Genomic DNA, 107930 nt, shown 5'->3' with positions numbered 1-107930 from the left:
ACCTCGGGAAGGTGGTTCAATTTCTTGGTGGAGCACAGAAACAGTAACAATCTATGATCTCCTTTTTAAGTTTTGAAATAATCATAAGCTGTCGGGCCGAAGTGTTTTAATATATTTGCAGTGATGTTTACCAGGTCTTTACTAAATATTCTATCAGCGAACTTGGTTGCAGATTATCTGAAGAGCATCTAACTAGGGGCAGGCGCCAGGCATCTTTCCAGTCCCACTGCACTCCTTTCTTTCAGAGGTACTGACTTGGCGACAGGTTCAAAAGCCTGGCCAGGAAAAGAAAGGGTTGAGTCCCCGGTGCAAAAGGATTCTCCAGAAGCGCTAATCTGGAGACAGAGTAGAAGTGGTATCAAAGCAGATCTTACTGAAGACTTGTGTGTGAGTGTGTGTGTGTGTGTGTGTGTGTGTAATATTTATATAATCTGGAGAGGAGAAAAAGAATCCATGCCAGTAATTTTAAAAAGGAGGAAGAATCTAAGGGGAATGGAGAAAAGAACCAATTTAAAGGGATGTTGGCACAAATATATGGCACGAGACCCAAACCAACTCCGAGGTGAAGAGATCTCCCAGGTATCCACAGAGGAGCCTTCAATGGCCTGAATCAGAGCAGAGGAGGCTCTATCCGCCCAAAGCTGCTTTCTCTGGCCTGGCAGTTGCCAACCTGTCTTCCCGCGGCTTTCCTCCCGGACTCCGAGCCACGCGGGAATGAGGAGGAGGAGCGCAACGCCAGGCTCCATGCAGTCCAGCGAGGTGGCCAACTGGCGGGCGGGGCTCCGCCTTCGAGCGCGCTAGTCCGCTTCCCAGGGCCAAAACAGTTCCCTTAGGGAAGCGAGGCCCTGAGGCCACTGGGTGGGTCCTAGGAACAGTCCGGATAGGCCTTTATCAGATTCGCCGACTGGCGGCTGTACGGCAACTTAGAGCAGCGTGGCGGACTGAGCGGTCAGCGCCGCGCCCGGACTTGCGCCGCCCTCCCAAAGCGGGCTGGGCGCGCAGGCTACAGAGGGCACCAGCTGCGACCTCCAGCAGGGCGCCGCGGGCAAGGCCCAGCGCGGGCGGCCCTGGGCCGAGCAGGTTGGTGACCAGATGTCGCAGACTCAAGCCGAGACAATTTTCTGGGAGAAAAATAAAGCCAGATCCACTTTTCCCTTGGAAAGCAAATCTCAGCTTATGGATTGGAAGCTTCACAAACCAGCGAAGTCTTAGCAGTTGAGGCACTGAGGCGCAGGGGAGGGGGCCAGCACCCACACCACTTGACACATTTTCCTACCTTGCCCTTCTCTTGCCTTTTGTGCTCCTGAGAGTTCAGCCCCCCTTTGGCCACCAGTTTTAAGTTTCATCATTAACTCCTGTTCCCAGTGCATCTTCCTCTGCTGCTTCCCACCGTATTTTGCTCAGTCCTCAGAGGGACACAGCCTAAGTATGTACAGAGAAGGCGAGACACCACCTGGGCTCCTTTCGAGGCTTTGGTATTCTTGGCACTTTGAACTGGCTTTTCAAGAAATGAAGAATGCTAAAGTGACGTGTGAAGGAAGGTGTATAAGAGAACAGATAAGTACTGGGTACACCTTCCTCAGAACTGGAAGATAAATGTGCACTCTGACCCACCTCGGGCTACCAGTACTAAATATACAGTGATTCTTCACATGTATACTGTCTTAAATTTAAATGTGCTCAAGGAAAACAAAGACTTTCCTCAGGATCACAACTGTCTTATTCTGTAGACCAGTGTGGTTTTTTTGGTATCCGGAATTGAACTCGGGACCTTGCACCTCTTTTGAGGCAGGCGGCGGAACCACTAAGCTAAATCCCTGGACAAGTGCATCTTAAAATGGACATAAACTGGGTGTGGTGGCACATGCCTGCAATCTCAGCACTTGGGAGGCTGAGGCAGAAGGATCTCCAAAAGTTTGAGGACAGCCTGGGTTACATAGTGAGTTCAAGGCCAGCCTGAACTACATAATGGGACTGTATCTCAAAAATAAAATGAAGTTCATATGAATCACACCAGGATTCTCACTTCTGATTGTACATCTGGGGTGGGGCTTAGTTTGTGTGCATGTATGTATTTCACACTTCCATATAAGATTCAGATGCTGTCGGTCAAGGCAGATCACACTCTGAACAATGAGGCTGAAGTTGTCTGTGCCCCCATACTAGTTTGATAGGAAAGCAGGGACATCTGTAGCAGCTCTAGAAGCAGGCAAGACATTTTGTTTCTAGAGCTGCTTTAACTCTGCATGGTGGATGAGTAACAGTAAAACACACACACACACGCGCGCACTCACACACACGCAGTCTTAAATAGCTCATTGAGCTTGTGATTAAATAGGTTGTTTCATTGCCTAACTGGCCCGAAGGCACTGGGCTGCTGGTAAAATAGTTGTACGTTCTAATAAAGATGTTTCCTGAGCTGCTTAAGACAAAAAAAAGACCTTTTTTTGCTTGGACGAATTCTGACAAGGTTTTGAAATTGGGACCACCTCCAATATGAACCAAGTGAGAGGAAATGGAATGTGGGATTCAGGAAAGTCAAGTGATCAAAGAAGGGCAACAATAGGCACTATGTAACTCTTTCCAGTCACAGTACTCACTCGGTACTTTCAGGAACCATCATGAAGGAAAAACAGTAAGAACAACAAGAACAAAACATCTTTCAATCTGAATAATATTGAGACAAGCCCTTGAAATATTGAGATTTTCTTGTAAGGTCAAACTATACAAAAAAAAAATCTTACCCAGCTGTGAAGTAAATAATAGAACCTTGTTTTATTTATTTTTTGGTACCAGGGATCGAACTCAGACCTTGTGCTTGAGAGGTAGAACCTTATATAAAAAAATCATATATCCAAAATCCTGCACAGGAGTTTGAATTAGGCAAGAGGAAAAATAACTTGTACTTATTTTAATTTTAAATGATTAGATATAATCCCAACAATTTAAATTAATACATATTACATGTCCTACATAAAATGTACTATCACTGTATCTAAAAGAAGTGTTCAGAACATCTCTTATTCCAAAAATGACAGTGAAACATCCTATGAATTTAAGCCATGTCCGGTTTCTGGTAACTTCATTAGGCAACCAGTAAGAGCTTACAACTCTTGAAATAGGACAGCACTCATAACCTCTAGTAAAGTCTAAATTTCAGGTCTCCAAGTGAAATCTTCCTTTCATATAGTCTTAGAAATAGTCTGTTTTTTCACAAGGAAGGGTAAGGCCTAGAATTAAATTTTTGTCTCCGGAGTTTTGTCATACTACTTGGAGTACTCAGTATGATGTCATACCATGAGTATTAACAGGGGCAGTTGCTTTTGTAGAGCAGATTAAAAGGACAAGGGTTGAAGTCATTTAAGAAAACTGCCACTAGTCAAAAAGTTTTTCTCTATCGGAAAATTTAGTACTTCTACCTTGAGAAAGATGAAACAAAATTACTAATTATAAGCTCATCATATTAAACTCACTGTGATTACTTTTCTCATTCTGTTTCTAAGACATTAGACCTTCAATTACCATCTTAGACAAGACCTAGTGGAAAAAATTATGAGAAATGAAAAAAAAATTGGAAACCAAGTCTACGTAAATAGGGAATGGCGGAGGGGGGTGAAGGGTGCACAGGTAATGGGGAAAAAGTAAGAACCAAGATACATCATGTACAGGTACAAGCACCGAATGATAAATGTAAATGTACTTTATACCTAAAATATACTGATAAAAGAATTTAAACAAAAAACAAAACAAAACAAAACAAAACAAAAAAGCTAGTGGAGTTTCCAGTAGCCAAATTCCACTTTCAAAACCACTAGTAGAATGTACTTTTTAAAAAACTATGAGTCTAAATTAAAATTGCCCCTTTTTTCTTTTTACTCTGTACTCCTCTGAAATCTCAAAAGTATAACATATTAAAAGGATACTGAATATACAATATTTTGAGAAATGCTCAATAAAATATTGTTGACATTTTTTCTGGATTACTCACTAATGAGGTAGCCACTCATTAATGGCAATCATTTTGCATACATGAAACTTTGCTATCACACTGTTTCGTGTGTTGTACGATCTTTTTTTTTTGGTACCGGAGATCGAACTCGGGACCGTTTACAAGGCAGGAGGCAGAACCACTGAGCTAAATCCCTAGCCCTGTAAGATCTTAAAATGCAAGGGAAACATATCTTTGTGTGAAACCTGCAAAGCACTGTCAAATGTTACTCTGTCAATTCTATCCAGTGGCAAAAAGACCTCAGGAGACATGGATTGTAAATGTATTTTATTTTGTAAGCAACAATCAAAATATATTTGTGCTACTGATTTCTTCAAATATTGAATGAGATCTTAACAAAACTTGTCCACTTTGATGTGTTCTTGTACAACTTTGGAATCTGCAAAGACCCTTACTAAAGAAACAGAAGTAATTGCACAACTGAGACTAAAGGTGTTACAGTGCTGCAAATGATGCCAGATGTCTTACATTTAACCAAACACACCTTCCGAGGTCCCTTGATTTTGAGCATTAGGAACAAGAGAGGACTATGTACTGAAAGTTTCATTAAAAGTTTTTTGCATTTTTTATTTAAATACGACCGTGTCTAACATAGCTGCTAAACACTGGACAATATTTGAAGTCATAAGTACATCCACATGTTCTTCCAAGTGACGTTTGGGATCCTAAAAGAAAAAAAAAAAAAGAAAGAAAAACAAAGAACTCTATTACTGGTATATAAATTACTTAGATTTTTTTTTTAGTAGCTGATGAAATTAAGAAAGAAACCTAAATGTTTACATATTTTACAATTTAACTTTCCTAATATATTGTTATACCCTTAGGGTTCTAAATCTGTTTTTTAAAAGTACCTAATAAAATAATAAATAGTGTAAGGTTGATTTATACAATCAATGCTATGGCTCTATACTAGAGATTTTTATAAAGGGTAACAATATATTTATAAAGTTCACAATCATCTGATTTTCTAAAAAGTGCATTTATGTGTGTATACATGTCTAAGTATGTGTATGTATTCTGTGCAGTTCACATTTTTAAATATCTGAGGTATTTTATTTAAAGCAGACGTACAAATAGGTAAAAGTTTAATGTGAATGCTTATCACTTTTTCTATGCATCTTGATAAAAATAGGAATTCTGTATAATTTTAATACTTCAAGAATAGTGCTTTGAATGATTCAGAAAATATTCTTGGATCAAAAGTCACTGTGGTTGAAAAATTTAAATACAATTTGGATCTATTCTAAAATGTTAATGTTTCGTGCAGCTATTTTGGAAAATAGAGAATTACATAGGTGTAATTCTTTAAACCTAGTCAAATCTATTTTGAAAGAGTTAAAAATGAAGGTTAAGACTGCATTGTGATAAAGCAATTAAAATGCTTAATTATAATTATGTTTGGAGTATGTATTTGAATTAAGTATTTTAATTTCTGAAATTTGAAATAAAGTATACATATTTGAAATTTGAAAGCTTTGAAATAAAGGATACATACTGTACACAACAAAACATAATTTAACACATTAGTTTCTAATGGGCAATATTAAAATACCCAAGATTCTTAACTTTCTCTTTTCTTGGTGGGGTGTGGGGGGGTGTGGGGGGGTGTCCCAGGGATTGAACTCGAACTTTGTGCCTGCGAGGCAGGCGGCGGAATCACTGAACTAAACCCCCAGCTCTCAAGATTCTTAACTTTAAACAAAGGTCAATCACTGGAATTATTTCTTGATTGTGCTTTTCTAACTTATAATTTCAATACACTGACTCTTAAGAACCCAGAGATACAATATGCTACAAATAATTTTAAGTGGCTAGACCACAGTATTATTATTATTATTATTATTATTATATTTTAGTTCAGAAATAAGCCTTAGTGCATTTTAGGTAAAAGATATTGAGCAAAACTGGCAAGGGAAAAATATATTGGTTTAAATTCATTATAGACAGTTTTCCTTTTGCCATGCAGTGGGTCAAACCAGTGAGGTACTTACTACATTTTACATTATCCTGATGATTATTAAGCTTTGTCAATTATGTATTTTTCAGTTTCACTTTTAATTTAGTCCTATTTTGCTGCTGTTAACTAAAATCCACATCAAGAAACTACAGCCCCAGAAAGCAATTTATTGAAATTCAGATTCTATGAAGGGTAAGACTACAAATTGGTGCTCTGATATTACATTTTAAAATAAGTGGTGAAAAAAGACAGCAAGGCTATCATGTAAAATGAGAAAATAAGATGAACTATATTTCATTTTGGTTTTTGGAGGTACTTGTTTTTAAATTATAATATTCAGAATGTATTGAGATTTGATTTCTTCATTCATGATATATGATAAATGATAAAGTCAGACCTTTGTCTCTACAACTCTGTTGAAGTAATTGGTTTTATGGTGAATTGGTAACTCAGTTATCAGTTATCTATATTACTTCTTGTGGCAGCTGGGTGATTCTTAGAGACTTCCCATCCAAGAATGGTCCTGGCCCAAACCTACATAGCTTGTGAGATGTGATGGGATCAGAGCATATGGTAGGATGGCTGAAAGCAAAGACAGCTTAGTGTCTTGCATCTGAAATATCAAGATTCTGCCAACATCAGCAATATGATAACCATGTTCCATGAAATGAAAAAAAGTAATCAACATTTTTTTAAAAACAGTCTAATTAATCTGTAGATTCCTTTAATTGGTTGGTATGTTTCCCCCACCCTCAGATAATAGAGATTAAAACATGTATTTTATCTTAGAAAAGTGAAAGGACAAATACTTAAAACCTTTTCTCTTCATTCAGTATAATCAAGAGTTACAAGGTTTCTCAAGTACATTACCTATATATGGATAAATATCATTAAAAATATATATGAGATAAATCTATCATTCAATTCTCTTACTTGATCTATGGCAAAAATAATACTGGGAACATTAACTCAGGACATAAGCATCTTAATTTATTCCTAGCAAATTACTTTCACTAAAGATAGTATGTCATAAGTATAGATTTGTGATTTATTCTCTATAGATAGCAAACAGAATTTGACATCAAATAAATAGTGACTTTTAAAATTAGTATCATATTTATAGGACAAAAGAAAAATGTAGAGTGGACAGGAAAAAAACAAACAAACCATATAGGCCCTAAAATTGTTTTAACTCGGTAAGAGCATGTTGTTATATGAATGTATAACCTAGTACAGTACACTTCACCTGCTTGCCAACATTCTTTATTGCCAGCTGTTCAGGTGTCATCTTATCTTCTTCTTCTACAGCCTGTGAATGAAACACAAAAGACAGTATTTCAAATTCTAAATTTACTTTTCCCACTGAAGAATAATTACCATAAAGATCATATTTTTCATTCATAGAACCTTTTCAAAGAATTTATTGATAAAAAGTCAATTTTGCTAATTTTTAGAATAATTTTCAGGATAATAAAAACTATTACCACTATCATTTGAAAACAGACCTAAGAAACATGTAAAAGGTATTGAAAATATCAAACTGAATCGCTAAATGGTTGCATTAACTGTTTGCAAAACAGTTACTGAAAACCATTAATGAATTTTTTTGAGAGATGGGGGGATGGAAGTATTTGAGCTAAGCCTCTTATGACACTGGTGTAGTAACTAGTTTTATTCTAGCTTCTTTTCCTACTTTCTCAGCAGTTCTCTCTTCCCATTTCTTTGTCTCCTTTTCTCTGATCAATCCAGCCTGTGCATATCCAGTACCTATTTAAGAGCACTCAAGATCAAAGGAGCTGCTGACTTTTGATCGACTTAAACCAAATCACATGCTAATCTCTTCATATCTTTAAATCTCTCAAGTAATACAGTATATGTACCTGTATTCAGAAAAAAATCTCACTATTCTACATGAGGGGTCTTTAATAACCATAAAGAACTAATGTGAAGTTTTCAACATCAAAATCATTATTTGAATTAAAAAATAAATGAAATCAAAATTAAATCAACCAAAAAAACCTATGAAAACCACTTCCTACTACTTTCAGAGTTAGCTAGAAACTCTGGTGTATATGATCATAAGCTTTCTAGCAGAATAATTCTTAAATTATTACATTAGATTAGTTACCACCACTGTCCTCCTCTCCCAATAATGGTATTAACAAAAAAACCTTTATTGAGAATTGTAAGCTGAAGGAACCTTCACAGTTTAGGTATGTTATAGCCTGAAGATAGGACTCTACAGCAGGTGAATTTTAAGCCATGATTTATTCATAGCATCTGATAAGTGGAAAACAAAGAAAAATTTAATAATGATCACTGATCTTAAGAAATGCCACCATGGCATTTACCACAAAGATGGCTACAAAGGTGGTGAAATGGCAGTGGCAAAAACCAGGAAAACAAAATCCCAGTGAGGGTTAGACTTGGATATTCTAAACTTAATAATCTCACAGCTGCCAAATTTCTTCATGTGTGAACAATGAACATGTAGGAAATGCAATCATCAGACATTTCCCATAAACTGGGAAGTTTGGCTGCATTTCACACCTTCTTAATAGTTTTGTAAACAGAGAACTTGAAAATGAGCAAAGATGGCAAGTGTCTAATTTTATAAATGGACAAACTATCTAGAGAATTTTCCCCAACAGAACCTGCCTAAAGAGAAAAGATGGTGAATAAGTATTGTATCTCCTGATTACTAGAGGATATTTATTTACAGCACATCATTTGGGAATTACATTTATGATTCATAAACCTGAAAGAAGGAAAAATAAAAGTTAATAACACTCCAAATCTAGAATTCCCTAGACAGAAAATATGTTCATTTTTAGAGTCAGATGTCACTCTATTATTCTCAGCTAGTTATGAAAAGTATTACCTAACTGGAAAATTTCTTCTCCCACTTTCCTATCCTTTAACATAAATGGAAACATTAACATGCATTTACAGTTTGCCTTTCTAAATTACTTTTACAAACTGTGACATTATATTTTATTGACTTAAAAGCATATTAGATGAATGGAACAATTAAGTTTGTACTCCATATCCATTCAGTGTTAGTTGTTCTGTGCACATGCCAACAACATTACTTACTACAGCATTGGAAGGAGGCAAGAGTTTTGGAATTTGGCTCAAAATACCAATCCACATGCAAAATGGTTATTATGAAGTATTCCGGATTATTACAAATATCAAAGATGACAGATACTCAAAGATGAAGGTTAAAAAGCCTTAAAAGTATTAATTTTATTTGAAAGGTTAAACAGAATATAAAAAGCTCCAACAAATTTTTTAAATCTTTTGCATCATTTAACCACTTTACCAATTAGTTTTTCCATTCCCAATAATTAAAAGAGAGAGTTCACAAACTCTTAGAGAAGTGCAGATGGTAAAAAGTACTCCCAGCCATAGATGCCATCTGGGAAATGAGGAGCAGCTGTAGATTTAGGCATACACTAAGGTTGCAAACCCCCATGACAAAAGAGTAAGCACATCTCTCCCATTCTAAGACAGAACAGATAATCACATCAAACCCTTAAAAACGTTTGCCATCTACCTGTAAGTTACCTATCTCTCAGCTGCCATCTGGTTAAGACCAGTTTGTCTTCATTCACAGTTCTAATCTGGCTAGTCAACAGGAAAAATTAAGAAATGGTAGTAGCAGAAACAAATGAAATTCAGGCACAGGCAGTGTCCTCACTAGGGAACTTCTGTGTTTATGGCAACTTCTGTGATTTGGCTTCAAATTTTGCTTTTGCATTTGTGCTCTTCGGTTTACTCAACCAACAAAAAAGCACTGAAAATGTTTGTGGCTATTCACACTAGAAACGTTTTTAACAGTTTATCAACAAAGACCCCCAGATGGCTATCCCATCATGCACGGTCTGCACAGTTCTAAGAAATTCTTGGAATTCGGTCTGTTATGTGATCACAATTGCCCAGATGTACCCCCATCTTAAAGAAGCTTTAATTCAACCCCTTAATCATTTTGTTCTTGTTGTTGTTAATGGTCAAGTTTCTCAAATGGTAAATTTACATCAAATTTCACCATTTTATTTACATGTAAACAAATATAGATTGGATTCCTAACATTACTTACTAACTTTTAAAGATCTCCTCCAGGCCAATTCCAGTATTGTACACTTTCTAAACATTTTTAGAATTATACCAACACCAGCTTTTTATTCATTAACCTTTCCTTTTTGATAACCTATTTCTTATTCTGTATACTTCTGTAACTATTACTTTGGGTTTCTTTTTCCCATTGATGTGCTCTGTTCATCCTATAACATGCTATGATCTCAAGCACATGCTTTCCAATATCACAAATATAGCAATTTTAATGTAAAATAGGGTGCAAACTGTTAAAATGGAATATGCTAATGTTTTCACCAGTAAACCACCTCCGCAACTGCCAGTGGATTTCAAGACAATGTATTTTACTTCATTTATGATTTCTTTTTCTTTCTACAGTACAGGGGATTAAATCTATGACCTCATGCATGCCAAGCAAGCATTATACCACTGAGCTACATCCCCAGACATTTTCACTGTATTTTGTAACAGGGTCACACTAAGTTGCCTGGACTAGCCTCAAACTTGTAATCCTCCTACCTCAAGGCTGTGATTACAGGTATGCACCAACATATCTAGATCTCATGATTTTTGTATTTATTTTTCATATTGAATATGTAACTGAAAAAAAATGAGTTACAGGAGCAGAGAATAATTTCAAAGAAATGGCTTTTTAAAAAACATTTGGGAAAGCAAAATGAACAAACATGAAGCAATTAAAAAACTACAGAAGGTATAAGAAGTTTGAGTGTGAAGAACATAAAAACTTTTTTCTACTATCATTAAACATAAACATATTTTATAGATACTTATTTACTGAATTCTTAAAACATCCCAATAATGTAGTTAATCAACATTTTAGATATAAAATAGGCACTATCTCCTTGGAGATATTAACTCTAGCAGTTTTTCTACCATAAAGGAGTTTCAAATTCTTCTTGCTCTCAAGAAGCTCAAGCTGTGCTTTACTTTCCTGTAATCTCAAATTAAAATGCAGCATGAAACATACAAAGAAATGAACATTCAAAAAAAATGATGGGGACACAGAGGTAACTAAGTGAACCTAACTTTTCCTTCTGGATCTCCTATGGTGGGGTGGGTCAGAGTGAGAGAATGCAAAAATTTGCCTGGAAAGAACACATCATGTAGTACTTAGAGGTAACAGAAAAGAGGCAGACCTGGTAGACTGGCTATGAGAGAAGAGGAACTGGCTATGAGACAAATGAGTCCAAACTTCGAAGCATTATCTGATGCCTAGAAAAATGAGAGTGCCACTGGCAACCAAACTGTAGAGGAACTGTTCTCAAGAGGCAGAAAGCAGAGTAGACCACACTTTGCTCTCAAACAGCAGCACCTGAGGTACCTGGTATGTGTGAGTGGAAAGGTGTCTGAGATAAGGGAGATGAGAATACATACCAAGTGAAAGGGAAAAGAAATTTGTATGCTGTTAGCATGGCTAAACCACCAAAATATTTTTAAAAATTATAAAAATACAGTAGCAAAGGCAGCAGAGCAGTCTTGTCAAGAGAGGAATGTATGGTCACAGAAGTACAGGGAGAGACTGCATACGTTCAAGAGTATTGAGTGAAGGTGCCTAGGCGGACAATGAAAATAACCTGGAAAGGAGATGTAAAGTTAGTGTACTAAAAAGTACATTAATCACCTTTTGACAAGTTGGAAATAGTAAACTGTCTTCAGTAGTCACTCCATCATGGAAAGGGTATGATTTCAAGAACAGTGACCTCAGGTAGACAGCAGTGAGCTAGGGAGGTTATTTTTTATCCAGTTAGTTCTAAGAAAGCAAAAGGGGCAAAGTATGCCGTGGTGGACAGCCAGTGAAGATTAGTAAGAAATGTGCCCTTTAGAGGGCATAGCATTTCCTAAAATTTTAAAAGATTATGTTAATATTAGTGACTAGATAATGCTGATGATTAATAAAATTATAATTCTGGTGAAAAAATACAAGTATCGCAGAATGTCATTCATTCAACATATGTTTGTTGAGTATATGCAATTTATCTGGCACTGTGCTGGAGATAAAATAACACTTCTTTTTGGCTTTTGCACTGAGGTACATCCCAGCCCTTTTTTTATTTTGAGACAGGGTCTCGGTAAGTCTCTAAGATGCCCAGGCTTGCTATCTTCCTGTGTTAGCCTCTCACAGTGCTGGGGTTTACAGGCATGCACCACCAGATTTGATAGGTGAATTTAAAAAGCTTATTGATTAGCTATGAAATTACAAAGTTAAAAAAATAAGGATTAGTGCGGCAGGTCACAGAGTTCAACTGGAATATAAAGGAGTAAACAGCACTTATATGTTGGTGTGGTGAGGATCCAACAGTTAGAAAGGGTTGAAGTTTAAAAAAAAAAAAAGAAAAGGTTGAAGTGAGACCTGAATGAAAAGCAGGAATTAGGATGGAGTCGTGGTGACAAGGAGTGCTTTAGGCCAGGAAGCAAGGAAATGCATAATAGGTTAGAAGAAATACAAAGCATTCAGTATTGCAAGAATTTAACAAGACATAAGGCTACAGAGGCAAGCAGGAGCTAATTCAGGTTTGACAAATAGGAGTCAGTCAAAAGCCTTCTAATAAGCAAAGTAGTGACCTGAACCAATTTACCTTTTAAAATTAAGGTAAATCTTTAATATAAATTTAAACACTTTAGGGGTATACAACTCAAAAAAATTTAATACATTTGTAATGGTGTACAACCATCACTTTTATTCCAAAACATTTCATTATCCTAAATGAAAACCTACTTAAACTGTTATTTCCTATTCTTCCTTTGCCTAAGACCTTGGCAACAATTAACCTGCTCTCTGCCTCTATGGACGAAACTATTCTAGATACTTAATATAAATGGTGTCGTACAATATGACCTTCTGTACTTGGCTTCTTTCACTTAGCATAAGTCTCAGAGGTTCATGCATGTTGTGGCATGTATCAGTACTTAATTGCTTTTAATGGGCATGTAATACTCCACTGAATGCATACAACATGATTTGTTTATCCATTCATCTGTTGATGGACATTTGGGTTGTCTCTACCTTTTGACTACTGTGAATAGTGCTGCTATGAATATTCATGTCCAGGTTTTTGTTTGACTATTTCTTTTCATTTCTTTTCGGTATATACCTAGGAGCAGAATTTCTTCTGAGTCATATGATGCCTATATTTAACTTTTTGACAAACTACCAAACTTTTCCACAGTGTCCACACCATTTTATATTCCTACCAGCAATGTAAATGGGTTCCAACTTCTATATATCCTTAGCAACACTTGTTATTTTCCATTATTTTGATTATAGCTATGCCAGGGAGTATGAAATGACATATCATTATGATTCTGACTTGCATTTCCCTAGTAACTAATGATGTTGATTGAATATCTTTTAATGGAGTTACTAACCATTTGTATAACTTCTTTGGAGAAATGTCTATACAAATCTTTGCCCATTTTTGAATTGGGTTGTCCTTTTTGTTGTTGAGTTGTAAGAGTGTTTTAAAAATTATGTATTTTAGGTACTAGACTCTTACTGGAGGATTTCCAAATATTTTCTCATTCAGTTCTTTTTTGGGTGCACAACCAATGTGCATTTTAGAAAGACCATTCTGTAGCATGAAAAACACGTTTGAGTAGGAAAGACTGGAGAAGCATGGAGGCCAATTAGGAGGTAAAGAAGGAGTGGCAACATGAAGAAGCAGATTTGCTCAACGATTAATTTAGTTAGTAGAAGGACGTGTTGATTGACTAGATGTGGGAAAAAGATGGAACAGTCAAGAATGATATTAATAACAGAAGTCATATAGCCATCATTTCATTAGACATTTATCATATTATCACATGCTTTATAAACATTATTCAAAATTCTTAACCTCATTTTAGAGAGGTTAACTTGCCTCTAGCCATATAGCTAATAAGCAATGAAACTGTTACTTAAACACAGTCTTATCTAGCTAGAGCTCAAAGCAACTTCTGTGGCAATTAAGGAAAATTATTAATTTTAAATCTTTATCCAGAATAATGATAATAAAGCCAAATCCATGATTTGTTAGATGGTCCTGAACGGCACAGATTCTTCACAGAAATCTTATGGGGAGTCTAATCTTAAAATGTAACAACCTGAAACAGGGATGTAAATTAAAGATCACATGGATATGTGTAAACATGTTTACACATGTATATGTATGTGTTTGTAATAGAAACTATGGTTTCATTTTTTGAAAACAATTTCTATGGCAGAGTCTGTTGCCTATCCAATATCCATCTTCCTCTTCTTTTGTAAGATAGTCTTTATTTTACCAAAGGTTTCAGTGTTTGAAGAGAAGATGACACTACATAGACATTCTCACTGCGTGTCCATTTCACTAAGTTCTGTCAATTGGAGGTAATCAGGGTTGGTAGGCAGACTTATGGAAAAGATCCTGAAAAGAAATTGGTTATGTTCCCTCTTGCCTTTCCTTCTCTTCCAGTTGTGTCAAACTTAGACGTGATGGCTAAATCTCTACCAATCACCCTTAATTATGAGATGGCATAAAGAATGAAAACCATACAAAGAAAGCAGAGCAGAGCAGACAGAAGAAATCTGAGTCTCTAATGACTATAAAGTTTCATTTTGGCCTTAAAGGGCAAGAGACATAGCTTTCTATCTTATTTAAGCCACTCTCATTTTGAGCGAACATAATCATATATAAGTAATACTTGCTAAAGGCAAAAACTGAAAAAACTTCAGGAGTTATATTAAGCATAGAATTCCCTTATCTCTCACCTTTGAGATCACTGTTACCAACACAGTATGTTGACATACGTGTGACATCGAGATAAGAGATCACTTTGAAAAGAGAGGGAAGGTATTATGATAGGAAATTTTTGCCCGTTATTACACAATTTAACTTTTAGAATCTAACATGTTACAGATCTTCCTCTAAGTTAGTTCTTGCGAAATTTTATTTCTCATAATAAATGCCTGAATGTCAATTTTTCAAGAATTATATGGATTTAAAATTTTTAAATGGCCCCTAAAAATGTTTCATCATCTACCTTCCCACTAGCAGTGTACTTTCATAAAACTTTTCATTTAAAAAAATTTCTAGTTACTTTTCTTTGACTACTTAATAAGTTTGAAACTTTTTTATGTTTAATGCCATTTGCATTTTTCTTCAGTGAGTTTTTAAAAACTCTTTTACCCAATTTATTAGTCTTTTTACTATATATACAGTTCTTAATTTTAATAGTTCTAAAAGCTTTCAGGTTTATTCTCTTGGATGTCTATGTTTGATTGCAAAAATAGCCTGTCATGTTTAAACAATAATGATCAGGCTTCTTTTTCTTATTACACTAGCACAAAATGAGAATTTCCTGATGAATATAGCTACTGTAGTAAATCAAATTTAATCAAATATTTACATACTTTATATGTAATCATATAAAAGAAATATTCAAACTTTGTCAGATTACTAAGTAAATTAATATATCCATCTGAAAAGTAAATTGTCACATCTCAAAAGTTTCGAAGCTACATGCTTGAAAACAAGGCATATTTTCGTTTCTATGCTATTCTTAAAATGCAGTGCAACTCATTTTTTTCACCTGCACATTCATTTACAAATATGTAATCAAATATTATCAAAATTTAAAAAAAATAGCAGATGCATCTTGGCATGAATAAATTAGGAGGTTTGGAATAACAGAGCCGTGGGTGTTATAGTTCAGTAATTAGAAAAATCAAATGAGTAATAAGCAGAATTTTTGTGTGGAATTTAGACTTGAAATTGAAAACTTGGAACACAGGAATTCAATTATTTTCTAACCTTCTTCCACTTTAGGACCTAACTGGCATCTAACAGCAATTACCTTACTTTAAATCACAAATCAATTAAAAAGAATACTATAAAAAAATTGGAAGCAAAGGCCTTTTGTTTTATATTTTAAGTGTTACTAAAAAAAAAAATTCACCGTATTTCTTTCAATCATACAGGGAATTACATTCCCAAATTTGGACTCTTTCATATCACAGCTTACACATTGTTTTCATTTTTTAACCAAATCTTACAAATTTTGGAGTACTACAGAGATTTTTTAAAAACTGTAAAACAGGAAAAACTTCTGTGGATGGGCAGCAGTAACCATAAATAGGTTATTTCCTGGCAGTGGTACCAATATGAATTTATTTAAATGTATGTTACAGAGACATGAAAAACATTCCAAAAGTCTGCTGAATAATAGCTTAAGCTATAATGTTTTTGTTTATAAAAAGTTAACTATTTTAAATGGTAAACTACTTTTTTTTAAATCTCCAGAGCATGAAAACAATACTAGTATAAATAATTTTTGCCCTTTTTTTAAAAGACTACAATCTACCAAAAAAACCCCAAAAAACAAGACTACAATTTAGCACCAGCAGGGATTCCAGTTAAAGCGCTATATATCGATTAGGGCATGTTCTTCAAACCCAAACCTAATTCTGATGGAATTTAGTTTGCATGAGCCCATTAACATTATTTCAAAGCTCAACTCTCTCACAAAACTTTCATGTATATTGTCTCTTGGATACTTTTTTATGAAATATATTTAATTTAAAAAAGGAAATGTAGGGCCGGGGATTTAGCTCAGTGGTTCCGTTGCCTGCCTCACAAGGACCCGAGTTCGATCCCCAGTACCAAAAGAACAACAACAACAAAAGGAAATGTAGCTTTTGGTGTAACAAATAATATAATTTTTAACTATGTCCTTGAAATCTTGAATTCTACTCCTGACTAGAGTATTAAGTTTTTGTCCCCTATTTTTAACTCCCTGTTTAAAAATGACCTCTATTCTTTTCCTTATTTCTTCTACCTAAATTGGAAATATGAATGGTACTAACATACTTCTGGTACCCTAAAGAAGAAATCTTGACTTAATCTTTCATTTCTTCCTCTTCTTTCACTTCATCTGTCCAACCAGTGCTACACTTTCTTACCGATGCCTCCATACTCATGCCACACCAGTAACCCAGACAGTTTCCCTTTGTTTGCGTAACAGCAAACTCCTCTTAGACAAAATCTATCATTCAAATTTCCTCTTAGAAGACTCCTTCTACACTGTTGCAAAATTATGTTTCTAAAGTCAGGATGTAGGCATATCATGTCTCTGAATAAAAAGAACACTGATATTCTAAGTACTATTATTAACTTGATTTCAAAAACTTAAAAAAAAATTTCTCACGATCACCCTCATGTACTGTGAACCCTAGTCAAGCACACTATTCCTAAACATTTCCTTGCTTGTTTTTATTCCCCCACTATCCCTCTATCCTTCCCATCACTAGCCTCAAGATATTGGTAACCACAATTGTACTCTCTACTTCTGACTTCAACTATTTAGATTTCATAAAAAGTGAGATCATACAGTATTTGTTTTTCTATGGCTGGCTTATTTCATTTACTAGAATGTCCTCCAGGTTCATCAACAATGTTGCAAATGACAAGATTTCCTTCTTTATATTTTATTTATATTTACCTGCAGTTGGACACTTAGGTTGATTCCATTATCCTAGCTATTGTGAACATTGCTCCAATCACCATTAAAGTATAGGTATCACTTTGATATGCTGACTTCATTTCCTTTGGATATCTATTATTAGAATAAGGGGTATGTCCTGTGTGTTTGCTTTCTCCCAGTCTGTGCCTATAATGTGTATTTTGCCTATACTCATATATCTAAATCTTAATTATCCTTTAATGCCTAGTTCAAATGCTATTCTTCTCTTCAGTAACTTGGAACTGTAACTGTCAATTGTGTTTGCATGTCAAAGCCTCTGATAGGATTTTACTCCTATTAAGATTTTACATGGGTTTCTCTATGGCATTGTTTTTGTAATGTCTAACTTCAAGAGCATACAAATTTCTTGGATATCTTTGTTAAAATGTAAGTTCTAAGCCAGAAGGTCTGAGAGTCTGTATTTCTAACAAGATCCCAGATGATTATTCACAGCTGGTCTGTGGATAATCTGAATAGTAAGGTGTTAATCATACAGACCAATTTTTGCCCAGTGTTCTGGTTAAGAACTTGTCTTTAAAAAAAAAAAAAAAAAAAAGAACTTGTCTTACTGTTCTTGTTTCTTTTAAAGCAAGGATCTGTTTTCTACTGCAACTTATATAGATACAGATATTCAATAAATATGTGTAACTGAAACACTACACAATGTTTAACTGTATTTTTAAATTTTTTACATGTTTGCAGTACATAATGATCACATTCACCATGGGGGATTTATACATGTATACAACACATTAATTCTTCTTGGATTTGTCCCTTTTGCCTCTCCTCCACTCCTTCCTCTTTCCAGTTATAAAAGCTCTATTTTCATTGTTTTCCTTCAAGAAAAAAAGAAGTACCTGCATTTTTTTAAAGTGCAGACTTTCAACCCATTAGTGGAATACGATCTGTACGTATGGACAAGATATGTATATATATGGGGCATGATCATAAAATACAGTGAATGCTTAAATTAAAACAAATTTATTAAAGTAAAGGATATGATGTTATTACTCCTCCTCAAAATATTCTCCCTTGCTTACACTCTTATCCCATTGTTCTTGCTACTATCTGAAGCAGTTCTGGAAGTCCTAGTTTGTGAGTGTCTTTAGTTGGTCTGTTGTGGCTGCTTCAATGTCCTGAACCTACTCAAAATATTTACCTTTCACAGTCATTCTGACTTTGGGGAAGAGCAAAAAGTCATATGGTTCCAGATCTCATTAAGGTGGATTGAGGATACACTGTAATGTTTTTACGAACTGGCCTTTCCATTGGATGGCACTCAGCAGCAAAATTCACATTAAAAAAAAAATCACACCTCTTAAAGACACTCATGAAAGTGTACTTCCAGAAGCAAGGGGGAATATTTTGAGAGAGATTATTGCCAAAGTGTCTTTCATTGTAATCATTAAAAAAATTTAAATACATTGTATTTTTGATCATTTCTTATAATAGAAACAGAATAAAATGGAGTCAAATGAGAAACAAAACAGAAAATATCACACATAAGTGGCAGCCCTAGCTCCACAACATGAAAGATATTTTTTAGTCATATCTCAAGTATGAGAACATAAATCTATGAACAAAAACATTATCCTGGTCATATGTATTTTAGCACAAACATTTTCAGGAGACTTTGCAAAATGTAACTTTTTAAACATCCTCACATAAAATGGTCTCCCTACTCTGCCTTATATCTTATTTTTTCATAGCATTCATCAAAATTTATTACGCACATTTATTTATTAACCATGTTTCCCCTATAGAATGTAAATTCCTTAAGGAAAAAAGACTTTGTATGTCTTATTTGTTTTTTTTACCATATCTCTGATGGCATATCTTTGAAAATACATTATCAAAACCTATTAAATAGACTTTTAAAAATTAAATTGAAAATAGAAAAGTTCATAAAATAAACTATATGCAGCAAGGATTAAATGTTGTTGCTGTCCATATGCTCTTTCTCTCTTTCCCTTTCAAGAAAAATTCCCTGAATAAAGGAGAAATTTCAAATGTGCAACTATCTTACATGGTCTACAAAAGAGGCTGGCAAACTACAACCCATGGGCTAATTCTGGCCAGCTGCCTATTGTAATAGAATACAGCCACCTTCATTTGCCTATATATTGTCCGTGGCTGCTTTATCACAACAGCAGTGGTATTTATGAGACAAGATAGCATACAAAACAAATATTTACTGTTTGATCTATAAAAGAGGGCTATTTTTAATTATTTATTTTTATATATTTGCTTGGCATTTAATCATACATATTCCAAAATGTATTAAAAAACAAACTTTAGAAGTAACTTTCACCTTATTATAATTCTTGGCTAATTCCAACATCTCTTTTACCACTGATTCATTGTGTTTACAATGTTCACTGTAGTCCTGAAGTGTCAAACCTTCCATCCAACTCTTCTTATGCAAATTTAGCAACATCTAAATAATATAAAGAAAACATAATTATTTTCTTGCCTTGAGAAAAAAAATTCACAGAAAACTTTTGGAATTAATGAATTTAAATTTCATTTCATTAATTCAAATATATTCCAATAAGAACTCTTTTAAAACTGTATTAATATAATCTAAGCAGTGTTTTAACTGCATGGCCTTTGCTTTGCAGTCCTACGTTGAAGGCTATTCTCATCTTTGCATGACTTACCTCCTGTTTTCCTTAGAGATAGATGCTTTTCCCTAATCACACTATCTAAAAATGCCACCCTACACTATCTTAAACAAAATTCTTCCTTCCTTTTTCCTTTTATTATTTTTATAATGTTTATGAACACCTGATATTCTTGCTTATGGCATTTCTCTCCTGCTAAAGGGAAATCAAGAGGACAGAGACTTTGCTCTGTTATTTTCAAGTTCATCAGGGTCTAGACTATAGCAGTGGTGGTGAATCTATAGCAGGCATGCTGCAGTGGGCTAGCTATTTGTTATAATTGAAAGCTCTAAAAGGTTCGCCATCAATGTTCCATAACAATAGTTAATCAGAGCATACAATATGTATGAATGAATAGATGAATTAAAACTTATTTTACACACAAAATCACTAAGTTTTCATATAATCAGGTTTTCACATGCCAAGATAAGGAGATACAAGGTGACTTTGTGTCAATCTTTTTAGGTCTCAATTTATAGATCTATGAATTAAGAACTTATATTAATCTCGAACATCCCTTCAAATTGTAATATTCTGTCCATAATTTAAAAACTTAAAGGACTCTTTTTGTATTAGAATAAAAAACCATAAACTGGGAAGTAAATCAGATTTGCTCAATTTGTAATCACACTGGCAAACTGGGGATGGACACTTTATTAGTGATCATGAAACTAAAAACCTCAGTTCAATGTTTTTCAAATTGGACTCAAATTCCAAGGATATATTCTTAGAAATGTATAGGCTTTTAAAGTTTATTTTTTAAGACAGTTTTCTTGAAGTCTTACTGTAAAAATTTTCTTAAATTGAGAACTATCATTGAATAAGAAGCTTTATTTTTTTCAATAACTGATGAAAATTATGAAATGAGGGGGGCAGTGGCTACAGAATGATTTCTGTTCTTTTGTAGTTAGAACCAGTGTACTTTAAGGGCTGGCTGTGTAGCCTCATAGAGGGCTCTCCTGCCAAGGAGAAGCTGGTCCTTTATTCCCCTTGTCCATCACTATACTCAAACAGCTGTGCCCTTTGGGCGAGTATATGGGTGGCTTCAACTTTTAAAAAACAAGTCATTTTAAAAAAATAATGTAGGATTGTTTTTTCAAAGAAAATCTAATACAGATTCACCCCTGCAATATATAAATGAAATTAAAGATGAAAATGATTTTTCAGAAAGCAAGGTAGGTATGGACAGCCTGAATTAATCTGCCTTTCACTCATCATATAAACCAGAAGCACCTTGGAGGCACCTTTATGAAAAATAGCTTCAACTAGTATGAATGATCTTGTTTGCTACTGAATACTTATGTGTGAGCTTGTCTGTGTATAGTAACCAAAACTTATTGGTTATCAATAGTAAATTCAAGGTCCTTAAGAAATTTTACAAAAGTTTTTCCCAGAAAAAATATAAAAAGGTAATTTAGTAATTACTATTAATTGTAACAGAAAAGGGAAAAGAGCAGCTCAGATTACAATTTCAAAAAGTAATAGGCAGAGTTAAATATTTGGCCATAGTTGAGAGAAAAGCAATACTAGAAATCATTCTAGAAATAAACAAAAGAATGCAAAGCCCACCAAATGCTAGGCATTGCTAAAGAGTAATTAAATCTGAAAATAGTCCAGTAAAAAAATAAGTAAAAATCTAGCCTAAAAAACTTGAAAGCCTTAAATTTTTACCTTTGACTGTCCTTAATTTACTGTAAACATGGCATATTTTTAATATTACAGAATCACAACTTATTATTATCATACTTGAAAAGCTAACATATTTAGTAACTGAATTACAAAAGGTCATTTTAATAGAGATAAGTTAATCAGAAAAACCACAGAACTAGGAAAATAAAAAACTGAATGATTGTTTCATTTCCTACTTCTCCCAATTTAGTACCTACGGATAAAGAAAACATTGTCTTTCAATAAAATATTTCTTTATTTTATGCTGCAATTCATCAACAGTGAAAAATTACTGGAAAACAGCAAAAGAGGTCAAAAATTCAAATTTAAATCATACAGCAGATAATAGTTTAAATGATTTGAAAAACTTAATCTTACCTTCTGTTCCAGTTCATTTTTCCGATAATTAATGGTGATGGAGTAATAATGTCTATTTAGCCCATGAATTAATGCCTATGTAGATAAAATGATTTAAAGGGGATAAATTAATACTTTTCATCTAATAAAATATGTTTGAAATCTTTAACATATTCTGCACACAATCCTTTTATCATCTTCTAAAATGGGCATTTTACCCTAAACTAAGATTAAATTAAAACATTTTTCTCAGTTACAAGTTTACAAGTGAAGTTAAAAGGAATGAATGACACATTCTTCAAAGTATGATATAGAGATCACAAATTCAAGTGGCCGTAGCCTTGCTCAAAGTCAGAGATAAGGCTTGATCACATCATGATTTAAATTATAAATACAATTTATTAAAAGTGATTACATGATTATGTATGGGGCTCTGGTATTTAAAAAAAAAAGTCTAAAAAAGTCATATTAATGCTTTTGTTTCTTGATCCACATTAACACGTTCACAACAGTGCCATAATTCATATATCTCACTGCTGGGTGGCTTGAACCACCAGTGGTACATGCACGACTGTCACATAAAGCAGTTTTTTATTAATTTTATTAGTAAAAAGACCAATGAAAGTGATTAGATCCATTTGTACCACTAGTGGTACAGCCACCATATGGGACAGTCACGCATGCACCACCAGTGGTCTAAGTTGACGGGAATGTGTTAACCTGGGGTTTCCCTTTTTCTTCATTCATTTCTAATCAGTTCAAATAATGGTGTCCATGCACGCCTCCAAATTAACAATACAGTTTCTTCTTTACTGTGTCTGTCTTGCTTATGCTCTTACCCAGTGATATGCAATCTTACTGTCCAGGAATTTTTTTCACCATACTTAATCACCAAGACAATCAGGCCAATCATTAAAAAAAAAAAAAAAAAAAAAAAGCTAAGCTAGTGGCATGGCTTTATTAAAAAATAACCCTGGATCTGCTATATTCATTCACAACTGTGCATTCATGTAACTGTAGCAACACAAGTTCAAAGGTGGTTAAAAACAGTACTCCTGGGGACCGAAAATTTTTTCTATTGGCCTAGGAGACATTAAAATACAGATACTCAACTTAGGAATATTTTTAATAAGTATAAAAAACAAAAAGAGTTTTGGGGTTAACTGTCAGGAATCTGAAGACAATGCTAAAATAACACCCCCCCCCAAATGGATTTTTAGAGTGTAGGTCTTAAGATGTACACATAAAATAGTAAGGAAGTGAATATTTAAAAAGCACCTAGCATCTGCATTACGCATCACATCTTCTAATTCCCACAACATTAAGGAAAGCAGGCTGACTCCATGTGAATATTTACAGACAAGGAAAATAAGACACAAATCTTACTTTAATCCTTATTTATAGCTAGTAAAAGGCTGAGCTTGACATGTGAACCCCAGTCATTCTGATTCTATAGCCCATGTTCTTTCTAACATATGGTGCTACAGTAAATGTTAGGAAATTCTTAAGCCTATATACTTTATGGGTCTGCACGAAAACAAAAAGCATAATCTTATTTTTAGGTTTTGCTAGCAAAAATTACTTCACCAAGAATTAAAAGATATTAGATATGTAGATATTAGAGTTAATATCTTAACTCTACTTCTACTAGTTAATAGCTTAACTCCACTACTCTAGCTACTACTATTAAGTTAATAGCTTAAGTTCTGAAAAATGCAACGGCACCAAGGGCTACACTTAGAGGCTTCACAGAGAGCCTAGCACAGAGATTGATGCATCAATATTTACCAAAATTTCATGAGGCTGACAATCAATCTTCAAATTTATTGTGACCTGACCCTTAAGGATCTGAAAGGTCAGTGAGCAGTTTTTTTTTTGTTTTTTTTTTTTTGGTACTGGGGATCAAACTCGGGTCCTTGTGCTTGTGAGGCAGGTGGCGAAACCACTGAGCTAAATCCCCAGCCCAATGAGCAGTTTTTAATGAAATAGTTTTGTAAACTTAGCAAAATAAATGCTTATTAACTTTGCAATTCTAAATATTTAATAATACTCAACTGTTTCAAGTGCAAAATAATATAAAGTTTCAAATATTAATACAGAACTATTAGTACTATTTAGGTTCTATTAATATATAGAACCTATAGTGCTATTTAGGCATTATACTTATCTCTCTAACAGAAAGAATGGCTTCTCTTATATAAAACATGCAAACAAAATTTGTTTATTAGCTACTTCAACACTGCTATTAGTGTTTTAAAAGTAACTTTTGGGTAGGTAAGGCAAGGTCTTGTTCTGTAGCCCAGGCCAGCCTTGAACTTGCTATGTAGCCCATGTGACCTTAAAGTCACTATGCAGCCCTGGCTGGCCTTGAACATGTAATCTTCTTGCCTCAACTTGCCAAGTGCTGGGATTATAGGTATGTACTAACACGACCTGCAAAAGTAATGCCTTCTAAAAGCCCTGTTTCACTAGAAATATACACAAGGAAAAACAAGAACAATTCTAAAATTCTACCACCCAAAGGTAAATCACATTGTGGTGTCAATATACAGGCACAATTTATAAAAATATGTATTTACAAAGTAAAGAACTTATATGCCAATTTTACAATTTTTGTAATTAATAATTCTGAATTTTCCTCAAATTACTAGTTCTCAAGGTAATAATATTTCCCTACTTCTTTAAGAAATTGATGTTAGAAAACCATTAGTGACCACTAGCATATGTACTAATGGCTGCTGTCAGACTTCTATCCCTAGTACTTAAAAGTTAGTTTAGAAGCAGGTTCCCTCTTGTAACATCAGCTAACTTTCCTTTCACAATAAAAGACATGGTTTTTCTGAAAGACTTCTAATTCATAAGTTAAAGATTTGGTTAACATGTATTAAAACTCTATTATGGATATTACCAATTTTAGGCCCTTTTGGGTTGCTCTCCCTCTAGCCTGTCTTATAAAAATAAGAAAATGTTAAGGTGTGGCTTTGTTCCATCACTTTTTGGCTTAATCTCATTTGTATGTTTTAGTATTAAAATTGTCTTAAAACTGTAAAGCACCCAGATAGATGTCATTCTGATGGGCGCTATATAAACTGTGAAATAAATATATTTACAGATTCTAATTAGAAGGCAAAACAAACTAAAAATGAAAGGAAAAATAATGATGCTGTAGCTGTTATAGACATAGGTTGCTTAAGTTTGGAATCTGCTTCATAAAGTCCACCTTAAATTACAGACTATAAGGTAGAATTTAAAACTACAACATGGCCTGTTGTAGAAAGAAATAATTTTACTATCAATTACACTCAACATTTAAGGTTAAAAAGCAGTGTCTTAATTTAAAATTGAAATCTGCAACAGGTGGCTGTTGGCTTGCAATTAGTAAAAACTTCTGGCAGAAATAAACCATGTAGTGATCGTAATCATTTTGGATTGCGAGATGCTACTTAGCCTTTTGCAAAAAATAATGAAGTAGTATGATGCTATTGGGGTTTATAAGAAAGGTCATTATCACAGGCTAAACAGGTCCAATAATGTATTCTCTTGAAACATGCAAGTATGGGCTTGTCTATGCCCAATCAAAATCGCTGGTGGTGTATTTCATACTCACTACAGTTTGCAGTTTTCCCTGACTTGCAAATTTTTTTTTCAAAAGCAACACACCTCAACTCTTTGAAACAAAACGTTTTCCTTTGACGAAGATTTCACATAAGTGACTGCTACAAAATGAAGCATTTCAAAGTACAAAGTTATCAAAGTGTAACCAAAGCTTAACCATAGTTAACTGTCAAAGCCACAATTCCCCAAAGACAACCTCATGGCAGAACCAGGTTCCAGAAGGGAACAACAATAGCTATGATAATGTCCTTGTCTTACACGTCCTATTTAACCAAACATGTTATTTTTGTCCTTTTAATTAATCTTTAGAGAAGTAATTAAACACACAGAGGCTGTGGTACATTTAAAAACACATTTGAAATAATTTTTACAGACGATATAAATTTGTATTTAAACAATGAGGCATGTGAACGATACAAAGAAAACATTCATTACTCAAGAGGATATTAAGTGTCTGAATACCAGTAACTACAATAACACTGGTTGATATCTCTAGATAAAATGATATAAATTCTCATCAAAAGTAATGTATGGGGGCTGGGGATTTAGCTCAGTGGTTTCACTGCCTGCTGCGCAAGCACAAGGACCCAAGTTCGATTCCCAGTACCAAAAAAAAAAAAAAAAAAAAGTAATGTATGGGTGTGTTTTATATAATTTACTTTAAAGGTGAAGATTAAATATAAAGGTAGAAAGTTTTAAATATTTAAGAAATATATAGGGGTTTAAAAAATATATTAGCTTTCCCATTATTTTCTGTTATGAAAAATGTCTATGAACTAATTAAGCAATGATGATAGCCAATCTTCTCCAGCTGAAATGCCTATCAGTCCTTTTCTATAATGTTAACCATATAGAAGATAATCTGGATATAAAGGCTCTAGTATATTCCCAAAAAGAGTGCCCTCAAAATATGGTGAGAAACTGTAAAGACTATACTGTAACTAGACTCATAGATGAACAAATCTAACTTTTACAATAATTCCATAATTCTTTTAAAACACAAAAACTAAACTATAAGCAATTAAAATGCTAAGGATTAGATTTTAAGATGACTTTATTTATAGAAGTTTTTAAAATGCAAAACAGAGTTTTAACACATGCTATTACCTGGATGGATGGCTTATTTAAGTGACCCAGATTTGAAGTCGTTTGTCTTGGTTCATGTCCTAAGACCATCATATTAGCATTGATCAATCTGAAGGCATCAATAACAACCTGTAAAAACAAGGTGTCAAGTCAATTCTTCTTTAATACAAGTGATGATGCCAGGCAACAGTGGACAAGGCATGATCAACTTGCATCTGTTTCTGGCCTATTTCCAGAAAATCATTTAATTATAATATTAATAAAAAAGAACCTCCTGCTGATTGTGCCATCAGCACACCACCCTCTATCTTGTAATGTAAGGTGACACCAATTATTGCAATTTTCATGAAGTAGTAGAGGAAAAATGTTAACTTTGCATCTTTATTATTAAAATACATCATTACTAAACTTACACCAACAGCCCTCATTGGTGTGCATATGTTTGTAACCTGAATTTTACCTACTCAAAATGAATGACAGAAAAGTAAAACTGAAAGTGAGCACAAGCTAAGGGACTACATTTAAAGCCCAGCCCTGTCACATCAATTATACCACCACAGTACTTGAAATGACAACAAAATTACAGCCAACAAGGCACTTGCCCAAAGAGTCTCTTCTAGTCAGATACCTTTTAGTTCTTGTGACTATGAAAGACTTTATATCTTGTCTGATGGTTAAATTCAAGCCACTGTCAAGTGTAAAAAGGCACCATATAGGAAAATTAAGGTCATCCATGTTTTAAACTGGGAGATATGCTATACAATCATATGGCTCTAAGTCCACAGTAAAGAAATAATGATAGATACTTTTTTTGTCTGGATGGAAAATCTTAGAATTCTTACACAATTATCATCTGCTAGCTCTCACATACTAAGGATTAACAAGAATCTCATACTCCCTTATTGCTATCACACTTGCATTCATTATTATGGACTTAAGGAATTTTGTAAACATTTTTAAACATCACAAAATTTTAGGTAAAACCATGTGAATTTCAGACAAATAGACTCTTTAAGGGAATTTAACTCAATACATGTGTCACATAAAACAATCTTAAAGCAGGATAATCCAGTATTTTCAGATTCACCTTTAAAAGTGTTGAACAACTAAGATTTGTCAATGTTTTTAAAAAGCTGTCAGCTAGATTTGTTCTCATTTTTACAATTAATGTTTGAGTGAAAATATTTACTTTCAGGTTAAGTATTTCTACATGCTGTCTTCTAAGAATGACATTTTAAAAATCAAACCCTTTCTAACAAGGCCGCTATGTAGAGTCCAAAGATTACATACACAGAAATATAAACTTGTAAGAAAATACTATGACAAGCAAATCAAAGTTTCTGTTCATTCCACTGGGCCTAAAAAAGGCAACTCTGAATTGTGCTTTTATTTTCAACAGTTCAAATTTTCCCAAAGATTCATCTTACTTCAAAATAAAGATAAGCATACTCAGAATATGGTTTGTGAAAATTATCTTTGTATACAATAATCTTAACCCAGACTTAACTTTCACATTTAAAGATAGTAAAAATGGCCTATTTTTATATTTACATTTAAATAATATTTTTCTTCATAGAGTAACTAACACACTAATCTCAGACATGTTTAGTTTAAAAGAACCCATAGTAGTAAAATTTTGTTCTAAAAAGTAAATAAAATAATACCAAGTTAAAACTGTTAATAAAGGAGGGGAAAGCAACCATTCTGAAAGACAACTTATACAAAGTCATAATTAAGAACTGCCTCCCTAAATATTAATGGTAAATTTTAAAGAGCCAAGTATCATCTGAGTCAATTTTTTAAATTCCATTTTTATATTTCAATAAAATCACTTGTAGAAGAAAATCCACAAAACTATGGAAATTTCATTATATACCACAATGAAAGTACATATCTACTTATGTTTTCTTTTTTATACTGAATGCTTTCCAACTAAAACAGCAGATAGCTATTTAAGTGAAAAGTCTCTGCCCTATCTCTCTAGAATATTATAAGCAAGCGTGAAACTTCACAAAAAGGAAATGAATACACCAGTTAAGGAGATTATTATGTTGTTAAAAATTTTTTTTAAATTAATTCTATTAAGAAATTAACAGAAAAATGTAAGGATTTAATATATTGTTAATAAATGATAGCCTGTGTGAAATGACATGTTTAGATTGACAATTCCTGAGGAAGGATATGATAGTCAATAGAAATGATTACACTACGATTAAAGGAATTTGCTGCCATTGCTATAGCAACTATCTTAAGGAAACTAACATGTTCAGCAACCTGCAGACCAAAATTAGATTTAGCATGCAATAAAAATATAAATATGGCAATATAGTCTACACTTTAATTTCTGTACAATTTTATAATTGCTTTTTATGCTGTGAGAATAAGTAGGTTTCTCTTTTAGAGCAACCTATCAAAATAGACTCATTAATGTCCAGTGTACTAATGAGCAATGGGTGAAGAAGGTGTTAATTATGCCACAGTAAGTTTCAAGAAAAAGATTTAGTGAGCATTTGGAGGTCTGCATAAGCTGAACGCGTTTCTCCATGTTTGTGTATTTAGAGCATGATTCAAGAGAATGACAGCAAAGTGGTCACTTCATGTCTTGGAACAGAAATGTTAGATGCCATATATTAAGCAAGGAACTCTCAAGAATTAATTACAGGATGGGGGGGCAGGAGGAATAACACATTTTTTGGAGCTTTCTGTTATTTTCTAAATAGTTCACTAAGTAGTTTTTGAAGCGCATATACATTAAACCAGTTTGGTTTGTAGTAAGTGAACTCTTCCCCCCCTCCCGCCAAATAATCACACAAAACTTGCTTCTTTAACAGGTAACAATAAAACCTCTAAGCTAAAGTATAAAAAATAATTTCTGGAAAGTGATGCTATACTTCTCAAATTCCCTTCCTTGCTGACGTCCTGCACACCACACTAAATCTCTGTTCACCAGCCTGACCATTTAATTTTTTCTGGTACAAGTGCCTTGAGACTTTTCAGAGGTCACTGCAACAGTAGACAGCTTATAACAAAACCATTAGCAGTTTGGCTAGCTTAGGGAAACCTCTTACTTTCCTTTTTTGTTTATTATCACTGCATGAATCTGCAGCATATGATAGTTTATAATTTCTCAGGCTTGTTAAATTCATGTTAAAGGTCTGTTTTCTTGTTGAATAAATTTTGTTCATATAATGCTGCCTATTTCATACACTCAGTCTTTAATAGCACCTTTGGTCTATGCGCAACTCACAGATCAAAACAGAGGACTAAAATAGGGGTTGATGATGCTATTTACATGTGTGATTCCTGCTGTCTTCTTGTTAGTAGCTTTAATATAATAGAAGACCTTGTCTGTTTTGTAATTAACACATCTTTACTGGAGAGATATTTGGAAGTGATTGCTGTGAATATACTGGTTAGTAAAATAAACACAATCACACACCACTTTCTGTTATCAGACAAATTTGTGAATTGTACACATTATACTCCAGATCAACAAACTGTGATATAACAGCCAAGTAGAAGACACATATTTATATAACCCTTTATTTTTCTGAAAATATGTATTCACTCTGACCTTGCAAATATAATTAGCTTGTGGGATGTGCAGATTTCAGTACCATGGTTGCTTTACTAATTGCAACTCTTGGAAATAGATACTAAATATTTGGAAGCTGCCAATACAAAATAAAAACTACATCTATTTTGTACATCTGTCTTAGCTTATAAAACCAAAACAGTTTTAAAAACAATACTGAATTCCATGATTATCTGAAGCATGCCCAAGGGTCAAGGACCTACTATTTCATTTTAATGATGAATCTGATTTAGGACTTAAAACTCTAATTACTTTTAAATTCAGTTTAATCCATAATTTTCTGGCTTCTTTCATGAGTATAGTACAGTTCATCCAATATGCTATTTATTTTTAAATTTATGTTTTCCTATCAACTGCTAGGTCACTGAAAGTCTAGACTAAATTTCAAAAGTGCCAGTCTACAGTTCCCAATGCTTGCATTCAAAGGAAGACATTTTGAAGCAATGCTCTTCAAATTAGTTTAAAACAAAGGTGTTTTAATGACAAATGCATAAATACTTCTAAAAATGGTTATTGTAATTCCTCTCTCTCTCTCCTAGTAGCATCCAACTGCACTTATACTGAAGGCAATGATAAATAGGACTAATGTTTTAAGAATAACACAAACAATTTGAATCTTCCATAGCTTTTTAGGTCAGCTCATTATTTTATATATGTGTGTGTGTGTGTGTGTGTGTGTGTGTGTGTGTGTGTATGTAACTCAAGTAAGAAAAAAAAGTTTGAAAGAAAAAATTTAAGACCTCAAAAATCAATGTGAAAACATTTTTTAAAAAAGTAAAAGAATATTCAACTAGCAGTTAAGTTAAATATTTTAAAACACATAAACTCACCAGTATATAAAATAAATTTCAGTTTAATCCACTGTAAAAATGAGGTGTGAAAAGAAAAGCAACATCCCATATCAAATACCCTTTATCACCTAGAAATGACTTGTTATCAACTGCTTAAGTTGTTTTGAGATTCTTTAAAAATTAAGAGTGCATGTGACCTGCAAAGTACTGCTGGGGTTTGTGACCATTTCGTTACTTCTGCTGCCATGCACTGCACACATCTATAAGAGAAAAACATCTTCTGTTTCTTGTAAGCCCATAGCATAAAAAATTCAGAGCTATCTTACTTTTTATGCCATTTCCAATGAAAAGCACTAAGAACTAAAACTGACTCATGCCAAATGCATATCACTGAATTGCTGTGATTTCTTAAGTCTCAAGTTTGCAAAATGAAAATTATTTATAAAATGTCAATTTTAGCTCTGGAAAAGAAATTCCTATGTGTATGTACATTTTCTGTCTTCATCCTCAGAGAATTGCTTGCAGTAGCTAGAGATCTGAAGTACAACTTCAATATATTGGGAAAAAGGGGGGATGGGGTGGAGCTAGCATTATGTACTTTTTTGACAAGTAAAGACATGCATCAAAATTCAGAGAGTACAACCTCAAGTTTTAAGAACATGTATTCCTTAATGAAAACAAATTGCTCTTCAGAAACTAGTAAATGGTAATTAGATATTTTAGATTCATGAAACACTGAAAACTTACTTAAGTAGTAAAATAGAGTTTAGGAGGACTTCTTACAGTATTTGCATATAGTTGGTATGCTGTGCTTCAAGTGCTTAAGACAATGGAAAGTCAGAATCTTTTCTAAGTTAGAACTGTGGGTCTATCATTTGCTAGCTTAACAACTAGGACAAGTTATTTAACTTTTCAGTCTCTGTTCATGAGTAGTATCTCCCAGAGCTGGTGATCAGATTAAATAATGCATGTCACCTGGGCTGGGGATTTAGCTCAGTGACACCATGCCTGCCTCACAAGCGCAAGGAAAGAAAGAAAATAATAATAATAATACATGTCTCCTACCACTATAGTCCTTATTGTTATTAACTGGGCCATCCAATTCAGATCTCCTTTTCAAAGAACCTTCTGTGGAGAGAACAGCTGAAACACAACCTTTAGCTATTACACCTTTGATCTACTGGGCATGATCTATCAGGTCATGCTTTACTTGCTGCTCCCAACAACTAAGCATAATAGTAGTCCTAGAACCTGCCTAATGCTGCCGAAAAAAAAAAAAAAAAATCCTCTGAAGAGCAGCTTTGCTCAAGGACTCATCAACTGAGCTAAAACTTTCTCATAACTACACTGCAATTTGAGGCTTTCTCTACCCAATCCTATCTTTCCTTTCTCCTTTCACAGGGTCAAGCTTACATGCTGTCCAGAAGCTCTCCTCTATCCACTGTGCATGTTTCCCTCATACAATTTTTTGCATGTCTGGTGTGTGATCCTTGTACTCAAACTGAGAGTTAATAAAACAGAGTTCTTCTATAGTAAACAGTGTTAAAAATTAGAAAAGGTTACCCTAAAATCAAGTTATAAATCTAGCATCCAGAAATAAATGCCTGGGATAGGAAAAAAAATCAATAAAAATCAAGGAGATACATTTTAAGGCATGTGTTTCCTCAGATTTCTAATTAAAAATTTAAAAAATGTAGTTATAATGAATGTTATTGTTTTAAAAATGACTTAATATACCTAAAATTTCAAAATTCCTGCATGATAGGTATTTCTAGATTCAATTGATAGTGAACTTAAAACTGAACTCCTCAGGGGTCTCTAATGATGTTCAAGAGACTATCACCTATGGATCTTTTTTTTTTTTTTTTGGTACTGGGGATCGAACTCGGGACCTTGCTCTTGAGAGGCAGGCACTGGAACCACTGAGTTAAATCCCCAGCCCTTTACCTATGGATCTTTAGTCTGATACCAACTCAAAGTGCCAATTCTATCCCATGGCTACTCAGAAGACTACTCAGTCAGCCTACAAAGAATAAACAAGTGACTTTAGAACCCTTTCTAGTATAGAAACTAAGGCATTTTGTGTGTCCATTCATAGTTCTACATAAAGTAAAGGATCAAAGGTCTCAGAGACTACAGACTAGGATTCAAACATGTTAACGTGGTAATGGGCAGGTAGATGAGGGGAATGTGGTACTTACAGTCCTTCTGTTATAATATCACCTTCAAAGAAAAAAGCAAATTTGTCCTTCACACTATCATCAAACTATCATCTTTCAACAGGCAAAGGCACTTGGTAGGAAAACTGTAAAGGTAAATTAATTTTCTGTATAATGTTATACATTTTAGTTTTGCTGATTAAATTTATAAAAACTGTCTTGCCTAATTCATTCCACAGCCAATAAGTAGGTTATTATTAATAACCACATAGTTGTTAATAACGAAATATTATCGATTTATGGATGAGAAAACTGAAATCTAGAGAATTTACATATATTAAATGAAATAACACGCCAACAAGTGACACAACTATGATTTTATACCTATATGGCATGCCAAACTCGGAGCATTCTTCATCACATTATTTGGTTTAATAGCTATCCTAACACAAGAGCAAGAAAAGTTACTGAACAGTGAGGTTTATGTTCCATCCACAACACAGTATTCAGCAAAGAATATATGGTGCAAAATAAACATCTATTGCAATGGAAAACTCTAAGAAAAGAGTCATGCTTATTATTTTATATAAGGTTTTACCATTCATATTTATCTTTAAAAATTCAAGAAAAGAAAAAAATATACCAATTATGTATTTAAAATCTAATCAATAGCTTTAACAATATATATTCTTTCCATTTCCTTATTATTGCTCAGTTCTGAATTCATGAAGCACTTATCTTTGAACTCATGAAGCACACCATGGCATACTAATAAAAATCTCAAGCATCAAAAACACTGACTTGTGTTTAATTCGGAATAAAGACCAAATAAAGTAAAGCTAGTTGGAATGTGAAAAGTGGCAATGAGCATTTTTTTTGGTTTTATTTTTCGTATCGGAGATCGAACTCGGGATGTTACGCCTGCAAGGCAGGTGGAGGAACCACTGAACTAAATCCCCGGCCAATGAGCATTTATTAATCACCTTGCTATCTAAAAATAACTGCTGAAGAACTAACTGTTACTTTGAAGATTTACCATCAAAATCAATTCTACCCTCTTTGGGAAATTATAATGATAATATACTAAACATCTCAAAACTCAGTTTTAGATCCAAGAAAATTCTCACAATTTACCATGGCTAATGCCAAATCATTTAGAATGTGATCTTTTAAAAGGCATTCAATAAGCTAAAGAATCAACAAATAATATTCTTACAGATAATATGACATTATTTTAAAGGTTTTATTGTATTTTTTACTGAAACAGTTATGTTCAAACTAATTTGAAGCACATTTATACCATTCAAAATACACAGCAAATACTAAATCAAAATAAATTAGCTCAGATTATTTTATTTATATTGACGCTTTAGATAAAAAGAACTCCACTCAGAACTACATAATATTTATTCTCTTAGAGCTTTAAACAAAAAGTTGCTTTTACATTTCTAACTAAAAATTTCTAAGTATATCAGCTAAAAATGCTGTTTTTTTTAAAAAATCAGAAATAGTACATGCACATTAGAACCTATATTTTCATGAGTATTCTACAAAATTGAAGTGCTATAAACTTCAAACTGATGATTAAGAGTAAAAAACAAGAAGTAAACAAAAAATACAGTAACTAAACTTGCTCTAAAAGTTGGCAGCGTAAGCTCACAGAACTATATTAGGATGGAAATAGAATTTTTACTTCTCTCTTCAGTCTGGAAAACCAGATGAAGAATAGTGTATGTATGTATGTGTCAGTTTAAGATTAGGATCACATACCCCTAATTGTTCCTTACAGAATACTGATATTTACAAAAAAAGATTCTCATGAATAACAAGTGTGCTAAATGTCTTTGACTACTTTGAGAAGGCAAGAGACATGTTAAACATGAATTTATTTGGACTAACGTTCACGAGCAAATCGACTAACTGACCTTGTTAACTGCACATTTTACTCACTTTATAAATGACTATGACTGCTAATATATAAAAATTACTTACTAAAACTCATAAAATTCTCTCCAGTTGCTTAAAAAATTGCTAATAGTTGAATCCTGGCACACATTCATTCCTTGATTTTATTAAAGGAGAAAATACATTTTGTCAGACATTATATAAATTCTGAGATACAAAACTGTTCCCCATCTCAAAGAGGTTCAATTATTGTGGGGGAGAGAATGTGTAGATGACTAAAACACAAAACAGTAACCACAATATATTAATCACTTCATAGACCAGAGTTTCAATATAATTTATTCATTTTCCTCTCCATCAATATGTCCAAGGTTTAACAACTTTGAAAACAGCTAAGTACTCAATAAAAATGAACTGAATCAGCAGAGTATTTCTAAATTAGTCATGATATTCAAAATACAAGAAGGGGAAAGTCTGTATTTCTTTTGTAGTCATTATTATAAATTTTTTAAATATGAGCAAGGTAGGGATTAATATATACTTACTCTTTAGCAAAATTTCCAGAAATATTTATGTTTCTTAAAATAAGCTAGTTCTTAATTCTTGAAAATATCAATTATTTTCATCTTCAGAAGAGAGAAGTGCTACTTCACTATGAACATGCACATTCTAACACTGTATATATCACCTCATGATATGTATAGTAATAAGACAGGTACTAAGTCTCCATTTTATGTATGGAAAAACTGAAGCTCAACAAAATTAGGTAACTTCTTCAAAGCCATGCTGTAAGAAGAAATAAGAAAGGGGATTTGAATGCAAGTCTGGGCTCTTTATTACTCTATGCCTCCCCTTACATCTTTTTTATAACAAGAAAAATCTTAAAACTGGCGAGTGGTTTAAAACCTCCATCATCTTAAAACTTTTTAATATAAAATTTCATGAAAAAGTAACCTCCCCAATACACAGCCGCTTAGATATCTGAAAAGAAAACGTAAGCTTTTATAAAATTTGTTCCCTAAATCATTTCTCCTACATTTTATTTATTGTCCAGAGCATCATCTTTGGTAAAATGCCATTTAAAAAATAATAACACTAGGGCCGGGGATTTAGCTCAGTGGTTCCGCTGCCTGCCTTGCAAGCACAAGGTTCCGAGTTTGATTCCCAGTACAAAAAGAAAAAAAAAAAAAACAATAACATTGGGTGACCTTTCAGAGTCCATGGTGTGGTCTAGTGTACTCCTGGAGACTGGAGCTGCTGAGATGCTTCAAAGCTCAATTAAAAACATATGGGTCCCCATGAAGTCCTATGACACCCAGGTTTACAAGCTTTGGGTACGATAGGGTTGATGTGCTTCAATTCTTTTTTTTTTTCTGTACCGGGGATTGAACTCAGGTCCTTGCACTTGCAAGGCAGGCTGTGGAACCACTGAGCTAAATCCCTGGCCCCTGTTCTCCATTCTTTATAAAATCAGGAGTGCTAATAAAAGAAGTAAACCTTTAAAGGTTCAAGTCCTGAGGCTACTCATGGTCATTAATCTACTCACTTGTGTACACATGAGATGAAACATCAGTCTGCCTGTAAATTTAAAAAAGCTGTGTTAGATGGGAACGTGGAACACTCGTGTACACTTGGTTAAGTACTGTCTACTATGTGAAATGAATAAATGTATCTGTGAGATGCATCATTATGGTGCCAAGGTTGCTCTGTGTGTCTTGCTAGCAGATCTTCTGAAATGTAGCAGCTGACCTCAGAATCTCACCAAACTCACCCTCCTTAAGAACACTGAGGAATGTGGAGCAAAGATGTCAGTTGCCATTGGTGGTCAGGGTCTAGGCACTCACTCCAATTCTGAAACTCAATAAGTATTTGTTTAAAAAGTAACAATAAAACCACTCATTTTACACTCTAGTGTCTAACAAAGAGACTAATCAAAGAAACAAACAAGAGCTACCTGGAATATTATTTCAACATTCTTCCCTCACTGTACAAGCTCTTCTTTTCTAAGTGAGGTCCTGCTTGCCTAACTCTCAAGTTCCAGCTTCATCTATCTGTGTAGTGTATACTGTTTTCTTTTTTAATCTGCATTTATTATTTTGACGTAAAAGTAACACTTCCTTGTATATTGACCCAAGATCCTAAATAACTATCTGTTGAATTCTGTCTCTAGCAATAAACTGAATACAGAAATAATATTAGTATATTCTGCATTGTATTACTATGTAATATAGGATATCAGTATATGACTGGCAGAATGTTATCCTGCTCACTAGTGACACTAAATGTACATGAATTATCCTCTCAGAGAAATAAAGATTATTTTTTGCATCCCAGAACCATTAACATATAGCATACCAAGTATACTTAAAAATACATGTTAATGAGCTAATTGATGTTTAAATAAATATCACACTTTTAAGTCTGCTGAGTATTTCTGATCATGTTAAATAAAAACATTTCTAGAAAAGTCAGCCAGTTTAAAAGTGTATTCAGACTAAATAGTCATTAGTTTTCTTCTTAGGTTCTTAAAACAGAAAAGAATAATTGCTAGGAGTTAGCAGGTAACCTTTTAATATTTTCTAACAGGAATCATGTCAGAAATTTAATATATATATTAAACTATCATATGAAGTTCAACGGTTTTGCCTAAATTTTTCTTTTCTTTTCTCCCCCACCCCAGGAAAAAGAATAGTCAATTTGCTTCTGAATCAAATTCAGTTGCGGGCTGAATATATAATCATTAAGCAAGAAGTTGTCACTGTACAATATGAGAACTAAAGTTTAAAATATTTGAATTTTTGTATTTTATAATAAACTCAAAAGTGAAGCAAATCTTTAAAAAATCATTTCATGAATTAGTTCAGAGCAGAGCTCTGGTAATTTCTATGAGCTTACATTCCACTAAAATTATGTATGAGACTAACAATGGTTTTCATCTATATCATTTAAAAACATTTATAATAGTGTACAATATACAGAGTGACATGGATTCTCTATAATATAGTATGTTTTAGTGTTCATTTTGGTCTCATTGCTCCTATACATGTCAAAAGCTGACAGGGATGCCCACTCAAGTTACTTTATATAATTAATAGAATATGAAAAATCAACTATACATAATACCTGTTATAAGTAATATAGAGAACTATTGAGAACTTAAAGAAAATGTATAGTTCTTTCCCTTAACTTATGCTGAAAGTAGCGACACCTAGTGACGGTAACTTCAGAAAAGGCCCCACAACAACCTCTGCTATTAATTTTCCATTCCTGAATTATTCTGATTATATAATTATAACAGTATAATATTAAAGAACCAGTAAAAAAAATTGAGCCCTGAAAATTTATAGACCTGGATTTGTATGCTTTGTCACAGTCTGATTTTGGCAAAGTATACTTGTAATCATTTTGACCCTAATTTTTAAAAATCTTTCCATTTAAAAAATGTAATATACCAATACTGCCACTCTCTAAGGTTACTGTAAAGAATAAATAAGTTGAAATGGTTATTATTACAATACCTGGCACACAGCAATTCACACAGCAATTATTTAATAAAAATATAATCAAGTCACTCTAAGAGAAAGTCAAACTTACAGTGAATAAACTGAAATTACAGTAAAGAATCTAAGGTTATCTAATCACTCAAAAACAGGTTAACACAGGAATTTATAAAAATGGAAATATATAAAATATACAGGAAATAGGTTTTAAAAATCATTAACAGAGATCCAACTTAAGTCATTTACATATAGACTGTCAGTTTAACAGTTGATCTAATCATTGTCTTACTAAATATTTTGACAGTTTTGATAAATCACATGCAGGGAAGGGAGGAGAGTCCTATGCTAGTCTTCATTTTTATGAATTTATATTCTTAAGTTTAATGATTTAACTAAAATACTCTGATGGATTTACTAGCATTTAATCTGACTCAAGAGTGCTGAGAGATTCTGACATAAAAGAATCATAAATTACAACCAAAGTCAGAAACTATATAAAAATGCATGATTACCAAATAATTTGATCCATATTTCAGGTAACTTGTAAATCTATATGTTAGATATAACAAGTGATATGAATTACCAATAATATAAAATTAAGTATTTTCAAGAATTTTTTCATGGCATATAAAAGTATAGAGGAATACATATGATTTTGTAAAATAATTTTAGATATATTTTTTAAAAAATTAGATGTAAAATTATCATGGGCCATATGATACAAGTGTAGTTTTATACAAAATTAATTTTTAATATGAATTAACAACTAGAAATGGTGCAAACTGAAATATTATGCAATATTTAAAACTAGGTTTTGAAACTAAAATTTCCATTTAAAATTAAGCTTTAATTATTACTTGCCAATTATTGTGGTAGAGGGGCTTTATATAATATTCATATAATTCTAAAATAACAACTACATAATTGAATTATGTACAAGTTAGAAGGTATCCTAAAAATCAGAGAATTACACTTAAAGAGATATCATAATGGACTTTAAGTCACAAAACTAATAAAAGCAAGGATTTTTAATTTCTTTACCAGTAAAGTAACAATAGTCTTAGCAAAAAAAAGGAAGTAAACAAACTGAAATACAAGCATATAGAAAGCATCAGAAGTTACCCATTCTGAATTGTCTAGTATATCAGCTTCTATTATTGTTTTTTTGGATAGTTTCTCCTGTGAAAAGCTAAATCACATCTAATAGGATATTTTGGAGAAGACCTCAATTTTTATACATCATAATAATATGATGTTAGAAAGACATTCAACTTCAAATTCATAACAGATAAAACTCCTTATTTTAACAGCCATGTTTAGTTTGAGTTGGTAAGCAGATGCAAATGTAATCTACACTCCTATCAAACTCCAGGTCTGATAGATATCAAGCTAATATTTATTTCTAAGCGCTTTAAAAATTATTTGTAAAACCTGCATAAAAAGGATTCCATAAATGTATTGTGATTTTATTTTAACAATTATTCTACAGCACAATGGAAGTACATGCTCAAACAAGACACCTCAGCAGTATTTTAAAGCAGTAACCACCTAGCCAATTTCTGTATGTTCTGTAGTTTTTCTAATCCACTCTCCCTGTGGTTGAGCAAAATCGAATTGCCTCTCACATTTGCAGACAGCTCTGTGAAGGTGATAATAGAGCTGCTCCCTGCTGTCATGAGGCAGGAAATAGGAAAATGGCATATGGGGCTAGAAAGAAAGAAAAGAACGAACGAAAGAATGAAAAAAAGAGAACTAAACAAGAACAAAAGAAATTTCAACAAAGAACAACTATAACCCGATATGCTTTGCAAGTTAATTTCTTTTCACAATCATTTAGCATATTTAATCACTCATCTGTGTCCTCTCTCCAAATATATGAATGGTTGATATCAAGTCTGTGGGGCCAGTTTTCATTGTCTAAAATATATGCAATGTACAACTCCAGAATATGCCTTGCATAGTATCTATAAGTCAAAGCCCTTTAAAAAGACATTTAAAAACTGTGCCGATTACGAATTTACCTTGAAATGATGGTAGAGCAATAATTATTAAAATACTAATAAAATATTAATAATATGGTTTAATATTCCCATTTTTACGAAATTTAAAGAATTTAAAGATAAAAACTCTTCATAACACGTTAGAAACAAATCCCTAAATTGCTAATATCACACACATTCATTGACCTGTATACTTTTCCATTTGTTTAAGTAAACAGCACTTGTAATTAAGAATCCCATTTAAAGCAAAATAGATTTTTATTACATGTATGTGTAAACATAATGTGGCAGTAGATGACAAAAATGATAGAATGGACTCTACCTTTCCTTTTACACTTTGAATGGGATCCACAACCACTGCCACAGCTCTCTCCGACAAGGCTTCAAAGCTCTGCTGAGTGTTGATATCCACACCAGAAAGCCAACAACCAAAGCCAGGGTGACTGTGATACCAACCAACAACCATCTCAGGCCTGAAACAAAAAGGGCATTCAGATGCTCCGAACGGAACAAGAAATACATTTATAATATGAAAAGAAACAACACACTAACAGGGTATAAATTAAGAAGAGATGAAAACCACACAGGTGTGAAAAAGCACCATTAGAAACTCTGAAATTGTACACCATATTATCCAGAAAATACAGAAATGAGTAAGTGTGACAAAGGAGTGCTATCATTAAGAGACGCACATTAGCAGTGGTAGATAAGGCTTTCAGTTTTTCACCTTGTTACCACACTTTCTCAGAGCCAGTTTTTACCCTTTCAGCATTCAAGTAAATATCTACTCTTTAACTCCTTAGCTCTGGGAGTTGGATTTTACAGGCACAGAGAACATTTTTAACAATGGACACCAGGATCCACTGTTGTGAAAAGATTAAATATCAATTAAACCAGCAGTAGAACTAGGAACTCAGTCAAAAACCAATTTGCACTGTTCTGCTCAGCTGCTGAGCCTTTTGCTAACATTAATTTTGAAGTTTTTTCCACAGTAGAAGAATTTGAGCAAGAGAATGACAACTATTAAGAGATTTAATCTGAAGGAAAAAAACCTTAATATTTGGATTTTACTTTCTCTGTCTTTAAAACTCATGTCTACAAATATTCAAAATCTCATTCAGTTCCAACATTCAAATATATAAAACACAAAACTTCTTTCAATTATAAGCGACAATATAGTAACTCCATATGCTAAACAAAGGGAAGCTATAGCCCAAACTTACTCATTTACTATATGACAGCAAAAATTTTAATATGAAGTAGATTGCTGATTGGCAGATTTCTTTCATTCTAGGGGAAGAGGTACCTCATAGGTAGTCCATTATACTCATATTGACACATTCTTTTATATCAGCTGCATGGCTTATTTTTTCTAGGAATGATATTCATAAACATTCAAAACTTCAAAGTATGTTTCTAAAATATTTCCCATTATTTTTTAAAAGTTCCTTTAAAATACTTACCTTCCTGTTTGCTTCAACATATCTAACATTTTGGCTTGGAATACTGGATCAACTGCTTCTACACTGACACCCTAGCTCAGAAAGAAAGAAGAATTAATTTTTGTAACTTTGAAAAAAAAGAAATTTTATATTGTAATGCAAATAAAAACCTAGCCCCCAAATAATTTTGTTTTTATAAGTTTTGATACTCAAGTCATTTGATTATAAACTTTATACCAATAAAGTTTCTAAAATTCTCATGTACTAAACTGTTGTTAGCTAATGAGTAAAGAGAACATTAAAAATCCTTTAAGAGTTTATGCTACCTATGTATTTGTCAGAAATATCAAATAATTGAACCAACTATGACTTCTGGTTAGACCTATCTAGGCAAGAATACTTCCTAATGCCATCTACTAATCACTGATAAGGACTACAGCTACTTAGTTATTACAATGAAACAATATTTTTTCAATAATTTAAACAACTTTGAAGAAGGTTAATAATTTATTGCTTCAAATAAAAGCAATCACAAAAATACTCCCCCACCAGAGATAGTCTGTGACCAAGTATCTTAAATGTTTCATTTTGCTAGTTCAACTAAAATAAGATTTTAGCACATAGGAATATAAAAAGGGTCTATATTATCTCTCTGGTAATAGTCACTGCCATTATAGCTCCTCTAAGGCTTTTCTAACATCAGGATTCTAAATCTAATGTAGCTAAACAAACCAGTTAACATAAGCACTTCCTCCCTACCAAAGCAAACAGTATATTGAATTCCAGTAAAGAGTGTGCCCTTTGAGAAGAGTAGTATGCAATTTGCTGCTGGGATAATAATGTTTTATTTATTTTAAAATATTTTAAAAGAGAGAATACAAAGGGGGAGGGGAAGCAGGGAGAATAAAATGGGAGAGAGAAATATGCAACAGAAATATGACTTTACAGAAAAGTTTACTGATTACTGGGCCAGAAAGACAACTTTCTAATTCTACTACATAGAATATAAGGATCAAAATATTTTATTTTATACTGTCAAATAAGCATTTAGATGGAAGTAATGATATTAAAGCCTAAGAACTATTTATTATAATCAGTATTTATATAAGGACTGAACATAACATAACCAAATATAAGTTAATTTATTGTTTGCAGATATTCTGACATGAAAAGATATATATCATAATGCGTGTTACATATATACGTAGTAGTAGTCTAAGATTTAAACCTAGGCTGGGGATATAGCTCAGTGGTACCGTGCCTGCCTGGCAAGTGCAAGATTCTGAGTTTGATCCCTAGTACCAAAAAAAAAAAAAAAAGATTTAAATCTAAACCTTTAATGACTACAATAGTCATATACATGTATATGTGTGTGAATATATACATATTTTTTTTTCTTTTTAAGGCAAACAGGTGAGAAGAATACATACAGTACATGTATTATTTTTAGAAGGCAGACAGAATGGTTACTCATTTTTGACTATTTTCTTTAAATCTAAATGTACTTGTATCTACAAAACTATAATGAATTAAATAAAAAGGCAAAATAAAACAAACACCTCTAGAAAGAATATATTCTAAAGAGGTAGAGTAGGTAACCTTCAAAATACATATGGAACATGGTTCATATAAACAAATTAACATACCTGGACAAAAAGAACCAAGACTCACTGCAGTTCTATTTCTTACTACTTAATATTTTTAATAGGAAGGCTTAAAAGTCATTCATCACCATATATAGAACATTTTTTAAAAGGATGTATTTTTTAAGAAAAAGGATATATTTCAAAATAATGAGGACTAATAAAAATTTAAATAAAAGAACCTCTAAAATCTTTTGAAGTAAGTGTTAAACCTAAAACTCTGTTTATACAGATACAGCAACTAACTTTTAAATCCAGTTTATTTTGCTAATTAAAACTTAAGGAACTTGTAAAGGGATTTAGCATCAGCATCATTCAGTTTGTGGCCCTATACGAATATATAGTGCATTAAAAAGACTAATAATTTAGTTCAATACAATTTAGAAATTTATACCACTAATTGTATGATTAATTTTTCCTATCAGAAAAAAAACATAAAATGATGAAAGTTATTCTGCATAGGAAAAGAAAAAAGAAAAACACATTTACTTGCAGCAGGCATCCATAAAAGTACTCACTGTTCCTGACTGTGGCATAGCAAACACATCAATCACTCTGACGGTGTAATCATCAACAAATTCTCCAAGCATCAGACCCATAACTTCCATTGGAACTCCAGCACGGCCATGCTTTAACATCTGTAAAGGGGAAGACGTGGACACAAAGCTCATTTCCTTTAGATCTCGGGTCTTTTTATTGTCTTTATTAATAACCTAATTTTGTTCCAGTAAAAATTTTATAAATGTACCTAAAAACATATTTATGTCTGAGGGGATTAAGGTGACAAATATGCCAAAGTAAAAGTGAAAGCAAGAGAAATCAGTAAAGCAAGTAACACCATACATCACTTACTTTTAACAGTGCCAGCGAAGAGATATAGACTTGTTCTGCGGTGTCCACTGCAGGAGCATCTGTAGGTGGCCCCTAAAAACAAATGCATTAATTATTATAAACAGTGTAGAAGCAGATATTACATGTCATATATATATGTGACTATTTAAAAGGAGTTCTCGAAAAACATTTCAAGTTTCTTTCTATTCTTTCTTTCTATTCAGTTCAAAACAATCAAAACATGATTGCAAATATCAAACCTGAAGAAAACGGACAAAACTTAGCACTCAGTTTCCAATGGACATAAAACTTCAGCAATGCTACTCCACCTTTGCTACTAAATAACACTAATGCACCAATCAGGGACACTTCTTACCTCAAAGAGAATGTAAAATGCTGTTAGACTAGACGATTAACTGAAGGATCCACACAAACAGCAAATCCTCTGAGCTTCTTGATTTTTAGCTAAAGGCAGCATGTAGATTAAGGATATGGGATCACTTTGCAAATTCATAGGTATAATGGGAGGGGAGAGGGAAGACTTCTAATCCCTAGGTGAAAGAGCTGTGAACGTTCTCTACACTTCACCTAATGAAGTTGCCCCCCCCCCCCGCCCCGCGCACACACACACACAACAACAAATTTAACACAATTGCCTCAGATGTGAACTAACTGTTTAAGAGAGGTGTCTTAACAGGAAAATCCTGACCACTACCTTTAAAACAAGTATTATTATTCTTATTACAGGCTAAAGATGATACTAAGTTTCTCCAGAAAGAACCTACCTAATTTACAAAACAAAACAAATTTCTTTTGACTATAACATTCAGCTACACAAAGCAATTTATAGTCTTTACCCTCAAGATGCCTACAATCTTACAATCTTATAAATATGATTCTGTCCCAGCTGATATACATAAAAACTTTTTTAGTACTGAACAGTCTGGGAAATTATATTGAGTTGTGATTTCTAATTGCCAAGTCCTGTTTTGCTTAGTTTCCTCCTTGTCAATAACTAAGTTTTCTTTAAATACAAAAATCACATACAAATATCCTGGTTTTATTTACTTTTGTGCAAAGTAGTACAAAAAGTCAAAACCCACAAATTTATATTTTAATAATAAATGCCAGGAATAGTTAAAACTTCATTTATCATCATATAATGCAGCTTTATTGCTTATCTTTCAAAAAGATAAAAATCTCTTTCAGAATGAAAATTTTACAGTATACTACTTTCAAACATTTGTTGAAGTCATCATAATTCTAGTGATATAATTGTGTTAATTGAACTAACAACGATTAAGAAATGATGAGGACAGTAGTAAGTTAGATGTAATGACAAGTATGAGGAAGTAATACATTAAGGTTAGAATATTATATTCACAAATTATTTTCTGAATCTAAAGCAACTTTCAAAGTTGCACATGAAAAACACAGTTAAGCTGGTATCTTGACTGTATTAATACAGCTTTTCCCAATTTTCCAGAAAATGTTTATGCTTCAAAAAGAAGAAAATAAAACATCACACCATCGCCAAAATGCATTGTACTGACGGAATCCAGAAACTATTACTGCAATCAATGAAGCGGCGAAAATCTGTTTTGTTCAACATTATATATAATCAGTAACTAGTAAAGTACCTGGCACATAGTCAACAACTCAAGTGTTAGTTGAAAGAATGAATAAAGTTTCTGCAAGTCAATGGAACAAAAAGGAAAAATACTAGTTACTTGTAAGAGAGGCAGTGAGCCACATGCAAGTAAGGTATTTTAGCTCCTTTTTTACAATGGATTATTTTCTCCTGGTTCAGAAACAAAGCCATGTACTAGGTAGAAGAAAACTATGCAACTGTTTCTTTAGAACACAAGTGCTGTTTTGACACAGGAGACAGTGCAGTGATATTTCTTGTTGTCCCTCTCACACCTTCTTTACCTCATTACAGTTGTATTTTGTTTCTTGATCTAGTCAAAGACTAAAAACCTAGCAAGGGTCTTTGGACCTTTAATAGAAATGCTAACAGTTATAATCTGGGGTCTGCAAGGCTGTGGGAAATTAAAGGATTGAAAAGGTTAGTCTGAATGATGGACAAGCAGTGGACACTAGAAGAATTTTTGGGGATTTGGTATGATATAAAGATTTACTTAAAATTGTTTTATATTGTACTATAGTTGTGAAAGGATGTTACCACTGAGTTAAAAACATGTGCACATTATTTTTGCAACTAGAAGCCTATGATAATACCAAAGTAGGAAAAAATACCATTTTGTTATTTTGTTGTTGTGATTGGTATCCAAGTTTATTTTTACAAGTGATTAGCTGTTTGTGATTGGTATCCAAGTTTATTTTTACAAGTGAGTAAGAAAATAATTACGGGGATATGTGGATGGGGGGAGATGGGAGGAAGGGGAAGGAAGGCAAAATATAAAAAGGATCAAGATGTGATATGTACATTTATCAACTCCCCACCCTGAATGTATTTATTATGTATCCCAAATGTAAATAAAAAGAACAAAAAATAAAAATTTAGCAAGTAAAGAAGAGCAGGCAGCATTGGAATGCACAGCAGAGGAGGGGAGAGGAGAAAAGAAAAACAGTCTACGAGACAGATATTAAGGACCTTTGACTAGCTCCCCATATAGAATAGCACACAACCAGGCAATCTAGAAGAAAATCCCATTAAAAGACTCTGGAAACTGAACTCAGGGAAGTATGTAAGAACTTATACAGCAGATGAGTGGATGATGCCCCCCAGATGAAAAAAACATGGGACTGTATCTACATCCACTGTCTTTTGGCAAACACTTGTGGGGAACAGCATTCTGATGATTCCAAGAGAGTGCCAGATTCAAAGAGAGTGATTCAAAGAGAGGGAAGTCATCTAAAAATAAGACTCATGAACAAAATTTTAGTAAATTATTTGGTGTTAGTAGAATACAAGGTTTCTTCTCTTTAAAATAAAAAGCTACAGGACTGACAAGATGAAAAATAAAAATAAGAGTAAAATATGACAAGTTTAATTCAGTGATATAGAATACAAAATTCTCTCTTACAAATGAAAGGGAAAATACAATTCTAAGTTTTGACTTTGATTATTCTGCAAATACAGATTGGAGGTTTTTTTTAAAGAATTTAAAGTAATTGCTATAAAATTTAAAACATAATGTACACCTTACCAAGTTGATGAAAAAAAAGTAAACAAAACAACAGAGAATCCAAAAAGGGAGAAAAACAGAAATACCAAACATGTAGGATCAAATACACTAGTTATGAAAAATATAAATGGATTAAAATCTCCTGAATTTTAATAAAAATATTAAAATATGTAAAAATGTAAGTGAATATAACCATATCAAAATAGGCTTAAAATGAAAATTCAAAAATATACTGCTTAAAAATAACAACAACCACAAAAAGATGGAACAAGAGTTCCACTGTCAGTCAAGGAGATAGAGGATGAATATCTCTAACCCAAAATGCTTGGGACCACAAGTGTCTCTAATTTCAGAGTTTTTCAGATTTTGGAATATCTGCATAAATTCTACCAGTTGAACACCACCAATCCAAAAATCCAAACTCTAAAAGCTAAAACTTTTTGAATATTACATTCTGAATTTTGGAGCATTTCAGATTTTTGGAATTAGGATCCTCAACTTATAACTACAGTTCTTGTGTAAAAGAAGCTACAATGGCCACTACTGTTCACTCACCTTACCTTTTTTCAGTGATGTATTACAATTAAATCTCCCAGCATTAAATTATCTTTGTACTTGTGGGATAAATTTTCCTTTGGTTTAACAGTTTTTATTTGCAGTTTTTGTTTTCCTGTTCAAAAGTGGGATGGGTCTGGATTTTGCTTTTTTCTGTTAAATCCGTCAGGTTTTAATATCATTATGGTAAATTTTAAAAACAAACTGGGAAATCTTACAAGCTTTTCATTTTCCAGCTTCTAATAATGTGTACATCTATGTAAAACTACTTATGTCTTTAAAATCTGAAAAGGTTCACTGTTAAAACATTTGGCTCTGAAGCTGTTTTTTTGTTTTGTTTTGTTTGGTACCGGAGATCGAACTCAGGTCCTTGAGCTTGCAAGCCGGCGGTGGAACCACTAAGCTAAATCCCTGGCCCTCTGAAGCTATTTTTGAAGCTAACTGTTCCAACTTTCTCAGTGTCACTGATAAATTCGGATCTCTATCTGGAGACTAAATGGACTACTATACTATTGTACAAATTTTCATTTCACTTAGATTTCAAAGTTATCACTACAAAATTGAACAAATTTTATTTTCATTTTTCTTATTTAATACTGGAAAATTTAAAAACTAAATTTGCTTCTCTATCTCATGTTATACTACCCCTCAGATGGATTACAGGAATACTGAGTTACTTTTTAAAAAGCTAAACCTACGGGTCGGGGATTTAGCTCAGTGGTTTCGCCACCTGCTGCGCAAGCGCAAGAACCCGAGTTCGATCCCCGGTACCAAAAAACCCCAACAAACAAACAAACAAAAAAGCTAAACCTAATAAAAACTATGCTAAAAATACTAGAGACTGTCTATCTGATCAAGGTAAGGAAACACATTTTAGATATCAATTCAATTGAAAAATAAAAGCATGTAAAATTTACAACATAATCTAAAATTTCTATACACTTAAAAAAAGCAAATCAAATATCCTGAAAAAGCTGCCCCATTTATGACAAAAAGTAGATATACAGGAAATTTAAAAATAGTAAAGCCTTAATAGAAACATGGGCAAAGAATACAAAGGGACTAATTATATAAGAAATACATGGTGAAATAAACATGGAAAATGTTCAATCTCCCTACTTGACCTGCTTTAATTAAAGAAATACCAATTAACACATTAAGATATTATATGTGTGGCATCTTCCCCCACCAAACAAGCTTTACAATGCCCACTTCTGCAGAGAGTATAAAAAAAGAGAAACAGCACACTTGGTGGGAATGTTAAGCAAATGAACAATGTATATCAAGAGCCTTACAATTGCACAAACTTTGTGACCTACTTTTTCACTTCTAGAAATTATTTGAGTAAATATGCAGAGATGTTTGCAGGAACCAGAATCCTCATGACACTTTTTAGTAATGCTAACAAACTAGGAACTTAACCTATAATTAAAGAATATTGTTGAAAGCCTCTTCCTTTGATGGCCATCTTAAATACCAATACAATCTTGAATTAAAAACAAGTAATCTACTGCTATACTGAATATTTTAACTTACAATCTTGAAGCCATCTTCCCAAAAAGTAAAAAGAAACAGGCAAGGTTGTGATGAAAACGAACACTGTACACTGTTGGTAGAAATGTAAATTGGTGCAGCCAATATAAGAAACAATATGAAAGTACCTCAAAAAATTAAAAACAAATATGACTATCATATGACCAATCCCTCTTCTGGGCATTGTATCCAAAGGAAATGAAATCACCACAACAAAAAGAAACCTGCATGGCCATGTTTACTGCATTACTATTCACAATAGCCAAGATATAGAAACAGCCTAAGTTTCTGTTGACAGATGAAAGGATAAAGAAAGTGTAGTATTTATCTCCACTGGAATATGACTGTGCCATTAAAAAAGAAGGAAATCTTGCCATCTGCAATATGGATTAACCTTGTGGCTATTATACTAAGGGAAATAAATAATACATAGAAAACATGATCTGATTTATACGTGGAATCTTAAAAAGTTGATCATAGAAACAGTGGAATCATGTTTAGTGAGGGTAGGAAGGCGGGAAGAACATGTCAGAGTACAAACTGAGTTATAAAATGAACATGTTCAATAGATGTAACATACAGTATGTGGAGGTGACATGTAAACTAATTCGGTGGTTATAATCATCACAAGATTCATGCACATCAAATTAGCACATTGTATACCTTGAAAGCATACAATTTTAAGACAAGTATGGTAGCGCATGCTTATAATCCTAAAACTCTGTGAGGCTGAGGTAAGAGGATCACAAGTTCGAGCCCAGTCTGGGAAACTGTCTCAAAGGGGTTGGGGAGACTTTGATGAAGTTCAGTATGAAGTTCCTGGATTCAATCTCAGTCACCACCACTCCCCAAAAAGAACATACTATTTTATTTGTCAAAATACCCCAATAAAGCTGAGGAACAAAAAAGGAGCACGGCCATCAAGCACATTACCATGGCAACATATCTCCTTTTTGACAGCTTTGATAAATAAGGGGAGCTAAATCATGAACTAACCAACCTATAAAACGAGGTAGGCTGAAATGTATACCAGTCCAAAGTATTTTAGAGAACTCAAGGGTGCAACCTTGTTTTTAGACAGTTCTTGATTCTAAATAAAGGATTCTACTTTTAAGAGAGACCTTCACTCTCAAAATCTGAGTTGCCTCAAACAAGAATGTAACATAAAAATCACGATACATAGGAAATGTTCAAAAGAACCTGACGAAGTCTGGAAAAGACTCAAGTTACAAAACAGCTCTCTTCAAATACTTGAAAAGTCATCAGAAGACAAGGTTTAGACACTAATAGTTCACAAAGTACAGTTCCTAAACCAGTTACATCAGCATCACCTGGGAACTTGTTAGCGATGTCTGGGGCCATACTCTGAAATCAGGGTTTTAAAAGAAGCTCTCCCAGTAATTTCACTGTTTGCTAAAGTTTGAGAACCACTAATCAGATTAAATAGTGTGTAGAACTTTGAGCTCATGGAAAGAAGCATTAGGGACAGGGGAAAGGGGTTTAATATAAGAAAAATCTTGTAGTGGTCCAAGCTATCATTTACAAAAGTTACTGAGTTAGTAAGTTAAACACTGGTAAAAAAAATATTATACAAAGGGTTCAAACATTTCATGAATGATTAAATCAGAAGATACTAAAGTCTGGTTCCTTTCTAACCCACTATTAGTCACCATACTGTCTCCCAAGGGAGACAACTCAAATCAATGTCTTCAAAAATCAAACTCACCATGTTATTTCAAACCAATCTTCCCAACTTATTCTAACTAAGATCTTGAGTCTCAAATTAGATTTTTAAGCAAAATTTTCATTAACTCTTCATTAGTGCTTACATTCAGTATATCAACAAGTTATATCAATTCATTATTATTACTTCGGTGTGGCAGAGGCTTTAAAAATATTTATTTTCAAAAAAAGAAGTACAAGGTAACTTCATATAGATTTCACTTCTAGTCAAGTAAATCTGAAGTGTACTGTGCATCCAGTTTACCTTATATACTAGAATATTAAAGACTCAAAGTAAAATCCTAGGATGGAAAAAAAAATCTGTTTATTATTATTTAACCTAAAGTTTTCCAAATTATCCCAAGGGCCATACAGTCCTACCAAAATACATAGACTTTCTGTTTCAAGCTCTGAAAAAACCCCTGATTTTTCTCAAATGTGTGACCAAGCTACAAATAATAATTTACTTTAACTGTAGTTAAGCAAAAGCTTTAAGAAGCTCATGAGGCAGTCAAAACATGTTCTGGCATAGATCCAAATCCAGAAGATAAAAAAACCAGGACTAAAATGCTATTTCTGACTTCTGGTAAAATATGCTTATGCCACTGTAACATGCCATCCCACTTTCAGATGTCCAAACTTACTTTTATTCTGAGAGTATAGCTCCTTTCTATTGTTTATAATTTTAGAATTCTCTACCACCTACAACCATTTCCTATTAAGGAAAATGGAAAGAAAACTTTGGGTATCCTTCCTACTCAAAAGCACTTCAGTGTCTGCCTGTTTTCTAAAATCTAGATGGGCACAGTACACTACATAGAGCAAAGTACAGCAATCAATGTGCTTGTAACATAGTGTACAGGCTAATGTAAAAACAGCAACTACAAAAATGACTTTTTATCAAAATCTGCTGCAGAAAATTTAAGTCAAACAAAGCATATGGATTTTGGAAAAATCACATGATACAAATGATAGATAAACACAAGGCAAGAATAGTTCTCAAACATATCACCTGCTCAAAGAATTAAATCACAGTTGTATATATGAACATACAAAATTACTTGAGTATTACTTTGACATATTTTAAAGAACTGAATATATATAACAAAAATTTGACACTAACTCATATGTTTTAGAAGCAGGTTTCAAATATGAAGAATTTTCAAGGTATTTCATGTACTAGATGGCTACACTTGAGACAAATAAAAACACTGAGGTATAGCACTATTTCAAATATTAAATAAAAAAGAAAAGAATTATGAGTTAGGGGATGCAGTGAGGAGAAATATACAGGCTAGGAGTAGGCAGGATGATCCAATGGCCACTGAAACACAGTCCTGAGATTAAGAGGTGCAACCCAGAAAAACAAAAGACAGCCAGTGATTTTTATCCCTCAGCTAGAAAACTTCCCAGGTTCCTTTAACTCATCAGACCCTTATCCCTCATATTATGATATTTGTTTTGGGAAACAAAAGTTCTCACAATTGATACAAACTGTTTTCTCAAGTCTGATTTAACTACTGTTAGGCTATGGTTACATTCAACTAAAATGGGCATATGTACCCAGATGTAAGGGCAAGTTACCCATGTCCCATTACAGGACTTTTAAAAATCCTGAACAAATACACAGTATTGAAGTGAATCACTTCAATCATCTTTCATTTATTAAGAACTTGCTCTGTTTAAGAAATTAAGCTAAATGCTGGGTAAGTTTAGGAAAAAACAATAATGGAAATCAAACCAAAATCTGGCTCCCAATGTATTTTTAATTTTAAAAACGGGCCTAGGTTGTTAATATTAACCATCAAGTGTCTTCCTGGTACTTAATCAACAGCATAGTTATAAAATTATCAGCTTTTATAGTGCGTGAACTATTCAAGTTAACTCTGCTGACATTTTAACAACTATTTCACCACTGTAATAAATAAGAGAAAATCATTTTTTGGAGGTTGAATGAGATGAAAGTTAATCTTCAAAGTCTTTTAATAACAGCTATTACAATAACTGAAGACATTGGTATCGACTAGAGGTACTTACACAAATAAATGTAAAAAAACTGGTCTATATTTCACATGCTGTCACTATTTAAAAAAACCCATACATGTCACTAACAGATAAGTAATAGAAACATCTGAATGCTCTCCAACTTTATAGTCTACTGTTACAACTTAAATGTTAGTTTGAAAATTGGCATATGATTTATATATTTCCATAAAAACTATGAAACTAAAATAAACATCCCTCCGAAAATAAGAAATGGAAAGAACTACTTTGGCTATATAAATCCTCAATACTCAATCCATACAGGCAAATTTGAAATCACTTAAGGAAGTCTGGCTTTTAAAAATAAGTTTATTTTAAAAGGGAAGAAAATTCATACCTTTAAACTGATGAAATGTGTAAATTTCCATCCATATACAACTGTGGGCACTACCAGTCTGAACCAGACTTTACGCAGACATGAAAATCTAACCAGTGGTAAAAAACTTATTATGGACTCCACTAAATTATTAAACTTACCTTTGTACAGAAAGTTCTGATCTTCCACACTGAGCAAAATGTGGTTAAATAAAATGATACCTAGATTTTGTTTTGTTTCCTCCCTAGGCAGAAGGTTAAAATCTGATCTAGCATAAAAAGTTGTGATTTTTACTTGTGCAGCCCTTTTTGATTAAGTAGAAACAACAACAAAAAACACAAAAAACAAGGCATTTACCATTATAACAGCATAAAAACTGAGGCCAGACAGTGTTACCTATTCAGGCCTTTTAACAACTTTGTTAACACTATTGGTTATATTATTCCACCTTTCTCTTAGTGTGAACTGATAACAATTATTTAGCTAATTTTATGTTATTAAAATACCTGCTGATTAGACAAGAACCAAAGTGTCTCTTAAAAGAAATATAAAATAAATAGCATCATTGAATTGCAATATTTCAAAATATCTAAAAATATAAAGTATTCTTGGGAAATGAGAAGAATCATTTCAAAATTTGTAATGAAAGTTGTTACAGCATTAAAGCATTACATAGAATTTATTTTAAGATGGAAGTTTAAAGATGCATATTTGATCTTGCACTTCAGAATTATTTTTAAGTCTAATAAAATATTTGCTTTTTAACAGAAAACAGACTTCATCAACAAATGAAGGTGATTATATTTTAAAAACAAAAAACTAAATAGATGAGTATGCTGAATAAAGAGAAAAAATTAATTTTATGATATTCAGTATAATGCTCAACAAACTGTCATAAAATAAAAAAAATTTGATGAAGCCAGTACCTTTGTTTCCCTAATAAAAACTGGCCCTTAAAAACAAAATCTGAACACAAAATAAGTGAATTAAAACATATATAAATAACCACCACTGTACTGTTTATCTCTTACCCAGCAAGGTAAGAAACAACCTTTTAATACTTTAATTTTGTGAGTATTAAACAACTAGTGTGAAAAACAAGCTGCATGTAAACTATTTCTACTGCCTCAGCTTCAATGACTAGCTGAGGCAACCTGTTATAGAAGGTGTTAATTGGCAATAGGAGTACAAGTCAGAAGCATGTTCCCCATCGTCCTAACCCAGCAAGGCTAGGTCATTAAAGTGGAAATGAATTCTTTCATGTCGACTTAACCCTTTCAGTGCATGATTTCAGCTGTTTTCTCTCAATTAATTTTTTAAAACACTTGTTACTTTTTAGAGTTAAAAAAGTGTTCCATAAATAAATAAATAAATAAATAAATAAAATAAAGCAAGCAAGCTGTTTGGCTGACAGTTCCAATGACCATATTATTCAGAAGAGAAGAACACACCAAGTTAATTGCAATGTAATGCTGCAACTCTCTCCTCTGAAGAACATAAACTAACTGTATTTATTTACTTTAACATTGAAAAGAAAATCAAGAATACAGCATTTAGAAATAGCTCAGAACCACTTAGTCATACAGAATTTCGATTTATATTTAGGTTTGAGGATTCAATAAGTTTACTATTAATCACCTTAATGTTCAGACAGAAGAGTAACAGTAATATTTTATACCCATTATGTCCATCCAAGTATCCCCAATATAGAAATATTTTGAAACGTATGAGTTAATACACCTTTCTAATTATGTTTCATTATTCTGATAAGGTGCACAGTCACAGCATATCCTGATGAATGGTTGCCAAAAAAGCCAAAATTCCTTTTATGGCAGGATCTCAGGTTTCCAGATGGCACATTAATTCTTAAAAAAAGAAAAAAAAAAAAAAAAGAAAAAAAGAAGAAAAGAAAATAAGAATGGAAATGTCAAAATAATGATGCATTACTTTTCAAATGCCACATTTATAAATACTAATATTCCCATATATTTTAATCATTTATATGAATTTTAAATAAAACTCAATTATATAAGCAGTATTCTAAATATTACAATTAAAAATGAACATACATATGCTGCAAATCTGAGAAATCTTGAAAGCACCGACTTTAATAAAAATTCATAATATCAGGGTGAGAATGTTTAAAAACCCATTTACCTAACACTATGTACTTACGATGATATTAGAGACATAATCTTAACCATTGTTGAAAAACAGCTGGGCTCCTGAATAACTATAGCCAACAATATGCTTATTCATTAGATATTTGATCAGTAAGGGCCAAGATAATAAGAAAAAATACAGTGGTTCAAGGGTATTTTAAAAAGGGAGAATTTTATGATTTTCTTGAACTTTCTCTTTTCTCTTTTTTTTTTTGTGGTACTAGTGATCGAACTCAGGACCTTGCGCTTGTGAAGAAGGCGCGGTGCCCACTGAGCTAAATCCCCAGCCCCCCACACTACACTCTATTATTCCTTTTCTACTTTATCCACATCCTCCTATGTCCTCCAATTGATTGACAAACGCAGTTCCTGCCTCTCTGAAAACGTTTGTTCCCTGAGTTCCTCCAATAGAGCAAATCTAAGTGGCTGCCCCAGAGCCAATATTTTGAGAATTTAAAATTTTCAGTGGGGAACAGGCAGTGGGGTGAAGTAATGTAACAGCAGGGAAAGGGGGAAAATGACACCATTACCTGGTTATAAAGAGACCTGATCAAAATAATGTAAGGGCTAGTAGCCTAGTGTACAATGCCCAATGGTGACATTTCTTTCCCTTTAAGACCACCCTTGATAGTCACTTTGAAACAATTTTCACCTACTTAAAAATGTGTGTTCACGTGTGTGTGAAATAGGGTGGAGAGCGTGAAGGATGCACAGGGAATGGGGAAAAAATAAGAACCAAGATACATCATGTACAGGTACAAGCACCTAATGATAAATGTAAACGTATTGTATACCTAAAGTGTAGCAATAAAAGAATTCAAGCAAAAAAAAAAAAAAAGCCATGAGCACCAATCACTTTGGATATCTATGTAATCTGTCTCACCACAACGTGGACTGACTGTCCTTCATTCTGGATGACTATCAATCTCCTCCTTTACAGCAAAAAAGGGGCAAGGACAGTGTTTGGTAAGTTTTGCTTTAAAGAAGCATTATTTGTAGAGGATCAGTTCACACTTCAGAAACCAGAAGATAATGTCAAACATTTGGGAGTGGCAAAACACGCTACTGTAATATAACTAGAAGTAGGGACCCAGAATCAAGCAGAAACTTGAAGGTCCTAGAGAAGAACATTAAGGAGTCAGAACTGTTCCACAACAGACACTGGTTCTTATCATCACCAGTAGTTCCAGCCCTTTCTACAATATTGTTCCAGTATAGCACCATGAATTTATTTAAGGTCTAAAACACATAAAATATAATTAGCCACAAATGAGTCCATAATTCACACATCTGTAATTCGTAATTCATAATTCATTAATTAATTCATCTTCCAAATTATTCTATGAAAATCCATGTATGGAATGTTACACACATACATACAAACACACATAAAATACATATTTTTACTTATTCATTCTACAATCACAGACTTAAGAGCCTACATGGCATGAACTGGCTTTGTAGCAGAAGGCAGTTAAAAAGCTTACAAAGTAGAAGGCAGGCGAAAAACAGTAAAGCCATAATTACAACACAGTAGATCAAGTAGAAAAATGGAAGCATGTACAGGAAGTATAGAAGTTATAGCAATCTATTTGATATAATCTTCCCTTATGCTAAGAACTGAAGAATATGTAGGCCTTTTCCAAGCAAAAATAAAGGAGGGCAGGACGGCATAAGGCACTCCAAGCAAAAAAAAGGCATATTGAAAGGCAAAGAGACACAAAAGATTATCCTATACATTATCATTCAAGTATTTCCAAACAATAAAATGGGCTGACTAAAGTATGAATACTAAGAAGTCAAATATGAGTTAATATTGCTTCAATTTCAATGGGTGCTCTTTTTTAAAGTCATGACTTTTTTTTAAAGCCATCTTTATTTTATTTATTTATTTTTCTTAAATTCTTTTATTGGTACACTTTAGGTATACATTTACACTTATCACTGGGTGCTTGTACCTGTACATGATGTATCTTGGTTCTTATTTTTTCCCCATTACCTGTGCGCCCTTCACCCCTCCACCCTCCCCTATTTACAAAGGCTTTGTTTCCATTTTTTTTTTCTTTTCTCATTTTTCCTTTCCATTCTTTCCTTTCCCCATCTCCTCCCACCACCCCTACCCCTTTGGACCTTTTCCTATTTCAAAGTATCAATTATTAGTTATTAATCCTTTCAGTCTTTATTTACACTCTGTTTCTCTCACTAAAGAAACTATTCGGTATTTACACATGCGTGTCTTATTTATTTCACTTAAGAGTATGGCCTCAATATGGATCCATTTAGCTATAAATGACTCTAGTTTCTCGTTCTTTATGGCTGAGTAGTACTCCATTTTATAAAAAAAACCACATCTTCTTTATCCAGTTTCCATTTAATGGGCACTCGGGCTGTTTCCAAGCTTTAGCTATGGAAACTGTGCCACAATAAACGTGGGTACACATATATCTCTGTGGTGTGATTCTTTTAATTCTTTTGGGAAAATACCCAGCAGGGGAATTGCTGGGTCAAATGGGAACTCCAGCCCTAGTTCTTTGAGGTATCCACACTGATTTCCATAGAGGTTGCACCAGTCTGCACTCCCACCAACAATGGAGAAGGGTTCCTTTCTCTCCACACCCCCACCAACATTTGTTATTGGTTGATTTCTTGATAGCAGCCACTCTTTCTGGGGTGAGGTGGAATCTCAGTGTTGTTTTCATCTGCATCTCTTGAATGACCAGTGATGTTGAACATTTTTTCATATGTTTATTTGCTGCTTTTACTTCTTTGTCTGAGAAATGTCTGTTCATTTCGGATGCCCATTTTTGAACTGGGTCTTTGAATCTGGGAGGTCTGATTTTTTTAGTTCTTTATATATTCTAGATAGTAGCCCTTTGCCTGAGGTACAGCTGCTAAAAATTTTTCCCCACATTGTACGTTGTCTGTTAGCTCTATTGGTCGTTTCTCTTGCAGTGCAGAAGCTTTTTAATAAGATGAAATCCCAGTTGTTGATTCTTTGTGCTAGTTCCCGTGCTACTGAGGTTTTGTTCATAAAGTCTTTTCCTATGGCAGTATCTTCAACAGTTCTACCTAACTTATCTTCCAGCAAGTTTAGCGTTTCTGTCTTAATATTTAGATCTTTAATCCACTTCAATCTTAGTTTAGTGCATGGTGATAGATATGTCTAGTTTTAATCTCTGACAGGTTGAAATCCAGTTTTTCCAACACCATTTATTAAATAGGCTATCTTTCCTCCAATGAGGGTGGTTGGCTCCTTTGTCAAAGATGAGGTGGCTGAGTATGTCTGAAGTTGTTTCTGCATCTTCTAATCTATTCTACTGATCCTTGGGTCTGTTTCTTTGCCAGTACCGTGCTGTTTTTATCACAGTAGTTAAAGCCATCTTTAATAGTAGAACTTTTTAAGATGGTAAGTGGACCTTAGCTATACTTCTGGATTTATAAAAAATATCTACCACTTAATATCAGTTTAAAGTTCTCCGACACACCTAAAAGAAACACACAGATATAAGACAAAATCTGAAGGGTAAGATTATGTGTTTTCCATGTAAAATGTTAATGTGTTATATAACAAGTGGGATTTCATTATTGGGTTATAAAGTGCTTCTCCAGTTTATAGAATTTATACAAACATTACATATGCCTCATATATAAATCCAGGGTATTCTCTTTAACACATGATTCTAAGAGCAAAACATTCTTTCAACAAATAATATTACAAAAAGCTGATTATAGTCATCCAAGCAATGGGCACCACTGGAGAAGATACAGAATTCATGGCTGGAATTAGTTGGATCACTGATCAAAGGAGCTGAAAGTTAAGTGGATGCTACCATGATCAGCTGTTAGAGACACTAAGCTATCATGAAAGCCAAGCCCTGGAAGTGCTACAAGGAATACTAGTAACCTTGTCTGTTTATGTGCATCCTGTACTACATTTGTACTTTTATTTCTGGAATGTTACTTATCTCTTTCAATTAAAGAAGAGAAATACAAAGAAACAACGTATTTTAAAAAGAGAAACCATTCAGATGAGAGGGAATCCAAAAATAGGTAAATATGCGCATGGGGGAAAAAAAAAAAAAGATCTGGGACCTGTGCATAGATACTATGACATGTATTAGGCTTATAAATAAATTAGATGTGGTGCTAGTCCTTAAAATGTATTGTGGATGGTTCCGCTGCCTGCCTTGCAAGCGCAAGGTCCCGAGTTAGATCCCCAGTACCAGAAAAAAAAAATGTATTGTGGGAGACAGAAAATACATGAGTAAATATAAAAATGAGTGTCTAACATAGGTTTGTGCCCAAATAATAGGAAAGAGAATACGTCTTGATGCTTTAATTAAAAACAAGGTCTAATTTTCAAAGAGCTTCTCTACCAAACAATAAAGATGTAAGCCTGTGGTTCTTAATGCTGTTTATACCTCAGAATTCATGAATTTAAAAATTCAGATACCTGGCCTCACCCTCAGATATTCTGATTCAACTGTCCCAGGTGAGGCTCTTGCATCTTTTTTTCCCTCTTTTTTTAACTTCCCAAATTATTCTAAGATACAGCCAGGATTGAGGATCCCAATACAAACCTATAAAGCAAACGATTTCATTATTGTGAGATTAATGATATGACATGAGGTGAGTTTGTTCACATAGCTAGCTTGAAATTTCAGAGGTCTAGAGTTAAATGCTAAATGCATCAAATTTCTATATTACTACAAAGTTCTAAAATAATTTTAACTGAGATATATAAGTTTACAGAGTGTCACAGAGGTATGAAATAGAGACATTAGCCAGGTTTAGAGACATTTCTGATCTCTTTAAGTTAGGTATGGACATGTAACTTGCTTTAGCCAGTGAAAAAGAAGTGACTCATGTCACTTCCAATGATGGCTTTTAAAAAGCCATTGTTTAATGTCACTGTAGGCAGCTTGAGTCCATGAATAACAATACCACAGAACAAAGTACCCAGCTGACCCATGATCCAAGAGTGAAAAAGAAAGCACTGTGGATTTAAGCCACTGAGATTTAGTAGTCGTTTATAAACAATGACCCAGCGTTCCTAACTGACATAACATAAAGGACTTCTGGGAGGAACGGAGGAGAAAAGGATCATTTAAGCAAACTGGAAGGCAAGTTAGTAGTAAACTTATTAAACAAGTAATAGAAGCAAAGAGCATTCATTCAGAAAGAACATCTTACACATTCCTACAATGGACAAGCAGAATGGCATGGAACACTCAAGGAATTACAAATACTGGCTAGTTTAGAATATGAGGAGGCTGAAGCAGGGACAAATCATGAAGAACCAAAAATGTAGAGATCAACTCACTAAAGCATCACAGAGCCATTCTGTGAAGAGGTACCAGTCTATGACCTTCTATCTGCCCTAGCATACCTAAGTGACAGGCCACTCTCAGCTGCACAATAGCATCCTACCCCACATTATCTTAGAAAACTCCCAAATGATTTTGATCACACCCTTTGAGGAGAGAGGACCCTCTGACCCCCCTCCCCTTGAGAGAGTCTATATGGTGGCCTTTACGACTGTAATTTTTATCCAACAGTGAGGAAGACAACGAGGCCTTATTCTGGTTGTTAAAATAAATGAATAAAACAATCACGTTCATATTTTAGAAAGGACTCTGGCATTTCTCGCTGGTGGTAAAAAAATTTACTAAGGAAGACTGGTGACAAGGCAGATACAGGTAAGATTTTTAAAAGTCCTGATTTAAGCAAAGGCAGTAATAGAAGATAAGATAAGAAACATACTCAAGATAGTTTTAGGAAGCAAGGATCCCGTACAATACTTGGAGACTGATTATCCTGGAGAAACAGAGAAGTACAAACAATATAGATGCAGGTTTTACCTTGGTCTGCTAGGTATATCAACACAATTAATCAAAATAAGGAATATCTTCAGACTATAATCCAAATCTCCAGAATCTTAAAACTTCCTTATACCTGTAATATAGCACTCTGGTGACTAAATATGCACATAGTTATGTGAACGTGAAATTCATTATATCCCATTTTAACTAATTTTGTTTTTACTCTTGTTGCAAATTATCTAAGACAGTGATGGTGAACCTATGGCACACATGCCACACTGGACTGTTTGTATCATTAAAAGCTCTAAAAGGTTTGCTATCACTGATCTAAGATCTCTTTTGCTTTCTATTTCACTAATAGAGATCAGACATTACAATGTTCAAAGTAAACCTAAGTGTAATAACACTCTATCTGGTCTGCAAATAGATAGTTAGGCCCTGCCCAAAGAACAATTTAAGACCAAAAAATTATAGTAGTTGTGCCCTTAAAATTAAACATCATAACATGTAGTTCTAGTGGGACTTATTTACTTCCTTCTTGATATAAATTAATGAAACTCTTCACACTCAAGATTGCTCAATAAAAATACATGCTACAGAAGTTAAATTTGAATTACGGATATTTTAATAAGTACATTCCATGCAATATTTGGAATATATATATATATATACACATATAAAAATTATTTGTGTATTTCAAATTTAAATTTAAGTAGACATCTAGTATTTTTTTTTCCATTAAGTTTATTGGTACATCTTAGTTATAAAAAAGTTACATTCATCATTGGGATCTTGTACTTTTACATGACGTACCTTGGTTCTTATTTTTTCCCCATTCCCCTGCCTTCCCTTCATCCCCTCCACCCTTCCCTATTTACAAAGACTATTTTTCCATTTTTTTCCTTTTCTCATATTTTTTCTTTTCCCTTCTTTCCTTTCCCCTACCCCACCCACTTCCCCTACTCCTTTAGACCTTTTCTTCCTATTACACAATATCAATTATACATTTTTTAAATTACAATATCAAGATTTAGAGGACATTACCACAGATTTGACAGAATTTAAGAGGATACAGAAAGCATATTACAAAAATCTTTTTTGAAATAAAGTATAAAGTACCTTGGAAGACAAATTAATGAAACTGACTCTGGAGGAAATATAAATTTTGAATAGCACCTATGAAAGAAAGTATATTTCTAGTTTGAAAACCTACCTATGTGACAACAGCAGGCTCATATACATTTTAACTGATAAATTATATCAAACATTTAAAGCAGAAAAAAGAAGGAATATGTCTCCCTTCATTTTAGGAAATCAACATTGTGCTAATACTAAAACTGGATAAAGATAATAGAAAAGTATAACCATAAATAAAAATTTGTTTAACAAAACAAACTATTAGAAGTCAGATCTAGCAGAATGTAGTTAAGTGGTTTTATTATAGAGATGGCAGCGTTGGTTAAGCATTGGAAGATCCACCCCCTTAAGTCATCATTTTAACAAAGGAAAGGAAAAAGCCATATGATTCTATCAGTAGTTGCAGAAAAAGTACTGGACTAAATTCTACAGCTGTTCATGGTAAAAGCTATCAGGAGACTAGAAGTAGAACAGAACCTTCTCAACAGATAAAAGACATGTACTCCATACTTGCATACTTTCCTTATGCCAACATTGCCTTGATTACTGTAGCTTTAGAAGTCTTAAAATTAGGCATTAAATGTCTTCCAACACTGTTATTTTTTTTTCTTTTTACTTTTCCAGGTCCTTTCTACTCCTACATAACTTTTAAATTTCAATATCCAATTCTTCATTTATAGCAAGTATACATAGATCTGAATTTTTATGTATGTTGTGTTTTCTAATCCTGCTAAATTCAAATACAAGTTCTAGGGGCTTCTAGAGATTTCTTTGTATTTTCTCTGTAGGTGATTATTTCATCTACATACAAAGATTTTACTTCTACCTTGCCAATCCTTTGCTATTTATTTTTATTGCCAGACCATTTTGGTTTGGGCCTATGTTTCAAAGTTTAATGAACAGATGAAGAGTACGCCTATCTCCCCTTGTTCCCCACCTTAGGGAGAAAGCATTGTATCTTTTCCATTCATATAAGGTGTTTTTGCAGGAAGTATGGAGTATGTGTCTTTTATGTGTTGACATCTAGTATTTGTATTTGCTAAACCTATCAACCTTATCCCAAAGTAACTATAGGAACTTTATATTTTAAGACCCTTTCACAATTTAAGAGCAACTTCTTTTTTTTTTTTTTTGGTACCGGGGACGGAACTCAGGACCTTGCGTTTGCAAGGCAGGCTGCGGCACCACTGAGTTAATCCCCGGCCTAAGAGCAATTTCTTTATATTACCATATATACCAACAACTTTCTCAAAATCTGTTATCACTTTATCTTTAAGCAATACCTTTTAGACTAACCCACCTTCACTAAACACCCACAATTCCTCCTTATGAAAACACACATCTTAATGATAGATATATTTTCATTCTTACTATAAATCAGTATCTACTTTCAAGTATCTTCTCTCTCTAAATGCTAAAATAATCATCCACTAACTGACAAACGGATCTTTTACTGTAGACAAGAAAACATTCACAGTTCAGAGGATACAGTGCATACAGCCCTACTATTCTAATACATCCACCCCTCACCCAATCTGGCTGACATTGGACTCTTCTCCATCCAATAAGGAGCATTCCTCAGCTGCTTACTGTTTGTGCTATACACCCTTCTCATCCTGTAAGTCTCCATTAAACCAAGCACTACTTAAAGGCTTGGCATTCACTTGTTTGTAACTTCACACAGCATCTGGATCAGTGTTCTGCATATTACTATTGTTAACTGGTAGAATAACTTAATACATAAGTTAAAAAAAAGTTTAAAGAAGGCTACGGATATAACTGAAAAAAATCCCACACTAAAGAAAGAGTATCAAACATATCTAAAAAATGCACAATAAATAACTTCAATCTCTTTATATAGTTTTAGCTTTTATTTTTGACTATCTCACTCACAAACATGCCAAGTAGGCATTCTATTGCTTCTGTGAGCCAGGCTACATGCAAATACCAAAGGCAATCCTTTACTTGTGTGGTCTCCATTTAGAACTTTAGGTCCCTTCTTGCAGAAGGGTAAGTATACCCAAAAGACAAAATAAATGACAGACTAGAGAAAAGGGAACTAGCAAACCAATTAGGCAGCAGATTGAGCACAGGGGCCATTCACTTAAGAGATCTGATCTTTCTCAGGCCCAAGAGTACAAAGCTGCCTCTAGCAATGAAAGAGGCCAATGAGGTAGGTATGTGAGCATTAAAGAACAATGAGCTAAGTGAAATCCATCCAGAGTGAACAATGAATATTTTTTCTAATGTAATTTGCTTTGTTACTTTTAAAACTCATTATGAAATATTAAGAAACACTAAAAATAAAATGAATACTATAATAAACTCACTAACCAGTTTATGAAATAAAGTATCACTAAAGCAGATGAACTGAAGCACTTGTATCCTTTTCCCGTCATTGACTCCATCTTCACTCCATAACCCCCAGGTTGCCACTGCTTTATACTTTTACAACACAATTATACACAGGCATTATGGTATTATGTTGCATGTTTCTAAAGTGTGTTTTGCTTTCTACTTCAGTATTTTATTATGAACTAAATATCCTGAAACACGAAAATCATTCATTTTCACTATTTTACAAAATTCTACTGCTAAGCACAATTACACACATGTTGTTGTACTGTTGGACAGGTTGCTTCCTTTTTTTTTTTCTTTTTTTTGATATTACCAAATAGCAATTCAAAACTATAGCCTCTGGGCAAACCAACTTACTGGTTCTTTAAAATAAAATTTTATTGGAACACAGGTCCATTCATTTTTGTACGATGGCTGCTTTAGCACTACAATGAATAGCAGAGTGGACTGTGTATTTTTCATTGAGAGACACATGGTTCAGAAGCCTAAAATATTTACTATATATCCCCATAAGAAAAAGATTACCAGACTCTGTTGTAAACAATGTTGTTATGAATGTTTTAGTATCCCTGAGGGAGACTTTCTTTAGGGAATATAATTAGGAGAAGATTTATTCAGTTGTAGGGTAGGCAGATCTTTATTACTATAAAATTACGTCTAAATGTTTTCCAAGGTGGCTGTATACTACCACGGGCTTATACATGCTTACAGGACACTTGTGTCTCTTCCAATGTTTTTACCTTTTGCCTATTGTTCATCTTTTCATTTTACTAGTATGGATTAATATTACATAATGGTGGAGTTGGTTTTATGTCCTTCCCATCTCTCAAAGTTTATCTCCTGGTTTCCTGTCATCTCTCACTTATTTGTTCCTTTTTTGGTTTGTTTATTTATTTAGATTCTCATATAAGAAGAGATATGAAATACTTAACTTTCTGAGTCTGGCTAATTTCACTTAACATAATGGTTTCTAGTTCTATCCATTTTCCTGCAAATGACATGATTTTTTTCTTCTTTGTCTTTTGCTATATTTAAGTGAGTATCTTTTTTTGGTGTTGATTCATAGAAGCTCAAAATATATACTGATAACTAATGCTTTGTCAATTATATGCTAGAAAATCTTTCCAATCAGTAGCCTTTATTTCTTCATGCCTCAGATGAACCTGAAAAATGAGGATTACAACAATAATCCAACAATAGAGTTGTAAAGATTATATGACTTAATATATTAAAATACTTAGAATTCAAAGAATGCCTGGCATATAGTAAGTGCTCCACAAATGTTAACTACTTATTTTTTATGACAATTTTAGAGGAAAATAAATTTTAAGTGTCAAAATAAATCAATCTATCCCTTTATTATTTGTATTTTCTATCTTATTTAAGAAATCCTGCCCTATATTTCCAATTTCAAGTACTCAAAGCAATACAAGGTCTCAATCTCACTTTAATATTCACTACCACTGAATATTAAGGAAGAAAAAAAAGCATTCTCATTTAACTACTCAATTTGAGCAAATTTTAAAATGTAATTTGTATTTTAAAACTAAGCTCTCTGAAGTCCAAATAGAAAACTGTGCAGAATATCTATTTCAACAAAATTTTCCCATTAAATAGTAAATAAAAGGGATACTTATTTAAATCTGAGACAGTAACAGAGATTAAATTTCCATTCCACCTGAAATAAATTAAAAATGGGCAAAACAAAACAAAAAGAATAAAAATAAAACTATATGAAACTATAGTTGGTAAGAGGCCACTGTGATCAGGCAACAAAGGACAACGATCGCTGGGAAATGGGAAACAAGGTAGACCCTACTACTACCCTTGCTTACTGCCATGAGACAATTTCCACAGAGAAGAACCCAGGCAGTCTAGTGGACTAAGCTGAGGTGATGGAGCTGAAATTACTGGAAGACCTAAACAGCCAAAGTTATCTGATGGAATACCAGAGATAGAATAGCTGCAAAAGGAGAAAACACTCTAGAGATCTTCAGATCACTAGTACTCAGCTAAGTACTCATAGGACTAGTGATAGGAAACTACTAAAGTCTAGGCAATTGCCCAAAAGGATTAGAGGGAAAATATCTAACTCCTACAATACTGGAAACTGACTATTCCCACCATCAAATGAAAATTTCAAAATTCACAAGGCACAGATCAGACAGAAGATATGTACTTCAATAGCAGAGAACAATGAGCCCTGAATAAGGCACTGTACCAGTTTCAACCAACAAATAGTAAAACCAAAACTAGAAAGACTCAAAAAAAAAAGTTCCAAGTAACTCAACTGCATCCCATAACAAATATAAAAAATAGCCAATATACAAGGTAAAATTCACAGTATCAGACATCTAATAAAAACTTACTTTTTTTTTTTTTTTTTTTGGTACCGGGGATTGAACTCTGGTCCTTGTGCTTGCAAGGCAGGCAGCACAACCACTGAGCTAAATCCCCAGCCCTAAAAAATTACCATTTAAAGAGGAAAAAAAATATGATCCCCAGTGAGAAGATAAAACAATCCACTGAAATCAAGAAGTAACATAGTTGTTAAAATTAGCAAAGACATTAAAAAGTTATTAAAACTGTCTAAATGTTAAGCAGAGATGTGGAAAATATAAAACCCACTCGAATCAAACGACATAAAAACCACAATATATTAGTGGCAACAGGATAAAACAGTGAACAGAGAGAAGGCTAGTTGAACTTTATCTCTAGGAGTGTCAATTGTTAGAAGAAAAAATGCTACCAAATGAAAAATATACTAGATGGAATTAACACAAAATTAAACCTTGCACAAGAAAAAAATGAACTTGAAGGCATAGCAGTAGAAAATAAAACACACAAATCCAAAACACAGGAAATAAACAGAACCATCAATAATTGCATAAAATTACATGTTTTTACATATTTTAACCTGAAACTTTGTACTCATCTACACAAAGGAAAGAGCAACACTGGAAACAATAACTACTTGGATAATTAGGACTTTTTCCTTCACTAACTCTTTTAAAGAGATTAAACAGTATAGCAGTTACTCAACAAATTAAAAATACTTAGCATAGTTTATGATTATTTATGACATTTGCCCTAAATTTATGCATTGAAACCCTATACCCTAATGGGCCTTACAGAGGTAATCAGGTTGTGAGGGTGGAATCCTTATATATAGGATTGGTGTCCTCATAAAAGAAATCCTAGAGAGCTATTTCCTTCTGCCGTGTGAGGATAAAGTGGGCCCACACCAGAAACTAATCACACTGACACTCTGATCTCAAACTTTCAGATTCTAGAACTGTAAGAAATAAAAAGTTTGAACCATCCAGTTTATGGTAATTTAACTGACTAAGACAGTATATGATCTAGCAATTCTACTTTAAGTGTATCTCCAAAAGAACTGAAATTAGAGACTGAAAAAAGAGGTATTTCTGCACCAACATTCACAGCACAATTTTTCACAATAGCTAAACCCAACTACCTATCAATGGAAGAATAGATAATCAAGTCACTATACAAATACGAGTATTTCTTTAAAAAGGAATGAAATTCTGACACATACTACAAAATAGATGAAGATATAACATTAAGTAAAATAACCTAGTCACAAAAGGAGAAATACTGTATGAATGTACTTACACAATTTAAATGGCATTTTCAGATTCTAAGACAGGAAATAGAATAGTAGTTGCCAGGGATGGGAGCAAGAGGAGAGAAGGTAGAAAGAGAATTGTTTTTGAATGAATACAATGTTTCAGTTTACAACTATGAAAAAATTATGCAGATGAATTGTGGTGATGGTTGTACAATAATGTGCCTGTATTTAATGTCATTAAACTACTTACTGAAAAATGATTAAGATAATATATTTTGAGTTATGTATACTTATTACAATTAAAAATAGATTATCTATAGACAAAAATAATTAAAATATATTTTAGAGTTCCAACAATATTCAAAGGTCCAGAAGCAAGATATAAACCACACCACTGTAGCATTCGTATAAGGGAAATAATACATGAATTGAAGATATAATATAGTAATTTGTATGGTATAACCAGCTTAGTATTAGAATATGAAAAGACACCAAACAGAAATCAGAGATAATAATTCTGTTGAAAGTATGAGCAGGAGAAATATCCAATGTGAGAACAGTGTATAAGAACTAGAACAGGGCTGATGCAGGTGACCATATACTCAGAGATACCTTAATAACAATTAGAGAACATGGAAAATGCATCCAACAACCGCTAGATAACTAGAATTGACATCATGAACAGAATATAAAACCTATTTACAGAAATAATAGAAAATGTTTCAAGTAAGGGAAAAGAATTTAATATATACAGTTAAGTGAGATATACAGAAGCCCAGGTATCCAGGATCAGAAAAACACTTCTCCAAGACACATCATAGTCAAACTCTCAGAAGTCTAACAGAAGGACAGAATCTTAAAAGATATTAGAGAAAAGCAAAAAATCACTTTTAAAGGTAAATCCTTAAGAATTACACCAGACTTCTCGAAACAAACCTTAAAGGTCAGGAGAGCTTGGAGTGAAATGTTTCAAGCCCTAAAAGAAAACAGTATCTGACTGAGACTCACATATATCCTGAAAAAATTGCTTTTAAAACTGATGGAGAAATAAGGTCTTCCCATGACAAAGAGCACCAAAATAAATTCATGACCACCAAATCAACACTCCAAAAAATTCTCAAGGATATCCTAGAGACAAGCAAACAATGATTAAAAAAAAGGAATGGAATGAATATAGTCAGATTGGATCAAGAAACAAAACCCAACAGTATGCTACATACAAGAAACACAATTCAAAAAGCAATTCATATACTAAAAATCAAAGGATGGAAAACAATATTCCATTCAAGGAGAACTGAAAAACTGTCAGGAGTAGCCACTGTATTTTCAGACAAAGCAGACTTTAGGCCAAAACTTAGCAGAAGAGACCAAAAAGGTACTACACGTCAGAGATTTAGCTCAGTGGCATCGAGTGCACCTGCCTGCCTGCCTGACAGGTGCAAGGTCCTGAGTTTGATCCCTGGTACCAGAAAAAAAAAAAGAAGAAGGTACTACAAACTGGTTAAGGGAACAATTCAATAGGAAGGGATAACAAATGTAAATATATATGTACCAAGGACATTCAACTTCATAAAACAAATACTACTGAATTAGATAAACATCAACACAATTTTAGTGGGGAACCTCTGGAGCCCACTATCACAAATAGACCAATGAGAAAGAGAAGGAAGGAAGGAAGGAAGGAAGGAAAGAAGGAAGGGAGAAAAAAGAAAGAAACTTAATAGATATTTACAGAGTTTCCCCAAGAACAGACTACATATACTTCTAAGCATCACATGAGGCATTCTCCAGAACAGACCATAGTAGCCCAGAAAGCATGCTTACATAAATACAACAGAGCCTAAAAGATCCCATTATATTATAAGATCATAATGCAATAAAACTAGAAACCAATTGCCAAAGGAACCACAGATATTAGGCAAACATCTGAAAACTAAGTAATACATTCTTGAGTATCAATGGGTCACAGAAGAAATCAAGGAAGAAATTAGTTCCTAAAATCAAACAATAATGCCATACATCATACCAGAACTTATGGAATATAATAAAACCAGTCCTAAGAGGGAAGTTTATAGGTATAAATGACCACATCAAAAAAACAGAACAAACCCAAATAAATAAGCTAATGATACACTTCAAATTCTTAGAAAAACAAGAATACAAATCTAAAGCTAGTACAAGGAAGGAAATTATAAAGATCAGAGCAGAAATTACATAAATTGAAAATAAAAATTACAAGGAACAAATGATTCTCTCTCTCTCTCTTTTTTTTGGTACCAGGGATCGAACTCGGGTCCTTGTGCTTGTGGGGCAGGTGGCAGAACCACTGAGCTAAATCCTTGGCCCACTGATTCTCTTTTTTTCACCACCAAGTACTAGGGATCGAACTCAGGACCTTGCGCTTGGCAGGCAGGCACAGCACTGGTGAGCTACATTACTGGCCCAAGAATCAATGATTCTAAGAGCTGCTTCTTTGAAAGAATAAACAAAATAGACCAGCCCTTAGTTAATCCTATCAAAAAAAAGAAAAGATCCATATCAAAGCAACAACTCACATCAACGCAATTAGAAACAAAAAAAGTAAAATTACAAAGAACACAGTTGAAATCAAGAATATTATTAGTAACTACTTCTACAAACTTTAATTTGAGGATCCAGAAAAAATGGATAGATTCCTAGATACATATGAATTACCAAAACTGAACCAAAAAAATACAAAACCCCTGAATAATCCAGTAAAAGGCAATAAAATGGAGGTGGTAATAAAAAACCTAACTACTAAGAAAAGCCCAGGACCCTATGTATTCATCACTGAATCCTATAAGAACTTCAGAGAAGATTTAATGTCAATATTGCTCAAGCTCTTTAATAAAACTGAAAGGAAAGGAATATGGTCAAACTCATTTCTGGATGTTAGTATTACCTTGATTCCAAAACCAGACAAGAACACAGCTGATAAAGAAAACTACAGGCCTTTCTCTATAATAAATATAGATGAAAAGATCCTCAACATGGTACTGGCAAACAGTGCAATCATGACCAAGTTGGCTTCATCTCAGGAATGCACGGATGGTTCAACATTCACAAATCAGTAAATGTAATACATCACATAAACAGAATCAAAGTAAAAAAATCACACAGTCATCTCAATAGATGCAGAAAAAGTCTCTGGCCAAAGAAAACATCCATTCACAATAAAAACCCTAAAGAAAATTGGTGCAGAAGGACTTAATCTCAAGCTGATAAAAGCCATTTATGACAAATCTACTGCCAATATATTAAACGAGGGAAAAGTGAAAGCTTTTCCTCCAATATTAGAAAGACTATTATCACACTACTGTTCAATATATTTCTTGAAACTTTAGACAGAGCAATCAGGCAAGTGAGAGTTATAAAGAGGATATGTATAGGAAAAGAAGTCAAACTATCCTTATTTGCAGACAACATGATTCCTTACATAGAAGACCCAAAAAATTCCACCAAGGCTAATAAACCACTAATAAACTCAGCAAGGTAGCAAGATATAAAATCAACACACAAAAATCAATAGCATTCTAGAACACCAATAATGAATCCACCAAATGAAAAATTAGAAAAAATATCATTCATAATAGCATCAAGAAAAATTAAGTACTTAGGAATTAACAAAGGAGGTGATAGCCTTTGTAACAAAAACTATAGTACTCTAAAAAATAGATCAAAGAAGACATCAAAAATAGAAAGATACATATCCCCTGTTCATGGATAGGTAGAACCAATATTGTCAAATGGCCATACTTCCAAAACTGATATACATATTCAATACAATCCCAATCAAAATACAAGCAGCATTCCTCAGCGAACCAGAGAAAACGAACAGACACTTTTCAGATGTACAAACAAAAAAATCTTCAATGTCTCTGGCCATCAGAGAAATAAAAATTAAAAGAACACTGAGATACCATCTTACTTCAGAAAGAATGGTTATCATCAAAAAATCAAATAATAACAAATGCTGGTGAGGCTGTGGAGAAAAAGGAACCCTCCTACACAGTTGGATGGAATGTAAACTGGTACAACCATTATGGAAATCAGTATGGAGATTCCTAAAAAAATGTAAAAGTAGAAATTCCATTCAATCCAGATATTTTCCTCCAAGTATCTTCCCAAAAGAGTTATAGAAGTCATAGTACAGTGATATATACATATCCATGTTTCTAGCAGCACAATTCATAATAGCTAAATCTTGGAAGCAGCCTATATGTTCATCAACAGAAGAATGGATAAAGAAAATGTTTTTTATACACAATGGAGTACTGCACTCTGTCATAAAGAAGGATATGTTTAAGTCATTTGGAGGAAAATGGATACACCTTGAGACCACAGTGTTGAATGAAATCAGACACACAGCTTAAATATCACATGGTTTCTCTTATATGAGAAACCCAAAGTGTAAGCAAATTAAAGAGCAAAATAAAGACAGCAAATAGAAATGGGTTACATGTCTTTTGTAAACGAAAGTGGACCAAGAAGTGGGGGGAGGGTTAAAAAGAATTAGGATGTGTTATGTACATGTACCAACTTCCCATGATGAATATATTGATATGTGCAGCAAATATGTACTAATAAAAAAATTTGGGGGGGTACCAGGGATTGAACTCAGGACCTTGTGCTTGCCAGGCAGGCATGGCGCCACTGAGCTACATTCCCGGCCCTACTAATACAAATTTTTAAAAATCACATTCCTTCAGAAATGCTCAATTTTTAAAAATTTGAGCAGTTTTCTGTATTTTAAAAAAATCTCTTGGTTCTATCTACAATGTAACTATATTATAACATCTGCATTCACGTACAAACCACAGTTTGAAAAATTTCAATTCTTGTAACTTAAAGTTCCAAAGATAGTTCCATGAATTGAAAGAAATTCTGGTCAAAAAAGGCAATCTAATTTAAGGATGCTTAAACAAAGTTCTACAACTCACCACAATGCTATGAGCTTGGAGATCACAAAACATTTTTAGATTCTTGTCAATTTTGATCTTCCTAACAATTAAGGAGTCAGAGAGGTATGATCTTATTTTTAAAAACACACAGGTAGGACAGTAAATGTAAAACACACAGGTAGGAAAGTAAATAATTTGGGTATCCTACAGCCAGGAGTTACATTCAGCAATAAACCCACATCTCCTGGTCCATGGTCCAATTCTCTTTCTGCTACAGTATATCATCTCAATTATTGCAAGTGTACCTTACTGTTTACATAAAATACTTTGAAAAATATATTACTGCTTAAAGTTGCTTGTACTGGCAACCATGAGAATACCAGTATGAACTAAGAATGACCATGTGCACCACATAATTCTTTTAAGCTCAGTGCATGAAGAAGTTAACAATGTCTATCAACAACCTGATTACATGTTCATAATCAGGCTATAATGCATATGTCTCACTGCTAGGGGGCTCTGATTTGAATGTGTTATGTTCCCACTATCTTGAACTGGTGGTACATGGATGACTGTCCCATACGGCGGCATAGGACAGTCCCATCCGGTGGTATAAGCCACCTGACAGGCCAGTCATGCATGTACCAACAATGAATCAAGCCAGTGAGAATGTGTTAAACCTCTTCCAAACTAAATTACTGTTGAAGAGTTTAGATATTTTGAAGTCAGCCTAAATCTGAGGTTGAATCTTTATTGCTTAATGCTAAGACTCACTTTTTCTTGTGAATCAGGCTAATTATACCACAAGGTACCGGTTAATATGAAAATAAATGAGATAAAATATGGAATATATTTGGTATATAGCCCGGCACATAACTGTTATTCCTCCTACTACTTCTAACAAATCTTTAATATTTAGATTACTAGTGTCTGCCATAAAGTAGCAATTTTAATTTCACCATAATAAATATGCCTTAGAAATACTAAATTTAGATAGAAAAGTTTAATACTTTGTTATTTCCTTAGCTGAGTTTCATATATAAATATTTACTCATATTTAAAAGATGAGAAGAAAAAAGCAGAGCATACCTCTTTCTTGCTCTTACACAAACTTGAAACTAATTCTTTTATTTTATTTTTTTTTTTGGTACCGGGGATCGAACTCGGGTCCTTGCGCTTGTGCAGCAGGCGGCAAAACCACTGAGCTAAATCCCCGGCCTTGAAACTAATTCTTAATCTGTAAATTTGTAAAATTTTTGGTTGAAATTATCTAATTTTTCTCTACATAACTCCTGAATAAGTTATTTTTAAAGTTATCCACTCATATGACAGTACAAAGTGTTAACAAATGACTTTAATATTTATGAAGAAAGTCAAGGAAAATTTAAAATGAGTTAATAGTTGCCACTGAGTTAAGAATATAGTATAAAAATCACAGTGGTCAAGGAATCAAATTGCAAAGTTTAATTCTTCAATATAATCCGAAGGGTTTTATTTCAAATAAGCATTATCAGGCTGGGGATTTAGCTCAGTGGTTCCACCGCCTGCCTCATAAGCGCAAGGACCCGAGTTTGATCCCCAGTACAAAAAGAAATAAAAAAAAAAATAATAATAATAATAAAAAAAGTAACAGTAAAGCTATCATTATCTACCATTCTTAATTTGAGCTCCTAGCACCATTTGAGAGATCTTTTACACATATTATTTCAATAACAATACTACAAAGAAGATGCTATAGTGCCTTTTTTTTGGTACCGAGGATTGAACTCAGGACCTTGGGCTGGCCAGGCAGGTGCAGTGCCACTGAGCTACATCCCCAGCCCACTATAATGCCTAGTTTATAAAAGAGGAAGCTCAAGCTCAAGGTCATTAATTAGCATGTTCAACATGACCAATGTAAAAGTGGTGAATCCTAAATTCAATGCAAACCTGTATTGTTTCTACATCAGGCTAAACCTATTCTGATCAAACACTGTAATTCCACTTCTATGAATGTACCCTACGAAAATATGCACAAGAATAGTGCTGTCAAAGAAATGTTTATCTTAACACTGTAAATCAAAAGATAGGGGAAAATGGAAGTGTTTAACAATAGAGGAATGGTTAAATTATAGTTCATTCTTTAAATAGAAGAGCAAGCCAGCATTGAGATAGAATAATTTCCAGGATACACACTATACATATTTAATACAGTAGCCACTGGCCACTAAGGCTATTAAACTTATTTTAATTAAATAAATTTTTGTATGCTACAGATCAAACCTTGAAATTAAATAAAATTTAAACATTTAGTTCTTTAGTCATATCAGCCATTTTTCAAAAACTTGATCCACATGTGGGTACTGGCTACTATGCTAGGCAGCCAGATACTTCTACCCTCATAGAAAGTTCCATCAGGGCTGAGGAGTTGTCTCAGTAGTTCTGCTGCCTGCCTCAAAAGCGTAAGGTCCTGTGTTCGATCCCCGGTACCAAAAAAAAAAAAAAACAAAACCAAAAAAAATTTAAAAATACCTTGACTCTCACAACACAACAGCTCTCCCGATTTATGCTAATTAAAAGCATGAAAAACAGGTTCTATGGCATAGTAGAAACTGTGGGCCAAAAAATTATCTCTGAAACTTCCTAGAAATACTGCTGACCACTATCTGTACTTCATTAAGCAGTAATCTATTCACAATACTATTTGGGACACCAATTAAAATATTACACAGTTTCTGCTTCTGAGGAATTAAGGCAAAAGGGAAAAAAATATATACACTTAGAAAGCATGAGAATGACAGTGGTCACAGGCACATGGGGAATGTCCCATTCTTCTTGGGGGGAAAGCACAGGTCACACTGTCACATCCATTGCTCTTCTTATACTTCCATTTAATTCTCTGCAGAGGAGCACTTAAAAGGAACACAGACTTTCAGTTCGGTTCTGAAGTCACATTTTTTTCAAATGTTATACAGAACTTCTTAATGAGCACTACAAAAATAAAAATAAAAATAAAATAACAAGTTACATGCCTCAATTTCCTCACTTGTAAAAGGAAACTCACTGCTTAATGAATATTATCTATTTACTCCTGGATACTTTTGCTGAAAGTGAGTAACACCCAAATCTTGGAGAACAAAAGACACAGTACCCAGATACTCCAAATTACATTTAAATTAATACTTTTCTCTCATTAATACACTGTCCACTTGGAGAGGTTAAAGAGCCAGGAGATGATATTAACACATGAAAATCTAATTTGGAAAACAAGACCCTAAACTATCTCCTTTCCTACAGAGTTAGACATTTTCATCCTCTCTTCTTCTTCCATGGATCTCAGCCCCTGTTTAGATCTAGCCTAGCTCAAAAGTGTTTTTACCATTATCCAATACATAGGGCCTTTCAGAGTGAGTTTGGCAGGCCACAGTCCTGTGCCAGTGCAGGCAGAAGGCCAGGCTAATATCTCCAAAGTGACAAGGGCCACAAATTTGTCCCCAGACTGGTGACCAAAAAGCCTGCCCAAATTTCAAGAATGTGGATTTATGCAAACAAAAGTACAGTACAGTTCTACCACAGAATTATTCAGAGACTCTAACATCTAATCACACAGTCATTTACAGAAGTCAATTTACTAGGAAAACTTCCTATAACATACTGTATAAGGCCAAGTAAGGAAGATATGAGAGTGAGGAAAAATATACCAGTTACTTACAGAAATTTGTATTTCTAGGTTATTAATAAACAAATTTTAAAACAATAATTATCAGTAAGTAATTTAAATCCTGTAGAACAGATGCCAAAATCATCTCATACAAATGCTACAATTAGAAGACCAAGGGATGCAGGGGGAAGGGTGGTGAGATGGAAGGGAAAGTAGAATCAAGATGTGTTACGTACATGTACCAACACCCCATGATGAATGTAAACACTATATATATTGCAAACATGTACTAATAAAAATTTTAAAACTCTCAACACTTATGTGGCCTTAGGCTAGTATACATTTATATAAAGGAGTGAGTCTGTATCAATAGGAAAGTGCAAAGAAACTTGCTAAAGCATGCCAGCTCCAGGCACACAGGCAATGAGCACTGTTTGCCTGTGCCAGTCAGATCACCAACCAACACTACTATGAAGGCCATGAAAGAAGCTGTTACCTCTCTGGTTTAAACCTAGCACAGGCCAGGGAAGCAGATTAAGCGGAACTTCACATCAGTGGCATGTCTCCCAAGTTCTCTCGATGCCACAGAATTCATAAATGGGATCAGTATGTTCTAAAAAAACATGGTACTGCAAAAGGAAAAAAATGGTTCCACAGCATCAAGCAGTGTAATACTTGAAACCTCATCATCAAAGTGACAGTTTTCAAGTGCCATTTATGATGCCCTAGTCTGGAAACATCCCAGCTAACCCATCTGATCAACAATTTCACAGATGGAAGCACTTGATGGCTAATTGGCAAGTCTATTATTCAAATAAAACAGCTCTCTGTATCTCTTTTTTTCATGATTAGAAGTCAAGGTACAACAAGACAGGTCACTGAAATTAGCTTAATAAGAAAAGCTTCTTTCCCAAAATAATTTTTTTAGTGAAACAACATATTTTGGCAATTAGTTTAGCATAGTAATCTGATTTTGAATGGTAAGAAAAATGTTGTAAGCAAAGGAGTCAGAAATGCTTCTTTTAAAAGTTGTACTATTTATCGCTTCTCAGCCTTTTGGCTAAGATCAAGTGTAAAAGTTGTACTGTTTGTAACCTCTACCTTTATCAATATGTCATAATATATATTAACACAAGAAATAAGATGAAATATTTACTCACTCCATGAGTAAGAATGTAGAGTAAAACATGTAAGAATAACCATATCATGTAAGAATATGGACCAAGCATTTCATGTATGAATAACCATTTTAAATATTTTCAATTCCCTAAAAACTTTAAAAGCAAACATCTTACTCTTCATCTGCATTTTGAAATAAAAATTACAAGACTATATCTTATTAATTTATGAAGCAAGTATCCAGTGACAACCCTAGGGTTTATCTACCTGAAGCGAAAAGGATTTGGCATCAAAAAGACTTGTGTTTCTAGCTCTATTTCTTGTTAGTTCCATGATTCAATTCTATAGTATGGAAATAATTATCCCTACCTACGTAGGATTACTGTAAGAATTAAACAAGAAGACTAAACACTAAAACATCTCACATCAGAACATAAAAGGTATTTAGCATTAGTCTACTGCCTCTCCTCTACTCCTACCCTATTTCTATAAATTCTAAAAAGAAAACCTGATACAATTTTTAAAATGTGGAGTCTCTTTATAGATCCATATATTTGCTCTAGATCCCATTAACAATGACATTCCCTATTCAGAATACCTAGCTATCTTATGATAGTAACATTTTCATAGCATTTCAAACAGAAAGCCTCCAAGCTGGAGGCTTATAGTACACGTGCTGCCGAAGCGAGCACGAAGCTGGAGGCTTATAGAAAAACTGGACTATAAAATATTCAAAGACCTCATAGTAACTAGAGATTAGGAAATGTGTATAGTAACTAAAGTCTGCAAACAGGAAGGGAATGGTAACCAGAAATAATGGAACCAGATGCATACTAAAGTAAAATCAAAATCATATCCCTATAGTAATATAGCTACACTATGGTAACAGAAATATTCTAGTTAATGAAATAAATAGTTTCCCATGGAGAAAAGAAATTTCTCCTCTCTATAAAAGAGAACAAGGCACTATTCTAAAACTAGGTTTTCTTACTCTGTATTTGGGAGTGGGAGGCAGTGCTAGGGATCAATCCCAGGAAATGGCACATGCTAGTTAAGTACCACTAAGCTACTTCAGCTCTAATATATTTGGGTGGGGTTTACCAGGGATAGAACTCAGGACCTTGAACTTGCGAGACAGGCAGTGGAACCACTGAGCTAAATCCCAGACCCTCTATTATATATTTTGATAAGCATTTTGCTTCTAGTTACTCAAGCTCTGATATTACATCTGGGGATAAAGAACTAATTAACAAGGAGCTACCATGGGCAGGTAAAAATGTATTCCAGTAAAAAGAAGGGGAATGTACAGACAAGGAGCAAAAGAAAAGTAAACTATCATCATTAATTTACTTTTTATGGACCCTCAGCCTTCCCATTGTGTCCTTCATGGTACTTCACTCTTCTAGAGGGAACAGCCTATGAAATCACTGCTTTGGAAAGCAGCAATAGGAGGCTGCCCCATGGAGACAACTGCCCAGCTCTGGTAGCATCTTCCAGGGCATATATGCCAAACAATATTTCACGAAGAACAACTCTGATTGTGTGTGGTGGGTCAGAACTACCTTCCAACATACCTAGGTTCTACATGGGTATAATATCAAGATACTGTAACTGTCTAATGATGCTATGAACTCAAAAATTAGAACTTATGTTGCATAACTTTAAGACATAAAACCCAAAATCAGTGTGCTGAATCAGAAACCTAACCAGTAAATCAAACATATAAAACAATGCTGGTGGTAGACAGAAAAGACACAGACTGGATGTTTTAGGTTGATAACATCCCATGCATTTGGAATATTAAGATTATATTAGGGCTGGGGATTTACCCCAGTGGTTTCGCCGCCTGCTGCGCAAGCGCAAGGACCCGAGTTCGATACCTGGTACCAAAAAAAAAAAAAAAAAAAAAAAAAGATTATATTGCAATGACTTAGTTTCTTATATTAAACAGATGTATCTTCTCTTTCATCCCATATATTCTTTCTACCAAAAACATAATCAGATGTCATAAATTCATTGTATCCTTGACTTCAAATTTAAAACCTTAACCATTTTATTTTTCTTCATAATTTTGATTTTGTCTTACTTCATAAGAATATGATTAATTCTTGAGGACAGTTTCACTGCAATTGAAAATATATCCCCACTTGTTTTAACTCAAAAAAATGTATTGTAATTTCATATCAAAATAAAAATTTGGGCCGGGGATTTAGCTCAGTGGTTTTGCCGCCTGCTGCGCAAGCACAAGGACCAGAGTTCGATCCCCGGTACCAAAAAAAAAAAATTTAACATCCACAAGCTTCTCTTGAAAGATGTCACAACTACAGTTTCAAGTAAAATGGTACAGATTAACTACAATGCCCCCACCAAGAATTTTACTTATACTTGATAATCCTCAAGAGCCAATGAGGCTTCTCAAAAGAACATTTTTCAGTTTAATAACTATTTAGAAGAATTACACTACAATGATCACTAGAAAGACTATGCTCTAATGAGCTTACTTTTAACTCCATTTTTTCTTAATTTTCTACAGGAGAAATATCAGGCCAAATATATTAATAGAATAATTAGTACTGTATTTTTTTAAATAACCTATTGCTTAGATAAGAGTACCAAATGAAAAACCATTAAAGGCAGTTTGTATTTTTGGTTTGTTTTTAAAGCAAAATCACTATCATTTGTAGTGAAGCAAAGAAATAAAACTATCAAAAGTTCTTGACCCCTTCCCTATAAAATTTAAGGGAAAATGGCCAAAATAATCTAACTGTCTAGAAATACACAAAAGATCACATCAGATACTTTAAGAAAAAGTTTAAGAAAAGTAAACAGAAGCATCTATCAGTATATAAACACTGGCAATATAACTAGGCTACAGAACTCAAGGAATAAAAATAACTCACAGTAGCCTTTTGTAAAGCCCAGATCACTTTCATTCTGATCATCAATCCTTATAGCAAAATTAAAGCTTCTATTTAAAATGTAACAGGTATAGTATAATAATCATATACAATAATCTACAGCAGGTCATGCCACAGCAGAATTTTAGTTGATAAAAATATGACACATTAATCTAACTTACTTTAAAATGTTAGTGTAGTAGCTATTTGTCTGTGCTCATTCTTCACTTCCTACTTCTCATCTCCAGAGTATCCAGGTTCTTTAGAAATGTTAAGGCTAATAAGAAAATTCCTTTGCCCAACAATCTCTAATGGCTTCCCAACTTACTCAAAAGAGAATCTTTCATAGGGCCTGGCAAAACCTAGTCTCTACAACCTTTCTAGCATTTTCCCATTCAAATCCAAGACATAGGAAATATGGAATACTTAGGTAAGGCATGAGAAAAAGTGCTGAAAAGCAAATTCAAATAAATTTGATTTGGCTTTAATTGGTTGTTTTTAAAATACTACTAAAAAAACATCATTTAATGTTACTTAGTGTCTATAATTTATGTTTTATTTTGTGCATTAAAAAGAGAACATTATATATGAAGGTGAAGTTCCTTTTGACTCCCTCCCCTCTTATGAATTTGGTGTGGGTCATCTAGGCCTATACTGTGAAATATAAGAGCCACTAGCTACATTGCCTATTTCAAATTTTTTAAAATTTTAATCGAGTTTTTTTATTTTCTATTTTTTTAAATTTTTATTAGTATACATAATACATAATGTTTACATGCCCTGTGTGGAGTTGGTATATGTACATAACAAACCTTAATTCCTTTTTTCATCCCCTTTTTCTCCTCTCCCTCCCCCAGTTACACTAGGTCAGTGGTGGTGAACCCATGCCATGCATGCTGCACTGGGCTACTTGTATCATAGAAAGCTCTAAAAGGTTCACCATCACTGCACTAGGTTTATCTCATAGAGTCAATAGGTACATGTGGGTTATATAAAATAGAAAATTCAGCTAAGCTGATCTAATCACATTTCAAGTGCTTAATAGACACTTGGCTAACAGCTACTGTATTACTGCAGATATACAATGTTTGTATCACTGCAGAAAGGTGTAAGGGACAGTGCTTCTATGGAACCTATAATACTTTTACTCAAGCACTACATGCTGCTTGGCATGGTGGTACACACTTGGAATCCTGGATACTCCAGGGAACAAATATTTGAGGTCAGTCTGGGCAGTGAGACCCTGTCTCAAAATAAAGTAAAAAGACTAAGGATATAGTAAGTGGTACAGTACTTGCCTAGAATGCATGAGGCCCTGGGTTCAAGCCTCAGCACTGCATAAAATAAATAAAATAAAAAGTTATGTACCATTGAAAAGAGTGTAACTTTTGAGTTTTTAAGATTTATACTAATGCCTCCATGTTGCAAATTTTTTCTTAATATGTTTATATGGTTTGTTATGCATATTGTTATACATAATCTAGTTCATTCATTTTCCCTGTTGCTTAATGTTGCATCACACATCTGGCCACAAATAAACATTTAGGTATTTTTGTAATTGGAAAGGACTGGTATGTGACACTAAGATTTCTTATCCATGAAAATGGTTTTATTTCTTTTTCCAGTAATTTTTTCTACTGCTGTATTAAATTAATCCATCAAAACATCAGACCAAAACCTAAAACAAATAACTGAAACATTTCTACCCCAGCACCTACAGAAAGAAACCAAAAACCTGGTTATTACTTAATATACACAACATCTACAGTGTGTCAGGACTTGGGAGTTATAATAAATAAAATATAAATAAGAATGCCCAGAAAATTAATGAAATGTTGAATTATTTCCATATAAATAAGAGTCAAGACTGAAAACAAAAGTTGTGTGGTCTTTATTCGTGATTACTGGCTCAAAGCCTCAAAACCCTTATAATATTTGTTATGTTAATGAGTGACTCTGCCTGAGCCCCAAGGTTTCTAGGTGGGAGCTGGTCACCACAAAGACCAACATATGATTTAAGGTTTGGGACTTTCAGGCAGGTCCATTTCAGAGGAGGGAATGGGACCCAAAGACTGGGCTCAATCACAGCCTTCTGTAATGAAGTCCCAATAAAAACTCTGGATACTATGGCTCCACTGAAGCAGCTGGAATTTACTGATGTGCAGAGGGAGACACATCCTAATTCCATGAGAAGAAGGTACAAAAGCTCTGCATTTTTCCCAGATTTTGCCATGTGTCTCTTCACTGGCTGATTCTCCTGACCTGTATCTGTATCTGTGATAATAAAACTGTTATCATAAGTGTAGTACTTTCTTTGAGTTAAATTGTAGATTACTGAACCTGAGGGAGTTAGAGTGACTTTCAAAAACCAGCCAGTCAGTCAAAAGTGAGAGCATCCTGGAGATATCTGAACTACAGCTGGCATCTAAAGTAAGAGCAATGTAGTAGAGAAAACTAAGCCTTTAACTTATGAAGTTTGATACCAACTCCTGGTTACCATCAGAAATGTACTCAATTGGGAGTGACACAAAATGCGTGTAAGTCAATTAAGTAGCAGCTGTTAAACAATGCTCTGAAAAGAGTCTTGGACATTTCACTCATCAAAGTTAGCCTATTATTATAGATAATGATTTAAAAAGGCCCAATCACTCATAAAATATCCATGCTTCTTACACTTTAATCAAGGAAAACAACTCTTGAAAGGGGACAAAAGACTATTCAACTCTTAAGGTTAAATAACCACCAAGAACTCTCAAGAAATTATGAGCGGCCGGAGATTTAGCTCAGTGGTTTTGCCGCCTGCCTTGCAAGCGCAAGGACCCAAGTTCAATCACCAGTACCGGGAAAAAAAAAAAAAAAAAAGAAAGAAATTATATGAGGCCCTTAACCTGTTCTGGTCCTATTAGTCCCATGTTTTTTGTTGTTGTTGTTGTTGTTTTTTGGTACCGGGGATCAAACTTGGGTCCTTGTGCTTTCGAGGCAGGTGGTCAAACCACTGAGCTAAATCCCCAGCCTAGTCCCATGTTTTTCTAAAAGGGCAACCTGCAAAACTACTTATCAGCAAGTAACTTGGCTATATTTGTGAGGGAACCCACCTTTTCCATTAAACAATGAAACAGTAACATTTCCCACTGATTTTTGAAGGAACAGACCAACTTGTATCTTTTTCTCTACTACTACTGTTCACTATACCTTAGCTAATGAAAAGATAGCTACTATCAATTCAAAGATCTTTGATTTCTTATGGGGCCAAAGGTGTAGCTCACTGGTAGAGCACTTGCCTAGCATGTGTGAAATTCCCAGCACTGCAAAAGAAAAAAAAAGACTTCTTATTAAATATAATATACTTATTCAGAAATAATACACTATTTCATGTTCCAAAAATAATACTGAATTTGTCAAGTTAGTCCTAGAACTAAGAGCAAATTTTACAGAAAATATTTCTGATCACCTAATCACCTACTATTTGATAAGTGAGATGCCACAAGATAAGAATTCTACAAGTTATTACTTTGACAGTTTGTCATCTAACTGGGGAGTTAAAATACATATATGAAAGAACTTAGGTTCTTAAACAACATATTTTTAAGTTTCAAAGACTACAAACTGAGCACACAACGGCCAATTAATATAATCAGAATCAATGAGAAATTACTGAACATTTAGTTTTCCACTTAATATAAAGGTTTACAGTAGTCACTGAGACACAACATAACTTGTAGTCAATATTTCATGCCTTGAAATTTTCCAGCATAGATTTACAAGGTGGGTATATAATTTATCTCATGCTTAAGTAAAGTTTTTTTGGTATTTAACTATGATGCAACTAAGGCCAGGCATGGTGGCCTATTCTTGTAGCACCATTCCTGGGAGGCTGAAGGGGTAGGAATACATGAGCCCAGGAGTTCAAGACCAGTCTGGGCAATATAACAAGAACCCTGTCACAAAAACAAACAAACAAACAAAATAAATCAGCAAATAAATAAATAAATAAATAAATAAAAAGAATCTTAGTCTTTACCTATAATTTGCAGGTTGCAGTATCTACATACAACCTTAGTTCACATTTGACATTTTTACATGCCAGAGAATGGATTAAACAGATTTTTTTTTTTTTTTGGTACCGGGGATCGAACTCAGGACCTTGCCCTTGCAAGGCAGGCGCTGGAACCACTGAGCTAAATCCCCAGCCCCTTAAACAGATATTATAAAATGAAGAATCAAGAAGAAGCCATGGAGAGCAAAGAAACATAAAAAATATTCAAAATTGAAAAAAATTTTTAAAATAATTAAAGTCTATTCAAGTACACAACACAGAATCATGAAAAGATTTCATCTTTCTAAAAGGAATTATTATATACCGTGACAGATCTAATCAAAGATTCTTGTAAAAATAGTTCTAAAATATAGAAAATTTCATTAAGTCTCAAACAAAGTTGTGGTTTTTAGTGTAAATACAGCTTACTATAAATGAAGGAAGACAAAGTTGTTGATAGTGACATAGAAATGAGGGAAGGCTGGTAGGTAAAAGGGCTATAAAGGTGAATTACATAAAACACTATAAAAGTCTAGCCAAGCACAGCACACCCCTGTAATCCTGGCACTTGGGAGGCTAAGGCTGGAAGATCACTGTGGGTTCAAAGCTAGTCTACCGTACAAAATGAATTCAAACCCAGCCTGAATTATACTACAAGGCCTTGTCTCATAAAACAAAACACATTTCTAATACTTAGTCATAAAACAATATACTACATAAAAGATTCAGGAAACAATACATAATCACCATTTTTCTTACTACTGAGTAAATGTGTAACCAGAAAGATAATGAGAACTTATAAGAGGCAGAAATTCTTTTTTTTTTTTTTTTTTTGTACCAGGGATCAATGCACTTGCGAAGCAGGCATGGTGCTGCTGAGCTAAATCCCCAGCCCAAGGCAGAAATTCCTTAGTTGAAAGCAGAGAGGACAGAGGCCATTTGCCAATAGCATGGCACAAAATAAACAAAAAATTGAAGCCTTTTTTAATTTTAATAAAAATGTAAAAGAAACCATATATACATCAAATTTAAAGAAGAAATACTGCTTATAAACACAATTACTAGCAGGAATTTATTAGACTTAAGACAGCATGTACAAAAAAAATCTATGGGTCAGTTTTTTTAATCTAGCAGAGATGTCATGTTTACTTTTTCATGTGTCACATCTAAAGTTTATGCTGTAAACTTAGAAATAAGATGTTCTGGGCTGGGGATTTAGCTCAGTGGTTCCGCCGTCTGCCTCGCAAGCGCAAGGACCCAAGTTTGATCCCCAGTACCAAAAAAAAAGAAATAAGATGTTTTGAGTTCTATTTTTCAAAAGGGCAAGTTTATAATTTCACATTCCAAAATTTTAATCAAGCAAACAAAAAAATCTCATTCCCAAGAGAAAAGCAAATTAATATAATGAAAAATGTTTTCCATATGTTATTTGGTGTTGCAATACAACAATTGGCAATAAGGTAAGAATCTTACCATAAGGTTATCTATTAGGTGATTTTCTTTGCAGTGATTGCTTTCTCTTTTAATAGAGAAAAACCCATAGTTTATGCACAAAGAAATACTCAAGAGTCTAGATACTAACCTGGCCCAGTCCAGGCATACCTCCTCCAAGTCTAAGAAGTCTGTCCATATTTCTAGAAAACAGAAACAAAGGAAAAATGTTCCTAAGTACAAAAGTGTTTACTCAATTGCTATCTATATAATTCACCTTCAGTCACTCAGTATGTCAAAAATATTGGTGGTAATTACAACACAACATCAGACTTCCTGTTAATTAACACCACATATTAATTCAAGAAGCTGTCTTCCATGCTAATTAACAGACCTTATTTTACTGCTTTGGTTTTGGGTTATCCCCAGTTTTAAAGACAAGCAATCTTAGCATACTTTCAAAACTTTGCTATCATTAAGTTAATTATATTTGCTTATTGTTATCTAATATAGTACCTGAATGAGGAAAAAATGCCTGAAATGCTTATCATATGTATGATTGAATTTCCTTCAATTTGTCCAGAGTGAACAAATAAAAATCCTCACTTTTAAATTAAATTTTAACATCCTCATTAGTAAGTTCTGTGCTAATTAACTTACAACTTGTCAGTTATCATCAAAACTACATGTGAAAGACATTGTGAGCAGATTATAGATCTCTGAATTAGCATCAAAGGCTTTTTAAAAATGAACTCGTTATACTAAAAGAAATACTATAGAGTAAACATTAAATGCATTAAGATAGTGTTTTAGAATCTAACCAGATATTTTGTGTTATTTCAGATACTGTTGATATATATATCTTCTTCACCAAGAACAGCACCAAGCTGCTATTCTCAATTACAATTTCAGAGTTAATCAATATAAAGACAATTAACTTTGAAATACTAATCTGATTTATTTTCAATATTTGCTACTGTAAGAATGAGATACTCAGAGAAGAAATAAAGATACAGCAAGCATATTTATTTAGCCTCAAATATACAAAAAGTAATCAAATTATTAAAATCACCCTGGATTTGATCCTCAGCACTGCAACAACAAATAATGCTAAATAAAAATAAAGAATAACAGAAGTACAAATAAATTCTTAAGAAATGGAAACAAAACATTTTTTCCACTTAAAAATAGCTACTGTGCCTTAAAATTTCTCTTTGAAGTATGTTTTAGAAAAATGGTATTGCCTTCAATTATATTCTAAATTAAATGCTAATGGATCAGTCATTTGTCTACTTTACTAGTTAGAACTGCTATACAAACTAAAACTCAATAATGTACTTATGATCATTTTATTTCTACCCAATCATCTTTGTTGAATCAGTAATAATTTAATCCTAATATTTAACCATAATAATACTGCAAACTATTCAAATCCATACATAAAGATGTAAAAATAATAACAGCCATGAATTCTTCACAAAGTGAACACATGGAATAACCATTACCTAGATAAAGAAAGAAAGTATTATCCATACCTCAGCCTTGCAAGCCCCTTTCCACTCTAGTAATCTGCAAAGGTAGAATTCCAACTTTTAACAACATGGATCGTTTTGCTGTTTTTAAATTTTACAAAAACAGAATCATATACTTCTTGTGCCTGGCTTGTTTCACTCAACTTTTATGAAATTCACAAGAGATAAATTCATTTTTAAAAAGGAAAAGGCATGAAAATGTGATAGTCCAGATAAAATTTCCACTTTACAAACTTAATTCATCCCCTAATAACATTTACAAATAAAATCTCCATCACATTCTCATTAAAATTCCTCAACTCAAATATGGGATTCAATAGGCAGCACTTTTAAAAGGCTGCAGACTGAAAAAAATCCTGCATATTTTTAAATATTAAAGACATTAGAATATATTATTAAAGAAAAAACTCTCTCCTGGAACATTACATGCATACAAACATACAGAACCAACAAGAAAAAACAATATAGAATATATATGTACGTATTTTAGGCCAAAGCCAATTCCCAGCTGTGTTCAGTTTATCTATTCCCTCTGTGTTGTTTCTGATGACTTTACACTGACTCCAGATGCTGTGAATATACATGAGCAATGTGGGGAGCAGAGGGAAAGAAAATCTGGCAGGTCAAATTTGTGTTTTTAGTAAAACTAGATGTCTCAGCAAACAGGAAAAAATATTTAACAAATTAAAAACATTTAAGATAAGATGACCACATTGAATAAAAATACTAACATTTGGAATATAGTGATAAATATTCTAAATCACACTACTTTTAAAAATGTGGTTATCTATCACACATATTTATAATCTAATGACTGTTAAAAATAATACATTTTCATAGTATTTATCATACTTAAAAGTAAAATACATTCTTTTTTTTTTTGGTACTGGGGATCGAACTTGGGTCCTCGCGCTTGCGCAGCAGGCGGCGAAACCACTGAGCTAAATCCCCGGCCTGTAAAATACATTCTTAAACCTTACCTGTTCAGTAACTGTAACTCTTAAGGCGTTAAGCTTCAATTTGTCAAGTTAACAAATTTCTTCGTAACTCAAACTCTTGCTAATTCTGGCAAGTATAATTTTTCCAAGTATTTTTTCGTCTCCTAAAAAATGAATAAATGAGATACAATTATTTTGAGAATTAAGGAGTACATTTTAATACCAAAATCTTAAGAACAAAATTTCTAAAAATGAAATGGAAATCAAAATTGATTTTGGGGTGGGGTGGGAGGTACTGCACCTTAGACATGCTAGGTAAGCACTTTTACCACTGAACTATATCCTTAGTCTTAAAATCGATATTCCTGAGAGTACAGAATAATTTATCATCCCAGGCAGCTACAGAGCATTGTTACTAATCCTATATCCAAATTCTGTCTATAGATTTCATTTTCGAGTACTAACTTTGAGGACTGACATTTTATGACTTTTAGTCTTTCTGGAAGCCTTGCAAAAAACAAAATTTACTTGTATTTTTAAACAGACCAGAACTCATGCAATTAATAATGTTATTTATACATTATTACAAATATGTGATGTCTTATGGGATCTTAGTGATCTTAGTGAATTAGTTCATCACTTACTAATTTTTCACAACTATAGCTCCCCCCAAATGTAACAAGAAAATAAAATTGTAAGAATTGTATATAAAACAATGCAATAGTCAAACAACTTATAACAGCTACATAATCCTTCAGTTTTTATTGTTGCCCAAAGTACTGATTGATCTTTCAAAGCAGATATAAAAAAACTAGAGGCATCATCATTGTATTCTTCTTCTTTTTTTTTTGGTACCAGGGATCGAGCTCGGGTCCTTGCGCTTGCGCAGCAGGCGATGAAACCACTGAGCTAAACCCCCGGCCCCTGTGCTCTTTCTGTTTAGAAACTTTCATTGGACCCCCTTGAGAATTCAGAATTTTTCATTTTCCACCCATAATACCAAAGGGAGGAAAACTAACAGAAAAAGTCTCACAATTAGGGAACTACGAGGTGAATGCAAAGAAACAGGAAATACTCTAGTCTCTAACAATGACAATAAAATTTATGGTACATGCCATCAAGTTTAACTTTGGTACCACTGACTCAGAAGTAGTAAGTTTTTGCTGGGGGAAGGAGACTCTTGTGCATTATAGGATGTTTAATAGCATCCTTAAAAAAAAAACAAAAAAAAAACTAAACACCTGGGCCTCTACACACTACATCCCAGTAAGTACTTACACAGTCATGACAATAAAAAAGTCTCCAAATATTGCCAAATGTTCCCTAAAGGGTAAAATCACTTTCAACTGAATGAAAACAAAACCTCAAACTGTAAGTACTGGAAACAGCTTGAAGGTTCCTCAAAAATTTAAACAGAATTACTGTATGACCCACCAATTCTACTCCTAGGAATATATCCCAAATAATTTAAAACAGGTCATTAAAATAACTACATGTACATGCACACCTATATCACTATTCACATCAGGCAAAAGGTGGAGACAATCCAAATACCGACCAAAGGATGGATGGAAAACAGATTTTAATAGGGTCTGTGTTTGTGTATATATGTAGAATACACATATATATATGCATGTATGATGTGGTCAAAAAACACGGTTCATGTTTAAATTTTTTAAATTTATTACGGTAAAAGGCACATTGCCATAAATTCCTAAAAACATTCACCTTCTCTTGGGATACTCTTATTCCATCTTTCTTGCCACTTTCTGAAATAGTTCTGGAAGCCTTCTTTTGTGTCTTTAGCTGCACTGTGGTAGCTGCCTTGATGCTCTGAACTGATTCAAAACATTTGCCTTCATGCTCACTTCAACTTTGGGGAAGAGTGAAAAATAGCACAGGGCCCAATACAGTGAATAATGGTTTTAGGAGCCTGCCTTTCTGTTGGATTGGACTTGGTAGCTGCATTCACCAAATATTTGATCACATCTTGTAGAGACAAAAAGACTTCCAGAAATGCTTTAGAAAGAGGCAAGAACAATCTGGTAAGTGTTTTCAAAGTGAGGAGAGTATTTTGATGCAAAATGATGGCAATGTGTTTTTTATTATAATAAATACTTTAAATTTAAAGATTCACTGTATAGTTTGATCACTCCATGTATGTACAGATAGAATTTATGGACTATTATTCAGCTATGTAAAGCAATTAGTACTGATATATTTTACAAGGTGGCTGAACTTCAAAACATTATGTGAAAGAAGCCAGGCATAAAAAGTCACATATTTGGCAATTTCTATCTATATGAAATAGTCAATCCATATGGACAAAATCCAGACTGGTGATCACCAGGGGTTGAGAGAGGGGAGAAAAATAGAAAAACTATTGGATAAGAGTTTTTATCTTGGAATGATGGAAATGTTCTGGAGCTAGACTGAAGTAGTGATTATACTACACTGTGAATGGACTAAATGACACTGAACAACACACTTTACAATGATTAATTTTATTTTATTATTTAATTTCTCTCCAATAAATTAACAAAGGTCTTCAAGAGTGAATATTTCTAACACAAAAAAGAAGTGACAGTCTTAGTAAGTTATTTAATAATGCTATCATACACTATTTTGCAATAAGTACCTATCTTGCTAAAGAGACATATATCAGGTATTCTTTGCTCTTTTATCACGCTGGTACAGTTCATATGTAGACAAATGCTGGAGTGTAAACAAAGGTGAATGAAAGAAAACATAATATAAAAATGAAAAAATCTACTGAACTAATTCTAACTGGTTTTTATAAATTGAAAAAATGAAACTTACAACTATGGAACAAAAATGATAGCTATCTTCTTTCAACAAAATTACGAACTATCAGCATTCTCAAAAGTATTGGAATTGGGAAGATGGGGCAAGCTCTGGAGATGTATGGTGGTGGTGGTGCTGACAGTGATTCAATAATATCAATGTACTTAGTGCCCCTGAACTGCATACCAACAATGGTTACAATGGTAAATTTTATATGATGTAAATTTTAAACACTTCCCACCCCATACACAAAGTATAGCAAGTACAAGAAGAACCAGAAGAAATAAACTGAGGTCTATTAAGAGATATAGTCATGCTTTTTTTTTCCTCTTTTAATGGTGCTAGGGCTTACACACGCTTTGCAAGCACTCTACCACTAAGCTACACTCCCAACCCCTAGAGATATATTTGAAATACAGAATTGATCTTTACAAGACAGATATGTTCCAGGTTCACACATGATAACTGATGAACGGTTAACTACACTCAAAGGATGTTGTCCATTTCAGCTACATATACAGTACCCTGAAAACCAGGAAAATAAACAAACATTTGGATTTGCTATGTATAAGCTTTATGACTATTTCTAATATAACTTTTTCACTATCCCTTATTTTTACTTATGCAAGTTATTTGTAAAAGGACCTATAAGTGCATATAAAAGTATGAGGCCCACTGAACCCAGATGATAAATGATGATGAGTATTTGTCCTGGTATATGATGGTTAAGTGCCTTGACTCTGCAGTTAAGAGTGCCAAGTTAGCCAGGCATAGTGCACCCTCTGAGAGGCTAAGGGAGGAGTATCGACAAGTTTGAGCCCAGCCTGGACAACTTAAGGAGATCTTATCCCTAAGTAAAAAACTAAAAAGGGATTAGGGATATAGTTCAGTGCAAAAGCCCTTGGTTCAATCCCCAGTACTGCCAAAGGGAAGGGGAGGGAAGGGAAGGGAAGGGGAGGGGAGGGGAGGGGAGGGGAGGGGAGGGAAGGGAAGGTCATAGTAAATGCCCACACTTGCTGGGCATGATGGCACACATCTGTAATACTAGTACTCCAGAGGCTGAGGCAGGAGGATCAAGTTCAAGTCCATCTTGGGCTACATAGCCAGTTTGAGGCCAGCCTAAACTACATAGTGAGATCTTATCTCAAAAAAAAATTTTATTCTAACATTTATTAGCTACAAAGCTAATGTGAGAGGTTGGGAGTCAATTACATTTCTCAGCCTGTTTCTTCATCTGCAAAACGGGACTAATAATACCATCTAGCTCATAGAGCTGTTTAGAAGATTAAAAAAGACAATGGACATAGAAAAACATGCCAGATAACCTCTGGAATAAAATAAACGTTGAATGCTCGCTGCTGTCTTCTGTATCATCATCTTATAAGCATAGCTACCAATACAATACATTCAATACCAATACATTCTTTCTCACAGTTGGACATTTGGTGAAATTCACAAAGTTTAAGTGTTACATCACAACATAAAAGAAAACACTTTCAACTCTTAGAAATAATAATCCAAAAATCTATAAATTTAAACTTTTTTATACCTATCAAAAATCTGAGGAATCAAAAGCTCTTTATGATTAATTATACTTAAAACATTATCTACCAGTGTGAACAAAGTTTATACCTAATATGTTATGTTCAAAAATAGTACCAAAAAAGTATCAGTACTTTGAAAGACTGATGACTCACTTTTTTAGTCTCTCTGATTAAAACCTAATATTAAAACTTAATATTAGATCATTTTCATGTTGAATTTAAATAAATCAGTTCTCAAATGTTTAGACAATGTGTAGAACAATGGATAACTAAAAAGTAAATCTACATTTGGATTTTTCACCTTTTCAAACTTTTTACCTGGGATACAAGCATCCCTACAATTTACAAAATCATAATAGCCTTAGCTGTTCAGGCCTATCGTATTTCCTAGTTCACTGGTTATTTTTTATTCCTGAATCCATTCTGTAGTTAAATACTAGTACTTCTCAGACAAATATTAAATCCTCTTTTTAAACTACTCCATAATGTGATCTCACTATATTTCTAATTCTTCTGTTCTCTGACTTGTAGAAAGTAATTAGGAAAGTCTTTCATTCTCTTAAGGACCTTTTGCAGTGGAATAACTGGGAAGAATTAACATCAATCTTAATTAAATAAACAGGATTTTGAAAGCAAAATTTTTACCCCAGTTGACAAGGGTGAGGATGGAATTATAAATATTGTATTGTCTCCTAATTACAGCATTCAAGTAAAGCACTGAGTACTGCCTTGTGCACCCAAGAAATTTAGTGGCTTGCATTGAAGGGGGTGGGGGGGTTAAGAGAAATCCATAAAAAATACGTAATGTGAAACGATAGCAGTGTAAAAACCAGATAGCACAGTAGGAAAAATTCTAGAAGCAGTCATTCCAGACTTGAATCTAGGCCTCATCACCTACTCATTATGTTATTGACAAGTTACTTGCCTCTAGATTCTAGATCTGATCAATAAAATGCCTACCTTGGGCCGGGGATTTAGCTCAGTGGTTCCAGCGCCTGCCTCACAAGTGCAAGATCCGAGTTCGATATCCCCAGTACCAAAAATATAAATAAAATAAAATAAAATGCCTACCTTGCAAATCTGTTGTCAGAATAAATCCAAAGTATTTTACATAATGCCTGGAACATCCTAGGCACTCAATAAATGTTGCTACTGTTATTGTTATCTTAGAACTGGAAGATTACTCAATTTAATTCTCTCATTTAACAGATGAGGACACTAAAATATCACAAAGCATAATATGAAATGTTAAATGAGTGCAACAAAGATTTATGACAAGTTCATAAGCAACATATGAGTATTCCAGTAAGGCTTTCGGGATAGACTTTTAATAATGAAACCCAACAATAAAAAGGCACAATTTGATTTTTGTTACTGATTTTCAAACAAGTAGTTCTGAACATAAATACTAAGTACAACATTTATATGGCAAATATAAAAATAGGATAAGCCCATGTCAGAGAGGTTAAAAATCCAGCTGTAGAGAATGACGATGTATTATTTAATAAGCGCGCGCGGGGGTGGGGGAGGTGGGCTATTTAAATTCAACAGGTGAAGCTACAATGAAAGATGAGGACTTCAAAACTTGCTTCCCTTGCAAGATTTAACTTTTGTTTTACGACAAACTGAAGACAACATTCACTAAACACCCTTTAGCTGTAGTTAATTCTGGGCTACTATATATCTTACTCTCTATAAATGCACAATAACCCGTGCAATTTGTTTAAAACATACAAACTTTAAATGAACCACCTGGTAGCCTTTCATGACAATAAGGTCACCACTATATTAATCATCTCCACCAAAACTGTGTTAGGTTTATTACAACAGTATGTGCTATACACACATTAAGTCAGCGTCACTAAGGACATACTTTTTTGAGTTGAATAATTTCCACAGTAGAACTAAATTTCTAAAGCCTCTTCCTTTCCCATGAAATCTTTACTAACGTTTGGTAATAGTTTTAATTTCGAGAATTTCTCATTCAGCTACTAAATATAGACTCCTTCGAAATGTACACATTATTCTTTTAAAAGAAACTGAGCTAAATTCCTAGGAAACTAAGTTCCAAGCGGTAAGACACAACATCTAATTTCTACTTTACTGAAAACAGGAAATGTAATCAATTCACTAACAACTACTCAATTAGGACAACACTGAAAATAAGTTAATAGAGTAGGGATAACTAGACTTTGCTTTGAAAAATATTACAACCCCGAGGATTTATCTTTTGAAGGGAGCTGAAAAACTAACACTGAGGGGAAAAAGGGTCAAAACCTGTAAGATCGGTAAGTGATACAGCAGACATGCACTCTAAGGGAAAGTTAATTTTATTCTCTATCCCGAGTTTTCCCTGAGTGCTTTGAAGTTTCTCAACACAGCAGCAACAATTTTGATGGGGCAGACAAACATAAACAAGCCATAAACAAGCGTTCTCCCTGTATACGGAGAAGGGGCTGGCAAGATATGAATTCGACTAAGCAGAAACGGACAGAGAAAGGAGGCCAAATCTAGACCTAACCCTGCCAGAGACCCCGGGGAGCCAGCGAAGCATGTGAAGGGATCTGGGCTCCTCCCTTAGGGTCCCTAGCCTCCGGAGGCACCTCCGCCCGGCAGCGTGACTCAGGCAAGTACGGGTCTGGCCGCGGCCTAGCGCGGCTGCCTCCCCGACCTCCCGGGCCTGCTTTCTGGGCCTCACCTGAAGGCGGGCGGGAGGGAGTGGTCTGGACCCTTGTCTTGCTCTGCGGTGACTTGGTGGCGGCGGTGACAGCGGCTCAGACTCGGTCCAGCTGCAGCTCCGCGAACCTGCGATGAATCAGCCCGATTCCATTCAAAAAGAGTGGCCTGGGCCTCCGCAGCGAAGCACTTCCGGGTTCACTACTCTGCTTCGGCTTCCGTTCCCTCGACGGCCAATAGGAGACGGCGCGGGCGTCGGGCGGGCGTTCCCGACGGAGCCCTTAGGGCGGGTGGAGCTGTCAGCCGCAGCTTTCTCCGCTGAGGAGAGGGCGGAAGTTGGGGTCCCGGGGTCCTGGTGTCCTCCTTTTTCTCTGGCCTTGTCCGCGCTTCTCCAGACAGGGAGGTGACTGGCTTTCAAATGGAACTCGTAGTATCGCCGAACCTAGAACGCGTTTAGTTTTGCTTTTCATTCACTTTCCTCAAAAATCAGTAGTTTCGCTTGAACTAGACATAACTTGGTCAGAGCTGAGAAGCAGATGTAGAAAAAGGGGCGATGTGATTAAAGTAAAACACTCTTTTCCTTAGGCCATTTACCCACTTTGTCTTTATTGCTTTGCAAGGATTGGATTTCAAAGATTGGATAACGTTTTTCACAAATGTTCAAACCACCTTTAACCTCAGCTTAGTTTACACGGTTTGAAGGGTAATTCAATCACGTTTTTCCAGATAACCATATTTTACCCATTATGTGCTCTGCTAGTTTTTCAATTAGTAAAACTGACCAAGAAATGACTATTGACAAGTTTATGTTACGTTGTAGGTCTAGGGCACCACCATGTTTTACTAATAAACGTTCTCAAATATGTTCCAAATGACAAACATCTTAAAAGCTTTTTTCAAGCAAGCTTGGTGTGTGGTACATGCTTGTAATCTCAGTAGTCTAGGAAGCTGAGACAGGAGATCGGAAGTTCAAGCCTGCTTGTCATAAATAAATTAAATTTAAAAATCGATAGATACATAGATAGATAGATAAATTCCTCAATCAAGAAAGATGGAGAACCTTGTGGATGGAGGATGAGGAACAATTACAAGTAGATCCAAAAGTGTGATGTGAGTTACACAATTACATAGAATACCTCGGATATTCATATCTCTAAAACTACATAGATTATTTTATTCATAGGTAAGATTAGTTATACAGTATTGGATACATGACTTTTTTTTTTTTTTTTTTTTAAATAATGGAACTGTTTGTTTTTTTTTGTACCGGCGATCAAACTCGGGACCTTGTACTTGCTTGGCAGGCGGCGGAACCACTGAGCTAAATCCCCGGCCCTGGATACATGTCTTTATATTTCCTCCCCAGCCTATGCCTTCTCTATTTACTTTTTAGTGAATAATCCCATCCTCCAACTAATATACCTAATCAGTAACCTGAGAGTAGACACCCACCTATTACACTTCCCCTTTGGTTTCCTAATTAATCACTGTAGAAGCCATCAAGTATCTAATCTTCAAAATAGCTGTTTTCAATTTACCACTCCTCTACTTCCAGTCTCTCCACTTCAGCCTTTGGCCTTAATTCATACGTTCCTCAGTTTTTGTTTTTGTTTTTCTTATAATCTTACATGAATCTCCTTGTTCTCCCTGCCTCTAGTCTGACCATCCTTAATTCTTCATGTCATTGGCAAAATTTTTTGTGCAATACAAATATAGTCATGTCCCTTCTTAAAATTCCACAAGTGATTCCTCATAACATTCATTAGAAAGGTAAAAGACCTCACAATTTTGTTTGGACAACCCTTTCTTTGTTCTAGCCATACTATATAGCTGAGGCATGAGATTTCATCCAGGTTTTGAAAAAGTCTGGCAAATTCCTATGATTTTAGAAGGTAGCATGCATGCTTAGGGTGTGCACATGCCTATGGCTATGTGAATATTCAAGAAAGACCTGAGAAAGTCCTAAGAGATCACCTCTGACTGACCTTGAGGCTCTTCAAGTAGGAAGTGCAGGCTAAGACAGAGCTGTAAATTTTAAACTGCCTGCTGACTGTTGAAGGCATGCCCCATATATATAAGCCCCTCAGCAAAGACTGTGAGACTTACTGATTGAAGATGTTTTGGAAACTTCTGCCCAATCATTAACCAACTACTAAGAAACTGAGAAAAATCTTCAGTAGTCACACATCATAAAGAATACAGACTTTATTTTGAAATGAGTTAAGAAAAGTCACTAAACCAGCAGCTACTGTAACAAACAGAAAAACAAAAACTTTGCAAGAGTAGAATCTGATTTCCAGAGTTGTCACATTATATTATTTAAATGTCTAGTTTTCAAAATAAGGTATACTACATGAAAGAAACAAGAACATATGGTCCAAACTCAAGACAAAAATCACCAATAGAGCTGGGCTTGTTGATGAAAGCCTGTAATTCCAGTACCAGGGAAGCTGAAACAGGGGGATCTGAAGTTTGAGCCCAGCCTGGGAAACTTAATGACACCCTGTCTCAAAATTTTTTAAAAACAATTTTTTTTTTAAGGGCTGGGGATGTAGTTCAGTGCAAAGACCTGGATTTCAATCTCTACTTGCACAAGAAAAAAAAAAAATCAATCGAAACTACCCCCTGAGGATGCCTACATACTGGATTTACTAGATTAAAACATTGAATTAAATATTTAAAATATGTTCACAAAGCTAACAGAAATATTGTCTAAGGAACTAGATGGGACCAGGGATGTGGCTCAGTGGTAGAGTGCTTGCCTCAGGTACACAAGGTCCTGGGTTCTATCACAGCATTGCAAAAAAAAAAAAAAAAAAGGAAAATATGAAAAAGATGTTTCATCAAAGAAATTAAAAGAGAAATTATTTGTACAAACCTGAACAATTCTGGTGTTGAAAGGTTTAATAACGAAAATGAAAAACTTAAATGAGTTCAATAGTAGATTTGAGCAGGCAGAAAAAGAATCTGCAAATTTCAATACAAGTCAGCTGATATTCATCCAATTTGAGGAATAGATAAAAAAACAGAAGAAATATGAACAGAGACTCAGGGACCTGAGGGATACAATCAAGCATACTAACTCTTCATGATGGGAGTCTCAAGAAGGAAAGGGAAAAGAGAATGGGCCAGACACAATACTTGAAGAAACAATGGGCCCTCAAACTTCCTAAATTTGATGAAAGCCATTAATCTGCACACCCAAGAACTCTAACAAATGCTGAGTAGGATAAACACAAGAAATCCACACCTAGACACTATAATCAACCTGTTGAAAGATAAAGACAAAAAATCTTGAAATTGGGAAGAGAGAAGATAATCATCTCACAAGCCTCAATAAGATTTAGAGCGGAAGCTATAAAAGTTGGAAAGTAGTGGAATGACTCCTTAAAATGCTGAAAGAACAGTATTACCAAACAACAGTTCTACCTCTAGCAATACTGTGCTTCAAAAATGAAAGGGCTGGGGATTTAGCTCAGTGGTTTTGCTGCCTGCTGCGCAAGCACAAGGACCCGAGTTCGATCCCAGTACCAAAAAACCCCCAAAAAACAAAAACAAAAAACCCAAAATCAAAAATGAAAGGGAGGGGCCGGGATTTAGCTCAGTGGTCCGGCTGACTGCCTCACAAGAGGAAGGTCCCGAGTTTGATCCCCTTTGATCCCCGGTGCCAAAACAAAACAACAACAAAAAAAACAAAAATGAAAGGGATACTGATGTTTTCCCAAAATATATGTATAAATAACAATAAAGAGAATTTGTAACTAGGAAATTTTCTGTACAGGAAACAATGAAGGGAGTAGTTCAGGCAGAAATAAAAGGACAAGTCCACATGAAGAAATAAAGAAAATCTGTAAAAATAACTACGTAAGTAAATATAAAGATCATAAAAATTATTTTTATTTGCAACTCAATTTTTCTCCTATTTTATTTAAAAGACAATTGCATAAAATAACATAAAGGGTGGGAATATTATACATAAAAATGTAATTTTTATGACAATAACAGAAGAATGAAGGAGATGAAGTATATTGTACTAAAGTTTTTATATGCTATTGAAATTACATTGTATTAATCCATACTAGATTGTTGTTACTTTTTAATCATAATCCTCAGAACAAGCACTAAGAAAATACAGTGATACTTAGCTTGTTAAATGGCTCTGAACTTAAAGTTTCCACTACTCAAAAAAATCTGCTTGGACACAAAGGAATGACACTTCAGTCTAAGCGCCACTCTTCTTTTTCTTCCAGTAGCGGCGAGCTAACTCAGGACCTTTCGCTTGCAAGGCAGGTGCAGTGCCACTGAGCTAAATCCCCAGCCCTTTTAAGTGTCACTCTTACCAAGACAACATATAGTGCTTGTTTAATTTATGGGCCCCAGAATCAATTATTTGGTTTTCCATTATTTCTTATGGGAAAATATGTTCAGTTTTTGAACTTTTTGGTGTTTGAACAAGAATTTAGAATGAATTGAGTTTGATAACATTATCACTGTATTCAGAAAATGATAAAAACAAGAGAATTAAAATACTAAAAAAATGTATTTGACATAATAAAAGCCAGCAGTAATGAAGGAATAGAGAAAAAATATGACATAAAGAAAACAAATAGCTACCCTTGGGATGAAGCTTGTACTTTTTACCAGAAGATGTGAAGGAAGAAAAGAAACAAATAGCAAAATGAAAAATGTAAATCTCACCTTATCAATAACTACATTAAATATGAATGGGATAAACTCTGTAAGACTATAGGGCAGAAATTGGCAAAAACAGAAAAAACCCCAAAAAGCCCCAACTATATTCTGTCCACAAGAGATACATTTTAGATTCAAAGACACAAGTAAGTTGAAAGTGAAAGGATGGGAAAAGTAGGGCTGGGGATTTAGCTCAGTGGTTCTGCCGCCTGCTTTGCAAGCACAAGGTCCCAAGTTCGATTCCTGGTACCAAAAAAAAGAGGATGGGAAAAGTATAAATGGAAACAATAACTGAACTGCAATAATCACTTTAGAAATTGTTCTAGCACTTAACATAAACTACCAAATATATATACATGTATATATATTACTAAATATATATACATATGTTCACACTTGGACTTGGATATAATACTTCAACTTTACTAGTAAAAGCTAAAAGTAAACTGTAGTCAATCCAAATGTTTGTCAGCTGGTGAATGGATAAAGTGTGGTCTGTCTACTGAATAACAGTACCCTACAAAAAAAAGGAAACTACTGATATATGCAATAACATGTATGAATTTTGAAAACATCATGCTGAGGAAATGAATTAGATGCAAAAGAGTACAGGTAATGGGGAAAAAATAAGAACCAAGATACATCATGTACAGGTACAAACACCCAATGATAAATGTAAACCAATTGTACATCTAAAATGTACCAATAAAAGTACTTAGAAAAAACAAAGTACATAATGTAAAATACCACTTTAATGAAAGTCCAAAAAACTAAATCAATATAGTGACAGAAAGTGGATCAGTTGTTTTCTTGGTGGTTCATAGTGGAGTTAAGTAGGAAAATCAACTGCAGAGTTGCATGAAAGAACTTTTTGTGTTTTTATAAATGTTCTACATCTTTATTGATAGTGGTTTGTCAAAATTCATCAAACTATACACTAAAAATGGGTGCACTTCATTGAATATGATTTATACTCATAAAGCTGATTGAAAAGAAAAACCCCTCAAATTTCTTAGTTTCCTCCTTTCCTTCAGCCATACTAAAATATTTGCAGTTAAATCATGTCTCTTATGCCTTAGAATCTTCAAACTTGTTTCTACTATCTCCTGTCCTTCCTTTCATCTTTTATCCCCACATTGCACCCCACACTTTGGGGAGGGATGAGTCAAATGATATACATTTGTGTAATCCTATCCCATGATCCTACTCTATAATCCTTGATTACTTGTCTGTCTTGTCACCTAAACTTCAAGTTTCTTAAAAGAAGAAAGTATTGTCTGATCACAGTAGGTACTAAAACATAACGTTGAATGTTGGCAATATCTAAGTACTTTCCTTACAAAGAATACTTAAAAAGATCAGGAACATTTCAAATCCACATATAACTCCTTAAAAACCAACAACAACAAAATTTGTAAAATTTATGTGGCTACATATCTGAAATGAATATTAGATGGTAGTGCTTAAAGCACTGATTTTTGAGGTTAGCCCCAATATAGTTTTGAAGAACAATGTAATACACAGAGTTATTAGATGTTTAATATGTTTCTTAGAACTATAAATTGCCAAAATTTCACATTACTAAATGTGTAATGTACATTGTGTCAGCAATTTTCCTGCTTACTTGGTATTCTTTGAATCAGGCAAGTTTATTAAATGAATAAATGACTGGCAAGTAGCATTACAGCCTATGTGTTTACAACCTTAAAATGCATCAACTTTATTATAAAATCTCCCCCTATTTGTAAAGAGTTCAAAGGACAACTTTTTTCAAATACAAACTCTAACTATATGTCTAACAAGAAGTTGTAATAGTAAATTTTCAGCTCACTCAGCTTCACAATTATGAATATTAAAAAAGAACTATATTGCCATTTGAATTTTAAAGATATGTATGGAAAGAATTTAAGGAGCACATTGTTTTCTGTTCAGAATTCAAAATTGGTTTGGGTTGTTATATCTAATTATAGTTTTGAGTTATGCAGTTTTTGAGTATTATAAATAAATATAGCTCCAGCACAAGAAAAAGAAAAATAGGAAAATATTTACATTTTAAAGTACAGTGAATTAATTTAATGTATAAAGCCAATAGAATAATTGTTACTTCTGCCAGATGGTATTTTACATTGTGATAAGAAGATATATTCTTAATCATATATGTCAAGGAAAAGCGACCATATGTTGTTAAACACTTCCAATTTGTCATTTAATTTAAAAGGCACCACTGATATTGCCATAATTTTTTTTTGATGATGTGGTATATCCTTGGTGTCGATACAATTTAATCTTTTCAAGTAATTACCTTAGTTCTTTACTCTTTTGAGCAAACAATTCAATGAAAAATGGTGTAGCATCAGAAAAGGAAAGATTTCATAAAGAGGATAAATTGTAATCCATAGTATATATATTCAATTTACTACTGGATGAGAAGAGTAGCCTCAGGTTTCAAGGAGCCTCTAGAATTTAATTTACTTTGTTCTAGTAACCAGAATATACAGAGTAACTCAAATGATTCCATATTTATTTGCCTTAAGTTCAGAAGCCAAGTGTAGTTTGAAGATTTTTTTAAAGTGTTGATTATATTACAAAGCTATTTTCCATTTTTCAAAAAGGTTTTTAATGAAAGAAGCCTTATGGAAGATATAGAAAATAGCATTCAATCTATAATGGAAAAAGGAGACTGACATTAGATCATTATCATTATTAAAACAAAGATTTTTATATGCCCTTGTTTCCTCTGCTTTTTTGAAAACAGAATTTGACAGGCCCTCTTGCTCTACTGTCCTTTACCCACTTCTATTCTTACATTTCAGGGCTCCCTTGATTCTTTCAGGATTTAACTCTGAATAACCATTTATTTTCAGAAGACTTAAAATTTCTATTGTCTGTGCATATCTCTTCTCCAGGCCTTTTCACTGTTGTATGACTACATCACTATTTATCCGTTCTGCAATTGATGGACTTTTTTAATGTTTCCAGCTTTTTGCTATTATCAACAACACTGATAGGAATATCTGTTCTGCTGCCTGCCTCACAAGCACAAGGTCCCAAGTTTGATCCCCGGTACCATGAAAAAAAAGAAACATGGAATATCTAAGTGTTCCCTGGTATACCTGACCAAGATATTCTCAAGTGTGTATACCTAGAAGTAAAATTTCTGAATGCCAAGATACACATGTCAGTTTTACTAGATAATACCAATTCAATATAATCAAATTTCTTCTTTTCCTGTATGCTGGACTTAATTTTTTAAAATCTAGTATGAATAAATCGATGTATTATTTTGCTTTAATGTGGATGTTCCTGATTGCTAGTAGGGTTGAGTATTTTTCATGTGCTTTTTGTATATTCATATTTTTTCTTTTCTGAAATGCCAATTCATGACTTTAGTATATATTTTCCTATGGAGTTATTTGTCCTTTTTTTTTTTTGCCTACTTTCAAATTCTTAATTTTTTGCCTAAGCAAAATGAAACCCAAAGAAGATACATGACATGGAAAAGGTCATGTAACTAGTTAGTAGCAAAAAAAGAGTGGATTCAATATTAGGGTCAAAGTTCATGGTAACTAGTCATTTTTTTGTATGTATTAAAAATAATGTGTAAACTATGACATTTCTATGTTACAATTTCATGTTTCTAAAATGGAAACTAGTAAAACATTAAATTTCAATGACATTTGAGGTTATCTTCTACACTTTAAATTCGACATGATCATCTCCTTTTTGGGCCAGGCAGATATATGGGCTCAGCTGGCCACTAAAATTAGAGTGCTATGTCAAGGGCCTAAATCCAATAGTGAACTTTGAGAAGTCATAGGTATGTACATTATATTTGCAATTAACAAAGAAAATTTGTAAACAGCAATCCTGGAAACTCAAGTTTTGGGGATGGGGTAGATAAACGTGTAGTATAATAAAGACAGCAATGAGTCTGATCTTTCTACTCATTTTAATCTATCTAGTCATTGTCTAAAGTGATTGAGAGACAAATGCAAAATACAGTAGAGTTTTCACTGTTTGTCATGAGTATTGCAGATGGTCACAAGATAATTTTAGACAGTTCATGGACTTTTTCTTACATTAATAGAGATATACTTATTTTGATGTATTATAGAAAAACATACAGAGCATGTCAGACCTGTGATTTCATGAGTTTTGCAGGAGACAAGGCCCAACTACTTTTGAAAGCATCTTTTCTTTTCTAACTAAACAATAACACAAGCAATATGTAGGTGGGAAAAATTGTGATAATAGTTCATAAATGAACAAAATTTGGGAAACCCTGCTTGTGAATTTGATGGTATGTAGTAGACTTGGATTCACGAATTGACTCCATCATTTCCTAGTTACTTGAATTTGGACATGTTATTTACTTTGGTTGTATTGATTAGTATTAGTTGCTTTAGTAAACATCAAAGTAGTTATGGCTTAAACAAGTTATTACATTTTATCTTTCACATACGAAAGTTCAAGGTGGTGAGAATTAGGGTGGCACTGCTCCATAAGGTCATTCAGAGCCTGGGGTCCTTCTCTCTAGTAGTCTCATCATTTTCTCACACTATAGTAGAGAAAATGAACAAAATAGGAGGTATTAAAAGCATGAACTATAACTTACACATGTTACTTACGTTTGCATTCTAATGGCTAACTGGATAAGAGACTGCCACCTCTAGTGGGAAGAAATAAAATAATGGAACTCAGAACCTTGGACATCAAGCAACACTGAGAGATAGAAGACAAATGAAAAGAGCCCCGGGCCGGGGATTTAGCTCAGGGGCACCACATCTGCCTCGCAAGCACAAGGTCCTGAGTTTGATCCCTGGTACTGCAAAAAAAAAAAAAAAGTAGAAAAGAGCCCCATAGTTCTCTAAGTTGTCCCAGTTTACTGCAGGGAGAAAGTTTTCAGGCTTTAGCCCAAGGAAGAATTCACTCATATTTAGTCTGGGAAAACCAAGGCTGCAGGAAAGAATATGGAAGGTAGCATACAGAAAGAACAGAGAAGCACAGCGAGAGCTCCAGAGATCTGAAGAGAGGCCCCTAAACTATTCAGTTGAGTGATTACTGTATAGGTGTGGCTGAGAAAAAACCATGTGAAAAGATTAGAGGGAACAGTGAACAAGGAATAATGTCTATATTTCCAGCTAGTTTTGTGAAAAACTTATAATTGGGGCAGCATTAGTTAGAGCACCAACAAGGGTATATGCTTCAAGGGCTGGGAAATACTTAGGTCCAGGCTAAACACAAGTTGTTCCTGCTTAAAAAGCTTTAAAATGTACCTGGAAGGATCCAACTGTTCCCAAGTAACTAAACCAGACTCAGTGTTAAGATATCAATGCTCCTCAAGCTGATTCATATAGAAATTTATACATACATGCAAAGGATTTAGAATAAACAAATCTACTCTGAAAAAGAATAAAAGTTGAAGGACGTATGCTACCTGGCTTCAAATTTATAAAACAGCAATAACTCGATTGTGGTATTCCACAGCTCTTGGATTATATCTAAGTTTTATATCTTTTCTCAGGCAAATTACCAACTTTCTAGATGCTTGAGTTTTCCTATCTCTAAAATTACAATAATAACAACTTCATAGGATTATGTGACTAAATGTACTACTGTATATGAAACATCTAGCACAGTACTCTACCTATATAAATAAATGCCATCTTTTATTACCACTAAATACAGACTCTGGAGAGCAGGGACTAAATCTGTCTTGCTAATCAGTAAGGGCCTAAGTTGAAAAATAAAGTTAACTCTCTCAAGCAAAGAGCTTGCAGGAAACCAATTACTTGAATAGTTAAAGAAATATTATCTAAAATTCCAACAACACTATTTTTCAAATGATGAGAATGAATTCAGAGAACCTAGGTCTGAATTCCAGGCCATAGTTTTCTGGTATAGAACACCTCCTCTCTTATTCTCAAATGCTTTGGTTTTGGAATTCTTTATGGAGGATTTTAAAAGTAGCTTGTAAAAATTTTCATAGAATAGTATTAGAATTAAGCATATTCTGCATGAAAAAATTTAGATTACTGAAGAGAATAGTATGACAGATAAAATTTGTCCAACAATTTAAAACTTGTTCCTAATAACACAAAGTTCAAGGCGTAGGTAGAATTAACAATAAGGCAAAACTCAATTTTCAAAACTAGAATATTTAGAATAGTCATGGTGGCTCCTTAGGTGAATATACAAGTGCGCACAATACAATTTTTAAAAATTTTTTCACATAATATTGGGGTTATTTTGCATAGAATTTTGTGTACAAGAATTTCACATTAAAATGTCTATCTTTATTTTACAGTCTCTCCAGAATCTCCCTTTCACTTTGTAGTGAGACTGGATTCTCCTTATCATACTTCAAACTACAACACAAATACTCCCCACAAATCTTTGAAATCACTACCAAAATCATCTGATCCCTGGTGTCACATAATGCTGAGTCAGTTTTTAAATCTCCCCATTGTTTTCGTTTGTTTGTTTTACT

The 107930-nt window shown here is 33.8% G+C and overlaps 1 protein-coding gene and 1 pseudogene across 4 annotated transcripts; one reads left to right on the top strand and one right to left on the bottom strand.

The window, feature by feature from the left end:
- Window positions 1–4259: 4259 nt before the first annotated feature.
- Window positions 4260–97089, bottom strand: Psmd14 (proteasome 26S subunit, non-ATPase 14). Of its 4 annotated transcripts, XM_021265657.2 has the most exons (14): window positions 96771–96977; window positions 89766–89887; window positions 88789–88822; window positions 87405–87456; window positions 55878–56002; window positions 44838–44909; window positions 44504–44623; window positions 42364–42434; window positions 41223–41373; window positions 26972–27079; window positions 22271–22345; window positions 19873–19998; window positions 7213–7275; window positions 4260–4674 (listed from the first exon to the last, which is right to left on the bottom strand). In XM_021265657.2, the coding sequence occupies exons 7-14, from the start codon at window positions 44621–44623 to the stop codon at window positions 4576–4578; spliced, it is 813 nt and encodes a 270-aa protein (XP_021121316.1). In that variant the 5' UTR covers window positions 44838–44909; window positions 55878–56002; window positions 87405–87456; window positions 88789–88822; window positions 89766–89887; window positions 96771–96977; the 3' UTR covers window positions 4260–4575. The 4 variants fall into 4 exon arrangements, with proteins under 4 accessions (XP_021121316.1, XP_012931608.1, XP_004835928.1 ...); XM_013076154.3 differs by lacking the exon at window positions 88789–88822 and having other exon boundaries at window positions 96771–97089; XM_004835871.4 differs by lacking the exon at window positions 55878–56002 and having other exon boundaries at window positions 96771–96978.
- LOC147829927 (U2 spliceosomal RNA) lies at window positions 78811–78924 on the top strand (annotated as a pseudogene).
- Window positions 97090–107930: the final 10841 nt, after the last annotated feature.

Source organism: Heterocephalus glaber, unplaced genomic scaffold (assembly GCF_053883595.1).
Source record: "Heterocephalus glaber isolate CG9 unplaced genomic scaffold, H.glaber_assembly_v1.0 deba00000347, whole genome shotgun sequence".
Taxonomy (NCBI): domain Eukaryota; kingdom Metazoa; phylum Chordata; class Mammalia; order Rodentia; family Bathyergidae; genus Heterocephalus; species Heterocephalus glaber.
The sequence above is the reverse complement of the archived record's forward strand: the minus strand, read 5'-3'. Positions and strand labels throughout refer to the sequence as shown.

Bases quoted from the DNA above. Each gene is read 5' to 3' on its own strand.
- Psmd14 (XM_004835871.4), bottom strand. From the start codon at position 87,452: ATGGACAGACTTCTTAGACTTGGAGGAGGTATGCCTGGACTGGGCCAG. The intron at 41,374-42,363 runs GTAAGTATTTTA...TTTTTGTTTCAG, and splicing joins ATGTTGAAGCAAACAGGAAG to GCCTGAGATGGTTGTTGGTT. The intron at 19,999-22,270 runs GTAAGATTAAGT...TATATTATTTAG, and splicing joins AAAATGAACTGGAACAGAAG to ATGTTGCTAAATTTGCATAA.